The following is a 143251-nucleotide window of genomic DNA, read 5'->3' on the forward strand; positions in this document are numbered from 1 at the left end:
ACTTTTCCGGGTCTGCCGGGAAATCGTGAAAAGCTAAGCACGCCTGGGGTTGGGCGTCCCAGGTGAGAGTCCAGGACACACCTTTCGGTGCCTATTGCAAGGCAGCGCGCTCCTCGCTGGCCAGGCTTTCCACGCCAAGGTAACCCTTGTCACCTGCGCTTAGAGTCTTATCTCGGGTGTTACCTGGTGTCGGGTTCTCACGAGGAACCCGATGCCAGGGCGGGCTCCGAACCCGGGCGCTCGGACGCGCAGGCCAGGGACCCGCGAGCCAAACGCTGGCCCTGGCGCGGAGAGGGCACGCGCGACTGCGCACCGTGGGGCGCTCCCACTCGCCCGGGGATCGCCGGTCCGTCCCGGGCCAGCGTGCTGCTGTGGGTGGCCGTTGACGTCCCCGGGAGCTCGGAGGACCCCGGGTCCCCGGTCTGCCGGAGCGGCCCGAGTCCCAGCCCGCGGCGCGCACCAGCCGCCCCCCACCCCAACTCCGCAGCCCCGCGCAGGCGCGACCGAGCACACACGCGCACTCCCCCACGCACGCACGGCCGCACTCCGGGCCCCCGCCCCAGCCCTCCCCCTGGGCGGGGACCCGCCCCGCCGTCAGCCTAGGTTGAGGCTCCCTGCGTGTGTCTATAACTTTGTGCTGCCGCCGCGGCCGCCCTGCTCGTGCAAGGGAGGAGGAGGAGGAGGAATGTGGAAGGCGGCGGCGGCGGCGCGCAGGCTGACAGGAGCTTCCTCCGGCGGGCTGCGGCGGCGCCCCGAGCGCCCCCTCGTCGCGGTGCCCCGGGCTCGCTCGGAATCGTGCGTCCTCCCGCCTCGTCCCTGAAGGGAAGGAGCCGAGGTAGGCGCCGGAGCTGTGCCGTGGGGCGGCCGCCTTCCCAGTGACTCCGGATCTGTTTCCGAGCTGGGCCAGGCGCTTCCCTTTCCCTCCCCGTGACTCGGTGCACTCCCCCCCTTCCCTCCCGCTCGTGTCTTTAAAGGACTTGAGGGAAGGGGGGAACTGTCAAGATGGCAGCAGCGGGAGCAAGGAGGTGATGAACGTGCTGGTCCGGGTTTTCTGGCAGCCCGAGCGATTTGGCGCTTTCCCGACCTGTTGGAAGATTTATGTTCCCACTTGCTTCCTCCCTCCCGTTTCTGGCCGGGAAGGGGGCGGAGGGCCCCACGTCCCCCAGAAAACACACCCCAAGATCCTCTGGGTGGCCGCTCCTGCGGGGTCGGCCCTCTCTCTCTCTCTCTTGTTGGAAGTGACCCCGGCCAGTCTGCGCCCAGACCCCCCCTACGCTCGCCCTGCTGGTCCTCGGGCGGAGAGGAAGAGACGGGAGTTGCCTGCGCCAGCCCTGGGCTCGGGCCACTGGTCTGGGAGGGGGGTGCGGGGGGCGGGGAGGAGTGGGGGGGGGAAGAGTCGCAGGGCCCTGGAAGGAGAGAAGAGCCCGGGACTCCGGTGACTTGGGCTGCGCCTCCGCGGGAGGCACTAGGGCGGGCCGGAGCGAAACATAAACAAACGCACGCCCGCCCTCCGCCCGCCCGCCCTCCGCGGTGCGGCGGGGGTCTGCAGGCTGCCCACTGACGGGCGCGGGCGCCCCTCCCCTCCCCTCCCCCCGTCCCCCTCCCTCCGCCCCGTCCCCCTCCCTCCGCCCCGCCACCTAGCCCGGGAGAGACCTGCGGATCTGGCGACGGCCGCGGGGGAGGGGGCTGCCCCGTGCGCGGCCGTCGATTCGCTCGCGTCTCCCGGGCGGCCTGGCCAGGGGGCGGCGTCTGCTGCGCCAGGTTCGCGGGACGCACGTCCCCAGGTCCGCCCGTTCCAGGAGGAGGAGGAGGCGGCGGCGGCGGCGGTGGCGGGCGAGGAGTCTCGGAGGACTGGGCTCCCGCACGGGATAACCAACTCTCTCTTCGCGCTTCCCCAGGCAGCCGGAGCCAGAGCCTTCGCGGCGCCCGGGTCTTCTCCCGCCGCACCCAGCCTGGGCGCGAGAGCCCGAGCCGCGGGCGGCGGGCAGGCGGCGAGGATGGCAGAGGCACCGGCCTCCCCGGTCCCGCTCTCTCCGCTGGAAGTGGAGCTGGACCCAGAGTTCGAGCCCCAGAGTCGGCCGCGCTCCTGTACGTGGCCCCTGCAGAGGCCGGAGCTGCAGGCGAGCCCGGCCAAGCCCTCGGGGGAGACGGCCGCGGACTCCATGATCCCCGAGGAGGACGACGATGAAGACGACGAGGACGGCGGCGGCCGGGCCAGCTCGGCCATGGTGATCGGTGGCGGCTTGAGCAGCACGCTGGGCTCCGGGTTGCTCCTCGAGGACTCGGCCAGGCTGCTGGCTCCCGGAGGGCAGGACCTCGGGTCCGGGCCAGCGTCCGCCGCAGGCGCGCTGAGTGGGGGCACGCAGACGCCGCTGCAGCCTCAGCAGCCACTGCCACCGCCGCAGCCGGGGGCGGCTGGGGGCTCCGGGCAGCCGAGAAAATGCTCTTCGCGGCGGAATGCCTGGGGGAACCTGTCCTACGCCGACCTGATCACCCGCGCCATCGAGAGCTCCCCGGACAAACGACTCACTTTGTCCCAGATCTACGAGTGGATGGTGCGCTGTGTGCCCTACTTCAAGGATAAGGGCGACAGCAACAGCTCTGCGGGCTGGAAGGTGCGTACCTACCGGGGGCTGGCGGCCGGACCTGCCAGGCGCGTACTGAAGCGAGCGTTCCGCCCGCGCCCGGGGAGGGTTGGCAGGGAAGCCTCTCTTGTAAGGCTTTTTTTTTTTGGAGGGGAGGGGGGTTCTTTTCACCCCTGGAGGAGGAAGGCTTGGAAATGGCCTCAGAGGGGGAAAAGGAGTGTCCCGAGCAAGCCTTGGGCATGCCTAGGTGAGGAGGCTGTGGGCAGGGGACAGTAACGAGGGAAGGACGGGGACATTTGTATTTATTTGCTGGGTTACCCCGATTGGGGCGCGGAGGTAGGCCCGCGGCCGACTTTGGAATAGAAGTGGGATGCAGCGAGGACAGTGTGGGTGGAGGGAAGGGGCGTATGTTGGGGGAGTGTTCGGGACTGCGTTCAAGTCAGTGGCAGGAGCATGATACCAGCAAACTGAATGTGGATCCTTGGGTCCAACTTGTGCCTGTGGGTGTTGACACCAACAGGCAAATCGATCCCATTAGAAAAAGCAATGATTGTAGACTGTTTCCTGGCCGGCTCTCATGCCTTTCCTGCTCACATACCTTAATTCTTTAGAATTGTCACTCCAGCAAGCCTGCCAGCAGGTAGCCTCTGAAATGCTCTGGGGCTTGGAACAGGCCAGGTTCGTCACCCCAAAGTGTACCGGCTACACCTGCTGTTCCTGTGGAGGCCCATGCTGCTGCAGGCAGTGTTCGAGGCCGGGGTCGAGCTTTGGAGACTCGAGTCTGAGCTTTACCTGTGTGGGAGGGAGGGGGGGCGTTGATAGAAGGGTTGGGCCGTAATGGCTTCTACCTATAAATGAGCCAGAGAGAGACTTCTTCTGTTCCTTTTCGGCCTCTTGGGGCACCCGACACGTGGGAGGGGGAGAGGTGAGGAAAGGCTATGATGTAATGACTTCCTGGGGTAGGCATCCAAAGAGATTAACTCCTGTTTCCCTGCTGGGCTGCCATGCTCTTCTGGGCACCTCCAGGCCCATTCCCCTGGAAGTCGCCGCAGAGGCCCTCCTCACTGGAGTCGTCACTTACCCTTGCTTTTGCTTACAGTTTTCTTCTTTTTCCTTACTTCTCTGTCTTTGTGGAGCTCTGTGACTCCTGGGTTCTAGGTTTTTAGGTGTATAAAGTAAGAACAGTTCATTTTTGTGGAGAGCTGAAATAGAGCTTTAAAAGCCTTGCAGCTAAAATGTCTCCCAAAAAGTGACCTCGTCCTGAAGAGGCCTTGCTTAGATGGTTTAGAAGCCAAACGTGTGTTTTGATACCATTCCACAAATCTGTCTCGTTTCAGATGATTCCAGTGCTGATGTTACAAGTCTTATATTTGATCTGATTTTATTGATTTCTGAAGGGATGACATAAGTGTGAGGTGAGGGTTGTTTCCAGAAGGGATGGGGCTTCTGTTTCCAAGTATTGCTAATGTGATAGCTTTGAACACGGCTTTGGAGTGGATGGCAAGGGTTTATGTCTGTGTACATTGTCGGGAAGGTGTGTGTAGAATTGGGCAAAATGCTTTTGGGAGTTTGGAATATTTCTCAAAAATTTCATACTTGAAATTAAATCCTACAAATTTGAATTAGCTATAGAGAATCTATTAGTTGAAGGTTACTTAACTGTAAAATTAACATAGGGCTTTTAACCTTCCTAATGAATGTCTGTGTATATGTATGTATTATTTACAGTTTGTGTGTGTGTGTGTGTGTGTGTGTGTGTGTGTGTGTTTGTGTGCGTGTAAGTCAGAGGCCAGCTCTGGGGAGTGGTTCTCTCCTTTCATCATGTGGGTCCTGGGGTGGATCTCAGGCCATTAGGTTGGTGGCAGGTGACTTCACCTCTTAACCGTCTTCACCAGCCCCATCCACTGAGTTCTAGGATTACAAAAGCTGTTTAGTTCCACAATAGTGTTTCTAGCTATTGTGTCTATAGAAATACCAGTTTTGTATGTCTGAATGTTTAATTTTTTTTAGACTTACTTCAGAAAGTGGTTACCAAAAGTAGCCATGAATTGAGTTTGGTCCATATTTTCATAAAGATTTCAGGATTTCAATAGAGGGGGGTAGTCATATGTGGTTTTATAACTGTGACTTTGTCTCACAGTCCCCCCCCACTACTATCTCTATCTGACTAAAGCCATATGAAATATTAAAAATAGAATACTTCAAGGCTTATTATGTGTTTCAGGGCATATGTTTTCTAGTTATTTGTACTTTAATTCTGTGTGTCAAGTAATCCTTGAAGACTGGAAGGAGTGTAATTTAGTTGAAGTTTTTGTAAGTTGATCTTCATCAAAAGCAATGGCCAGGCAGGGACGTCCATGTCTCTAATGATGCAGAGAGAAGGCCCTTGACTCGAGGCTGGTTTTATGTACTGGCTGTGACTAATAGGCAGCCTTTCTCGTTTGCTGGTTTGGTGGGGCTGGAAGACAAGGTAAAGGGGAGAAAGGTCAGGAGCTAAGTGTGACCCACTTCCATGCATCGGAGTTTAGGAACCCACTCCTGTAATGAATAGTCATTTTGGAAACCTGCACTTCAACCACACTGCTTTCGTTGTGAGTTACTCTTCAGAGTGTTTAGCTTCTAAAATGGTCTAGAATTCAGGTTAACTTGCAGACACTTGCATACAGGGCAGGTATACAGGGTCTTAAACTTACTTCTTCTGTGGCTTTTTGGGCCAGACCATCATGTGACTCTAGAACCAGAATCATCACTTTAAGATTATAGAATGAAGCTGGAGCATGATGGCGCACACCTTTAATCACAGCTCTCGGGAGGCAGAGGCAGAGGCAGGCAGCCTCTGAGTGTGAGGCCAGCCTGGGCTACAGAGTGAGTTCTGGGACTACTTAATAGAAAGACTATCTCAAAACAAACAAACAAACAAAAACACCCCCCAAATTACAGAATTAGAAAAGAGCCTTGGAAGCTGGAACGCAGACCAGTCATTTCCAGCGCTGACTGACTTTTTAGAGTCACCTGGGAACAATTGAAAACTACTAGCGCTCAGAGAATTGGATGGAATTTGGCTCATGTGTGACAGCATCAGCGCTTTTTTTTTTTTTTTTTTTTTTTGCTTTGGTTCCTCAGGTGATCCTAATGTATAGTCAGGACGAAGTTTGCTGATGTAGTTCGATCCTTTCACTGGAGAAGAACCTGGTATTTCCAGAGATTGAGAGCTATTCTCAGATCACAAGGAGCACGAGGCTAATTAGTAGCTACAGGTCTAGAGGTCTTGGTCACTGGGCTTTCTCGAACTGTTTTCTTGAAATTGGTCTTGTAAAAATTTGCTTTCCTGAGAAGCACAATTGCCCCTCCCGCCAGCCTGCAGACACTGGTGGTTATTTCAGCATCAGAAGGACGGGGTGGGGGGTGGGGTGGGGGTGTCATATTTGGGTCGCTGCATGATCTGTCGTCTGTCGGTTGCTTAGGAAGCCTGAAGTAGCACAAATGGCAGGAAAGATAGCATTTTAACAAAAGAGGAAGCCCTTGCCCAATGCATGCTACGCCTAGGGGGATGATGGCTATCTCTCCCAGGCTCCCTTACCTCAGCCTTACAGTAGACCAACAACCAGATGTAAGGGTAAAGTTCCTCTCTTCAGATTAAGTTTACGTGAAGGGCACTGCAGTGAGTTCCCTCAGTTCCCCTTGTATTGGGAGACCCCAAGGACTCTAGGGTTTACCAGGAACCCCCCTTCATCATTTACTCCCTTATCCAGATCCCCACATGCACTCATTTCTCATGGTTAGGGCAGGGTCATACTAAACAGCCCTGGGTTTCTTTGGGGTACCTACTGTGTGAAGACATCTGCTCCAGTGCAGAGGGTGAGTCTTCCAAGTCTGAGCCTTTCATGGGAAAGTGTTGCCAAGGTTTAAAAAAAAAAAAAAAAGATGAAGGTTGACCTGCCCACAGTGCCTCCAGGGAGGAACCCCAGACCTGGGGAGACTTCAACATACTGTATTTAAAAAAATGTTATTTTAATTTAGTTTTAAATTTCAAAATGACACAGCCATAATTCCATGTTGGTTTGTAATCTTGATATTTGCCCCTTTGGCTGCCGAAGGGCCAGTTACAGTTATGTGTGAAGAATCTGTCTTCTGCTTGGCCTGGGCTCTTTTGTAATTTCCTCTGGCAGCCCTCTCTGTCAGTGATTCTCAATAACACACTTCCTCTTTCTACAGCAGCCCGCACAGGGGACTGTTTTCCTCTTTTGCAGAGCTGTGTCATTGACCTGTGAGTGAAGAAATTGGACCTCTTAGACTTTGATCTTTGAACCTCATGTAACAGAAAGGCACTTCAGAGAGAAGCTAAGTGTGTGTTTTCGTGTGTTTATCTCCTCAGAAAATGAAACTATAGCGGGCTTATTTTTAGGAGACTTTAGGAGGGTTCTATTTTAGGGAAATGATACCATAGAACGTGTTGAAGATAAACTTTTTAGTGCTTGCTTCTGATTTGTATTTAAACATACCAGATAGTTTTATCTGGAAGATAATGAAAAGGCCTTGTCTACTAAAAAAAAAAAAAAAATCGTTTACTTGGACTAGGAAAAAAATTCCAAAACTTAGCAGGCGTCATCCACCTTTGATGACAGTGCCGAGGTGAGCCTGGCAGGCCCGTGCATTTTGGCGAGTTCCCATTTACCCATCATCCACCTTTGATGACAGTGCCGAGGTGAGCCAGGCAGGCCCATGCATTTTGGCGAGTTCCCACTTACCCATGGCTGCTGACCAGAGTGCAGATTTCTAGGGCTGGAGAGAAAATGGAGTTTATTTTGTTCTAATATCTCTTTCCTTTGGGAGACAAACTTGATCCTTTTCCTGACTTACTTATTTCCTTTATGTGTGTCACAAACGAGGCGTCTAGGAACCAGTTTGCCTTCTGGCTCCTTGAGGAAGAGCTGGGGAGCAGACCTCCATAAGTGTGTTCCTTACTATCCCTTGATAGGACACTCGGGAGTAAGTGATGGAAGGTGGCAGCATGGAAACTCTTGGTGCCCACCTCCATCAGTCCCGGTTCCATTCGTTCAGCATCTGTCAGCATCTGTTTCTTAAAAGCATACTGTTCACAGGGCATTCTGCCCAGCCCCAGGGATACGGTGGTAGGATACGGCAGACAAAATTCCAGTTCACGAGAGTTTGTGTTCTAGAGGGCAGACCGGCTGCTGCCAGGAAGGCTGTGCTCTGTGAGCGTGTCCTTACTGCTCACGCTTGGCATTTTGCACACCTGGGTCTCCACCTTTCCCAGAGCCTCTCTCTGTCCTGGGGCTCTCGGCAGGTGACTTTGAGCTTGCTGTGTAGATGGGAAGCCTCTGCAGCCTGAGGCCCGGAGTTGGAGTCAGTGTGAGAGGAGCCTGAGTTTCCAGAGTGCTCCCCTGTGTGGAGCATTGCTCCGAGGCGAGCGCTTCAGTCCTCTTCAGGCGAGGAACCTGACAGAGCTGAATCATCTGCAGGGCTTTTCACTGACCACATTCGTAACCAAAGCTGCGCTTCCACTTTCTGGTGAAGTGTGAGGCCAGGGACACACGCGTGTCGGGGTCAGAGCTTCCCGGCCTGCTGGGGTGTGGTTGAAGTGTGTTCACAGGCGTGCAGGGCACCACTGCTGGGCAGTGTCTGCCGATAGCCACTGTGGTATCACAGCTGTTCTTGTCGTGCAGGTTCTTTCCAGTTCTGCAAGCTCCTACTTCATTTGCTCTGCCTGGCTCCTCCTCCTCCTCCTCCTCCTCCTCCTCCTCCTCCTCCTCCTCCTCCCCCCCCTCTGGGCTGACTCTCACAGGAGGGCCTGTTTCTCTCCTCCATTCTCCACCAGCGCTCAGTTCGTCCTGCTGACAAAGTCCTCTAGGCTTCCTTGCCCAGCTCACGCCCTGACTCCTGCCTGGTTCTGACTCGCACACGTCCACAGTGTTAGAGACAGGCCAGGATGTGCTCTGACACCAGGAGGTGGTTTTTGGTTCCTTGTGTCCTCGGCCCATAAGGGTGGCCTTCTTCTGAGATTCTTGTTGCTGAAAGTTGAAACTGGGACTCAGGACCGAGCTGGTGAGGTGACCGGGATGCTCGCAGGTGTGAAGGTTTCAGCAGCCTTAGTCCACCTGGCTTGGATGTTGACAGGATGTGGTGTGAAGGTGTACTGTTTGTTCCTTACTGTCAGAGTCTGGGAAACCTACAGTTCACACCAGAACTGGGAGGCAGCGCCATGGACAGCATTTCATTAAGGAAGGGATGAGGTCGGGGTTGCCCGTCTGTGTACCATGCTGTCTTCAGCATCAGCGCACTCGGCAGGGTCCCTGAGCAGTTGGTGGCGCAAAGTTTCTATCTCTCTCACGGGAGCGAAGCTGGTCAGTGAAATGAAGTTGTTTGGAATCTTCTGTATTTGGGGATGTAAGCCTTGGAGGCACTTTTCAAGTTTCATATCTGTCTCCTAGGAAATAAGTCACCTGTGAAGGGAGAGGAGCTACCAGTCAGTCCGTGTGACCAGCCACGTCAGGGCCAGCCTGTGGCTTTTCTGAGTTAGGGATTTCCTGAATAGGTGGTTAGGTAGGTAACTTAGATAGAAGACCCAGATTCTGATTACATCACTGCCAGAGAGTCTCGGTAAGGTCAGTCATTGTATCCATGACCCTGACCACTTTCATCCCCTTCCCCGCTTAGGAAAACCAAAAGAACCGTCTGCACCTGTGGAGGGCTGTGCCGGACCTGGCCTGGTGGGGTGCAGATGTGTGACTGGAGGATATTGCAGGCTAGGCTGCTTTAGAGTGCCAGTGTCCTACTTCTCAAGGGTGCTTGGGCTTTCATCTCGATCTTTTTTCTTCTTTCCCCTGGTGCCGGGTGACTGTTAGGCCATAGCGCTGCAGAGTGAACACACGCTAACTCCCTGGTTGGCTGTGGCCCTGCTAGCCTGTGGTGAAGAAGCCAAGAGGAGCCAGGTTATCCTGAGGCTCCCCATACCTGAGTTGTCCGAGGCACCCTAGTCCAGCAGTGAGGAGCGACTGCAGGGCAGGGAAGGCTCACGGCACAGTTGGCACAGTTGGCACAGTTGGCACAGTGGGCAGGGGCCAGGGCAGGGGCTCTGCCCCCACGGCAACAGCCTAGCCATGTGTTTCCCTTCGGAGTGAGCGGGGGACAGACAGAGTCCGTGGGGATGCGTGTGCAGTTCCTAGTGTGGGTTTTGAAGTTTACCGTTCACTTCTTTGAAGGCCTGTATGTGCGTGTGTAGGGAGAATCCATAGTTCTTCTCGCAGTCTGTGTACCTCTTAAAGTGGTCATTTTGTTCCTGAAGCCGCGGGCAACCTAAATTCAGAGCCAGCACAGGGAGGGAGTGCCCAGGTCCTGAGACTGGTCCTGACTGTATCTTCCTCCGTAAAGCTAAGATGTCTTGATCTAAAGAACTCTAGTAAGTAGTGCTTCCGTGACTAAACGTCATCGTTCGAAAAGGGTAATTTGAGCTGGAGATTAAAGACTAAAAGTAACTTTCTAAAAGAAAGCCTTGGTTTCCCATGCTCACTTCCTGCCTAAAATAGTTAACTAAGAATTTTTATTTAATTTTCTAAGAGTCTGGCTTTGTAGCCCAGGCTGTCCTTGAACTTGCAGTCTCCCTAACTCAGCTACTGAAGGCTGGGGTCATGTGATCCTCCCCACAGGTGTGCTTTTCCCACTAAAAGTGCTCTTGGCTGCCTTTTGTGCCTTAGCATATCTGGTCCTGATGTTTGTAGGAATAATTATTTATACCTGACACCGAGGGGCTGGGTTGATGGCTTGCTTGGTAAAATGGTTTACCATGCAGGCGCCAAGACTTAAGTTTGCGCCCCAGAGTCCGCGGAAAGCGGGCACGGTAGCCTGGGGAGATGGCATGGGTGAGAGCACTTGCTCTTGAGTGTGAGGATCTGAGTTCAAATCCCAGTAAAAGGCCAGGGCGTGTCCACCTGTGCCCTTAAAACTGTGAGGAGGAAGCAGGATTCCAAGAGCTCCCTGGCCAGCTTAGCCCCAAATGGCGAGTGTCCAGTTCAGTGGCAGGCCCTGTCTTGAGGCAGTCAGAGCCGAAGAAGATAACTGGTACATTCCACAGGCCTCCGCACGTGCATTCACAAGCACACACCCCTGCCCACTGCTGTGTGGTGCACACTAGCAGCCTAGCCCCAATGGGTCAGCCCCAGACCACTGAGAGATCATGTCTCAACAAACAAGATATGAAAAAGCAGGTAGAGTGCACCCAAAAAGTGACAATTTGGCTCTGGCCACACACGCACACGCACACGCACACACACACACACACACACACACTCTGAAGATTATAGATTGTGTTAAAATCAGTAGAATATTCTGTTTTAGTACTGTTTGGATTGTGGTCCAGGCCTTCCGGAGTCCTGTGAGCCTGAACGTGATTTCTAGTCCAGTCTTGGTGGCTGTGGATCTGGGGAGACTGTTAACTATGACCTTCTAACTCTGTGGCGCTGAAATCTGCCATCATTCTTTGTTTGCTCCCTGCCTTGCGAAGATAGTTTTATTTAGACTTGGTGATTGTAGTGGGTTGAATCACGCATTTCCACGATTCGTGGCTACCTGGAACCTCTGAGTGTGACCTGATTGGAAGCAAGGTAATTGTGACTTGCTTAGCATTTACACCGTGTGCCAACTGCTCACCTATGTGATTTTGTTTTTCATTTGTTTGTTTATGTTTAACATTGATCCTACAAGGTAAGTAAATCCCAGGAGAAGGAAATGGTTTTTTTTTTAATTTGGTTTTTCGAGACAGGGTTTCTCTGTGTAGCTTTGCGCCTTTCCTGGAACTCGCTTTGGAGACCAGGCTGGCCTCGAACTCACAGAGATCCGCCTGGCTCTGCCTCCCGAGTGCTGGGATTAAAGGCGTGCGCCACCACCGCCCAGCAAGGAAATGGTTTAAGATCACCAAAAGTAATTTGGGATGAAAACGTAGCCTGACTCTGGGGCTCTTACCCCTTCTTTTATGCTCTTCTGCCTCCTGGAGTGTGTGTGGGATACCGTGATTTGGAAGTTAAACAGCAGCCACCGAGGGAGTTGCTGCTTGCTGCTTGCTGCATTCTCTCTGTAGAGCCTCAGTGGTACTCACATTCATCCTGCGGAGTGCTGTGGATCGCTGTGGATCTTTGGAGCTGCGGCTGATAGCATCTAACGGGCGGCAGCGTCTCCGAGCTGCTGTCTTAGTGACCTTTCCATTGCTGTGAAGAGACCGTGACCAAGACAACTTAGAGAATCAAGCTTTTAATGGCTTACAGTTTTGGAGAGTCATCCATGACCGCCTGACAGGGAGCATGGCAGCAGACCAGAAGGAATGGCGCTGGAGAGCTTGTATCTTGCTTGAGACATCACTACAAGACAGAGCTAACTGGGAATGGCATGGGCTTTTGAAGCCTCAAAACCCACCCCAGTGACACACCTTTAGCCAGGCCACACCTCCTCATCCTTCCCAAACAGTTCTGCCAACTGGGAACCAAGCATTCAAATCTATGTGAGTCCATGGAACCATTCTCTTTCAAACCACCACAGTTGAGGAATGGAATTGGGCCGTGATTTTTGCCCCTTTCCCTGGATATTTTCATGGACTGAAGAAAACCCGAGGAATCTGCGCACGGCTGGGCCGTTAGTGGAGACTAAGGAACTCGAGACTTACACTTTCAATCTGTAGATTCAGCAGTTCTGCCTTCTGGTTTAGCGTGGGTCACATACAGAGTGCACTGTCTAGAAATGGCAGAGTAATACATAGTGTGTAGACAGTCTTTGGGCTGGGCTTTCATCCCTGAGGGACTTGTGCCTCCCGACAACAGGACATCTGTGCTTTTGCAGCAGGCAGACAGGTGATGGCAAGGTCCCAAGAAAAAGTAGGTTTCAAGAAAAAAAAAAAAAGTTTGCAAGTTCCTGGCAGAAGTTTGGCTTCAGAATCAGATTTCATAATTGAAGGTATTAAAAATATTTTTCTGAGGTGGCTGACTCTCTGCAGAGCCGTTCTGAGGTTCAGAGGCGGGCTGCCAAGGCAGTCGGAGCTGCTGCGTAGCGCACGTTGCCAGTCAGGTGAGTTACCTCTGCCGCAGAGCGGGCTGCTTTTGTCTTCAAGGCACTAGGGCTGAGCAGGCCCCAAAGTGCTAGTTGCCACAGTTGGCCATGTGCTAATAGAACAGGACGACGAGCAGAATGCTACATATCACAGGTCACTCTGTGTGTGCCGGAGGAAACCCAGGCCGTGGCTTTCCTTCTGGTGAAGATAGGCGAGTGGAATCTGGAGACTCTCCAGATGATAGCCTGAGCCCCCTTGATAAGTGTGAGTGTGCGGGTCGGTCCTGCCCGATAACTCAAGCAGCCGGCACGCAGACAGGGTGGGGCGGAGGGCGGAGGGCAGCTGAGCTGGCAGTGCCAGTGCCCACGGTAGCCTTTAAACGAGGGGGCACAAAATTCCATTCACTGGAGCTTGTTGGTGTCTCCTTGGAAACTGGTGGTGTGGTTGAATGGAGGGCTAGGACTGGCAGTGCTAGAGTACTTTCCTAGCAGACCAAAAAAAAAAGGGCCTAGTGAAGGTGTCCATTCAGGTCACTCACATCTCAGAACTGCCTTTTTTCCTGAAGTACGTTTATTAAATTTAAAACTGCTGCTCTTTCATTATAAATTATCCAGATAATTACCTTGGCTCTATAGTTCACAGCAAGCTTGTGCTGAGTGATGTTTAAAGCCTCCTGCTTGCCACCTTCTCTTGATTTTTTTTTCATTTTAGTTCTCCTTAATATTATTTAATATTCCTTAAGTTTATTTAATATTCAGTTAAGTTTCTTTCTTGTTTTAACAGTTTTTCAAAGTAAAACACTTTTTCCTAGAAGTCTGCATTTGAACTTTTGGGGTGTGTGTGTGTGTGACAGAGAGAGAGACAGAGAGAGAGAGAGAGAGAGAGAGAGAGAGAGAGAGAGAGAGAGAGAGAGGGTGGTGGGGGTGGGGGGTGGGGGGTGGGAAACAGGGTCTTACTGTGTAGTTCCGTCTGGCCCCGAGTGAGATCCTGCTCCTCCAGCCTCCTGCGTGCCGAGAGCATGGCCTGGCACCACCACTGCCAGCTCCTTTCATTCCACTCCGAGTACATCCACGCGGTAACCCCCCCCCCCCCAGGTAAAGAGTCAGTGTTGACCTTTCAGCGCTCAGGCCCTTAGCTGGTTGTTCTGGGCCTCTGAGCCAGTGTCCGTCCCCAGGTTAATCTGCTTAAGTCTCGCTGACTCTTGATACTTTTCAGTGGGTCCTGTGTTCTGTTTCCTCGTTTTCTCTGGCCGTCGGTTCCATGGGTCACCTGAGAAGGGCCGTCTCTCTTTGCTGGTTCTTTTTCTGTATCGCTCCATCAACAGCATCCGTCTGCTGTTGTATATCAGTGCATGTATTGTACAGACGAGTAGCCCCCCACAGGCTAACACAGTTTGAAGCAAGCCATTTTTTGAGTAAAATTGAAGCTGTGAGTTCAAGCATTCATCTGAATCTCTTTAGAAAAGACGAAAAGATCAGACCATCTGCACCATTTATATAACCCATGAAGCGGGCCTGGAAATCTGGAAACAACCTGGTGCTGGCTTGTTTAGAGCGGTCTTCCCGCAGATGCTCTGGGGCGCTGCTTTAGCGTTCTGGGGCTCTTAGCTCAGGTAGCTAACTCCCTGGGTGAGCTGGGATACTGTTTCTTGAAATTAGTGTCCTAGATCAGGCCTTCTATCTCCAGCCCCATCCAGGAAAGATAAGTTTACAGCCTCCTGTTTGAACGGGTGCATGTCCTCCGCTGAACTGAACTTCCTCAATCAGTCCCAGCTAGTCTCTTCCTTTCCAAGAACGATCCTTATTTCAGATGGAAAGGTGCTGTGATTTGGGCTGTATTTTCGGCTTTATCACACCCAGTTGCTAAGGTAATGTTTGGCCCTCACCTTGGACAAGGGTTAGTTGTTGTTCTTTGATAGGTAGGGAGAGATTTATTCTAATAATCTCATAAAATCAGAGACTGCTTCTGGTTAAGGAACATAGTTATGAGTTCAAGAATTTGTCTAGATACCTTTGGGGTGGGGGGAAGATTAGATCAGGTACATCTTTTGTGTAGTTTGGAGAAAGAAGCCTGAACTGACCACTGAAAGTGCCCTTGGCCTGATTGTTAAGGCGACCTGTGGCAGATACCAATTCGAAGTTTGTGGGCACCCATCCTGACTTGTTAAATTAGGGAGGCACTCACTGTGTGTTAAATTAGGGAGGCGATCGTGTGTTAGTGGAAACCATTGACTTCTAAAATAGGCTTAAAAAGATTACCAAGTGAATTTTTAAATAAAAAATTGCAATTCTCATTTGAATTTTTAAAGATGCCTATATTCTATAACCAAATTTTAATTGATCAGCCTGTTTTAGTTTTTCATGAAGTAAAAATATGCCTAGAATTTTGATTGTTATTGGTCTTAGTTTTTGGAGACAGGGTCTATTGGGCTGACCTTGAACTTGCTGGAGGTCCTTCTGCTTCAAGCTTTTCAAGTGTTGGATACAGGCGTGACCACACCTAGGGTTTTCTCTGTGGGCGTCTCGGATCTGCCCTATGATGTCCTTCTTCTTTCAGTCTGCCTGGTGTCTTGTTCTCGGAATAATGTTATTTTAGGCACACCATTCTGCCTCAAACAGGACCATAAAGCTGACAAAAGACGTTCCCTTGCTTGTTATCTCGTGCATTTTTATTGCTCAAGAAGAAAATCTGTTGATTTTATTGTTTGCATCACATGATTTTACAACTTTGAAAACCTATTTATCAGAGTGTTGCTGGATGATCGTTTGAACTACCGAGTGCTTGGAGAGTTTTTAAATCTATCTCCCCCTTAAACAAAACAAAACAGCTATTTTGCTGAGGGAGAAAATTTATCGTTCTGGCACATGGTTTCAAGGTTGAACCTTTAGATAATTTGCAAACAGTCCAAGCTGCTTTGCCTTTAGTTTGTGACTGTTAGCTCTTCTGGGGGAAAGTACACCTTGTTATAGAAGGGTTTCCTGATAGGCTCTTGGACTGTTACCAAGTCTTTGGCAAATGAGGGCACACTCTAGCTGTGTTTTAGAATCAGGTGGAGAGCCTTAGAAACAACAGTGCTCAAGTCCCACTTAGGACAGGTCTGTAGGGATCTCCGGCTGCAGGGCCTCAGCCTGCCCCTCTCTCTCTCTCTGTCTGTCTCTCTGTCTCTCTCTCTCTCTCTCTCTCTCTGTCTCTGTCTCTGTCTCTGTCTCTGTCTCTCTCTCTGTCTCTCAGCTTCCCAGGTGGCTATAATGTACAGCCAGAGTTGAGAACCATGGTCTTAGAGAAATGAGAGAGTCGCGTTCTGTGGAAGTCATTGGCTATTTCAGTAATGACTTTTTGGACCCCCTTTACCCTCCCTTCTCTGTGGGAAGATTACAAGGTACAGTTCACCCCCTGGGAGCTCTGAACGAAGAGAGATGTGGTGAGCTGATCTAAGGCTCTTGAGACAATACATCATTCCTTAACAAGCTGTGTTTAACTCCAACCTCTTCTCCTTTCTGCCTCTAATTGTACTTGGTTTATTTAAACTTCCCACCTCCCACTTGTTTTTCTAGTCTCTGTTGGACCCTACTTAACTTATTTTGAAGCCTGTAGGAACTTGTAAGGAGAGATGGTACTGTTTGGAGACATTGTATAAGACTGGAAAAGTGAGTTAACTTGTTTCTTTGGAGAAGCTGCTGTGGTGTGCAGCGTTGGGCTCCGCCATACACTGTCCCTGAGCTCTTGGCGGTGGTAATAAGGTTCTCAGACCAACAGTGCTGACGTCACACAGGCACGTGTTGGGAATGCAGCTCCTCAGGCCCATCCCAGACACACTAAATCAGAAATTCTGGACGGCAAGTCTGTGTTTTAACAAGCCCTCTGGCGGTTGTGCTGCAAGCTGAGGTCTCAAAACTAGACTTTTTTATATGTCTATTTTAAGATTTATTTGTGAGTTTTGCTTGTGTGTATATATGGGCACCCTGCACGTTTCTGACAGGTGAGAGGTGGTTGTCAGATGCCCTGTAACTGGAGCTGTAGACGGCTGTGGGCTGCCAGGCGGGTTCTGGGAATTGAACCTAGAGCCTCTGGAGGAGCAGCCAACTCTATTAACTGCTGAACCATTTCTCCAGCCCCAGAAACTCTCTTCTAAAGTCATTTGCTAAATGCATGGGGTGCTTGTGATGATTTAAGAAGTCAGAATCATAATTCTCATGCCACTTGGTTTATGAATCCTGGCAAAGGGAAAAATGAACAGACATATTGTGATGGAGTCTGTTGAGTGCAGTCAAGTCTGGTTCCCTGAGTATTGCAGACTAATCTTTTTTTCCTGTGTCGCTTTCTGCGAAAGGCAGGGAGCAGGCTCCTTCCAGGACACCAGTTATGGGAACAAAGGATCCTACTGCGTTGTATAAGAAAACCTGCCTTCATCCTGAGATACATAATGCATTCCCAGGGCTTGTTCTAGATTGGATTCTTGTTTCATGGTCTTCCCTGTTTGTTTGTGTTCTTGCCTTTGGGGAAATGTCCCCAGTTTGAGACCAGTATGAGTCCAGGGAGAAGCCTCTGACTCATCCCCAGACAGCCCTGAGATGTGTGGGAGAACGATAAGATGAAAATGTGCTGGGTGTAACCAGGGAGAAGGGGAGGAGAGGGGAACAAGCTCTAGCCTAGCCATGAAGTCAGGAGTGAGCAGGTGACATCTGTCTTGGCTCAGGGTCCTAAATGGTGCCTGGCCTACTTCCCCACAAGGTGAAGCCAGGGGCAGATGGAATTATTGCTGCCTGCCAGTGTCATTGGATTTGTAGTCCATTAAGCAGGGCCTTCTCGGCGGCCATATCAGACGTAGCTGATGGCTTTGGGGTATAAATAGAGAACAGCGGGGTAGGCAGTTCATTTCAGGATCTGTTCCTTAGCAGCTGCTTCAGAATGTTGCGTGGCATCCATAAACACTTCATCTGATGCATCGTGAGGGAGACGACCTGTACTAGTTCGGATTATAAATCCTTCTGTGTTGTAGCACCCTGGGTCTCCTAGCCCCGAGGATGCTGACCTTGAGTGTGGCCTCCCAGGTGGCAGTGTGCTGGGCTCTAAGGAGTGGGAAGGCCTGGCAGATCACCCCTCATTCCTCAGGGTCCTTGAGAGGGTCAGGAAGATGGCATTAGGTGTTGGAACACCACCAGGAGGGACATGCACAGAGAGGCTTTTATCTGGGCTAGAGTTGGAGGAGTCTTCAGTAGTGCGTTCTGAATCCTGCTGGCTGGCAGCATTTACACCTGCCTCCAGGAAAGTCCTGGGGGCGTCTAAAGATGAGAAGTCAGTTGGTCGTCACTGGTGGGAACTTGAAGTGCTTGGAACAGTGGAGGCTTTCCTTCCAAAGCTACCACTGCTCACAGAAGAAATGTGTAAACATTGCTTCCATTTGGTTTCCCAAAACACAGACCTCTGTTGGCATGTTTTGAGAACAAGAAAATCAATGTGTTTTGAAAGGTTCTGGCACCAAGGATTCATTTACTGAGGAATTAGATTCCTTCAAAAACACCAGGCTCATAAGAGAATGCCTGCCTGGCTATAGTATTGGAAGGTTGGATCCATCCCAGTGGGACCTTGAGACCTTGGTTCCCATGGACTTATCTGAAGATGGCCGTGGGGGAAATTATCTACTCACACCTCTCTCAGAGGTCTCAGAAGAAGCCCTTGGTTTTGAGAGGGTCCCCGAATCCCTACCTCTACGTGCTCCAAAGTTGTGGAGAGTCATAGGTGAAAGCTTTTATCTGTCCCCATTGACAAGGGGGGCAAAACCATTATAAACCTTCAGTCTGAGTTGGTGTGAACACACGGTCACTGCCTTCTGGTTTATCCATCATCTCCATGACTAAGTCAAAGGACCTGTTATCGAACGCCTCATGGTGTTGTGCCCATGTGAAGAGCTTAGTAGCTCTTCCTCCGGATGAGAATTGAGGAAGAGTGGGGACGAGACCAGGGCACGGTCGGAGGTGGTGTTGGCATAGTATCTTTCTATTTGATAGAACTCCAAAGTCAATCATTTATCCAAGTTTCAGAGATTTTGATTTCTTAAATATTGATCTTATGATAACTGCCTGAGACCTCAGCGGGTGATCTTTTCTATCATAAATCTTCTGGAAAACAAGAAGGGAAAGGAGGGGAGTCTGCAGGGTCTGCTGGGATGGAGACAAATGTGTTCACCCTCAGAACCCGTAAGAAGAGTCTTGAGTGTTAGGGTGTGGACATATGTCTGCATGGAACACAAAAGGCTGTTCAGGTGTGTAATCTGGTGACATGTGGTTAATTATTCTTAGGCATGGCACTTTCCAACGTGCCCATTTTTCTTGAGGCTGCAGTCCAAATGTAAACGATGTAAGAAGGGTAGCCTGGTCATCTCTGCAGGTTCAGAAACGAGACGCAGAGATGCTTTTATTCTAGATTGCATCCAAACTTGCTTTCGTTGTCTTTCTCATTCTTTCTCCGTTTCCTTCGTTCTGCGCTCGCTGCCTTCTCTCTCCTCCCCTGCTCTTCCCTGGAGCAGAGGCCTGCGTACCATCAGTTGATGGTGACGGGACATTGGAGCCGTTAGATGCAGCTCTCATTCTTTTCTTTTGGCTCTCCGTCACACTGTAGGTCAGGACACTGTGTGTGGTGACTACAGTGAACCCTATTGATGGAGGGAGGCCAAGGTGACTGCTGGACAGAAGTCCAGAGCATGGAAGAAGGTCCACTATAAATTCCTGAAGAGGTAGAGGCTGAAGGATTATAGCTGTGTGACTTTAACAAATTATTAGGGGCAATGGCTGGGTTTAGGAGAGTTAAACTATTATGTAATTTCTTCAAAGAACATTATCAGACAGTACATGTGTACTCATCGTTAGGTGTTAACACTAATGACCCCACTTTGTAACCAAAGTGCTGGCAGATTCCTGAGCCTCAGTTGTGGAATCTTTGAACCTAGGAGGAATGTGAACCATTGCACATCTCCCGTGGAAAGAAGAGGAAGCTAAGTTAGTTTGTGGTTTGGGGAATAAATAGTAATAGTGAGGCCTGTTTTCCGAATTATCTTCCAAGGAGTCGAGAGTCGTGCATCATGAGCGTCCTTCTTCTTTGTGAAGGTTGGAGAAGCATTCTTTGTACAAACTAGATCTCACGAAGTCCTTGGGGCTGGGCGGATGTCAGGACGAGAGGAGGAAAAGGGGGTTGTTTGGGCCATCTTCTCCTTCTCATCCTCCCGTGAGGAATGATCAACGGCTTGCTGACAACACAGTGTTCAAAGAAACGCTTGTCTGCCATTTCTCAGCTGTGTGAAAAATGAAAAGTATCTCTGTTTTTTCAGGGATTGAGAGAGAACTCTTTCTCAATATAATGTATAGGTCCAAAGAAAAGCCCTGAAACAGAGCAAGCTGTTTGGGGGACGTTCTATAAGACTTTCAACAATTATGTGGGGGCAAGTAAATTTTGAAGCACCCCCAACCCTCTCAGGAGAAAGGAGAAATAACTTCTTTTCCCTTTGGGGAAGAACTTGGGAGCAAGCGCCTGCCAGCCACCTGTAACTCGGATGCTGGGGTCCTGGCATCTTGCTTTTCTGATGGAGGCAGGCCCCACAAGCTTGGGTACAGGTGAAGGTGAAGCCTGTACCAGGACCCAGTCAGGGTGTCCCGTGAGGACCACCTGCAGATCTTTGTATCTCGTTACAAAATTCAGGAGCATCTTTTTCTCAGGCACAGACTAGTAGCATTTTTAGAAGTGGTTGAACTTTTTAAAATAGAAGGTGTGCTCCTTGTAAGTAAAACAGGAATGCCCCAAAGACCTAAGAGAAAACAACCAACCATTTGTCAAGTAATGCGTCCATCCTGCTGTATTCTTTGAGAAGATAGTTTTTAGGGCAGCCTTGGTGTTTTGCTTTCTTCTGATGCCTTACAGCCAAATAGGAGGTAGGGAGTCCAACCTGACCCAGAAAGGGTCACATTCGGCCAGCCTGTCTTTTAGCTGGCCACACAGGTCAGGGTTAGGTGTGAGGTTAGTATCATTCTCCTGACTCTCAGGGAACAAGCTTCTTCACACCTTGTGTTCCTGACACCCCATCTGTCCCGCCTGGCCCTGTCCTGAGAGGGTTTCTGGGAGGACTGATCTGAGAAGCAAATGATGTTAAATTAATGACGGACCCCCTGAGCTGTGGCATGGGTGCCATCAACTTGCCCCCACTTCCCAACCCCCATTAGGAAATTAAAGCTCACAGGTGTGAAGAAGACCTTGTTCTAAACCACACAGTGAGGCTGCCCTTAACTATTCATTGATTAGGTGGGCACCAGCTTTTTATTTATTTGAGATAGCGCCTCACTGTGTATCCCATGGTCTTGAGGAGATAGCCTACCTGTCTCATGAAGATGTGTAGCATGCCTGTACCTGTCAGGACACCAGTCTCCTTGCAGACATCACTGTCCTGTTCCCTAGGGAAGAACAAGACTGTTTTACTGTGCCCAGGGTGGAGGCCCTGTATAAAACGCACCTGAGGGAGACTTTGTCCTGGTGGGTAACTCTTAAGTGGTGGCTTTAGACCTGTTAGACCCTGAGGAATTCTTGCCTGGTATCAACTCATCATTCGGGATGATGGGGCCTGAATTTCTAAGTGGCTGTATCTTCAGGATTATGACTGAAAGAATTGCTGAGTATAATGTTTACAAGAGTACCTGTACCTGAGATGTGGGCACAGTGACTTGGATTAATAGCTTTAACTGGTAGCATTTTGCCACACAGGAAATTTACAGTTCCCCCGGTCTTGGTCCTGGGTAGCCTGTATAGTAAATATTTGGGGGAGACTTGGGTATCTTTGAGAATTTGACCCCCAGAAACAACTTCCTGTAACTCTCTCTTTTTTTTTTTTTTTGGTTTATTGAGACAGGGTCTCTCTGTGTAGCTTTGGTGCCTGTCCTGGATCTCACTCTGTCGACCAGGCTGGCCTCACAGAGATCTGCCTGCACCACCACAGCCCAGCTAACTTTCTGTAACTCTTAAGTCTGATAAATAATGCTAAGCTCTTCTTAGACTTCACGGGGGAAGTTTGGAATTTTTTTGAACTGAGGGATTTCTTTTGGTTTTACTTTTTGCCTGAGAGCAACATTACCACCTCTCGTCAATGTTAGGAGGGATTTCGGTCTCAGCGCTGGTTATTAGAGGCTTGTGGCAAACAAGATGTCTAATGCTGTGGTGAATGTTTGAAGATACAGTGAAACATACCAGATTACCTGGGCTTAGCTCCTGTGAACAGTTTTGTCAGTTCCACAGATGGCTAATGTTCTGGTCCCTCAGTAGTAGCTGGTGGCATTGGTGTTGATTTCGGCAGCCTGACTCAGGTCAAGGCCAAAGGAAAGTATCCATGTCCAGGGTTCTCGTGAGTTGTTCCCTGGGGACAGGATGGGCCACAGCTGTGATCATTCACTTACTCACTCACCCACTCCCTTCCCCTCCCACGCAGGAAGGTGCGGGATGGGTGCAGACTCAGAAGTGGGCACTTCTGGAGATGGGGCCTCTCTGTGTTGTCCAGGCTGTCCTTAACCTCCTGCATTTAAGTGGTGCTCCCACCTCGGCCTCCTGAGGAGCTGGAGCCGCTGTGTTCAGCTTCACCTCTTTTTAAAATTCAGAATCTCACTACGTAGCCCTGGCTGGCTCGGAACTCACTATAGGTAGACCAGGCTAGCCTCACACTCAACAGAGATGATCTGCCTGCCTCCACTTCCTGAATGCTAGAGTTAGAGGTGCGTCCACTGTACCCAGCCTGCTTTGCGCTCTGACTGGTGCCGTCCTGTGAATGGCAGGTGTGCTGGCCTGTTCTCACCGTGATTAGAAAGGCAGTCATGTTGAGTTTTCCATCGTGGCCTGACTCATTGGCTTCATTCATTATTTTTACCTCTGATAATAACGTTTCTGACAACACAGTGGAGTGTTTTTCTTTTGTTGTTGAGAGCATTATAGTAATCAGAAAATTCCCACAGAACCCTCACCACTCCCAGATGGCGGCAGACCTGCTTGGTGACTGGGGTTCTGGGAGCCGAGGGTTGCCCTCCGTTCACGTTGGCTCTGCAGTCGGCTTGTGTAACTGTGAGAGAATACTGAGTCTGCTTTCTTAAGCAAACATAGCTCATCCCTAACAGACGGTTTATTAGGCGAACCGGACACATCACACCACCAGACACCTTGTAGCATTTGGGAATGTCCACCTGTAGTCTAGCTGTCTGGAAACTTGCATCTATCAGGATACAGAGTCAGTTTTGGGTGATTCCAAGCCCCGTGTCTGTGTACAATGGTTTAGATTTTTATCTGCTAAAACCTAAGAGGTTGTAGGCTCGTGGAAGAAGAATGGTACCTTTCCCAAGGAAGCCTGGATGGCTGCAGAGGCCCCCCACTCCATGGCAGGCAGACGGCACCGATCTGGCCCTGGTTCGTACGGATGAAGTTGAAGCATGCTCCCTGCACACAGTCCCTTTGGAAATGAGAAGCAAGCCCTTCGGTGTCCTGGGGTGTGTAGCAGGAAATTGAGGGGCAGATGACTGGCTTTCCCCTCATCCCTGGGTCCCTGAACTGGGCTGTGGTCCTTCTTTGGGCAGTTGTCTTTGCCTGAATGTTCAAACCCTGAAAAATCTTGGCTAGATCACTGTCCCAGCTTTTGGAGAACAGAGGTTTCCCCCTTGGGGGAACCCTTACAACCTAGGCTTTGAGACCTTTGAGAGGTCTCAAAATAAGCCTGCACAGGGGTGTTCAGGCCACCTGACCTGTGCACACGCACACAATGCTGTTCAGAACCAAGTGGCAGTGGGGTCATGACCCCGTCTCTCTGCAGGAGACTGTGTGCCCCCTGCTTGGCACTTCAGCAGAGTGAGGCTGACTGCTCTTCCAGAGACAGCTGGGAGCCTCTCAAGGTGTGCCCCGTGCATTTCTCCATCCAGAGATGTCTTTCACCTCCTATTAGAGTGCTTAGTGGCTATTCAGGCCACATTAAGAAAGGCTATCATTGTTATTCTGTTAGCCTGCAGCCTCTCTGGTTTTAGTCAGATGAAAATCCAAACCACTTTAAATACACATTGGGCTCAGTATCATTTAAACTCCAGTGGCTGCTGCGGGGGGGGGGTGGGGTGGGGTGGGGTGGTGGGGTGTTGGCCCAGACTTCAGTGCCCTTTGTGTGGCTACTGCCCTCGGGTGTCCTGGGGTGTGTAGCAGGAAGTTGAGGGGCAGATGGCTGGCTTTCCCCTCATCCCCTCCCCATTTTCATAGCAGCTCGCCTCAAACACTGACAGAGATCTGCCATTCCTGGGTGGATGCAACTGCTGACCAAGCAAAGACCCTCTTCCAAGGTTGACTTCCAACTTGACTTGTTGATGGCTCCTTTGTGTGCCATGGTGGCAGCAGCTTGGCCAAGTCTTGGCTGCTCGGTGACCAAGCCGGGTAGTTATGGACTGCATAGTCTTGAATTAGGTTATCAGGTTTGTCTCTCAGTAACCAAGCAGGATCTACCTGCTTTGAGTGACGCGTTTCCCGGTGGCAGCCCGGCCTTCTCTCACAGAGGTGTCCCTTGAAGACACTGACATTGTAATAGATGCAGTTCTCATTTTAAAAGTGTGGTTTTCTCAGGTAGTGAGTGATCCAGTTCATTAGAGCATTCGTTCCTCTGTGGTTTACATATTTTCCTTGTAATTCCTTTTCTGGCATCCCAAGAATTTGATTGGGTGTGTGTGAATCTGGACATCAGTTCCCGGCTCTGAACAGATGAAGAAGCAGTGTGGATGGGGGCGGGGAGGCAGGGGACCGCTAAGAGATGGGCAGACAGGAGCTGGAAGGGTTTGAGAGACACACACACACACAGACACACACACACACACAGACACACACACACACACACACACACACACACGCACACACAGCTGTACATTTGCTCTGAAGTGGAGGCTCTGCCCGGCCTGCGCCGTGGTTTCTCGGTTGAGACCAGAGAGCGTGTCTGCAGACAGACAGGCATTGTCCGCAGTGGTACACTGTCATCAGAAACCCCTGATGAAATGTCGCGCTGCTCTCGACGTTATCTGTTCTTAGTTGACTTGCTGATAGCACAGTCCATTCTGGAACCTGGAACTTTGCCCTTGCCCACCTGTATGGTTTTGTACTGTCGGGGGGCAGGGCGGGGGCACTCCTGAGATTTTTATGGAACCTTGAGGATTCCTGCCTCTGACTGATTCTGACCAGTGTTTTCCCAACTCCTACCAGAAGGCTCCCACTGTCCCTTCCTTTTCTCAGAACAGCTGTCCTTGCTAAGGGCTGCTGTTTACAGTGAGGTCAGGATGTGTCTCATGAGTTAAGATTTTTAAGCTACTCTAACAGAGAGAAAGGCTCTATCTAAATTCCACCACAGTCCGCTCACCTGTTGCCATTATGTTTGGCCGGTGGGCACCCTTTCCAGCACGGGAGAGAGGCGGATCTCTGTGAGTTCGGCCACCTGTCTAAAATATTCAAAAAAAAAAAAAAAAAAAATTAGAAAAAAGAAAAAAAGAAAAAAAAAATGTGTTGTGTTGCTTTTAAACTGATAATTCAATAAAGGCAAAGAAAATGCCTAAAGAAAGTCATTTTAAACTATTAATATTCATTGTATAGTCCATCTGGTGGCCAGTATCTCTAACCCAGCACTCAAGAGGCTGAGGCAGAAAGTTTGCGAGGTCAAGGCCGGCCTGGGCTACATAAGTCAATTTCCATTCAGTCTCAGCTACAGTGTGAGACTTTGTCTCAGAGAAAAAAAGTATTCATTTTGTGAATTTCTCAACACCTGGCTTGTTCCTTTTGCTAGTTTGTTTATTCATTTGCATTGACTGGATGTAGGTAGGGTTTTTTGGGTTTTTTTTGCCCCCATTAAACTATATGAAAAATCAAGATCTACAGAATGATAAATTGAGGTTGTTGAACGATTAGCTGTCTTTAATGAGCTGTTACATTTTATAATTTTTTAATGAATGGGTTAACTTACTATTTCATAAATTCAGTTATAGATAACTTTACAAGCATGACTTTGTTGCACACAAAAATGAAGCGTGTGCCTAGACACAGACCCTGCCTTCTCCTTTCTTCTTCCCGTCAGTCCGGCTTCTCTTTTCTATTGCCTGCAGCAGGGGCTCAGATGAAGCTTTGGCTGTCAAGACAGACTCCTCTGCTGCCCTCGGCTGCAGCCCCTGCTGGCTGGGAAACGGCCTCAGGAGGGTGGAGAGGTCCTGCAGCTTGGCTGGGCCTCGCCCTCCCACCAACGCCTCAGCGGGGTGCAGGGCTTTGGCGGGGCTTTCTGCTCTTCTGGGATTATTTTCTGAGGCCCAGAGCCCCGGGAGGAGGGAGGTGAACAGACTTGCCAGGCTACTCCACTGTGAAGGTTTGGGGGGGCTGACCAGGTGCCTCGGTCCCTGAGGTTTCTTAGGCAAACAGGGGTCTGTGGCTTTACAGGATTGCCTGTGCATTGCACGTCCCCCAGGGCCCGCCCTGGGGTCTGCCTTGAGTTTGGGAGGACAGGAGAAGCAGACAGCTTCACGAGGCCACTGGGGCCCATTCCACAAGGACTCTTTCCTCTGATCCAGCTTTGTTTCAGAAAATGGTGGCTTTAATTTTTTTTTTTTTTTTTAAAGCCAGCTAGATGGCAGAGAAAAATATAGACTGTACTTTTTGTAATTTCTCTTGGTCACAGGCAGCCCGCAGTTGAAAGCTTGATGATGTAAGCAAGCACTCCTTGCCTGGGTGCTGGAAGTCTTGTCGAGGCCAGGCCTTGGCTGCCCTGGGCTGCATAGACACAGGCATTGACCTGGATCTTTGTTTACTTCCTCTCCAGTGCTGGGGACATTCAGTTCTAAGAAGGACCATGTGCCTGCGGGAACACTCCTGCCAGCACCTCCTAGGCCAGGCCGCCTGTCTTGGAAAGCGCCACATCCCTGAGGCTGGCTCTGCTCTGAGAGCGCATGCCTTGTTCCCCTGCAGCGCCCTCTGTCCCGGGATCCCAGGGCGGGCTTGCAAGCTCGGCCCTGCTCCGCTGCTGCAGGCTGGAACCTCCTGGAGCTGGGGAGGAGTCAGGCAGGGGTGGATGGCCGCTCCTCAGTGTGGGCTTTCCTGACATGCTGGGGAGAGACCTCGAGGGCCCTCGATTGTGCAGTTACTGCCTTCTCCATGAGTCTCTCCCAGTGGCTGGTGCTGGTGGGATTTGAGAATGATCCTTTGCAATTTCGTGATTAAAACAAAGGCATTGGCTGTTGCCAGGATGCTGTTGGAAAAGCAAGCAGGTGTTTTGTTGTTGTTGTTGTTTGTTTTTTTCAGCTTTCATTCTCTGTTGTGTTATCGGCATTTTGAGTTTTATTCTTTTGTTTTGTTTTTCTAGACAGGGTTTCTCTGTGTAGCTTTGGAGCCTGTCCTGGATCTCACTCTGTAGACCAGGCTGGCCTCAAACTCACAGAGATCCACCTGGCTCTGCCTCCTGAGTGCTAGGATTAAAGGCATGCACCACCACCTCCCGGCAAGTTTTATTCTTAATCAAAGGCTATCATGTTCTGTACAATGTTGTAAGCCTTAAATACTGGTGTTCATACAGAAGGGGCACATAGATGCATAAAGTTACTGTGAAGGCCGGGACTCATTATCAGGATTTAAATTCTTTTTTTGAGGAATAATACTTATATTGGGGGAAAAGAAAGAAGGAAATTTATTTAGAGAATAAATACAACAGCCAAGAGTTATGAGTGAAGAATCAAGACATATTTTGTCAGAATCTTAGATGTGTTGCTCACAGATTCAAATATGGTTTAAAAACCCTACGGCTTTTTTCAGTTTGGTATCGGAACTGTGGCTCATTTACGAATATCATGTTATAGTGGTTAGCCTGCTGGAAACCTTGGGACTCAGTCTAACTCAGCCTTCCTCGACAGAAGCTGCTGGTGGGCTCAGAAGGGTGGGCTGGCTCCCTGCATGACTGTTAGAAAGGAAGGTGTGCCTGGTAAGGTTAGGGAAGTGGGCACTGGGCTGAAGACATCCTTCGAAGCCCGCAGTATTAAATTGTCCTAGTTAAAAACCTCAGGGAAGTTGCGACTCATGGTTAGAGTCATTAGGGCTCTTTCAAATAAAATCATTATCTTATTAATGTTGTAATAATTACAAATAAAATAGAAATTATCGTTAAAATGTTTGGAGGAGAAAAGGGAAGTGTCACATTAAGTTAAAGGTGGTCCATTCCCTTGAGCAGTGGTGACTGTGTATTGTACAGGCAGCCACCCTAAAACCAAGTATTGTGAGGCACGTGGAGTAGCTTCTTCCCTTGGAAATCTTAGAGGTCCTGCATGATGTGGCAGTTAGATTAAACAGATTTACATGGTTGTTTGTTTTCTTTACTAAACAGGACTTCTCAGGGCAGTCCTGACTCAAAAGAAATTCCATCACATCCTTTTGTTGGTAATAAAGGAGTCGGTGGAATCCACCATCCTGAGGAGTCAGGAAGAGTGGGAGGACCATAAGCCCACACTAACCTGAAATCCCCAAGTTCACTTTTCGGTCAGGCATTCAGGGGGCAGCACAGGAAAATTACTTGGCTTCAGTTTCCTCATAGTTCTTCAGCAGCTTGAAATAGCGTCTTGAGTTGGCAGTCAACTAAACGCTCAGGTTATCGAGGTTTTTCCCATGATTGAGCAGATTATTTTAGGGGGGCAAAGCAAAACCAAGCTCTGTTCCCAAAGCCCAGGTTTGGATTTGTGGTTATGCAGAGTTACTTTTGGCCTCGGTTACCTTGAAAAAAAAAAACATAATGGTATCCTTAGAAACTGGTATGTACACCTTCTAAAGCACTGTCTTCTTTTTATTAAAAAAAAAAAAAAAGTTTGGAGGAAATTATGGTTTGTTAATATAAAGAGAACAGTTCTCAGCAGAGGAATAAAGGAACAAGCTGCGGAGCATGGACAGATCTCAGAAATGTGCTCAGAGAAATGCCTGAGAGAGCGAGACACGTGCTGCTGGATCGGCTCCTGTGAGCTTCCAGAAAGGCAACACTAACCATGGTGAGGGCAGAGCTCAGTGACTGCCAGAGGGTGGGCTGGGAGATGGCTGGTTGCAGAAAAGGCATTTGTGGGGGGAAATGAAAATCTCGTGTGTGGTGGCGGTGGTAGCCGCGCTGACGTGTGTACACTTGCTGCCATGTCTGCAGGTCTACATTTCTGTTCATCTGAGTTATACTCCACAAAGCCGATTTAAAATGAAAAAAAAAAAAAAGTTTCCAAATGGAGCTTCTTTGTGTAACTTAAGAAAGAGTATGTTTTAGAACTGCTTTACAGCAAGATCCTCAACACTTTGCCGCAGGGTCAGCTTGCTTGTGCCCAAAGTTCTGTTCTTCCTTTGTGATCATGAGACACTCTTTCCACCTCTTCCCTTCGTCTTCATTCCGTGACCTAAATAGTAGAAGTCTTTGCTGCGTACATTTACAGCCCTTAGTAATAAGCAAGAATGTAACTTATCGTAAATTGACACACACACACCCCCATTGTTTAAGGACGGGGTTCTGATAGTGTTGGGGATTGTCTGGAGAGGACAAGTAGTGCAAAGAGTGTGTGTTTTTCGGATCGCGGTGCTGTGGCCGCACACCTGTCTAAGCAACTGTGCCTATTGAGAGAAAGTGTCCTGAGTTCAGCTGCTGGCACTTGGGAGCCACAGCTGGGGCCTCCGTTGCGCCCTGGCTGCGTGTGGTCCCCGTCTTGGAGAAGCCGTTTGTTGAAAGGCGTGGAGAGTGGCTGAGAGAGCAGGAGGAGGTGGATTGCTCGGGCCGAGGCTCGCTCCATCTTCATGCCGTGAGACTTGAGAGTGGTTCTGCAGTGCATCTGGAGAGATGGGTGTGTGCTGAGGAATGTATAATTTAGCGGCCAGTTTGAACATCTAGGTATTGGGAATGGCGTCGTTAAGTGTCCATTTTAAAGTTCGGGTCCGCTGTGTCCTGGCAGCAGCAGCCTCCACAGAACCAGCTTGCCCTTAATGGACCGAGCGAGCTGGATCCAGAGCAGTGCGTTTTCTCCGAAGAGCGGATTATACATTCCAGTCACAAGATGTTCCTTTATTTCCTAGTTTATCAAAAGAGGGTGATTGTGAAATCGGGTGTGTGGATAATTTAATCTTACTGGTTTTTAAATAGAGGCGAGTGAGAGGAGCTTGTTAGAAGGTTAACTGGCCTCAAGGAAAGTTAAATATTGGCACGAGATGGAAAAGGAAACAGTTTCCCCTTGCCGCCTCGTTCCTTCGGCCGGCCGGCCTCTGACTTTTCTCTATGCCGCTAGAGCTCTGAGGAGAGATGGCCGGCCGCCCCCCTTTTTCTTGTTCCTTCCTTGCCCGAGGTTGTTGAAAAGGTAGTTTTAAGTGGGGGGTCAGAGGGCAGCTCGTGGTTTCCAGTTGAAGTAGAATATTTGTTTACAAAAAGATGAAAACAGGTGCAGTTTAAAAAGCTTCAGAGAGAGGAGAAGGGAGAGATCTGCCTCTACCTCAGGAGAGCTGCAGAATGTGGGGAACCTCCTGTGCTCCCAACTTTTAGAAGCCCAGTAGGGAAACAAGCTGCAGTTGCTGGGCGCCCCTCCTGCCGGTCACAATGGGGGAGGGTCTCGGGGCGAAGGACCTTCCAGCCCCCGGCAGGCAGGCAGCCCCCCTGACTTGCCGTGCTTGGCCTGCCCCTGGCTTTAGCCCTTTGGGTTTGGGCTGAATTGTTTCTGTCTTACTGCTTTTCTGAACTGGAAAGCTGTACGGGGAGGATCCTTACTCTGTGTGGCAGTGGTGGCCGTCCTTGGTCGTCCATGCCCATGAGTCTCATGACCCTGGCGTGCCTCAGTTGACTAAACTGGGGAGGGGCTAGGGCAGGCCGGCCAGGCGCTAGCATGCCTGTGTGTCCCCACGTCCGCCTCTGTTGACTCTGGCAGAACTCTGGCGCTTTCCAAACGGCCAGCCCTATGCTGTGCGATAAGGATTGGCTGCACCCGAGCCAAGTTTTGTAAGGCCGGTCCTCACCGTTTCTTTATGTCCTTATAAAACCCTCAAAGCATGTGCGTCGGACTCTGTCAGAGGAAGGTGTGGCTTGTTATGGGCACTTGGAAGCTAAGGTGTTTGCATGGAGCTCTCCCTCCAGACGGCACTAGCGAGAGCCGAGGGTGCAGCCCATTCCTCTTGATAGTTGAAGGTTGTACTCAAGGGCAGACATCTTTTTCCCGGGCCACACCTCTGCCCACCCTCTCCCCCTCTCCCCCACCCCCAAGCAGCTGGAGTTTGCAAACCTTTGTCAAGCCACAAGTTGATGAGTCCAAAATTATTGACCCATTTCTGCTGAATCATGGGAAATATGAGCACAGTGGTGTTGCATGTAGAGTTGTGAAACGCAGATCGATTTTCAGGAATACAGAAGGTATTTCTAAAAGAGAGTGACAAAATCCTCTTCATTCTAACAGTCACCTCTCCACTCTTGAACTTGAGCTAAACTTAAATAATCATATTTAGAAAGTTGGCACTTATCATATTGCATTGATTTTTTTTTCTCCCCCAAACACATCCATTGTTTCCCATGAAACACAACCCAAGGTTTTGTTTTTGAAGAACCCAATGAAAACCAGTAGGTGCCAGAGACTCCCTCACCCTTTCACTGAAGCTGCTTGGGTATGGTTGGTTGTCGTTCCCCTGACTTTCCCTGTTTGCTGCCCTAGAGGAAAAGCAGTTAGCTGTTTACTAGCAAACCCTAAGGATGGAGACCCTGCCTTGGGCAAGAGCAGTAACCTGTAGCCTGAGCCTTCCTGTCTTCTGTAAGTCCACAGCAAGGCTTGTTCTTCTGTCTGAGCCGCATCCCAGCACTGCCGTGGCCCCCGTTTGCAATGGGTGTGAGTGGTCTTCTAGTGCCCAGACAGCATGCTACTTACTGGCTTATCCTGCTCTCCACGCTGTCCCCAACCCCAGCCCTTGCAGACGGGATCTCTCTATGTGGCCAGGCTCACCTCAAACTCTTGCTCTCCCGCCTCAGCCTCCAGAGAGCCAGGATTATAGCTGTACCGACTGTGCGTGGCTTTTGTTGACTGTGCTAGGGATGGGACATGGAGTCTGCCTCCTGCTGTTTAGAGGGTTAGTGATGAGCATCATAACTCGGCTAGAAGTTGGCTTTGCATTAATGGGTCAAGTACTTGAAGATTCATGTAAGTATTTTTGTGGTGGCTCCTGGTTCCTTTCATGTGTCCAGCTGCTTCTCTCTTTTCTGTTGAAGCCTCTGTCCTCATTTTCTTTCCTGAGATGGTCCTTTGTACTTTGAAGAAGGCCTTCCAAGTTTACAAGGCCACTTTAGTCTCTGCATTTCTCCTCTCTCCTCTGAGCCCTCAGCATCCAAGTATTTTATAATGTCATTGTGCTGTTACTTGCCAGTGATTCTGAAGAATAATGGACCCATTTAAGAAAGTTGTACAGTTTTTAAAAACAAGATGACCACAGGCACATTTTGTTTATGATTTGCCTATGTTTCCAAGGACTCCTGGTCAGTACATGAAATTTAAAAGAAAAATGTTCAAAGCAAACGCAGGAGTGTGGACTCTTGAACTGTAATAGAAATGTCCAGATTACTTGAAAAGTTAGGAGTGGATGAATGAACAGCCTGTCAAGTATGTTTTGTTAGCAGAGAGGAAAGATGTATTTGCAAAGAGGATTGGAGATGAGTGCTAAGAAGGGCATTCAGAGAAAAGAACGCTAAATGTGCCGCTTTCTGCAGGTACAGTAAGGGATACAGTGAGGGAATCTCGGAATACTAGCCCCGTTACACCTTCTAGTAAAAAGTGATCTGTGTTTGAATGAGTTTGGATTGGAAACCATGCCGAATCATGCTGTAGGAGCTTTGAGGTGTGTGACAGCACACTGAAGCCGTGGCCAGTCCTTCAGCAAAGAAGTCTGGTTTTGCAAAATTTAGTCTAGCACATTCCAAACAGTTTTAGGGACTTGAGGGTGGGTTGGGGCAGAAAAGTAGCAGAATACACTCTGGGAATGAAATGCTGGGCTAGATAGCCTAGGGTCCTTTCCAACGGGAAGAACCTTCCTGAAGTGTGAGTGATGTCCTAACACCACAAGAAGGGAAAAGCCCCAGGACCAGAGAGTGAGAAGACACACGCGCACACGTGCGCATAGTCCTGCGGTTCGGTCTCTTTCTGGCCCCAAAGAGAAAGTGCGGGGATGTGAGGGGTGCCACTGGGTTATGTATGTGACAGCCCAGCTTTGGGTGGTGTGACTTCTTACTGTGCACAGAGGTGAAAGAGAACCAATCCCTAGTGTGTTCAGTTGAGCGCGTAGAAGCCTCGCCGGTTTTGCCATCCCCATTAAATCCAGAGGTGTAGGCTCACTCTCAAAGCAACTGTCTGTGGCTGGGCTTAGAAAGCACTTCCAGCCGTAAGGATGCTCGCTGCAGAGAAGTTGCTGCCTTCAACAGAATGCTGTGCTGCTGTTAATTGTATGTGAGTTTCCAGGGGCTGCTCTGTGGGGCTCTTGGTCCCTCCGGATAATGGCTGTGTGGAGTTCCCAGGCTAAGCTTAACCCAGCAAGACAAGGCGCAGGGAAGGGGGCTTGGGTTCCATGCGGCCCTGTGTCACTAGGCTCCAGCAGTGTTTTGATTAGGCACCCAGTTTTTCATTTATCTGAAGTTTGTTTGTTTTTTTTAAATGCAGATATCCTGCTGGTTCTTATGATGGACACTCTAGACCTGTGTGTAGCTGAGTCCAGCTGCAGCAGTGCGAGGTAGCCAGTGAGCTATTTCAGGATCAAACCTCATGTTTCTCTCGTTTTTAATAAGCTCTTAGGGCTGGCTGCCTGACTCTTGAGATGTATCCGACTCCATCACGTGCCATCCACTAGAGCACTAAAGAGCGACCAAAATTAGAATTCATACTTTAGTTTTTTTTAAATAGTTATTTCTCCTTTGCTGACACTAAGGAGTTATTTATTAAATAATCTCCCCCGAACTCATCGTTGCTAAAGCAAATTTACGAGTATTTAACCTAAAACAAGCAAGACGAATTTACTTAAAAAAATAAAAAAAACCCTGCTGTTTGGGTTGGGGCAGCGCTCCTTAAAGGACTCAGTTCTGTCTGTCCACGGTTCCTGCTTTCTCCCACCTGACTCCCTCTGGAGTCTGCCCCAGTGCAGGGTGGGAAACCTCTGCCTTCCTGTCTTAGAACTTCAGAAGCCTGAGTCACCCAGCCGGAGGTCTGGATTGGCCAGATTCTGCCCACACACTGCTACCCAGTTCTGCTGATACGACATTTGCCGCGTGGGGATGACAGGGGATTACCGAGCAGTTGCTAAGTGATAAACTCAACTGAGCCCCCTCCCCCCAGAAGAATGACTGGGACACACTGACCCATTACTCTGCACCAGCTGTCTGCTGAGGACTTCTGGGACGTAGGGATAAACACAAGCTAGAGTTTTCTCCCAAAGTTTAATACAGCATGAATTAGAAGTATAAGTCCAAAAAGTTTGGGGCCGTACAGATTTGAGGGGTGCACACTCCATGTTCTCTGGTGATTGACTTTCTGGAAATTCATTATGGAAATAGATTTAGGGAAAGGACTCTGAATGTGTTCTGGGAAGGCTCCCATTTATGGAATTGGTTCCATAGGCACTTGGCTTCCAGGAATGCCCAGCTAGATTTATATAGTGAGATGTGGCTGGTTGACTGTCTTATCCTGATACTCCAGTCTAGTGGGTGGTGAGGACGTGGTCTATGGCAAGCGCTTTCCCACACTGCCTGATGGCTGTGTACTCAGCTTGTTATGGTGGCCAGCAAGAGAGAACTCATTCCCATCTGTGTATGCTCTTACTCTCTTTCTGCTTTTCTTCTTCTGTACTCATGGTGCCATGTTAGAGGGCTCGGGCTGATTTTCGGGGGGTGGTTATCGCTCTAACAGGAGGTGGGAGACTTTAGGGGAGAGGGTGCTAAACCCAGCCTATCCTAAAGCAAAGGAAGACCATTCTTCCAAGTACAGCAACTGGCAGAATCGGGCATTTCCTCTTTCAAGTTTGTCTTTGAGACAGGATCTCAGAGCCCAGGCTGGCCTCAGTCTCCCTATGTAGACAGAAAAAAAACGAGCTTAATCCTCCCGCCTTTACCTCCCAAGTGGTAGGATTACGGGCATGCACCAGCACACCCTGTTTGTGTAGAGCCAGGCATCCAACCCGGAACTTCGTGCATACCAGGCATGCACTTGACCCACACAGCTACAACAAGCTTCCCTTTTAAGGTTTATCCCACGCTCTTCATCCCCCCAGCCACTCGGGTACCTTCTGTACATGTATAGCTAAACGCTCCATTGGTGGTCGCAGTGACGGGGGCAGGTGAAGTGAATCTCACCCACAAGAACTGTCGCTCTGCCCAGGGACATCGCTTTCAATCTCTCGTGACTCTTTAACAGCGCCGGTCGATCGGAACATTCTCTCATAGTTTTGGCCCAGAAAAGAAAATATGTATTGCGTATCAGGATGGTCATTCTTGAGTCCGATTTCCAAAACGTAACGTCTGATAGGAAGAGGGTGCAGAGAAGAAACGGCTGATGGGGAGAGGGGTGGCCGTTTTAGCGGCTTCAGGTAGTGCGTTTTCTGTGAGCCTGGCCTGCATAGTCTTTCTCAGACCAACTGGACAATCACTTCCTTCAGGGCAGTAGATGAGCCTTGAATGTGTAACTTTGAGGTTCATGTTTAGTCTCAATTTTGAAATAAAACTTTCCTGTGTTGTACATTATAGTTTTTTATGTATTTAAAAAGAAGTAATTTTGCAATGATCTTAAAAATGCCTATGGGTCCAAGAACTAGTTGACAAGACCTTGAGGTGGTAGGGTCTTAAGCTGCCCTGGAAGAATGTAGTACCGAGGATGCCTGTGCTGGATGGGTTCTGTCAACTCGACACAAACCTAGATGTGTCTGAAGGAGGGGAACTACAATTGAGAAAATGCCTCTGTTTGATTGGCCTTTGGGACATTTTCTTAATGAGTGATTGATGTGGGAGGGCCTTGTCCTATCGTGGGCAGGTTCACCCCAGGGCAGGTGGTCCTGGGTTCTGTAAGAAAGCAGGCTGAGCAAGCCGTGGAGAGCAAGCCAGTGAGCAGCACTTCTCCATGGCCTCTGCATCAGCTCCTGCCTCCGGGTTTCTGCCCTGCTTGAGTTCCTGCCCGACTTCCTTCTGAGATGGATGCTCTTGGTCCTGGTGTGTCCTCACGGCAGTAGAAACCCTAGTTAAGACAGTCTCCAATGCAAGTGAGAGCAGCATTGGAACTGGCTTGTGGATGGATGGTACCTGCCTTGAGTGATCACTAGGGATCAAGTCAGCATCTTGCAGAATTACTTTATTGAGGCAAGGAGGAAAGCTAGAAAAGTACTTTTTCTTTAGGTAAGATTTATTACATATTTTAGGAAAGGTTTGCCCATAAACTAGAAAATTATGACGGATGTTAAGTTTACTGCCCTAGGAGAGAAAGTAAATGTGATGATACCAAGTCTGTTTCTTGGTGAGCAACTGAGGATTCCTTTGCCCTCTGCACAGTAGCAAATGAAGCATCTGTGGATTCCTATCCCTTTGTGTTCTTTTCTGGGTTTGGATGACATTTAATGGGTACGCTTTTGCTGAAGTGAGTGCGTCTGTTGAAGTGTAGAAACTTCTGTGACTTGGTGTGTGATCTGTGTAACCATACCCTAAAGGTGTATAGACTTTTTTTTTTTTTCTTGTCATTTTCCAGGCAGGCAAGTATAAAAACTATTTACACAGCATTTACATTAGACATAATAAGTAATCTAGAGATGAGTAGTGTATACAGGAGGGTGTGTGTAAGTAAGGTTACATGTAAGTGGAATTTTATGTAAGAGTCTTGAGCGTCTGCAGTTTTATTTACCTGGGAGTGGGGGTCTTAGCTCGAAGGCTGTGTTAACTTTCGCCCTGGTTTATTTGTGAACAAGGAATAATCAGTTCAGTTTCATTTCTCATTATTGTGTTTGAACAACAATAAATGTTGCAGTTTTAGAGTCTGTACTAGAACCAAAGTTGAACAGCAGCTTTGTACTCGTAGCCAAAGCAGCAGCTGCTCCGGCTGCCTTAGGCCCTCCAGGTTTTGAAGGTTGGTTTTGTTGCCATTGTTCCTGCTGGTTTGATCTGAGCGGATTTAGTTCTGGCCCATCCCTATGGAGATGCCCTTGTTGGCCAGATCTTCGGGCCGTGTGTGGGTGGTGTTTTCAGCCTTTCCCATGTTATACATGGCTTACCCGTGACTGTGATGGTATAGAGGGAGAGAGCAAACCACATTCCAGTCGATGTTCCTGTTTCTGTGTGGTTTTCTTACCCTGTTCCACTACCATAACACATGGCCTCTGCCTTACTAATTAATTAGTTTTCAGCTTGTTTTTGGCCAAAGTAAACTCTTAGTTGAAATCAGTGAAGTTCAGGGTCATATGATTTATCACGGGATCCTTTGTGTTTATACTTAAAATGATGCTTTGGGTAAAGAAGTGTTGAACCACAGGTCAGGTTTTTGTTCATTCATACATGGTCCAGAGATAGTTTGGGGCTTTGTTTTAGTGAAGGAAATATTGGGGTATGTTCTTTTTTGATTACCTGTCTAAAGTCACAAAGCCCTAAAGAAGGGCCGCTGTTTGCAGGGATGACCCCAGAGGAGGCAGATTAGCATGTGAGCCAGCAAACTAGACAAGAGTAAAGGAAGAAGTCACAAGACCAGTGACACTGTGGAAGGAGAGGCCTTCAGATCAGTTCCGAGGCTGCGTGTGTGACGCTTGGTAATTTACCGCATTGCAAGCTGCTGTCGGTAAAAGTACATGAAGAAGATAGTGCCACAGAGAACTTCTTGTGAAACACAGCACTCGTACGTCTGCAAGGGTGGAGCGCGTGAGTAAAGAACCAGATTGTCCTGCGTGTGAAGGCTGGAGTTGTGTGTTACAGGTGCCTCAGCTCCATCCTCAGGTGTCAGTCCTGTTCTTGGTGATAACACGTCTTACAGCTGTCTGCCTACACATCCAGGAACTGGAGCTAAGGAATCCCCTTCCAAACTCTCCACACCACCTCACCTCTGTGCTCACTACTGCACACACCACCTCACCTCTGTGCTCACTACTGCACACTCCACCTCACCTCTGTGCTCACTACTGCACACACCACCTCACCTCTGTGCTCACTACTGCACACACCACCTCACCTCTGTGCTCACTACTGCACACTCCCCTGGCTCCTCTTGGCAGGGGCAATTTGTTGGCAAGGCTGTCTGGGAGGGTAGTGTTCTCTGCATAGGAATCAGGCCCCTGCAATTGTGATGTTCCTGCCTCTTACCCTCTGGATTCTTGACACATAATGGCGTTGGCACAGGTAGCACAGTGTTCAGGAGAGGAAAGCTGTCTAGAATTTCACCAGCCTGCCCTACTTTAAGGCTTAGTGACCAGCTGCAGATTGAAAATTGTGGAAAAGTGTATTTTAACTGCCTTCAGCACGTGACAGTGTAAAAGCCTCGCCTCCGCTGCCTGTCTGGCTGTTGCAATACGATTTTCATTTACGGTGGGGTTGCATGGAGTTCTGGACTGAAGATGTGGCTCAGTCGGTAGAGGCCTTGGCGATATGCATTGAGCGGAGTTTGAGCCACAGCACCACATTAATTTGGGTGTGGTGGCACACACTAGGGGGGTAGAGGCAGAAGGATTAGAAATTCAAAGTCACCCTTGGCTATATAGAGGCTAGCCTGAACCCAGAGACCTATAGGAGATAAAAAAATAAAAGAAAGTTCAAGTCCCTGTGGAAGACAGTGCTGATGTAACCAGCAGGTGTCTGTGTTGGTTTTTAAAATTTGTTTTGTTCTGCTTAAAACAAAACAAAACAACAACAACAACAACAACAAAAAAAAAAAAAAAAAAAAAAAACAGTTGAATCTGGAGCTGTTAGAGTTTTCAGAAGCCGGCAGGTATCGTCATTAGTTCCTGGAATCACAGAACTTAGAATTCATGGACGTTTTGTCTTTTGTACCTAACAGGGCATAAGGAATGAAGGAATGTCTGTTTTTACTGAATTCCCGCAGACTGCTGTCTGCCTTCCCTTCCTGAGAAGCGTGCCTTTCTGATACCGTGTTTTCTGACTTGTGGAAAGGCTGCACATCTTAAAATCTAGTTTAATATGTCTCTATTTGGATGCTTGGATGGCTGTGGGAAAACTCTACTCATCTTGTAAAGTACAGGGGTGTGGTCTCTTTTTTTCTATTACCTGACAATAGTGGTATATAAGCACAATCCCTTCAGGACCCATGGATTAAATATACAGTGCTTCACCTTAGGAGCTAATTAGAAAATGTATTTACTTAATAAATATCTATTAATAGGCCAGGCGGTGGTGATGGTGGTGGTGGCGGTGGCGGCGGCGGCGCGCGCGGCGGCGGCACACGTCTTTAATCCCAGCACTCAGGAGGCAGAGGCAGGCAGATCTGAGTTCTAGGCTAGCCTGGTCTGCAGAGTGAGTTCCAGGACAGCCATGGCCATACAGAGAAACCCAGTCTCAAAACAAGCAAACAAAAAATTAAAACAGAAATATGAATGAATGAATGAATGAATGAATGAATGAATGAATGAATGAGTGGGAAGAAAATCTCGTGCACGCTAGCCCCAGCACAGTGCGTTGGTTAGTGGAAACCGTCTACAGCCTCTCTCTGAGCTCCAGTGCTTCTGTAGGTTTAGTGTTTCTAATAGTGAGCTCTTTGTGAAGAGCAATGGAACCGACCCCTCCCCTCTCATTAGCTGCTGGAGCCCTTTATGCACAGCAGTACTGAGCATGGCTTTTTGTTAAAACTAAGGTAGCCAGGGCTTGGGGAGATGGCCCAGCAGCCGACAGCTCTTGTTCTTGCAAAGGACCCAAGTTCCGTTCCCAGCACCCACCCACGTGGTGACCCACAACCAGCCGTAACCCAGCGCCTCCTTCTGACCTTGGTGGGCACTGGGGATGCACGTGGTGCACATACATACATCTGGGCAAAACGCTTGTGTACATAAAATAGACTCCGAAACAGCAGCAGCAGAAGCCTGCGATACAGGCAGTGTGCTGCAGCCATTTCCCAAGGTTGGTTAGCCGGACTTGAGGCTGTGGACAATAGCCTGGTTGGTTTCACCTTAATCCAAATGCACAGCTACGTGATGCAGAAGAGGCTGCTAGAGATTAGTTCTTAAATGTCTTTAAGATCAGCTCGTGGTCATCCACATTCTATAGAGCTATGCTCGGTAACTAGTAAGCTGAGTAAATGGATTATCTCTAAGCCTTGCTATTTTTAGCCTTACTCCTCCCAAAATGAATGATGAATCCTCAAAACACTTCTAAAAGGTGTTTTGGCCCCCAGTGCCAATTTCGAGGCTGCAAGCTCTCCCAGGAGTTGTTCCTAGGAGGTGGCAGAGGGTGCGGATGGTTTGGGGGGCCACTGGAGTACCTGTCCACCATGGATGGAGAGGCACCAAGAATCTGATGGGTTCTAGTCCAGTTTTAGCTGTTTCGTAGCTGGACATCCTCGGGCCAAGTTCCAAAGTACTAATTGCCTTAAATGTTGCTTTTCACGGTGTGGGTGCAGAAGCATAGAGATGCGGGTGGGGGTAAGAAGGGAGGTGGCCAGCGAGTTCCAGGCTTTCCACATCACTGCAGTACATCACTGTGCGAAGGCATTGGCGTTTCTGGGTCAGTTACATGGCCAACGTGGACTCTCTCAAACTGGAATGTAGTTTGATCTTTTCACCTGCTTGCTTCAGGTCACACTTCTCCAGTGGGCGTGTCATTTCTGGTCCTTCAGCTGTAACTCTGGGCTTAACAACATACATACGGATATGCTCCTTAACATGATGACTCTAGGGGACTTTAGTGTTAACACAGGACTCCTTGGCTAGGTCAGAGTCCTTTCATTAAATTTAGGAGATTGAAATCAATCAATCAATCAATCTCTCTCTCTCCCCCCTCCCTCTCCCTCCTCTCCCTCCTTCCCTCTTTCCCTCTCTTCCCCCTTTCCCTCCCCTTTCCCTCCCTCTCTCCCTCCCTCCCCCTCTTTCCCTCTCTCTCCTAAAAGGAAGTTGAGAAACTTCTTAACTTCCTTGATTTCTTAATTTGTTGAAGGCTTGTTTGTCTGTACATATTTACTTAGCTGTAGTGAGAGTTTCTGCTCTTTGCTGTGTGTCCCTCCCTTATAAAGACAGTACTGGATATTTTAAATGAATTGCTTTAGTAGGGCAAGGATTAGATGGATTTGTGATTTATTGGTTATTCTATTGGAGAACTCTATTCTTAAATAATCTTTGCTATCATAGTATATATACATATGTGTGTGTGTGTATGTGTGTGTATCAAACATACATACAATTTTACAGTAAGAGGGGTGAATCAAGAGGCCTATGGAGTGACTTTTCTTCTAACTGCTCTCCAGTCCTGGAATTCACAGTGAGTAACCACCGAAAACCTGCCACACAAGAGACTCAATGGAATCAGAAGTGTTCTTAAGAATAAAGGAGATCATGAGACCCAGTCTTCTCAGCTTAATGGGCTGAGCCTCCTCACCTTTGTGCTCTGAGTCAGGGGGGAAGAATGGGGTCTGTGTGTGGTGGTTTGTTTTGAAAGGAAGAATACATTCTCTGTCTTTGCAAGAAGGTATCGGCTGAGTGACTGCCGAAGCCTGTAAGAGCAGTTTCAGGAGCTGGAGAGCAGTCCGGACATGTGTCCAGTGCTCCTACGAGTCACTGCTTCCCTACCCCATCTCACGGGAAGGTGAGACTTTTCCTCAAGGAGCCTGCTGTTTTTGTGGCATTTGGATAATGTTATAATGAAATAAAATGGCCATGCTTTTTAAAGATAATAATCTGTTTGGAAGTCCACCTGTGGCAAAAATTTTAATCAGATTTATTAAGTTGTAATTTGAAAGCAACCAATTCCAGGAAACAATTTGAGTCTTTTGTCTGTTTTGTTTTTGTTTTTTGATACAAAGATTTTCTGTGTGGCCCTGGCTGTCCTGGAACTCTAGAGATTATGCTGGCCTGGAACTCAAAGAGATCCCCCTGCCTCTGCCTCCCAAGTGCTGGGGTTCGGGAATGTGCCACCACACCCAGCTACAATTTGACCTGGTTCTGTAGACCAGGCTGGCCTGGAACTCAGAGAGATCCCCCTGCCTCTGCCTCCCCAGTGCTGGGCCACCACACCCAGCGGCAGTTTGAGTTGTTCGGAGCACACGGTGGTGTCACTGAGGTCAGAGTTAATGTTATAAACACAGCACACATTTCTTTCTGCCTGGCTCTTTGCTGGCAGTTCCTCCTGCTGCTCCTGACCCTGGCAGCTGCTGAGCTGCTGTGGTGCCTTTCTAGAATTTCACACAAATGGAGTCATACCCTGGTAGCTGTTTGTGGTAACAGCTTTCACTTAGCACAGAGCTTTTGAGAGTCACCCACGCCTTTTATCAGTACATCCTCCTTCTTAATGGCTAAGGAATATGCCTGCCATCTTATGGCTATTCCATTATATAACTCACCACAGTGTTGTGTCCATCAGTAGAGGGACACTGGACTAGTCCCTAGCTTTTTATTGTTATGAGTACGTTGCCGCGAATACTTAGGGGTATTTACTCATTTGGGGGGATAAGACTCTAACTGTAAGATTGCCGAGCCATAGGCACAGTGTGTTCTCAAGCTATCACCAGACTCTTCCAGAGTGGATGGACTGTCTTACACTTTCACCAGCAATGCTGAGTTCTGTTTACCCTCCATCTTTCCACATTTACCACCCCCAGTGCAGGCCTTTGTGGAATGGAGTGTTTGAAGTGGTAGATAACCTTGCTGTACTTTTAGTCTGCATTTGCTTAATGTCTGTTAAAGTTAAATATCTCTTACATTTATTTATGTCTCTGTTTATTGTGTGTGCATTTATGGAAGTCTGAGGACAGTTGGTGGGGATTGGTTCTCTCCTGCTGTGTGGGTTCCGGAGGTCGAGTCCAGGTCAACAGCCTTGGCAGCAAGCAGCCCCTTTAGCCACGGACGGAGCCCATCTCACGGCCCCACTCTTTCCATCCTTATGTGCAATGTATGGATCTCCCTTACAGTGAAGAGGCCGTCGAGGCTTTTTACTTTCTTGTTGTTTTGTTTTGTTTTTTTCATGTGCATTGGTGTTTTGCCTGCATGTGTGTCCGTGTGAGGGTGTCAGATCGCTTGGAGCTGGATTACAGACAGTTGTGAGCTGCCGAGTGTGCTGGGAAGAGCAGCCAGTGCTCTTAACCCGTGAGCCATCTCTCCAGACCCTCCTTTCTTATTTTTATGAGGAAGGGTCTCACTATATGGCCCAGACTGATACTGAACTTCAGTCCTCAGGTCTCAGCCTCCCAATTGCTTGGATTATGTAAATCTAAAGCCTTTTAAAAATGGTGTTAGTCCACAGGATTTTGGTTATTAGCAATTCTTTATTCCTTATTCTGAACACATTATTTTTGTCAAAGGTAGGTTTAGTCCTCTTTGGTCTAGATTGCCTGTTTTGTTGTTATGGAGTTTGAAATAGGGTCTCATGTAACTCAAGTATCCAGAGAATGGCCTTGAGCTCCTGATCCTTCTGCCCCGGCTCCACCTCTCAAGTGCTGGGGTTACAGGCCTGTCCATCACACCTGGCCTGCTTGTTCATTTGAAAAAGGGCTGTTTTTGTTTTTGAACAAATTTTGGGTTATGCCCACTCTGTCCTTCGCTGTTCTGTTTCGGAAATCTTTGACTAATCTTTGATCACAACTTTCTTTTTCCTCTGCGTCCAGCTCTTGAATATCAGTCTCTGTCCCACTTGGAGCTAACTTTCGTATGTAACTAGGAGTACAGATTCACTTAACCAAGGGAACTTTGTTTTTATATGGAGTATAGCTCTTACACATATTTGCTAAGATGTATCCAAAGACTGTTACAGTTTGTATTGTGTGTGTGTGTGTCGGTGTCGGTGTGGGTGCTCTACAGCACGTGTGTGAAGGTCAGAGAGTAACTTCTGGGAGTTCCTTCTCTCCTTCACCCTGTCGGTCCGGGATGGAACTCGGGGGTTCAGGTTTGGCAGCAGGCACCTTCACCTGTGGAACCATCTTACTGGCCTGGAACTTTGTTTACATTTTCGGGCTGTTGGACATGCTGTTTGAAAATTGTGGTTTCTAGTCATTAGCTGCTCAGGCAATGTATTTCATAGATAGAGTGGTGCTGTGTACTTAGTTTCTTTTGTAGTGAATTTTGATAGCTCTCACTTTTAAAGGGATTATTTCATATCATCTGTTACCAAATTCATAGGCATACAGAGCCTGGCATGGTGGCGCGTGTCTTTAATCCCAGCACTCGAGAGCTGCCTCTAGGAGGATCTCTGAGTTCAAGGCCAGCCTGGTCTACATAGTAAATTCTAGGGTATTTGGGCTATCCATGTAAAGACCCTGCCTCAATAAGTAAATAAATAAATAAACAAATATGTATGCAGTTTTTAATAGTCCCACATTACCTTTTTTGCATTTCTCACCTCTAGTGGTTTTACTTTCATTTGTTGATAATTTGGTTTTAACTCTTCCGCTCCCCTCCCCCCTTAGGTCTGGCTGATACCTTATAATTTTACATATCCTCCTTTAAGTAAACATTTGGTTTTCACTGATTGTTTTCTTTCATTGCGTTTGTGTTTCTAGTTCCATGGTTTTTGTGCATCATTGTCTTGGTCAATGTTCTCTTGCTGTGTAGAGACACCATGACCACGGCAACTCTTGACGGAAAGCATTTCATTGGGGGCTGGCTTACAGTTCAGAGGTTTAGTCCGTTGTCGTCATGGCAGGAGGCATGGCGGCATGCAGGCAGATAGATACAGTGCTGGAGAGGGAGCTGAGAGTTCTCCACCAGGAGCCACAGGCAGCAGGAACAGAGAGACACTGGGTTTGGTGTGAACACTTCAAACTCCAAAGCCCACCCCCAGTGACACATTTCCTTCAACAGGCCACACCTACCCCAACAAGGCCACACCCCCTAAGCATTCAAATATATGAGCCTGTGGGGGCCATTCTTATTCAAACGACCACAGCCATCGTCATTAACATTACTGTTATCAGACTGGAACTTAGTTTGTAGTTCAGGCTGGCCTTAACTCGCTCTGGTCCCACCTCAGCCTCCCAGCTGCTAGGACTACAGGTCTGCACCACACCTGCTCTTTGCCATAGGTTTGAAATGCCAGAGGATCCAGCTCAGCCTCTAAGTGCTGAGCAAGCTCGCTGTCACCCAGCCACACCCTCAGCAAGTTTTTTGTTTGTTTTTTTTTTAACATTCAGTTCAAAATTATTTCTAACTTACCTGTGATTTTTTTTCTTAATCCATGAGTTTTTCTCAAAAGTGAATTATTAAATTTCTATTTGGAGGATTTTTCAAATTCCTTTTATTTATGTTTTCTAGCTTAATTCTTCTGTGGTTAAAGAACCTATTTGTGTGTCATTTTTGTATTTTTAAATTCATGGAGACTTGTTTTGTGGATTGTGATGTGGTCTGTCATGGTGAATGTTTTGTGTCGGGTTGTCCAGGTTCATTTCTGAGACATTTTTATCTGTAACAGCAGACACTGCTATTTTACCTCTTAGACGTTATCTGTGTGTGTGTGTCCGTATTAAGTGGGTGGTGGCTGAGTCTACCTGCCTTTACTCTTGCCATTTATCCGGTTAGCAATCTCGGCCTTCTTTGAGGGCTGCACTTACTTTCCAGCTTGATACACTGTAGTCGGAGTCTGTCTGGGCCCCTGGTCCATCCCTAGTGGTCTGCTGCTCTCCTGGCCCCTGGTCCATCCCTAGTGGTCTGCTGCTCTCCTTGTCAGTTCTTTGTGCTCTCGCCTCCTCTTCCTGATTTCTTGTGAGTTATTTTTGTTTTCTTTTATTTTAGTGAGTCCGTGCTGTCCACTCCGGAAACCCAGCTTTTGATACCTTTCTGTTACTTTTTAAAAGGTTATTCCAAGGTTTACATGTCTTTAACTGATCCTAGTCAATCTTCAAATAATTGAGTGTGAGATCCTTGAGACCATATATACGGCTTTCTCTCCCTTTTTTTTCTACTATGGGTTTATAACCCAAGTCACTATATTATTTTTGTTTTAAATTGTCATCATATCTTCAAAAGGCTAAAAATGAGGAAATGTTTCACTGCTCATGTACTGAATGTTTCTAGTTCTTCATCCCTTTTTTTTTAAAGTTCATATTGTATTATATTCTGTCTACTTAATAAGCATTTTTTTCTTTTGGTCTCTTTGAGACAGGGTCTCCTATAGTCCATGCTGGCCTTAAATGTGCCATGTGGCCAAGTCTGGCCTTCCTCCTCCTGATCCCCCTGCCTCCACCTGCAGAGTGTTGGGATTATAGCCATGGACCCCCCCACATCCACCCCACCCCCGGCACTGAGTTCTCAGTTTCCTTTGTCTGAAGGGAGTCGTGTGTGTGTGTGTGTGTGTGTGTGTGTGTGTGTGTGTGTGTGTGTGTGTGTGTGTCAGACTTGCTATACAGCACAGGCTGGCCTCGGGCCCACTGGGCCTCCTCCCTGTGCCCCTGAGCGTGGGGATTACATGTGCGATTATCTTCATTTTTGCTTCTTAGCGATGTCTAATTTGATAGCTTAGGGATGTGCTTCTGCTGTCTTTTCAACTCACACACACTGCTAGTTTGTTTGTTTTCTGTTGCTTCTATGATAGGCGTCTGTAATTTTCCTTATTTACGTGGGAGTTACTGACTTTTCCTGGATCTGAGCGTGTATAGTTTTAGCAAAAATTTTAAAATGTAGTCATAATTTAAAATCCATTTGGGGGACTGGAACGATGGCTCAGTAATTAAGGGTACACATTGCTCTTGCAGAGACCTGGGTCCACTTTCCAGCACCCCCATGATGGCTCACAACCACCCATAACTCCAGTTCCAGGGGAATCTGATTCCCTCTTCTGGCCTCTTCAAGTACCAGGCATTCACTTAGTGAGTGCATGGGCACACCAACAGGCCAGTACTCAAACACATAACATTAATTTTTAAAAGTTTTCTTAAAAATCCACGTTATCAGTTGGTGGACATGTGCACTGTGTCCGTGTTTTGACTGTTAATGAATATTGTAAACATTTACTACAGCTTTGTGTTGGTGTCTGTGACTCTTAAGTGGAATTGTTGGGTGAGCTCCTCTTCTTGCTACTGGGGCAAGGTAGTCCATCCCAGCCAGCAGAGGACCTGCTTCATTTGTCCTGGGTCTCCTAGGAATCAGGTTCCACGTTGCCTGCTGGACAGTGTAGCAATGATTGTTTCGTGTATTTTTATCTCATTTTTCTAACTGGTCCTAAGTGTGAGGCCAGTATTAAATTCTGCAACTATACTAATTCTTTAGGGCAGGAAAAGGGTTCCGGGTTCTGCCTGCATAGCATCACGGTTGGTTTGCTTTCTGACTGAGGGTGTTTGTGATCTGGAGAAGCAACACCTTGAGTTTTCAGTATTGATTAATTGTTCCATTCCATTTGTTTAGTCATCCAAGAAATGTTTATTAACTACCCTTGAGTGCTTCATGTCCAGGCAGACGGCACTTCTCTTTATTACTGCTTTTTAGCATTTGGAATATGCTAAACAAATACAATAAAAATAGTTTTACTTTTCTGTTACCAGGTAGGAGTCTTAAATTCTTGGCTCCACCTCCGACATTCAGAAACAGAAGGTAGAAGACAGAATAAGTTGATCTCGTTTCCCTCACTGGCCCTCTGTTTATTTGTGTTCAAGAATAACAAAACTCCCAGTCACTTGTATTTACAAGCTTTTTGAAAAGTTAAAATTGAAGATTAATTTGTGTGTGTGTGTGTGTGTGTGTGTGTGTGTGTGTGTGTGTGAGTGTGAGAGAGAGAGAGTGCGTGTGCCATGGTGTGCGTGCGCACATATGAAGACAGTCTGCAGGAATTGGTTCTCCTACCATGCTGAGTCCTGGAGACTGAGCTCAGCTCAGGTCAGCCCTCTGACAACAAGTGCCTGTACCTGCCGAGCCATCCTGCCAGTCCAGTTTTTTTTTTTTTTTTAAATTACTAAAAAGAATTAATGGGCAGAAACATACTTGCCCCACTTTTGAGATAAATCTTCCTGTAGTCTGTGGCAGTAGGAAGCTAATACCCCTGATTAAGAATAAAGAGCCAGACCTACATAAGCATATGCTGTATTGCTATGTCTGAAGGTATGAGGGTGTAATTAATAGTCCGTAAGAGTTTTGTTTTGGCGTGTCTTACTCTTGGATTCCCTCGAAGATTGGTTTCAAGCCTGATAAATAGTCTTCTGTGTATGCAAAGCTCAGACATTGGCATTGCCTCCCAAGGCCTCGTTTCCTAAACTTGCCTGGGATCTTAGAGCAGAGTCACAGGGTAGGGCTGACTTGCCTTGAGTCAGAGGGAGTCTCCACCGGGCTTTCTTAGTGTCTAGTTAAATAACTCGTGTTGGCCGGGAGTGTGTTTCATTCCAAACCATATTTAACAGGGACCCCTGTTAGACCTTTAAGCTAATAACGCCTTTGATTATGAGTTTTGGGTCAGAAAAACAGACCATTCTTGAATTCAGGAACTCAGACTTATCCCTGCCTTAAAGGCCTGTTTCATGGTGCCTTTTGATTTCTTTTTATATGTGGCATATTGGTCCTTAACATTTTAATAGTGTGTAGTAGTTGCTTTTTGTTCTTTTACCCTTTTCTTTAAAAAGGAGAATTTCTTCAGAAGTAAAATTTGTTTGTAATGGCATCATTTTATTCTGTGTTGAACAGAGAGATTTTTTTCCCTAAAATCTAAAGTTAGCCGCTTTGTGCAAGATGTCTCCTGTGTGCCTCTCGCCTGCCATGGTAGGTCTGGACATGAAAGGGTCTCGTGACAGTGTGGTATTTTCCGGGTGAGCTGGGTCATTTATGGTAGGAAACCACACTTCTTTCCGAGTCTGAGAACACCAAGGCATTATTTATTGTGAAAAGAACTAATAATTTGTTTATAGTAATAACAGTTTTCTCCTTTTCTCAGTCAATAGCGGCTGCTACAGGCAGCTTATTGCTAAAAAGACTTCAAGTTGTAGTTTTAATTGGGGTGGGAGTAAAGGAAAGCCAAGTCAATGTTGTGAATATTTTCGCTTGACATGGTAGTTTTATTTGATTCAGGCCTAATCGAATATCCTTATCGTTTGATGCTTTTTTTCTGACCCTCAGTACTCTGCCTACAGCCCTCCACGGTGTCTAAAATGTGTGTACTTCTTGGATGTTCAAATGAATGACAACCAAAAAGATCAAAATGCCTATTAAAATGTTTTGTTCATATTTTCACTTCCAAAAGGAATTTTGAGGACAACCACTGTTTTAATTGTTAAAGTTGGATTACTTTGTTTGGATAGAGAATCTATGCTCTTGTGAAATTGGGTTTATGAAATTGGATTGGAAAAAATAGGGTATATAATTGGGCACATCCTGTGCTGCTTAATGAGTCACCAAACTGGTGTGTGGCCATTAGCACTTTGGAAGCCAGGCTTGTGTGCCCTTGCTCTGCCTGAAAAACTAGGAGTTGCCCGTGAGGAACAGCAGCTCATCTGGATGCTCGTCATCCGGTGACTCTGGGAGCTCCCTGCTCCTGAGTTGCCGTGCTGGCTGCTTGCTGTTCTGTGTCACAGAGGCACCAGATGTCATCAGGTCAAACCAAGGACTCCTTTGGTCATTCTTAAGGCCATGGCAGAAGGCTCAGTTCAAAATGTGATTCATGAGACAACCTCCAGAATAGATTTTATTGTGCATACAGTCTAGGCTGTGTACACGTCAGCTCCTGCACTGAAAACTTTCTGGGGTGAATCTTCGATCCCATCGATGAGTTTTCTTCAGTCCAGTACAGACCTCTTAGAAGTAAATTGTAGAATTAAAAATCGGGGGGGGGGGGGGGGAGATAAAACTCAAACCTAGGGCCAAAGTCGGAGTTCACGTGGGCCCAACCTCATAAAACGTGAAAATGTCCCAAAGAAGGGGTGTGAACAGTGTTTCAGGTGTGGATCTGTAGCGTCCTCTGCACTCTAAGCAGAGTCTGTCCGTGACTCCTGGAGATGCAGACCTGCTCACAGGAGAGACTGGTAAGGTAACTCAGGGGAGCTCTGCAGAAGGGCGCTCTGCCCTCCCTGCTTCACCCCTGCTCGTTCCAACCGAGTTCCAGTCCGTGGGAGACTCGGATTTCCCTTGTAGACAGAGCTTTTACAGTAGCTGGTTAGTGGCTCTGGGGCAGAGGACCAATTTCTGAACACCTTGTGGCCATAGAAACAGTCTGGTTGGTTGGTTGGTTTCTGGTGTTTTTGTTGTTTTACTTGAGACAGGGTCTCACCATGTAGCTCACGCTGTCCTGGAACTCACTCTGTAGACCAGGTTGGCCTCAAAAATCGCAGAGATCCTCCTGGCTCTGCCTCTCACGTGCTGAGATTAAAGGCGCCCGGCCAGCTTCGTGGAAGCGCTTGCTTCTCTGCCGATCCCAATCTTTAGTTCCGCTGTGAGGTCCAGCCTCAGCTCTCAGGCATTTGCCCTGTGTCAACTTTGGTGTCTCTTATATAATATCACCCAGTGGCGGTTGGCATGGAATTAGAGTGCCACTTCTCAGCTGTGTGACCTTGGACAAGTCAGTCCCTTTGGCACCTCCTCCCCTTTAAATAGCACAGGGCGAGAGCTAGCTCCCTCTATTAGGAGGCTGATGGGAGGATTAAAAGAAGATCATGGTCATGAAGGGCACGGCATAAAGCCTGGCAAATTATAACCTTCCCATAAACTTCAGCTGCTGCCATTAGGTGATGAGTGTGTCATTAACCTTTTCTCCTCCAGCTTGATGCGATAGAGGGCAGGAATGCCTTAACCCTTTGTGTACCAGCCAGATCTTGAATCATAATTGGCGGGTGCTTTGTAGCTGTGATGCTGAGTCCTTACAGGACTGCCTGCGGGGTCTCTTCCCCTCGGGGTACTGCAAACTTGGTCTCACCCACTCTGGTCTTCCTCTGGGGAACCAGGCTGCTTGGCCAGGGGCAGACGTGCTGGGGTTCTCAGCTTCATCTCAGCTCCGAGGTGCAGTGTGACCCTTTGGCTTCAGGTGTTTGGTGGGTGTGGCATTTGGAGGGTCTGTCAGCTCTGAGTGACAAGTCTCTAGATGGACTCAGACGGGCTTGGATTCCGGGGACAGAGGCAGTATAATTGCTGAGTGGGAGCTGCTGATCTTTCTCCTGTCCGGGGTCTCCATTCTCCTGTCCCACCACAGCCCTGCCCAGACAGCAACCTCAGTTTACTCTTGTTCTTGAAGACTGTTCCTTTTTGGAGTCTAGATGAATTCACACCAAGACTTACTAGTTAGAAGGAGAATCTTACAGAGATGCTGCTATTCAGGGTCATAAGCCAGTGACTCTTCAGGGGACACAGGGCACTTGGTCAGCCACTCTTAACAAGTGAGAAGAGTTTGCTGTCACTGAAGGGCCGCCTGGAGAGCCTGGGGCTCCGCTGATGACAGGATCGACCAACAGCAGAATTACCCGACTCCGCGGTCTGTACATCAGGCTCCAGACTCGCGAGGCTACATAGCGACTCGGTCTCAAAAATAAACAGACGAACATGGGCAACCTCGTGGCCACTCTCACAGTATGTGGGGGGGAAAGGTGGAGGTGACTCCTGACTGGCCCTTCGGTGCTTACAGGCAGGCAGAACCCAGAATCTGCCTGCAGGCTTCATGCAGGCCTGTCCTTGCTGGGGGCGGCCTGATACAGTTCAGCAGTAAATCACCTGCTCTGTGTTGGCCTTGCAGGTAGATGCTGGGAGATCAGCAGGCTCGCCATAGCCTTCTCTTGGAGAGGAAGCTGTCCTGTGAGGATGGGGAAGGGAGATAAAGATAAAGCTCCTCCACAGTGGTTTCCCTGGGGATCACATCAGAGGAAGGAGCCTGTCCCCCGAGAATCATTATGTGGGTGTGCTTGAGCTGAGCTTTAACCCCGCCATTTTTTTTTTAACATCTCTGCTTCTTTCGATTTTATATTATTCTGTGGTTCCCTTGCCTCACTCACTCTCTACCTGTTCCCACACACTAAGGGAGCCGAGGAGGCTCATTGTCTCCCCCCATCTGCCGGGAGAATCTTAGACACCCCGTTCCCTCCGAGCTCACGCTGAGCCGTGTGTCTTACTTGCTTTCTCCCAGCCAGAGTGGCAGTAGCAACAGCAGCAGGCACAGATGAAATGACTCACGTTGCCTGATGTCTGTGAGCGCAGGGACACCTGCGAGCTGTCGCTCTCTCTCGTGTGGCATCCTTTAGAAGCTTGAACACGAGATCCTTTTAACGAGATCGGAAGCGTTGCCCTCCTTGAGTGGCAGCGGCGGCGGCAGGAAGAAGGAAGTACGGAAGCAGTCTTAAGTTGAGGTGGGTGTGGTGAGTCTACCCCAGTTCTGTGGCTGTGTGGATGTCCCGGAGGACTGGAGCGTGCTCAGAAACCTACCAGAATAGGTTCCAGTTTTGTGTTCGCGTGTGCACTCACGTGGGTGCAGGCTGACAGAGGTCAGAGGTCAGAAGACGACGTGACAGTTGTTTCTTTCCTCCCCTGTGGGTCCCGGGGATCTGAGTCTGTCAGCCTTAGCAGCCAGGGCCTTTACCCACCGAACCATCCTGCCAGCACCTTTTTAGCCTCTGAGGTTGGGAAGGCTCTGATGGAACTCCAGGGCTAGCTCTTGGGAAGTGGCAGGGCAGACACGAAAGAGTCCTGCCTGTCTTTGGGGCCTTCTCTGGTGATCTTGTGAGCTGGCCTCCTTTCTTGATTTCTGGGTCATTGGTGACTGGGTTGGAGTTACAGGATATTTTGTGAGTAGGAAGAAAATGCTCGGGCAGGTTGAGTTTGGGGAGCCCATCTGCACAAGCAAGCCCCCCTTCTTGGTTTCTGACCCTCTCCATCTGTCCCTCCACACTGTCCCAGGCTCCAGACCGACAGGCCCTGGCACACTCCTGGTGGCACTGGCTTAGCTCCCTCAGCATTGGAAGAGCTTGCTCTGTCCCTGCAGGGAGCTCTGTTCTGCTTTCTGTCCTTGGACATTTGCTTATGGGTGTCCGCTCTACTGAAAGGACACTCTTCCTTTCGGGAAGACAAAGTAAATAAATAAAAATACATGACCTATGATCTCTGTGGAAAGTTGTATCAAATATGTTTGTGTCCCAGGGAGCAAATCATCTCGACTATTAGAATGGAAGAGGGGGAAGGGATTGAGCCATGGGTCACAACTGGGCTTCACAGCAAGGGCCTCCTCCTTGGCTCGATGCCCGTTCATTTCAGTGGTTTCCCTGGGCAGTGGACACAAGAGTTTCTTCCCCCAGTTTAAAAAACAAAGAACCTGGAAGGTTTTGTTCTCTGTTAACTAGATTTGGAAGTGATAGAGAAAAATAATATCCCTGTGTGGAAATAGCTGAAGTTGTTGGATAGGTTGGAATAATTGCTAGTACCAGGATTCTGTCATCTGGATTATATACCGACTGATGAGGACGTCATGGAATAGTGTGAGCAGTGGAGATCCATGTTCTCTGGGAACCCAGCAGGGGAGTTCTGTGTTCTCCACAAACCCAGCGGTGGGGCTTCATGTGCTCCAAGAGCCCAGTGATGGAGACATGTTCTTCATGAACCCCGCTGATGTTTTCAGAATGTTCTAGAAGAGAAATTATTTCACTGCCTTGGTGAGTCAAGTTCAAGTTTGTATACCCAAGCCATGAGGAGCCAAGCCAATAAATAGCACCCTTCATGGCCTCTGTATCAGTTCCTGCCTCCAGCTTCCGGCCCTGTTTGAGTTCTTGCCCTGACTTCTTCTATGGTGAACAGTGAATTGGAAGTTTAAGCCGAATAACCCTCTCCTCCCCAAGTTGCCTTGGGTCCTGGTGTTTCCTTGCAGCGGTGGTAACCTAACTCCAGGACCTTTAGGTGAAGAAGGTGGATGAGCTTCGTGGGGTCAGAAATTATGTCTTTATATCGCCCTGTATTTCTCATCCCTAACAAAGAGCCTGGACGTTGGAGGGCATTCAGATATTTGTGAAGTAAGGCACAGGAGAGGGAGTCCTGGAGAGAGTGAACAGCGGAAGGGAGAGGAACCATCCTGAGAAGGTAGACAGGGGTCGGGACATAGTGAACAGCGGAAGGCAGAGGAACCGTCCTGAGAAGGTAGACAGGAGTCGGGAGAGAGTGAACAGCGGAAAGGAGAGGAACCGTCCTGAGAAGGTAGACAGTGAACAGCGGAAGGCAGAGGAACCGTCCTGAGAAGGTAGACAGTGAACAGCGGAAGGCAGAGGAACCATCCTGAGAAGGTAGACAGTGAACAGCGGAAGGCAGAGGAACCGTCCTGAGAAGGTAGACAGGGTCGGGAGAGGTCACCAAGGGCTTGCTCCCGTTTTGCAGAGCAGCAGTGGTTGCAGATGGCCATGCTTTCTGGTGTGCTGACTGCTGAGGGCCCCTCAGGTGCTTCTTGAGCCAAGGACGGCCTCGTAGCCTGTGGACACTGGGCAGGGGGGGGAGCAAGGCATGTCTTAGTCTAGTTGCTTTGGGTGCTGTCTGGTGGTTGGGAAGTGAAGAGTGTAGGAATCTGAACTTCCCGGTAGACAGTTTTCAATCTAGCCGTCTGTCTTCACACACTCCGACACAGGCATGCCCACCCTGGTCCGTGTTCTCTTGTGGCTCTGCTGTGGTCTCGGCTGGTGGCCTGGACAGAAGCAGCAAGGGCGGACACTGGGTAGTTCACGGAAGCTGGGGCACTAGAGGTTTGGGGAGAGGGACCAGGAACAGATGGACGGTGTCTTGCTATTGAGTTTCTTTCTTTGGTTACACCTCCTTCAAGTCCGTGTGCTGCGTTCAGCACATGAAGAAGGAGGCTCCATCACCACCAAGCTAGGCAGACCAGTGAGGCTGAGTACAGCCGAGGGGGGGGGCGGCAGCAGCCTGCCTGGGTAGGTGGAGAGGACACCTCTTCCCTCACTCACTTGGCATGGTCAGTGAAAGGTAAGAAGTGGGACGAGTCTTGGGTTCCAGTGCTCCTCGGGCATCTGGTGGCCTTCGGACTGGGGCGGTCCTTGTGGTGAAGAGTTGGGCTTTGGACTTAGACTTCGTCTGCAGTGTGAACTTGGTACCCTTTTGGGGGACCTTGAACATGTTCTGTGACTTGGCTTCTGCCTCCGTTTCTCACTGGTAACGTCTGAATGAAGGATGGAGTAGAGGCCGTGCACAGTTAGGAAAAGGGCTGTGTGATTTTCTGGTACCTTCTTCCCGTGGGTCTGTTGTTTCTGTAGCCGGCACAGATTGTGCTTTGCTGGATTTGAAAGTCAGAGACGTGAGAGAAGCAAATGCCCGGTCCTTCCGGAAGGGTTAGGAGGAAGCCGAAGCTTCAGTTAGGTAATACTTCTCAGAGCAGAACTTCTCTTTTAGGATATTGTTTCGTAATCTTTCAACGCCCCTTCTTTTTGCAGGCGGCATTAAGTAAGTGAGGTATCCACTTTTTAATGTGGTTTGCTCAGCTTTTTTTTTTTTTTTTTTTTTTTTTTTAATGATTAAAGTAGCACTTGTGTGTTAGTACCTCTGATAGGAATTTAGTTAATAAACTAGCAAAAAGGCTTTCTCATTTGGAATCGGATTTTTTTTTTTTTTTTTTTTTTTTTTTTTTTTTTTTTTTTTTTGCTATATCCAGTCCTCCTCGCCAACGTCTATATTATATATCAAAGGCCTCTAAGACTGCTAGGGGGGCTCCATAGCCCTTTGAAGATCTTAAATTTTACAAGCATGATCAATTATTTTACATCATATTGCTCTAAACCCTAGCTTCCTTTTCCTCTCCCCTTGCCACCAAAATCGTATTCTTTCTCAAGGAATTTTTACCTAAAACTTGCTAACTGGTTAGAACGCAAAAAGCAATCTTGGCTTGTGTGTGATCTTTTTATGTTTTCATTTGATGGGGGGTTTTGTTGTTGCTTTCACACACACACACACACACACACACACACACACTCACACAGTCTCACACATAGTCTCTCACACGCAAACACATTCTCACACACAGACACACACACTCTCTCACACAGACACACACTTACACACAGACACACACTCTTACACACACCCTCTCTCACACACACACAGTCTCTCACACTCACACACTCTCACACACTGACACACTCTTTGACACACAGAGACACACTCTCTCTCTTTCTCTCTCTCTCTCTCTCTCTCTCTCACACACACACACACACACACACACACACACACACACACACACACTGGTTGGTTGGTTGGTTGGTTGGTTGATTACAGGATCTCATCAAGCAGGCCCTCAAATGTCGATCCTCCTGCCTCCATCTCCTAAGGGCTAGAATTACCGGTGTGCACCACCATGTCTGGCTTAGACATTTTAATGACATTCTTACTAAGATTATAATAAGATAGTGTGGCTTCCTTAAAGTAAAATCTGCATCCTAGTTTCCTGTCATGAGCCTTTTTCTTTTCTGAAGACTGGCTTCAGAATGAGAGTCAAGTTCTCACATCTATCCATTCTAACCGTGGCTGGCTAGGGTAGAACATTGCTTTCTTTAGGACCTTAAAGGGCTTTCCTCTCCTGGCTTACTAATGTCCAGCCCCACGAACCATATGCAGTTTTGGGTTTTGGTTTCTCATTGGGTTGCAGGGGAGGAGGAGACATAGGAAAAGGGCACGCATTGATCAGCATGAAGGTAGGATGGCCTTAGCCTGGGATATCTCTCTATTTGCGATGCTCATCCTGTAATCCTTAAAGGACACTCTTTCCCCACTCCTGTCAGAAGGCATGAAGTGTGTGAAAAACCAGTCCTTTTTGTGTGGTTTCTAAAGTAGACACCTGGAGATGTCTGTAAGAGAAATTCAGATCTCATCCTGTGGTGCGGATGGTCTGCCCAGGGTAAAGAGCCTTTCCGGCCCTCCGGTCCTGCCTTTCTCCTTTGCTCTTCTTCCACTATTCCTTTGGGGCTCGCCTGAAGGGCCTGGGCCTGCCTGCTGACCTTCCTGCCAGACTTCTGCAGACGAGCAGCTGAGGGCGCTGTCCGAGTGGAACCCTGCCAGATAGAGTCACTGTGACCACCCACCCTACATTATGGACAATGGCCTGTCCTCGTGAAAAATATGCAGTCGAGACAGAAAAGAAAGTCTGATTTTATCATTTGTCTAGTGAGCTGGCCCTGAAGCAAATATGGTGTCATTTTATCATGACGTTTCTTTTTTTTAGTAGTGCACCCATCTCCCAGTGCTGACTCGGCTTCGGACAGGCTCTGTGGTTTGCCCGTGTACCGGTCTCTCTCCTTCCCCAGGTCTCAGAAGCCAGGTGCTACGTACAGTGTGAGCTCTTTGCCAGTTATATTCTGCCCCACTGGAAATATGAGTGTGTGGTCAGCTTTGGAAGAGTGCACTCACTTCGTGCAGAAGTATTTTTCGAGCTTCCCTGGAACATTCAAGCGTAATACAAAAATCTAAAACAGCAGTCAAGATTTTGCCCCCCCCCCCGTGCTGAAATCGCCCACCTCTCATTGTCTTAGCTTTATTGGGGATTTTACAGTAAACGTTAGACAGAGTTACTTTACCCTCTGTATGTACACCTGAAAAAAAACACGGTTGTGTTGTTCAATGGCCACGTCGCCATTGCACAAGTAACCATAGTTACTTTTTTATCAGTATAATCTAATACTTAATGTATAATTTTTAAAAGTTAAATTTGGGCCAGACGTAGTGACACTAGGCACTCAGGAGGCAGAGACAGGTGGATCTCTGAGTTCAAGGCCAGCGTGGTCTACATAGTGAATTCTAGGACAGCCAGGACTAGATAGTGAGACCTTGTCTCAAGTTGTCATTTTTTGTTTTGTGTTTTGGAGACAGAGTCTCACTCTATAGCCCTGGTTGTCCTAGAAGTCACTAGACCAGGCTGGTCTTGAAATCAGAGATCGACCTTCCTCTGCCTCCCAAGTGCCGGGGTTAAAGGCCAGTGCCACTACACCTGGCCAAGAAATTCTATAAAAATTTTAAAACCACAGCTGTTTAAAGAAAAAGGATTAATCAAAGGCCACTTTTGCTGTGGGATATTGCACCTCTTCTAATCAAGAACAATCCCAGCCACACACATACCCCCCTCCTCTTTGCCATGCCCGCCATTGACGAGTTTCAGAAACCAGGTGAGTTGTCCTGTAGAATGCCCCACATTCTGGATGTATCTGTTTTCTTGTGGGGATCATGTTCCTCTCTCACCTGAATTTCCTGAAACTGGAAATGGACTCTGGAAGCCTGATTACATTCGAGTTTGGCCTTTTTAATTACAAGTGCTGTGTGTCCCCCATGGTATTCCAATAGGAAAACCCTCCTTGGTTTATGTAAATAAAAGGAACAAATCTTCCCGAATGCTGAACTTGTAGACCCAGTGCTGAGCACTCGGGAGTACAGAGACAGACGAGCTATGTAGTCTTAGCTGCCTTGATGGGCCGCCTGAGGGACAGAGGGACAGTGAGACAGAGAGGCAGTGGCTCAGGAGTTAACCGGGGGACAGGAGCCCTTGGTATCAAGAGTGGTGGCCCAAGAAGCCTTGGGGAGTTGGCAGTCTGAAAAAGATGGTGTAGACACGCACTTTCCCAGACTGCAGCACGCTGCTGCTTCCCTGCGCCTGGTTTTCTCCCGGGCATCATTTTGTTGAGGAATCCTTCTCTTTTTACCCACTGGGCGTCTCCTAGCTCCAGAGTGGGCCTGCAGAGCTCTGTAGCGTCCCGTGTCTCCTGAGTGAGACCACTCCTGACCTGGTGACCCGTTCATGTCCACCAGCCCTGGTGTCCTGTTTTCCCGACAGTACTCTTAGCAGATAGCTTCAGGCAGGCAGGGAACTCCCACATCCTGGGGGACGGGACACCTCGTGGTTTGGTGGTGATTGTTGTTTTTATAAGCAATCTGGAAGAGGAGTCCACATCTTCCCAGCAATGAAGCTGGAATTTAAAAATGGCTGTGGGTGCTTTATGAAAGTAGCTTGGAACACCTTTGGAAGGGTATGGTAGCATGTTAGGGCTTTTCCCTCCGGTCTCTTCCCTGTCCAGTTAGCATCTCCTGGGAATCACCTTTTCCCATAAGAAGATAAAATCTCAACTGGAGAGTGGTCTCTCGAGGTCATGAGAGGGAATTTAAACAAGGGGGGAAGTTCTTGGCCGTGTTGGGGATGTGAGCACGACGTTTGCCCCTGCGGTTCAGGTTTTACTATGTTTACTGTGGGCGCTCTGTGCGCACTGACTGAAGAACCCGAGCGAGTAGTGGCAACATTGTTATTCTTGAGAAGACAGAAGTAAAACAAAATAATCAGTGAGGAATCCTGAGCCTGACTTTGGAGAAATTGACTCAAGTACAAGAGATGGGAGAGAGAAGAGGAATGCGTCTTATTAGCTGATATTTAGGGAAGATTTTATGTTTACTGTAAACAAGATCGTACTTAAGATATAGAGCCTGGGAGCTGCTGAGCGAACTAGATTTTGTTTAAAAGGAAAAACATTTCATTTTTTTTCTATAAAAACCAATTTCTACTATAAGTAATAGAAATTATTGGGGCAACAAATGATGTATTTGCTGCCTGAAGGTCACATTCTTGCATCGTTATAACTCTGGCCCTTTTGTGTGTGCAGTACAATGCGCTCTTTGATACAGAGCACCACACTCCCATGTCGAGGACAGTCACGTGTTGCCTTTCCTTTTTTCAGACATTAAGAACATGATCCTTTCTCTGTTTCCAGGTCTAAATGGCTGTTGAGGGGAGAGATTAGGCTAATGAATGGCTTTTGTCTATACCTTTGTGCTATTTTTTTGCTTTTCTTACAGGGGAGTCAATTTGGTTGCAGCCTCTTAAGTGGAAAAACTGAATGTCATAGATCTGAGAAGCAGCTGACCAGACAGCCCTCCCTCTGACTAGGTCACTGGGATTTTCATCACACAGGGAATTTTGACTACCAGGAAGCCTGTGGCTTTTTACACACCCCTGGAGTGGGTCCTGCTGTTCAGTTGCTGTGGGCCTTGGAGCAGATCCACCCAGGCTCAACACATCGCTCTGTGTGTTAGCCATTTGACCTTGGGGAATAATGACTCTTCTCTGGGCCACAGTGTCTTCCTCAATAAAATTAGTCAATAGCACAGTAAAGAGACATGGAGAAGTAACGACTAACGAGTTGTGATGTGAGTTCATTTAGAGAGAGTTGAGGTGTTGAGGAAGAAGGACAGGGAGACAGTTCTCAGTTCTTTCTGTGTGACAGGAGGGTATTGCTCCCGGTGACTCCGGATTCTAGAGGTACAGCTGAGCAGAGGGTAAAGGAAGTGGTAGCCTCACGCCAGTCAAAGCCCGTGAGAAAGAAGGAGCTGTGCCCTGGACCTCGGCGGTGGGCCTGGCCATGCCGCATTCCCTGTTGCCCTGCGCGTCTGTCTGCCAACCTGAGCTGTTCAGGGGTGGCTGAGGTTGTGCACCAGGTTTCCTCCCCTTCTGCTGCCAGCCCCAGTAGACTTTGAAAAGAAAGTTCCGTGTGCAGGGAAGACCACGAGGGGGTCCGGAGCGGAGCGGAATAGGAATCTGAATGTAAGTTACACAGCTGGGGGGCGGAGGTGGGGGAGGCTGGGTGATGAGCCTGTGAGTTTAGTCTGCTTCCTCTACATTTGCCAATGCCGGAAGCTTTCCACTAAAAACAATCAAAAATTGAATAAACGTGTAAACGGCAAGACTACCGACAGTGTGGTATGTATAAATAAAGGATCTGAAATACGCAGTAGTGTTCTTATGGATGTTACACTCTGTAAACATTTAACACTTAACCTGAGGGCAGTGACCAAGTGTAAGGGGGTTAGAAGTTCGGGGAACAGAGACTAGATGGGGTGTTCTCACCTGAATCTAATATTTTAAGTATTTGAAGCAAATGTAGCAGAAGACTTTGACTTGTTGAAGTTGAGCTTGGTACTTGGCTGTGATACCGTGAGGTCATGTCGTCTGTTTAAAGTGTGTCTGTTGCAAGCAGCCGTGGACTGCTGTGATCCTCTAAGAAGGATGTTTCGGCAGGTCAGGAGCTGGACCGTGGGAGGTACCCAGGGTGATTTCCTTTCTCTCTCTCCAACACTTCTCCCTGCAGCTGGGCATGGAAATAAAGGCCCAGCCACTTGCGCAGTTGGTGATCTAAGGGGCAGACCTTGTGGGTCAGGAGAAGGCGGCAGGCAGATTAAAGGTTAGATACAGCAGAGTGGTGGTTTTTGTTTTCTAGAACATCATAATGTATCACCTTTAGCAGAGATTGTGTTGTGGGCTGAGTTGGTTATAATACCTCAGTCCTTTGAGACAAGGAAAGGGTTTTTTAAGCACAGCTTCTGTGTGTAATGTCTGGTTCCACTGAGGAGCCTTCCCCAGTGAAGAAAGCTGTGTCCACTCTTGCTTGGCTGTCTGTGTCGTGTGCTGACTGTGCCAGCTTCTCTGCGGGACCACCCCAAGTTCGGGCTCCGGGGGCAGCCCTCAGCCCGGCACTCAAAAAGATCGTTCTGATTCTGCATGCATAGGCTGCCTTAAAATGTGACTGGCACCTGGTTTCCTCGACCTGTTTCTGAAGGAGGAGGAATACCCAGAGACTGAAGCGTTCCTTGTGCCCAGGTCCTATTCTGTGTGTGACTTAATGCGGTGAGGGGCGGCAAGCACCAGCACACGTATAGTGTCGTTCTGTCCCACGGGGAATACAGACGTGAGTTAGGCTCGGCTGTCTGTTCACTAGAGCTGTCAAAAGAAGCTTTGAAGAAGAGGATTTTGGGGAGAAAACAGTGTGCTTGTCCCATAGACTCAACATTGCTCTGGTCAGGGTCTCTCCCCAGGTTGAGCCTGCCTAGGGTGAGGGAGTGGAGGGTACATTAAGCCTCCAAAGACCGTGTGCCTTTATTTTACTTCATTAGAAAGAGTTTATTAATTTTTAGCTATGTGTATGTGTGTATCTACATGTGGGTATGTGCACATGAGTACAGGTGTCTGTGTTAGAAAGAGTTTATTAATTTTTAGCTATGTGTATGTGCACATGAGTACAGGTGTCTGTGGAAGCCCGAGGTGACTTGTCCCCTTGGAGCTAGAGTTACAGGCAGTTGTGAGCTGCTCCGCATGGGTGCTTCCAGCCGAACCATCTCTCCAGCCCAACCTTGGTTTTTATACCTGGATTCACTGATCTTGGGAAGTGGCCTCCTTGGTTAAGAATGCGTGGACATCTGTGGAGTGTATAGGAGGAGAATTGGAGTGGGGGACACTGGTACCTCCCCTTGGTCAAACCCCAGGAAGCAGCTGTGTCCCCCCCCCACTCCCCGCCCCCACGAGCCTCACTTCAAACTGTATTCTCCCAGCCTAGCGTTCCCTGGAAGAAGCTGAGAGCTTACAGGACCTAGGCACCCTCCACCTGGCGGCTCTGCAGTGTCCTCCCGGACACTTGGGAGAGGAACCGCCTGGGGGGGACCCACATGTTCAAAATGAGCTCAGGATGGGGGGTTCTGGGTGTTGAGAGGGCTCTGCTGCATGCTTTGTCCTTTGTTTTAGTTTATAATTTTATGCCTTCCCTTAAGGCAAAAGCTGAAGTATTGGACCATCCATCCGTGTAACGGAGCTTACTGTTCTGTTACCGGTTTTTAATTTGTTTAATGTATATGAGTGTTTGTCTGTCTACCACATGTGTGCCTGGGGCCCACCAGAGGCCAGAGGAAGGCATCAGATTCCCAGGAACTGGAGTCACCCACCTTGTGGGTGCTGGGAACCAAAGCCAGGTCCTCTGCAAGAGCAGCCAGTGCTCTTAACCACTGAGCCATCTCTTGCCCCTGTTACCTGTTTTTATGGTCATTTGATGTTGAATTTTACATTCAAGTTTGATGCATTCATATCCTGGACTCGTGCAGCATAGTTCCTTGAGGTTCCTCTAGGCAAATGGTGTAGGACACAAGAGAGAGCGCAAGTCTGGACTGAGCACAGGGCTGGTCCCGAAGTCCTACCTCCTGATTCCGCACTGTGGACGGAAAGTCCTCTAAATCTAGAGTCAGGCTTGGCTGATGACGCATGCCTGTGATTCCAGCATTTAGGACGCAGAGGCATGAGCCTACAAGTCCAAAGCCAACCTGGATAGCAGAATAATGAGTTCTAGGCCCACCAGGGCTATATAATGAGATTTAAAAATAATAATAATAATTAAAAAACAAGAAAACAAAAAAAACAAAAACCAACAATACAAGAACTAAGTCTAGTTTTTGATTCTCAGAATAGGAGGTGAGCAAAGCTGGTTAATAATCAGATGGTGTAACTGGCCTCTCACCGTTACATGCGCGTACACATGAACATAATACTCAAAAGGGCAACCCTGTGTAGGTTTACTGTACGTATCAAGACTCCGGATGTACAGAGGTGAGATTTTGCCTCCCTGCCTGACAGTATGTTCCCGTTGTCTTGCCGCTCGCTCACCCCCTGTCCCCCACCTTTCATCTTTCCCCACTAATGTCTTCATTTATTTTTTTCTTGATTCGGTTGAATGATTATAATGCTAAAATTTTGTTGTGTATTTCAGAAGTTATCGAAAAGAGCATTCTGACATCCTTATAATAAAATGTTCTTTGCTAAGTAAATACATGTTGAACGTAAAACCTATGAAGGGAAGATTATGTTTTAAGCGTATGAAGTTAATACACTGACTGCAGAGATGTAAGTGGTAAATGATTAGGGAGCTGGGGAGGTAGATCTTCCAAGAAGAATGGCCTGAGTCCAGCCCTCCGTGCCCACATAAATGCCATGAGTGAAGATGTGAGGCTGTAATCCCAGTGTCGGGGACACAGAGAAGGCAGACCCTGGAGCTCTGTGGCCAGCCCGTCTAGCCCAGCCGGAGCACTCGATGCCAGTAAGAGACTCTGTCTCAAGAAAGAGAATGCATACCTGCGGATGATATCCCAGCTTGTCCTCTGACCTCCGTGCGCACATGCACACACACATGCACACACGCGCACACACACACACACACACACACACACACCATCCACACGTAGAAATGTCATGAGGAAGTGGAATGTGAGTAACTTTTACCTCGTTTTCCTGCAGTTTCAGTAACGCCACCCTCCCCGTGCTTCGGGCCGTGTTTTGCACACACCCACACAGCATGTGTAGGAAGGGAGCGCAGAGGACTGGGGGATGGACTGGCAAACCCGATGCCATCCTGTTGACTGATAGGTGGGAGTGTAGACTCGGCTCAGAGGAACATGTCTGACAGGAGAAGAAAGGTAGGGGTGATACCGTGAGGTAACGAGGATTGCGGCACAGCCAGCCTGGAGACAGGCGGGCAGGAGAATTTTCAGGCAGCATATTTAGGATAGAAGCATAGGTGGGCTGCATTGAAATGGGAATCCCTGCCCTGGTTGGCCATGTGCGTCCTCATGTAGGCACCTATGTTAGGGTGTGGAGAGCTGTAGCAGCAGCAGCAGCATTTAATTTGGGTCACACATGCCGAACCATATGCTTCTATGATTACTAAGTACAAACAAAATGAAACTTCACTAGTAACAAATAGCAGCTTCTCATATAAATGTATTTTTCATTTGTTTGGATATTAGAAAATATGCGTCATTTTCAGTTATTATGAACTTTTTTTTATCATCCATTAGGTAGCATATGTAGGGCATTTACAATTTCATACAATTGGTAGTAGGGCTGTAGCTATACAATAGCAAACAGAATAAGGGACATTCAAAATCAAAATCTCTTGTGTTTTCTTGTAAAAAGGCATGCTTTTGTCCTTTAAGAAAAAGAAAAAAATATTTGTACCATGAATTCATATATTATTCATCACGTTAAGACCTGCCAAGCCAGGCTTCATGGCACAAGCCTGTAATCTCAGCCACTCCAGAGGCAGAAGCAGAAACATCACAAGTTCAAGGGCAGCCTGGAAAAGTTAATGAGAGCTTGTCCAAAAAGTAAATAGAGGACTGGCGGTACAGATGCTGGCTTAGCCCTAGGCTCATCCTCTGTTCTGATGAAATCAAAACGAAGACCCAGGATGCACACCGTGGGCTGACGACAGGAGAACATGTTTAGGGAGAAGAATGCAAGAGTACACGGTACTTGATGTCTTAAATCCTTAATGACTTAGGGTTGGAAGCATCATCCAGCCAAACAGTAGTACCATTTGTTGACTTTTTAGAAATAGGAAGGTAGGACTGCTTGTAACATCACATTTATTTGGGGGACATTGGTTCAGGTCAGCACACGGTATCCTTGTTGAAATAAACAAGAATTACAGAAAGTCATCAGCAAAACCCAATGTACCCAGAGGGTGAATGATACAGTATTTGTTCTGCTTCTCATGATGAAGACAGACCTTCAGCGTCTCTCCCCAGTGCAAAGCTCGCAAATGACCGTCTTGAAAAATGAGAAATGTGTGTGTGTGGCAACAGATAAAGCTATAAATTTAACTTTGGTGGTGATGGGACAAGCCGTGGTGGGAGGGGCTCTAATCCTGTCCACCGAGTCCGTCGATGCATCAGTCCCGGTGAAGGTCTCTAATCCTGTCCACCGAGTCCGTCGATGCATCAGCCCCGGTGAAGGTCTCTAATCCTGTCCACCGAGTCCGTTGATGCATCAGTCCCGGTGAAGGTCTCTAATCTTGTCCACGAGTCCGTCCATGCATCAGTCCCGGTGAAGGTCTCTAATCTTGTCCACCGAGTCCGTCCATGCATCAGTCCCGGTGAAGGTCTCTAATCCTGTCCACCGAGTCCGTCGATGCATCAGTCCTGGTGAAGGTCTCTAATCCTGTCCACTGAGTCCGTCGATGCATCAGCCCCGGTGAAGGTCTCTAATCTTGTCCACCGAGTCCGTCCATGCATCAGTCCCGGTGAAGGTCTCTAATCTTGTCCACGAGTCCGTCCATGCATCAGTCCGGTGAAGGTCTCTAATCTTGTCCACCGAGTCCGTCCATGCATCAGTCCCGGTGAAGGTCTCTAATCTTGTCCACCGAGTCCGTCCATGCATCAGTCCCGGTGAAGGTCTCTAATCCTGTCCACCGAGTCCGTCGATGCATCAGTCCCGGTGAAGGTCTCTAATCCTGTCCACCGAGTCCGTCGATGCATCAGCCCCGGTGAAGGTCTCAGCTTGTTGGTTTTGGTCTCAGCAGACAGTGTGAGTTCATCTGCAGGAGTCCAGAACAGAATGTGAATTTTAGTGTCTTCACAAGTACGCCTGCTCCTGGCTTTAAGAGCCTCTCTGTAGGGCTGGAGAGACAGGCCAGTGGTTAGGGGTACCGGCTCCTCTGGCAGAGCGCCCGGGTTCACTTCCCAGCTCTTACACGCTGGCTCACCACTGTCTGCAACTCCAGGTCTGACATCCTCTTCTGGCCTCTGCAGACACCAGGCGTGTGCAAGTAGTGCAAAGACGTAATGCAAGCAAAACACCCATGCACGGAAAGTAAATGCATGAATAAAAAGAAATCTTTTTTAAAAAAGAGCTGTGTGCCCTCTTCATTCTGAATCCAAAGACACCAAGTCATAACAATGTCAACAGATTTTTTTTTTTTTAGATTCTCTTCCTATGCTTGGCATGGTGGTGTGTGCCTTTAATCTATATGAGTTCAAGACCAGCCTGGTCAATATATTGGGGTCCAAGGCTACACAGTGAGACCCCATCTCAACACAAAGCACTCATCTCCCCACATTTTTGGGGGAAGTTGGTCTATTAATGGAAACCTTGCCCTAGGAATTCTGCCACAGTCCAGTTTTTTTATAGTACGGTTCCACAGAGTATGACTTCAGCTTTAGCTCATTCTTGTAATGTCATTGTGCAAACAATAAGTTCTTCATTCCCTAGCCAGCTTGGCCTTTCCAGATTTAATGTAAAGTCAGCTGGCCAGAGGCAGAATGGACTGATGTCACTGTTTGGGAGTTTTGCGATCCCCTCAGAACCAGCGCTCACTCTCCAGCGTGCCTACCAGCTGTCCTTAGATTGGCATGAAGCTAGGGAACTGCTGGGTTAGCAGAACTCCTAAGAACCCGGTCACCCCTGTGTTTGTCTCCCTGCCTGTGACTTCCAGATATGCAGACTCTGTCTCAGTGGCTTCCCTGTCAAAACCCGTGAAGCCACCTCTAGGATTACAGTGCATCCTGCTGCTCGGACCATTGGAAGCCGACAGTGTTCAGCACTCACACAATTATTCCCGAAAGGCCACTTTTTGTTTAAAATTCATTTATTTTAGAATTTTCATTTTTTTAAAATTTTATGTGTGTGAGTGTTTTGCCTACGTGTGTGTGTACGTGCACCATATGTGTGCCTGGTGTCTATGGAGAGGGTATGGATCCCCTGGAGCTGGAGTTTAAGGAGCAGCGTGTGGGTGCTGGGAACCAAAGCTGGGTCTCCTGCAAGAGCAGTAAGTACTCTTGGCCGCCAAGCTATTCAACAAAGCCGTGAATGCCTGGTGTGTGGGTGCAGTTCGGCACGGAAGGGCCTTTTCTGCTTGGTGGTTCTGTTGTGTTACCTTATTGTGAACACAAACCTCCAATCACTGTTATAAACACTTAGACTTCTATAATTTTTTTAACTTTTATAACAATAGTTATCTTGTTATAAAAGTATTTGCAAGAGAATATGCACAGAGAAATTACATGCGTGTGTGTCACGTGTGGAAGTGTGTCAGTATGGCTCACTCCCAACAGGAGAGTTGCTAGGCCTGTCCGTTTAGGTCTGGGCATGCACCTTTATTTTTTCATTTTATTTTGTATGTGTTCATGCCTGTGGAGTCCAGAAGTCAACCTTAGCTGTCATTCTTGAGGAATTGTCCACACAGTCTCTCCTCTAAGATCAGGGGCTCCCCAGTGAGGTTGGTGGGCTGGCCAGTGAGCCCAGAGGTTCCTCTCTGCTTCCTGCCCCAGGATTACAGGTGAGTGTTTTACCAAGACCGCTGCTCCCACAGCAAGCCCTCATCATGGGGCTCTCCTCAGCCCCAGACTACCCCACTGTAGTGGTGAATTCCTTTCCCAAAAAGGCTAGTTTGGCTTGGCTGTAGTAGAGCAGAGCTTCAGTTCCCGCTACTCAGAAGGCAAAAGGCTCACTTGAGCTCAGGAGTTCAAAACTTGCTGGGCAATGCAACAAAATACCATCTGAAAAAGAGGAAGTGATTGGAAACTCCTTCTGTAGAGCCCTCGCATCTCAGCAAGTGGCTTCTTCCTTATGGCCATCCAGATACAGGTCACAAAGAGGAAGAAAGATAGGCCAGAGGGACTTCACTCTGGGACAAGTTGGCTCCCGTATACCCCTTTATTGACGAGTTCCACAAACTCTTCCGCTTCTAGGACTCAGGTGGATGGTTACATGTCACTTCAAGGAAAGCTAGAGAACAGAGTCTTCTGGGCCCAGCTCAGAATCGACATTCTGTTAGTAAAGAAAGGGAAAATGGAGTGGTCTGTTCTACCAAAAGCAATTAGTTTTTTAATAGTACTGATATAATGGCCCCCCAAAGGATTTGCATCCCCTACCCCTCTCATCATCAAATCCAGTGCTCTCTTAATTGGCTATCAGGAAATTCTCGATCTTAATTAAGAACACTTTTCCTGCTGTATTTGGATTGTGTGGTTGACTTGAAGCACGAGAATGGCTTGCAAGGGAACTCATGTATCTGAGTTGAATGTGTAAATGCTTCCGAAGTGTAAGATAACAAACTGTTTAATCTGAGTATTTGTAACTGACAATGGAGTCAGTCAAAAGGTAGCTTTCATTGACCATGGGGAGTCTGGGAATGGGGTGTTTTCTTCACTGATGGCAGCTTTTCTGTGTATCATCTACTGGCATAGTTTAGTCCAAAGGGGAAGGAGGAATCCATTGGCTCAGAGAGGTGCATGGCCAGCGCTGGATGGACCGGGAAGGCTGGGGGCAGGTAGCTGTGCTTGTTCTTACATAATTCTTCCCTTGTTATATGAGCTCATGGCCTATCCATATTTTATACATCCCCCACAAGGGTGGGGGGGAGGTGGTGTGCACACACATACTTGCAAGGGTTCGGAGGCCAAAGGTCTACGTCAGGTGGTTTCTTTCTTTTGTTCTCCACCTAATTTTTGAGACAGGATCTCTCACTGGACATGGAGCTTGCCAGTGAACTCCAGGGATTCCTGTCTCCGTCTCCCCTACACTGTAGCACCCAGATTTCATGTGGGTGCGGGGCATCAAACTGAGGGCTTCATTCATGGTTGGGTGACAGGCACCTAGTGAGCCTGTCTCCCCAGCTCCCAGAAATGCTTTAATAACCACCATGATACCATGCAAAGGAAAGAGAGTTGGCGGGTGGGCTATAGAAAAGCCATAGGATTCTGTAAAAGCCCAAATGATACTTAAATAACACACACCCACCCATTTTTAGACCTCAGATATACATAGAGTGGACTAAAAGCTCTTTACCCCACTGTGGTTTAAGGCAGTGCTATTGCCAGTTCTTTAGGCAGTCAACCTAGGCTGGAAGCACCGAAAACTGACAACGTGCACACAGTTGCTGGTTATTCTCCATCTACAGCCTTTGCCACTCAGCATAGGCTGGGGGCTCTGAATGCTGTTGTACCTGGAATGCTTGGCTCGGACCTGCTGCTCAAGTCCAGAGGGCTAACCTAGTTCCTCCTAGATGCCTGCTTGCTTTTCCATGCATGTCCACAAATAGCATCATAGCAAATTAAAGTAATTTTCTGATTGATGCAAGGAGTAACCAAAGAAAGCTTGGATTTGGTGCCAAAATATCTCACAGTACAAGCAGAGTGCAGGTACTGGCCCATTTTATGGCATTTTAGTTGATCATTATTTCTCCAAGAGCACATTATTTGGCTATCTGGCTGCTGCTATCCAGTGTCATTCCAGAGGCATTGGACAAGCAGATGCGAACGATCACTATAGTAAATGCACTCTTCCTTTTGCCAAGTGGAAGTAGGCTATTCAGGAGGAAAGGGAAGGAAACAGAAGAATACCAATTTTCTCTGAACCAGAACACGTCTGGCTTAAAACTGTGGTGCATAAAATCATGAGGTTTTTCTCTTGTGTGTGGCAAAGGTTCTCGTGGTTCATAGAAACTTAATCTTTTAGAAACTTGCAGTGAATGTATAATGTATATTACATGTCATTGTTACTGGTTTATAAAAACTTCCTCGTGCATTTTTCTTTAGATCCCAAACTGCTAAATTCTATCAGAAGAATGGAAAGGAATTTTCTGGGAGGTCTAATTGTGTGAAAGGAAAAGGGAATCCTAGGTTTCCACATTCATGACATGTCTTAGGGCCATGGTCACTGTGCCTGGGGGAGAGATGGGTGTTAAGTAGAGAGCAGCCCATGGGTAAATCAAGAACGAAAGAGATTCCCTTCAGAATGGCCCAATGCTGCAGGATGGACATGGCCCCTGTAGAAACTTGATAAATGGATGTGGTGTTTTAAATGAGATGGCTCCCATAGGCTCATCTGTTTGAATGCTTAGGCACCAGGGAGTGGCGCTATCTGAAAGGATTAGAAGGATGAGGAGGTGGGGCCTTGCTGGAGGAAATGTGCACTGGGGTGCCTTTGAGGTTTCAAAAGCCCATGCCAAGGCCAGAGTCTCTCTCTCTCAGCCTGCTGATCAGGACGTAGATCTCAGCTACACTCCAGCACCACGTGTGCTGCCATGCTTCCCGCCATGACGGTGACTAAACTTGGGAAACTGTAAGCCAGCCCCCAGCTAAGTGCTTTCCTTTGTAAGAGCTGCCTTGGTCTCGGTGTCCTTTCCCAGCAACAGAACCGTGACTAAGGCAGGTGAGATGCTCCCTGAGATGGAGTGTCCAGTGTTCAGGACTTGGGTGGGCTGCTCTCGTATCCCATAGTAAAGGAAGGAAAGGAGTGACCTCGGGTGATGTGTCTGAACAAGAGAACTACAGCATTGAGCAGCAGCCGACTGAGACGGTGAGCACTTCAGATTGACTGCATCAGCAGGATGGTATCTGAGGAGTCTTCGTTCTCCTGCCCTTTATTCACGGCTTATTGTCTAAAGTATCCTCAGGAGAGCCGAGCCAGAGCATCACAAAGTGCTGGAGCCATGTCTGTCTCCTCCTGCTCTGACTATGGGGATTGTGTCTCCTGAAAAGGTGGAGAAGAAAGCGGGCTAGAAAAGTGCTGTCCACTGCCATCTCTTGCAGTTAAGGACTTTGAGTAGTTTATTCGTTGAAATCGTGGGCTGTTGAGAACTGCAGGGACCTCACTCAGATGGGACCCAGAGGCATGGAGCTTCCTATCCCAGCAGTATCAGCGGTGGCGGCAGCTCCCTCTTGGCCTGCCCTTCCAGATGGGATGTTGCATATAGCTGTGGCTGCTCTGGAATTCATTACATAGCCCAGCCTGGCCATGAACTCCTGGTTCCTCTGCTTCAGCTCTCCAGGTGCTGTGGTTACTGCCTGGCAACAGTGTGCTTTGCATCAGCCTCCCTCTGTCCCTTGTTCTCCTAGTTGGGACAGTGAGGAGTAGAGAGAGCATGCTGCTACCCGCAGTAGGCTCAAGTTAATGACTGCACATTCAGGGCTGTCCAGAAACCTTGACTTAGAGCTCCTATGCGGCTTTAGAATAGGCAGTACACATGTCTTCCTGCTGTTGAAGAAGACACACAATCACCTTTCATGCAGTTTACTGTGAAGATACAGTTTTCCTTGAGTGATGGTCTGGAACAGAGTTGCTGTAATTTGTCTGCAAGACTTGCAGAGACAAGGCAGCTGGGGTGGGGGTGGGGTCTTCTAGACTAGACTGTTACATTTTTAAGAAGCCCGTCCCTTGCTTCTCTGTCCAAAAGTTACTGTTTCCAGGGCTTGGCCATCTTCTTACTTGGGAAGACATAGATGTACTCCCACTCTGAGGTTAAAGCTGTTTAGGAGAACCAGATAGACTAGCTTCTGCAGAAACGGCTAATAATATGGGGTAATACTGTTTCACATGATGCCTCTGAGAGTTGAAAGTGCGTTGCTTTAAGAAGATGCCATTGAACCTGAAAATGCCTGGGCAGCATCTATTCTTGTGTATTTTTCTTCCTTTGCTTTGATCTAAAGGGATTAATCTTACCTTTCCACACATGCAGTAATTTGTTAAGTCTTAAGTAAAGACCTAGTATTTGGTTGTTCTGTGAGTTCAATGCATTTCCCATTAGCAAGTGAACAACCTAGTCAGAAAGAGCTGGGATGTCAGGTGACCCAGATGATGGACTTTAAGGAAGTGGAGAAAAGAATTTCCCAGCTAACCTTGCCAAGTTAGAGTCTACCATGGCAGTTGTTGTCAGCCAGGGGCTCCCGTGTCAGCCCATGTGTGGGACTAGTGACCCTGGAGAACTGTAAGACCTGGCTGAGCCCTGGTTCCGTCCCCAGTTCCTGTGCTCTGTCCTCCTCCTCTTAGACACTTCTTTCCCCCGCAGTAACAGGCAGGGTCTGAAAAAAGCTTCCTGATTTCCCTTTACTCTTTCAAGTACCCAGGTACAGGAATTTTCCGTTCCTACTATGTGTTTACCTTTCTTTAAAAAAAATCTTTATTTTTTTTGAGATTGTGATTACATCATTTCCTCCTCCCTTTCCCCCTGCAGACCTTCCCATATACCCCCCAATCCATAGTGTCTTTTTCTTTAATTGTTATTACATGTGTGTGTGGGTGGGGGGAGGTATTAAACTCCTAAACACATAAATAAAACCTGCTCAGTCTGTATAATATTGCTTGTGTATATGTTGTCAGGGCTGACCATTTGATACTAGATAACCAGTTGGTCTGCCCTTTCCTGGGGAAGACTCTTTCTGCTCCAGGATTCCTTAGTTACCTGTAGTTCTTGGCGTATGGTTGAGGCCTCGTGGGCTTTTCCCTTCCACATTATCATGTCCGTAGCACTTGTTCAGCTCATGTTTAGGCAGCCATCTTGGTGAGACTTCATGAATGGAGAACCTGACACTCGTAGGAGACACAGTATCATAGCAGACTCCCTGTTCTGGCTCTTACGGTCTTTCCGTCCCCTCTTCTGGAATATTCCCTGAGTATGGGATCTGTGTTGTCAGTGTGTCACTTGGGCCTGGACTTTACAACTCTGCATTTTGATTGGTTGGGGTTTTCTGTAAAGGACTTCGTCTGCCCCAAAGAGACGTTTCCTTGGTGAGGGGTGAGAAGGATACTTACCCGGGTAGATCCTAGAGAAGGATGTGCAGGATCGTGTTCAGCTCTTACAGATTCTCTTACGACAGTCCTGGGTGCCCCTTGGGTTTCCTTTGGCCAATAGGTGTTACACTACCACTGATACTTTGTTCTAGGAGCTTGAACCTGGTGTACCTACTAAAACAACACTCTCCTGTTGTATGCAGTCTTTAGAAAAGCTCATTTACCCCGTGTGAACTCACCCTCCTTAGCTCATCATAGCTCAGGGAGCAGTCTGATATTATACACTCCAGATTTTAAGTTGAAATGAGTGACCCAGTGTTGGTGTGTGGTTGTTTAGTCTGTGGAAGAACCTTTTCTCATCGGATCGTTTGATGTGGATGGTGGAGCTGGCTGGTGCTCATCTGTCTGTGTAATTGGTACCCAGCCAGGGTCCTGGAGTCACTGGTTGATTCCTTTCGATGTTTAGCCATCTTATTATGTCGGTCGTCAGCCGCTTTTGCATCCTGTGGTTTTTGAACAAGAAAAAAAATCCTGTGGAACCAGCAGAGCGAAGCATTGCACGTCCAGTGTGCGGGTGATACCTTACAGATGTGAGGTGATAGTGTGGGGAGGTGGCTCCCCACAGGCTCCACATTAGCTGAGCCCCGTGGTGTGTGGAGAGACCGGGGTACTCCTGGCCTGAATCTCCACAGGACTGGCATTGTCTCTGTCGTACTCTCCGTTCCTGTGAAGAAAAGCCCAGCAGTTACTCTGTGTGGAGTTGTCAGCTTTGGGTGTTGGAATGTGGTGGTGGCCCTCTTCATGGCTTCTTTCGCCCTGACTCACGGCATTAGCATAATCAACACAGACACTCGAAAGAGCGCCGTTTCCAGATGCACACACTTGTCTGTTATGCAAGAACTTGCCCAAACTTCTTCCTGTGGTTCAGAAAGGTGTCTTCTCCCTTCCCAGCCCCTCGGTGTAAGTCACTGTTTGATTGTGCCTACGCACTGGCATGGGTTTCAGAACTACCAAACACACACGTACACACACGTGTCACTTTTGAAATAACAAGACAACAGAGAACAGGCTTTCTGAGTGGTAGCATCCAGAGAGCTGGAAACGGTTGGTACGGTCCTCCCGGATCTCCGCTGGATCAGCTTCGGGCTGTCAGGTGGTCCCCACCCCCTGACACCTCCACAGCCGGCCCTTTGTTTCCGGCCCTTTGTGCTCACTCTCCGGGGTTCCTGTGGCTGCAGGTTTTTAATGCCAGGAGAGGAGGCGCTGATGCAGCCGCTCTCATGCAGCGTCCTCCCGGAGTCTCTGGTTGAGGTTGAACAGAAGCCCCGACTGTTGTCACTTGGCAGGCAGAGGACATCATATTTGAAGAGTCACGTAATCTTAAAGCGGGCTAATCTTTTTCTGCTTACTAATAGGCTCATTACATGTTTGAAATAGTATAAAGCGGAGCCCCTGTTTCAGATGAAGCCTCAGCCCAGCGGTCCAGGGCCCTAGCAGACATTCGCCTGATGTGTCTGGCTGAGGATCTGTGGCACGCTGCCAGTTCTTTGAGGACCTGATTTCAGGCCTCCCTAGGAGGGCCAGGTCATTCTGCTTTGACTCAGTCAGGGACTGCTTTTCCCTTAGCACAGAAGCCACCCAACATGAGAATTGTCGTACGTCAAGTTCCTTGGTCCGAGGTCGTACAGCCTCCCTGTTAGTACAGCTGCTGTGGAACTTACTTGAGACAGCACATGGTAGAAGAGCTTTGGAGTTGGCCAACAGGCTGGATTGGCAGCACCAACCTTACTGGGCAGGTTCTTAACCTTTCCACAGCTCAGCTTCCTGTGTGCGAGGAAGAGAAAATGAGATGGGATTGGCCAGGCACAGAGCGGTGGTCCTGGGAGTCAGCGAATACCGCCGTTTTCTTCAGGTTGCAGGTGAATTTCCTTTCTTGTGTGCTTGCTTGGTGGTGATTTTGAGTGAGTAATGAAGCCCCATACCTCCTGAGATAGACCAAGAGACCACTCTCATCCTAGGTAGGCCTTAGCTGCCCTCTGCCAAGGCATTGCTCCATCGGCCAGTCTACACACTGTCGTTCTGTTCCTCTCATCCCTCTAACAGAACCTTCGGTCTGTGTTAGAATGAGTCGGCATCTCTGCCTACCCTGGGTGAGACTCCTGAACTGGAAAGGAGCCTAAATGCTGCTTCAGACTTAGTGGAAGCTTCCTCACAGCACCGGGAAGGCTCTGGCCTTGGTCATCACATCTCATCCTAAAGTGCAATTCAGATCTGTTTTGTGGCTCCGGCCCCCTTCCCCCTAATTCAGTGATTAATTGGGAGTGTTTTGAGTACTCAAAACTATAAACCAGGCCCTGTATCAGGGTGCATGCATGTGTGCAGGCTTTTCAGCTGGTGTGGATATCTACACCACTGACTTGAGGTTGTGTCTCTGGGTGAAACTACCTTTATGCCTCAAGGCCAGGAGGTCTGACTTTGCCTCAACCCTGTTGCCACTCACCGGCTGATTGGATTTAGCTGTGGCCTCTGGTTCGTTCTTACTTTCTTTCACGATAAAGTTGTGGCCACTATTTCCCAGCCCACCTTTTCCCCATAGCCCTTCATACCAAGCTTCTGCCCCGATTGCTTGTCTAATGTTATGAAAGTGATTCTCAATGTTCTAGCATTTTCCTGAGTTCTGGATGTGTATTTCTAGTGCCCATTTTTACTTTTTTCTATACAAACTATGTTTCCAAACTGGAAAATGATGCTGCCTTTTTTTTTTAATCTCAGATAAAGATTGGGTTGATAAAATTATTTTATTATACATTGCAAAATAAATTTCAGAAATGTTCTGTAATTCCTTGGCTTTTAACTCTCTGACACGTTGATTTTATATGGCTAGATGAACATGGTTTTTAAAGGGGAATTTCAGCAGCGTATATTTAAAACATCCCATGGGAGAGGGAAACAGTTTGAAAACCTTGGGAGAAATGCCTGGAAGAGTTGGCCAGATGCCACCGTTTAGCCCGCTTTGTGGAGACTTGTGGACAGTGTACCTGTGGCTGTTCCTCTGTCTGGGTCTAGACTGGAGTGGGAAGTTGGAGGCCTGGGGGGAGGGAGGTGCTGTAAGGGGTGGGTGTGGGCCGTGGCAGCAAGGCTGCCAGGGTTCTGTGTGTGCCGGAAGTGCAAGTTTGCTGGGAGGAATGGAATGTTCCCTCTTGCCCTCCAAGAGCAGAAACAGCTGTGGGATAGCTTGAAAAGACAATTGCTCAGTGAAAAACTAATATATATTTTATGATATTAAAATAAAGTCCACACTAGAAAACCCACTGACACTGTGGTGGTGCCCTGGCTCCCTACAAGATTAAGGAGCGCTCGCGTCCCAGCTAGGAGTTTCCCTCCAGTTGTTTCTGCAGCCAGCCCAGCCCTCCACCTAAGAAAGGCCGAGGGGGTGTCCGGAGTGAAAATGGACTGCCCTTCTGCTCATCGGACGGCTGTTTTAGTCCCCCATCGCTGGCTCACTGCATAAAACTTTAAAAATGTTTCCAGAGGACATCTGTGGGTAGAGAATTACTGTCAGCAAATTTAACGGGAAATCTTGTTTCTAGCTGGAAATACAATCCTTCAGCCAAGTTCCCAACAATATTTATTTTAGAACATCGTTGTTTTTTAAAGTCCTTTAATGGTTTAAACTTTTAAGACTTTGGACAAGAGCAAGGGTAGAAACGGACGAACTTGTCTTACACATCAGAGTCGATTGTGCAACCCTTTTAGTGAAGGGTTATTTATGTTTTTATCAAGCCGAAAGGCTTGGGGTTTGGGCCACTATAGATAGTACGTATGAAATACTGTTTTTCTATTTTCAGGCCTGCTACTGCACTTCAGGTTTTTCGCCCTGGTATTTGGTTTGTTTTCTCTCACCATGTCAGTTAGTCCCAAGGAGACAGATTCTGGAGAGTAGACAACTGATGGCTGGTCCCCAGCAGCGTCTGAGGCAGTGAGAGGTGAGGGTCAGCCCCGGAGCTTCCCTCTGCTTCCTGCTGGGGACTGGGCAGAAGGGAAGCTGCCACAGGGAACGAGGTGAGGGATCCTTGCCCAGTGGTCTTCCATGAAGAGCTGCCAGAACTGGGCGATGGTTTTCAAATAATTACCTTAACACCCCGCTTTACTCTCTGACCCTAGTCCTTACCCTAACCTCCGACATCTTGGAGACTTGGACTCAAAGGATGTCGCTACACTGTTACCAAATCAGGGACACTGAGTCCTTACCCTAACCTCTGAAGTCTTAGAGACTTGGACTCAAAGGATGTCGCTACACTGTTACCAAATCAGGGACGCTGGGAGTCAGGAAGCTGAACTGCTGAATCAGTCATCAAAATGCTAAAGAGGGGAGATTTGGTGGTTCTTGGTCCTGATTACAAGTTAGGGTAAGGGGGTGGGGGGGGGGGGGTGGGCAGCGCTAAAATGTCCACACCTAGACACAACTGCTGGAGCTCTGAGGATGGGACATGGGTGAGCAAAGTCTCCCCTGGGGGGGGGTGTCACATATGCAGCCAGGGTGGAGAATTGCTACAGAGTAAAGCCAAGAGTCTTGTCTGAAACTGCCCTTGAGAGGCCCTTTCGGGCCAGCCATGGCACTTCCCAGGCAGTTCTTCTTCCTGTAGCTGACCTGCATGCTCTACTGTGGCTCACCAACCTCGGTGGCTCTCTGTGACTCACCATTTACATTGAACTGTCCCTGCAACCCTAGCCACCTGTGGTTGACCGGGAGCAAGTATTGGAATCCAGGCACTGAGCAACTTTGTTCCAGATCATCAGTGCCCACAAGACAAGCCCTGAGACAGACTTAAAAGACCCGCTCTACGTAAGAGTCAGATGAGCACTTCTGGAAACTAGCCATTTGCAGTGTCTCCCAAGCCCCTCCTAAAGACTGGTAGGCTCCCAAGTTGGTGACCAGAACACAATGTCTTACTTTATAGGCATCCCAGAATAGGGAGAGGAGGAGGACGAGGAGGACGAGGAGGGGAAGGAACTGTCTTCTTTGCAAAAAAGCAGAGCTTTTAAAAGTTAAATTACACAACTTTTTTATTTTTAAAGCGAGTAGATTTCTCTTTGCTGTTGCTGAGAAAGATGAATTGATACCACATGTTGCTTCCAGACAAGCCCTCTCTGTGTTCCAGGGAAAGCACATGCAGCTGGTGTCTGGGTTAGTGGAGTCTCCACAAGGTAAACATGGCATGGAAGGAGCTGAAACAGATGCAGAGCAGCAGCAGTTCAGAAATGTCCAGTTACTGGCACAGCACCTTAAAAGCTTTTCAAAGTTTGTAACCCTTTCTTGGAGGGCGCCACCCTCTCCCGTTCTGACTTAAAGCACACGCAAACAGTAAGCTAAGGTTCGCGACGTGGCTGCGTCTGTATGTGGGGTCTGACAGTTGGGGAGAGCTGTGCTTGGCGCCCGCCTGAGGGGTGTTGCATGCTGAGCTTCACGGAACCCTCCCAAGGATCCTGGCTCCTCCACAGAAGCAGCTGAGGTTCAGATGGCAGGCCAGCGTCATCGCCCGCCCCGTAAGACAGGCTGAGCTCAGCGCTCTGGGGCCTGGCCCGGCGAGCGGTAGATGCTCTGCCATTCCACGCAGCTTCTTTCTGACTCCCGTTCTGTTTTGAGTCCACCTGTCTTTGTAATGATGTGGTATCTGTTGGAGGGTCACAGGCACCTCACATCAGCACTGAATGTATTTTGCGACAGAGAGCTGCTGGTTACATCAAGAGAGGAATGATCGGATTCTAACCGGTCATCTTGGTGCTGATGTCTTTTAGGTGGGCCGGGCAAAAGGCTCTTTAGGCAGCGGCCCACACAGTGCACTGTGCGTGACGGTGAACGGCCACTCCCAACAGGGTGCCTCCCCCACGTACCTTTTGCACGTGCCTCTTGGAACAGGAGTTCACTAATTGTAGCCACAGTCAAGGGACCAGGTTTGCCAGCTCAGTGATTAGTTAACCACATGTAGTGGGGGCTTGGCCCCAGTCCAGGCCTGTTCAGTGTAAGCTGGTTCATAGAACCGAAGGCTGGTGCAGAATGAGATGGGCGTTATTCTTAGCTTTGCTCCCAGACTGGAGACGTACGTCTCTTAAGGTTTTCTAAGTCTCGGCGTTCCAACTGGAGGAAAAGCTGGTGTGTTTGCCCGTGGTTGGTACTCACTTTCTTGTAACTCATCAAAATCTTGAGTTTTCAGTAACTGGAGCTGCTCACAAGGTCTTTGTGGGGTGGCCCCTGGGCAACTGTAGCGATATGATAGAATGGCCCAGGAAATCATAGCCCTAGTTTTCTGGCCAAGTGAACTTCACAGTGTACTGAATTGTGTATATGAGTAGGCTGAGTAGGCTTAGAAAAATCACACTTGTTAGAATTAGAGTTTTAGCAGACCGTATGTTTGTTACCTTCAGCTGCCCTTCCCTTTTTACTTTACAGAAGGAAAACCTTGGAAATTTAGATTACTTCTTAGGGTGATACATATATTAATTGAAAACTATAGTTTGGTGGTGGTGGGGTAATAATGTGCTTTTTGGTTTGGGGATTTTTGAGGGTTTTTTTTGTTTTGTTTTGTTTTGTTTTTTCTGGTTTTGGGTTTTGTTTTGTTTTGCTAGAAGGGGTTTCTCTGTGTAGCCCTGGCTATCCACAAATGTTCTGTAGACCAGGCTGGCTTTGAATTTTTGAGCTTTGCCTGCCTCTACCTCCTGAGCGCAGGGATTAAAGGCGTGTGCATTACCACTGCCGGGCACAATAGGATATTTTTAATGGTAGTTTTCCTGAGATTAAAGTGGAGGAGAATCTTACAGAACCTCATTTTTCATCTTTTTTTTTTTTTTAATCTTTCTTGTTTGGATAAAACTGAGGTGGAAAGCTAATCATTAGACCTCTGAACTCTGAGGAAAATACATCTGTGGCGTCTAGCCTTGGCAGGGCAAGGGCATTTGAACAGTGATGGACAGGTGAGCTGTGTTTATTGGCTTTGTCAGTGCCCCACCCTCAGACTGATGATTTTATAAATGCAAGGTGTCTAGACTGCATGGAGAGGCTGCTGGGACTGGCCTGTCAGGGCGGTGTGGCCCAGTTCTTGTTGGTGTTGCCTTAGTAATAAAGGAGCTAGAAAAACCTGTCTGAGCACTGTAGATGACCTCAGGGAATGTATTCTGCTACTAGTGAACCTCTAAAATGAGAGGTCAGTGAAGGCTGGCCACTAAGCCAGTCTCTGTGTGTAGGAACCCAGGTGGACGGTCCCATTGGTTAGTGTGGGCATACTGCCTCTCCTCCGGAAGGGGACTCCACAACAACAGAATGCCTTTTTACAAAGACTAGCAAAGTATTTCATAAAGAAAATCACAGTAAGATGATATTCTATGTGTTTCCCCTTTTTCTTAAAGCAGAGTTATTCTGGGTGCTTTTCTGAACTGTCCGTACAAGCATATTACATGAGGACTTCTCGTTAACCTGAAGGGCCAGAGGAAAAGCATGGCTTGAGAGTTGGCAAACTGCTTCTGGTTTGGTTTCTGTGCATTGGCTGGCAGACTGTCTTATTTCGTGTCTCTGAGCCTGGCCTTCGTGTGCCCTGATAACTGCCGCAGCCTTGACGTGAGGGTTGGAGGCTGTGACTATGTTCAGTCCCCAGCGGTGACCTGGCAGATCTTCAGAGCTTCGCTTTGTAATTAGGGACCTGGACAGGAGGCCAGTCCTCATGACCCACCCTGCCCTGACTCCCAAAGCACTGGCCTTCCTTGCCAGGTATCCAGGCCCTTATAGAAGAAGTTTGCTGTCTCTCTCATTTTAGCCACTTGTAATTGCAGAAAATTATAATATACATCATTGGGGGGTTAGAGTCATAGATGGCTGTCAGAAAAATCCATAAAATGCTTGATTGGTCTTTTGGTAGGGTTTGGAATTGGTAGCAGTAAAATATATTTTAAAAAATACTGTTCCCTGTTACACGGGATCACTGAATGTCTTGAGATGGCTCATTTTTGTAAATGTTTGGTGTTCATGTGAACTCTTCCCAGAATTCACAGTATACAAGCTGACAGGTAGGAATGATTAGGGAGGTATGTGCATTGCACCCCCAAAGCCTCAGGACCAGCTTACTTTTCACCCTGAAGTTTGTGTTGACGTTTTTACTGAATGGCTGAATCACCCATGTTCTCAAGAGGGACCTCCGTGTTCTTTTCTGCAAGCGCGTGTCAGGAATGCACTTCATAGAGAAGGGATAAAATTCCCAACCCTTAGTACCCTTGCCATTGTTCTTTTTCAAAAGCAGCGGAGTGTGAAGGGAGCAGGGCCTGCAGTCTCCGGGCCGGCCTGCGTCTCTGGGTCCTCGGGCCATGCCTGCTGTCCCACCCATCCTGATGGCAGTTGTGGAAATGGCGCCGTGACCGTAATTGCTGCTGTGCTTTGCCCAGCCTGGACTGCAGTCCCTTCTTGGATAGGAATGTGCATTAGGAATACTGTGTATTTTCAGTTATTTACTCGTGACAAAATCCTGTTGACTTTCTGTGTTTTAAAAACAATCTGGTAGAACACATGTATTTGTCTCTTCTACATAAACACAGTTGATGGTTGCCAAAGTCTTTTTAAATGTGACTTTTAGAATTGTTCATAATTTAATATGCAGTATTATTAGGCAATGTCTTTCGTCTTTAACTTGCCAGTAAAAACTCATCTGGCCTGCAGGTGCTCTTCCAGATGTGGGGAACACCTTCAGCTCTTTTCCTGTTGCATGCACAGCAGGCATTTTACAGATTAGAATGAGCTTCCCCAGGCTCTGAGCGCTCTTCACTGTGGACCTGCACTTCATAAGAGGAGGGGAAACAAACCTGAGAGCATAGCGTGCCTGGTGTCTGAAGTGCATTATCATCCATCATTGTTATGTCATCCGTGGCAGGAGGGGTGGCTGGATGTTATCATGGCCCTGATGAAGATGGGAACCTGCTGTGGTTGCAGACAGATGAAATGATTTGTTTGGGGTCACATGCTTGGCCAGTGGCAGAGATATGGCTGGGCCTGGTGATACTTGACAACTGGGTGTATCCACTAAGCCAGGAGGGAGATTCTTCCAGTGAGTTCAAATCATTGGGACTTTAAAGGGGTTCGCCCTACATTAAAAGGGGGGCAGGGAGATTTTGTCTTAGATATATAGAAAACTTGTGAAAAGAATCTGCACGTATCCACCATCAAGTGTCCCCTCTTAACACCCTACATTACAGTCCTGGTATAAGTGTCACAGTGGATGAACCAGTATTTATCATTATTATGAACGGAAGTCTGTACATGCTAATCAGACTTCCCAGTTTTTTTACAATTTTTTTTTCTGTGATGTGATCCCCCCCAGCTCTACTTCCCATGTCCCTTTGTTTCTCTTTGGCTGCAATGGTTCTGGGAGCACTAAGCAGGCTTTTGTCCCCTAAATGGGATTCATGTTTTCCTTATGATTAATCTGGGGTTTAGGTTTTAGAAAAAGACTGATGAAAAGCTGCATTTTCAGTTCATTTTATCTAGGATGCACACTAGCAGTGTGCTGGCCCCTGTTAATGGAGGCCTTGGCCACCCGGCGGACACAGCGTTGGTCAGATTTCTCCACTACAAATTACTCTTTCCCCCTTTCATACTGTACTCTTTGGAAGGAAGTTACTCAACCCACACTTCCTGAGGCTGCAGAATGTATAAATGAGGCAAGTTCTTCTAAATGAGAGACTTACTCCTTCACTGTCCCTGAAAAACCCTGCCCTGCCCTGCCCATGGCTGCAGGAATTACATGGTGAGTTGTGAAATCATGGCAGGATGGATGGACCCTGTTTCACACTCAGACAGAAGTGCTCCGGAAGTAACTTCTGGCCCTGCACTTGTGCAGCCAAGGACTGCAGGAGAACAAAATAGCCACCAAGGTTTCTCGGAGAGCTGGAGGTTTATTGACACTTATGGCGAGGGAGTGATATGGTAATAAATTATCAGTGTGAACTGTAGTGTAAGAGATGTAACTATAGGCCGGGTGTGGTGGCGCACACACTCTGGCGGAGGCAGGGGCAGGTAGATCTCTGAGTTCGAGGCCAGCCTGGTCTACAGAGCGAGTTCTAGGACAGCCAGGGCTACACCGAGGAACACCCTGTCTCCAGAAATGAAAGAAAAGAAATATAATTCAAGAAAGTGCAACAAAACTTGAGAATCTGCGAAAGCAGTGTCAAGGAGCTCCATGCCTCCAGCGCCTCCCCAACACGAAAGCTTCCCGTTTAGCCGGATGCTTTGTTCCAAGTCAGATGTTTGTTATTTAATAAAATTAAAAATGGTAGCCTATGAAATGGAAGCTGACCTTCAAGATGGCGGGCGCAGTGGGTAAAAGCCTTGGCTGCTGAACCCGATGACCTGAGTTCGTTCCCGGGGCCCGCGTGGTGTGAGGAGAGAGCCCGCACCACAGTTGTCCTCCGATGTCCACGTGCATATGTGGTACCACCTCCCTCCCCCAAAAAATGATATTGTTTTTAGAAACAAATTGCGAGGTCTTTATGAATGTCTGCTTTGGACTGGACCGTCCTGGCTCACACTGTCCCTTCCCCCTTCTTTCTCTACAGAACTCTATCCGGCACAACCTGTCACTGCACAGCCGCTTCATGCGGGTGCAGAATGAAGGAACCGGCAAGAGCTCCTGGTGGATCATCAACCCCGACGGCGGCAAGAGCGGGAAGGCCCCCCGGCGACGGGCCGTCTCCATGGACAACAGCAACAAGTACACCAAGAGCCGCGGCCGGGCGGCCAAGAAGAAGGCGGCCCTGCAGGCCGCCCCGGAGTCGGCGGGGGCGGACGACAGTCCTGCCCAGCTCTCCAAGTGGCCTGGCAGCCCCACGTCCCGCAGCAGCGACGAGCTGGACGCCTGGACAGACTTCCGCTCCCGCACCAATTCCAACGCCAGCACAGTCAGTGGCCGCCTGTCGCCCATCCTGGCGAGCGCAGAGTTGGATGACGTCCAGGACGACGACGCCCCGCTCTCCCCCATGCTCTACAGCAGCTCCGCCAGCCTGTCGCCCTCCGTGAGCAAGCCGTGCACCGTGGAGCTCCCGCGGCTGACGGACATGGCGGGCACCATGAACCTGAACGACGGGCTGAGCGACAACCTCATGGATGACTTGCTCGATAACATCACGCTCCCACCCTCGCAGCCCTCGCCCCCCGGGGGGCTCATGCAGCGGAGCTCCAGCTTCCCGTACACCGCCAAGAGCTCCGGCCTGGGCTCCCCAACCAGCTCCTTCAGCAGTACGGTGTTTGGACCCTCGTCTCTGAACTCCCTGCGCCAGGCGCCCATGCAGACCATCCAAGAGAACAAGCCGGCCACCTTTTCTTCCATGGCACACTATGGGAACCAGACACTCCAAGACCTGCTCACGTCAGACTCCCTCAGCCACAGCGACGTCATGATGACTCAGTCGGACCCCTTGATGTCTCAGGCTAGCTCTGCCGTGTCTGCCCAGAACGCCCGCCGGAATGTGATGCTCCGCAACGACCCCATGATGTCCTTTGCTGCCCAGCCCCCCCAGGGGAGTTTGGTCAATCAGAACTTGCTCCACCACCAGCACCAAAACCAGGGCGCTCTTGGTGGCAGCCGTGCCTTGTCAAATTCCGTCAGCAACATGGGCTTGAGTGACTCCAGCAGCCTTGGGTCGCCAAACACCAGCAGCAGTCCCACGTCAGCCAGTCTATGCAAACCCTCTCGGACTCTCTCTCAGGCTCCTCACTGTACTCAGCTAGTGCAAACCTTCCCGTCTTGGGCCATGACAAGTTCCCCAGTGACCTGGACCTGGACATGTTCAATGGGAGCTTGGAATGTGACATGGAGTCCATTATCCGTAGCGAACTCATGGATGCGGATGGGTTGGATTTTAACTTTGACTCCCTCATCTCCTCACAGAACGTTGTTGGTTTGAACGTGGGGAACTTCACTGGTGCTAAGCAGGCCTCATCTCAGAGCTGGGTGCCAGGCTGAAGGATCACTGAGGAAAGGGAGGTGGGTAAAGCAGGTCAGTGCCCAGTGCCGTACGTAAGGACCGCAGGTGGGGGTGGCGAGGGCTCGGGAAGCACCGGGAAGCAGTCGTGACTCCCGGACGGGTCATCGGTTCCAACTGCAGACTAGACAGGCCTCACAGCTGTCATGAGTAAAAAGAACACCCGTATATCCAGAGAGAGCTAAGACACAGGCTCTCCTACCTCTGTGGGTGGACGGAGGGAAGGGAGGAAGGGACATGCTTAGGTCATAGGCCATAGGTCATAGGTCAAGGTGAAGCATACCAGCCCAGGGAGTTTCTTAGAAAACTCCCATCCAGCTCCGGCTCTGTCTTCTGTGTGATGGTTCTTTAACCCCTAGAAAAGTAGTATTTTGCATGACTTCCGATTAACTGTAGCTGTGTTTGTGGACTCAGTGACTATGGAGCCGAATCTGTCAGATTATCCTTCTCAGTATAGGACATCATTTGGCGCCCAGAATTAAATCATTTACAAAAGCAAATTAGGTTGAAAATACATGTTTCATAGGAGTTCCTTTGTGCATCTCTTTGTTTCTCAACCCATAAATGATGTCAGGTGCAGGGGACATGGTTATGCATGGTGACAGCTTTTTTTTTTTTTTTTTTGACACTCAGCAGCTAGTTCTCATCAGCATCGACTGTCTATAAGTTTTTAAGGTGGTTAACAGAGGTAGAGGTTACCACAGAGAAGGTGCCACAGTGTACACAGAGGGCGCATTCTCCAGACAGCTTTGTTGAGCTGGTGTGGGTGCTCACGTCTGGAAGCCCGTCTCCTTCATGTCAAGTTTCTGTCTTTGACTGCCCAGGGGCCACGCTTCGTGCAGCCCACTCACCGCATGGACGCACTTGGGACTTTTAGTGGTGTCTCCTTAGGTCACCACCTCGCTGATGTCAGAGGCCCCTCTTGCCAGCCTTTGCCGGAGCCATTCCGCCAGGCCCCCATTGGGAAGAAAGGAGACGCGGGGCCGTGGGAGGAGCGTGGCAGCTTTCCTTAAATGGCAGTGTCTCCACGCTGCTGTGCTAGAACCGGCAGGTGCTGTGGCTGGCGCAGTGAGGAAAGCAGTGGACGTGGGCAGGCGGGACACACCTGCGATCCCAGCTCTGGGGAGGCGGAAGAGAAGAGAGGCATGCATCTGAAGCTAGCCTGGGCTACATAAAGAGGCCCTGAGGGCCCAGTCCCACCTTGCCATTCCAGCTGCAGTGACGGGGTGGGTGGTCCCTGAGCTCCTGAACCTCTCTCTCCCCCAGTTTATACTAGGAAGATAGGGTCCTGCTGTTCCACAGGGCTACTGCGGGGATCCGACACACAGGAGAGTGAGGGGGCGGGCTTTGTAAAACTACATCAGGTTGACGCGTGCGTGCCGAGTGCAGTTGGTGAGCATGCTGACAGGTGAGCCGGCAGGGAACCGCAAAGCCTGATCACTTTGCCCAGGTCCTGTGGTTAGTCCCAGAGACTGTTTTCTTAAGTGGCTTGATCTGCAACAGTTCTTATTTTTTGTAAATGGTTAAAAAGGAAAAAAAGTAAAACAAAATACCAGAGGCACTCTAGACTGGGCCAGAGTGTGAATAATAGACAAAACTTCCCTGGAACTCTTCTCCTGGATTAGGGAGGGGCATCTGGCTATTTCTGCCAACTGGTTTGTTTCAGTCTCTGCCTCCAGTGCCCAGTGTTAAAGGGCCCTGGACCCTCAGCTCCCTGTTTGCTTCTTCCTGTAATTTCCATCTCAGCAAGCTGCTTACCACCTCCTTCAAAAGAAAAAGGAAACTCAAAGCCCTAACCCCAGCCTTGTTCACCCTCCTCCCTGGGGCAGGAATTACAAGGGTCTCCTATGGTGAGCTCACTGAAGCCTCCCTGGGTAGCTGTCAAGGGCATGTCAGACCATTCTGAGTCTAAAGAGGCTCAGTTTTCCCAGGCACAAGCAGGCTCCCGATGGAAACCCAGAGGTCTGCTACAGTCATTTAATAGCCTCGAGCTGGTGAAAAGACTGTAATGGAAGCTAAGGAGAATGGTATTGCAGCCAGTTACCACCAGACCTGAACTTGGGCCGGAGGCTTGACTTTAGAGATGCAGGTATTTTACTGGACCTTAGAGATGGAGATGTTCAGATTTGGAAGAATAAATAGCTTGTCTTCCTTGAAGAAGAGTGTGGTTGTGGCTTCTGAAGACACAAGGAAGTTTAATTTGTTCATCATTGTGAGAAGTTTACTTCCTAGCTCACCAGGAAGCGTTTATGAGCAAATGTGCTTTCAGTTCTTGTCTGTTTCCCCGTGTGGATTGCTCTTCTGGCTGAATAGCATGCTGTGTGTGTTCATACAAAGTTGTATGAAAATCTGTAATGGGAGATTTAGATAGATGATGCACTTTAATTTTATTAGTGATACATTTCTGTTTTTGGAGACAGTGCATTTCATCATTATACCCCAAAGAAACTTCAGGTGGTTAGTTAGCTTTTTAGAACATTTTTAAGGGAGGTGGATTTGGGGTGTGTGTTTGTTTTCCTGTTAAAAATAGAGTGAGGGCTGGCGAGATGTCTTGGCAGGTAGAAGGGCCTACCCAACAAGGTGGGGGCTGAGCTGGAGCCCCAGAATCCACAGACGGAGAGAACCAACTCCCCAAAGCTGTCCTGTGACTTCCACACTGCAGTGGCCTGCGTGTGCCCCCCGCCTGCACATACTATCTGTCACTCAGTAATAAAGGAAAAGTCAGAGCTGGGCACAGCACACCGGCGATCCCTGCCTCAGTCTTTCAGTGCTAGAAGATAAGAGCGTAGCGTCAGCGTGGGGTACACATAGTGAAGACCCCTTCTAAAAACAGAACAAAACAGACCATAGAAAAATTGACTCGGTTTTCCTAAGAACAGTCTATCTCGGGATGCCCACAGGACAAGAGAAGGAACATCCTAAGGGGGTGACCGGGAGGGACTTGGGGGAGTCTGGTTTCCTGGTGGAGAATTTCTGTTTTAGAATGAATTCTGTCAACCATCAGGAACATGGTGTGACCCAAAAAGTACTGGGAGTTGTTTTTTGCTTTTTTTTTTTTTCTTTTAACTTTTAAGCTTAACTTGTTTCCACTTTATTAAAGGTTTCTCTTACATTTGGGAAACAGGCCTAAAGGCAGACTCTCAGCTTCACCACCTACCCCCACTAGTCACCCCAGCTCCCTGAGCCCCCTTCTTCCTGGCTTGCCTCTGCTTTATTTCTTCAGACTGGTGTGCCAGTACAAGGTCACGTGGCCCCACTGTGGCCAATGGAGCAGCTCTGGCCAGGTGACATCTTACTAGAGAACCTCTGTGACAGGCATCCCTGGAGATCTGGGAGTCTCACATACAGCATTCATTTTAGGGCCTGGAGAAAAGCCTTCCACCTCCTGGGCTGTGTGTTCTGTGAGTGCCGGCTCCTGGGTGGTTAGAGCACTGTCTTCCAGGTGCTTGTGGACTTGGAGGTATGTACACGTGTGGAGAAGGTGGTGTGCTGGATGGCTGTCATCCGGGCTTCCAGGGAGCCCTCTTGAGTCTGACAGACATCCTCTGACACAAGAAAGCTACTTAAATCTCACCATTGTCTTGATATTGGATCCTAAATTCACAAGATCTTCTGCTGTTCTTCCTCTTTTTGGTATTTGGAGATCCCTCTGGGGAGAATTCAGAATGTAGTTTTATATTTAAACTACTTTATGATAAAAACTGGAAAACACCCATTAGCAGAAGCTGGGTGGGGATGGGAGGGATTGCTGTCCTCCTTGCTCTGTCGTTAGCTACGCGAGTGATAAATCTCTAAGACTGTTGGGCTTCTGTCTGTCAACGGGAAGCAGAACTGTAGCCTTTTAAATGTGTGTGACATGCATGGCTTAAACTTGAATCCTACCCAGTCTGTAAAAATGGTCCTACTGGGATGAACACTGAGGGGCAGAACTAGAAGGAACTGGCGGTATACATGTGTAGACTTAGAATTTAGGGTTGATGCATGGGCTGCTTGCCCAAAGAGGCAAATCTGTGATGCAAGTTTGACTAACGTTTGAGCATTGTGAGTCTATCATGTTTATATTGGGGGATAATTCTAACACAATGCAGGAATATTGGCTATCTGTGTTACATTTTTCTTAACGTCGATCACTTCATTTGAGGGCCTGTAACATGGGGTAAACACAGATTGTGGTGTGCTGTGTGGAGAATGAACCCTGCTGTCTGCCTCTGGTTAGAGTCCACCAGCCCACAGAGGTCCGTCTCTCAATTATAAAAGCTGAAAGGCTGGCCTGTCATCCATGCTGAGACTGACTAGGTTTTTGTTGTTGTTGTTGTTGTTGTTTTTCTGTTTTGACACAGAGTTTCTCTCTGTAGCCCTTGGCTGTCCTGGAACTCGCTCTCTAGATCAGGCTGGCCTTGAACTCAGAGATCCACCTGCCTCTGCCTCTGGAGTGCTGGGACTAAAGGTGTGCACCACCAGCCAGATCAGGCTGGATCTTCTTAGAGTTGATGACAGTAAAGGAAAGTTGATAATGAGTCAGTGTTTCCCAAGTTTCTTCAGTATCTTGACTCGAATCTTTCTTGAGGAAACCACAGCACCAGAAACCCTCCCCCTGGGTGTTTCTGATAGAATCAGCAGCCCTCTGGAGGACCGTGGGCTCTCCTGACTTTTGCTGGGTGTTTCATATGCCTCGGCATACAGCGAGCACTTCTCAGCCCCAAAGTGTGGCCGACCCCACCTGGGTGGGCATGCTCCAGAGCAGCCAGAATCATTGAATGCATTGGGTACCTACTGGCATGGGAGAGAAAGGCAAACCAAACTGTATCTGTCCCTCAAGGGGTGCATGGCCTAGCTGGGAAGGAGGTGGCAGTGGTAGCAGCCATTTATCCTGTTGCAAGAGTGACTTCCATGGGAATGTGAGCCACAGGCCCATGCAGTATGACTGACTACCTTAGCGTGCTTGGTCAACCCTACAGACAATTCCATTGTTACATGTTTTCCATGTATTCTTCCTGTGAGTGTTAAAATAAAGGCCCTACTACTACAGGACCTCCTTGCAGATAGGTCAGAGTTCAGGCCGAGCCCAGGTGCTGGCTTCTTGTTTAAAAACCAACAGGACCTTTCTTTTCATTCATGCTTGGCTTCTAGGGCCGGTTTCTCAGATTGGACGTGAGCATCCGCTTCAGCACGTCGTCCCGGACTCCACTCTGAGGGGAATTAAAACACTCAGGGTTGCATGAGGTCCTTGAGATGGCGGAGACTGACCTTGGAGGTTGTCTGTGTTTTCATGGCTGTATGGCATCCAGTCTCACCAGGCTTTACTTAGATAACGGGGCAAATTTTATACTTCTCGTACAGAGCTAGCTTTTATAAGAGCTGTTACGTGGGACACTGTGTTTCGTCGCTTTTTTAAGAAGTTATTTGATGTCTATTGTGATTTGGAACGATCCTGTAATTTCTCACGCAGACTCTGAAGCAACTGAACCATTCTTACACTGTTGGCAAAACGCACCTGCTTCCCTTGACGCTAGTTTAGGTCTCTTTTCGTGCCTGTTTGGTGGAACTCGCTTTCTGCATCTGTGCCTTCGAAGTCCTGCCTGCCACTTTGGGCATTCACATTAGAGAGGCTGGTGCTTTCCATTTTGAAAGGGAACGTCTGCCACAGATGGACTGGCGAGGTTCTAGGCTCTACCAAAGCATTCCATTAGCATCTCTGAAGGAGGGCTCCAGGGACCCCACCTTTCCCTAGGCTGTTGATCTTCACTGGAGCCAGGACCAGGCTACTGGGAGAAGCTTTGCCTTCCTCTGCTCAGAAGCCAGAGCCTAGGCAACCTGAACCTCCCATCCTCACCAGGCATCTCAAACTGCTCAGAGATGCAGAGGTACTCCCAGCCTCCTGGGGCTTTTGTGGAAGCAGAAAGAAATATGCAGATGGGCAGATGCTCATCGTGGTCTGGCCTCTAAAAGCTGGTGGTTACTGGTTTGGCACAACAGAGTTTTGGGGGGGGGGTGTCAGGAAATCAGGACCCAGAACTGGGCTACAGGGATTATATCTGGTCCCCTTTTGTTCCCTTCCCTCCCAGCAGGAGATGCGGACTTTACTCTGTAATTCTAGATTTTCCATTCGGTTGGTGACCTTTAAGTGCATGATGGTCATTTGTTGAAGGATGAGAATCTTTGGTCTTGAAGTCTCAGGGTAATTCCAGGGTTTCTGGAGGACAGGCTCTAATTGTCGGTCCCGAGTGATTGAGGGTTTGTGTGGCGCTCTGTCCCCTCTTCCTCTCCTCCCTTTTCCTCCCAGGCTAGTCTTCCACCCTTTTCCTCTCTGGTGAAAGCAGTCCAGGCCATACATTTTCTTTCTTTTTTCGGTGAAATATTTAGATCCCTGTGGAATGTTTGATTTGGTTCCCTAGGGGAGTTAATAGCCAAGGAGACCCCAGCCAGAGGCATTCTTAGACTTAGGTTCCAAGTCAAAATCTTTCTCCAGGTCCTCCCAGCGGCTCACCGGAACATCTGTTGATCATCTGTATGTTCATAAAATGATCACAAAGCCATACAGACCAAGTTATAAATAATCAAAAAATGTGATGGCGGAGCTGTTAGGAGGTGGAGCTAGAAACGCCGCCTGCCACTGAGTGTCTCAGCCCAAGCACAGCCTGCCAGAGGCAGCTGGGTTCCCGTCAGGCTTCCTGTGTCAGGCTTCCCTCCGTGGTGCAGGTGGACGGTGGGCTGCACTGAGATCAGGGCCACGTGAGCCCAAGACTTCCCTCCTCCCTGCTGGAATCGGCACACCGGCAACGCCGCCGCCCTGTCAGGAGAGACCCTCCATCTCCTTCAGACTTGGTGTCAGCTTCCTTCTGCTCCCTCTCGGTTTCCCTCCTCGGTTGGTTGTTGGCCACCGTCTGTGTTGCCTGCAAGTCCTGGTGGTACCTTGCAGGTGGAGGGGAAGTTTGAAGTCTGAGGAACCTGAAGAACTGAGTTGTTGTTGTTGTTGGAGGAAATATTAGTCTCTCAAGATCTTGTGTATGTGTGGAACAGGAAGAGAGGACTTTGGTCATTCCTCCCACCCTCAGGAGATCTAGAGCATCCCCAGCCTGCATACTGCCGTCATTTACCCACCTCGCCCCAGGTTCACACCCGGTGAAGGTAAACAGGACTATTCAGGTCATGGCTTGTGTCTGTAAGCATGTCTTCAAGGCTCCTGTTCTCTCCTGTAGATGGTGGATCACTTCGTGGTGACAGCAGCTTGAGACAGAATAGCAAGACTTTTTTAAATAATTTATTTTTATTTTATGTTCACTGGTGTTTTGCTGGCATATATGTCTGTGGGAGGGTGTCAGAAGCCCTGGAACTGGAGTTGCAGACAGAATGTCGGAATTTGAGAGCTTTTTATGGTGGGGTGTACAGAAACAAAAGAAGGCTAGTTGTCACATAGTTGAGAATCCATTGAATGTTCAAATGTGCCTTGTATCAATTTCCTCTTATAAGAAACAGGAATTTTAGAAACTTATCTGAAAAACCCCCTCCCTGGGAAGCATTACAAACCTTAGATTCTGTTCCACAAGTGGAAGGTTCTGCCTGAGTGCCAGTGAGCCTCACTGGGCAGATGGGACGAAGTCCTAGAAGCAAAGGACACTGGGTGCTGGAATGGACAGGGGTAAGGGCCCCTCCAGTTTAATCAGCTAACATGTACTGCAAACCTTTTTTTTTTTTTTTTTTTTTTTTTTAACTTTAAGCTTTCCAGGCTACTTGGAACATCAAGACAATTTATTTCACTCACAGGAATTTATGCTGCTTGAGGGCAAATACTATGTCTAAGATGGTGTTCTTAAAATAGCAGGCGTTCCCTGGTGCTTGAATCATTGCAAAGACTTTGTCCTGCTTTCAAGGAATTCAGTGTATTGAGGGCTCAGAGTGTGGTAGGCAGGCATTCTGGACACCAAATGCTTCAGTGCTACGTACAAGGCGTAGGGAACATCTGGGGAAGGCAGAGTGGAGGGCTGGCTGGTGAGTCACCTGGGTAGGAGGAGAGCAGGCTGGGCGAAGTGTCCCCAAGATGACTCCTGGGTCAGTGTGTGGTTTATTATGCTCAGCACACTGGTGGACTGTGTGGAAGATGGCAGGACTTGATCCCACAGGTCTTTGCCAGTTAAACTTTGGGGTATTATAGTTGAGGGTCATTAATTACAATCTGGAGAGGATCTTAAACATACCCCCCCCCCCAAAAAAAAAGAGTAGTTCTTTTTGTTTGGTTGGTTAGGTTTGGATTTTTTTGGTTGGTTGATTTGGGTTTTGTTTGCTTTGTTTATTTGTTTTGTTTTTGGGGACAATATCTCACTATATAGCCCTGGCTGGCCTGGAACTTGCTATGTAGACCAGGCTGGCTTTGAACTCAGGATGCTCTGTGTTCCACTCTCTCCCTAGGACTGGGATTAAAGGCATGTGTCACCACACTTGGCAAAAGTGGTTCTTTTGAAAGAATAGAATCCCAAACTTTGCATAATCTATGAGTCGGAAGCATCCACGACTCAAGAGCATGTACAGGAGAGCAGACTGCATGGAGGATTCTTGCCTTCTTCCAAGGCGGAGACAGGCTGTTGTCTGTGGTCCTTAGCTGTCAGTAACTCCTGGCACCGCTCTGTCCTCAGCTGGGAAGTGTGAAGACTGTTGCTCCTCTTAGCTTCCCTGTACTTTGTCAGCACAGCACAAAGGCGGCCAAGAGGGCAGGCAGACAAGTCTAGGCGTCAAAGTGTCCTGGGCGCGAAAGGCTCTTGCGAGTGCTGTCTCCAGCCTTCCCAGCCAGGCCTTGGAGACTTTCCCCGACACTTGAAAAGCTTCAGCGTGCTCCTGAGGAAAGAGAGCCCGTCACAGCCCAGCCCGGCACGTCACGGGTCTCTCCTGCTTTTCTGCAAGCTGAACTTTTTGTCTTTAAGCAGTGTGTGTAGGTTGGTGCCTTTCCACCCTGCCCCAAGTGTTATCTCTTCCGTGTTTACTCACCTGGTAGGAAGAGCTCATGTTGCCAGACTGGAGGGGCCACAGCCTGGTTCGGTCACCTGTCCGCAATACCCATCTAAAGGAGACGGTGGTAAATACCAGGACGGGAGAGTTATCCATTGTGGCCATATGGGCAGAGGGACATGGGATCCAGAGACTCCCCAAGGCTGCTTTTGGGGATCCTCACAGTGGTGGTGGGTTCAAATAGAAAGGAAGAGGTGCTTTGCTGGGCAGCCCGGGGAATAGTGGTCCCTGCCCACCACCAGCTCATGCCAGTGTCCCCTGCCAGGTCATCCCTAGTTGTACATTTTTCTCCTGGAGATAAGTCCCTCCCCTGACCGACCTCAAGGGCGTCACCCGTTTCCTCTCCGTGGGAGATTCCTGGGGAGATCCTAGTTCTTAGGGTCCATTCTCTCAGCAGAGCACAAACCTCTCTTTAGAACACACTCGCTCATTCCTCCAGACAGGTGGGCTACACAAGGTCCAGGTTTCCTTCTGGGAGGCTTTGCCACCAAATAAAAACTTGCCTTCCAGTGCCTAGCCCGGCTCCTAGACGGCATTTGCCTCGATGGGTTTCTACACAGACGGCTCCTCCCCAGCCCCTCTCTGGCCAGCTCTGTGTAGCCAGCCTAGGCCCAGCCGTGGATGTGATAGGCAAAGCGCTAATACACCACCTCTGTTTAGACTTCCTCACCTGTTAAGAGCCTGCTCTTCCAGAGGACCCAGGTTCAATTCTCAGCGCCCACATAGGAGCTCACAGCTGTCCGAAACTCCAGTTCCAGGGGCTCTGATGCCCTCACACAGACACACGTGCAGGCAAAACACCATTGCGCATAAAAATAAAAATAAATCTTTTTTTTTTTTTTGAAGCCTGACCAAAATGTTTTGCTTAGGATGGCACCAGCACTGGGGCTTTGTTGAGTGTGGCAGGTCACTGATGAGTGGGGCAGGCAGGCATTGCTTTGCTTTGTGCTCCAGCAAAGGTATTGAAACTCGGCAACGCACTGCTGTTCTCTGAGCTCCGGGAGAGGCTGCCTGTCCATCAGAGGATCCCTTCCTCCTTATCCATCCTCAATGTTACATACGGTCCCCAGCTTGACCTTGGAGTTGCAGGTTGACTTAAAATTTTTACCTGTTTCGAAGCACGAAGGTCAGAGTGTTTCACTTTAACTTTGCTTTTTCCAGGCAGACATTCTTCCAGACAATTACAATTCTGGCCAAGAAATAGTTGTTAACTGACTTGCATGGGTCCTCTCGCTCTCCCCGGCCTCTCACCTCGTTGTGTAGTTATTGGGGTCGTCCTCGTTCCTGCTGACAAATGCATGCTCTCCACGGTGGAGTTGGAGGTGGGAGGGACGGCAGTGGGAACCGCCGCGCTCCGTGTCCAAATCCAGGTTGATTGGGTGCTTCTGTTGGGTGTCATTGTGGAGACATCTTCCTTTCTTAGAACATCGTGTGACTTGGTGATAATGAGGCAGAAACCTGTCTTCCCCCTAGATGCCAGGATCACAGAGGGAGTACCTCTCAGCAGATATTTTTAGAATGGACCACTTCCTTGTCCTTGATCCAACAGCCTGGCTCCAAACTCAGCAAGGAGCGAGGAGGCCTCTTCTTCCTCCCTGTGGCAGTCAGCGGTGAAACAGCCTTTTTGTATTGTTAATTGGTATATGGCTTAGTAACCGCAGAGCATCGTCTGTAATGTCGGCTGTCTGCTTCCTTCTAAAGTCTGGGATTTTTTAAGCTACAAAGGCATCAACACATACACATGCCTCAGAGTTAGCTAAATCAGGGTGAACTCCCATAAACCCCACGAAACTCCCACTAATCCAGCCAAGCGCCATGGAACCCCCAGTTAGTGGCTGGTCCTGTCACGTTGCCCCCCCCCCCCTCAGCTCTTGTTTGATGGAGAGACACCGACAGTGAGCTGCAGAAGCTGTTAGGACGTTCAAGGGTCTCTCTCCAGGACTCCTTTGTTCATCTGAGTCCTCAATGCCGTCCCTTTCAGGATGGTTGTGTTTCTCTTGGGGTCTGTCTGGTTCCTTTACACTGTTTTCCTTCTGCCACAGAAAAGAAGAACTAAAAGCAGTGGCCTCCCCGAGGGCTGAAGTGAGTGAGGGGTTTTTGTGAAGCGGGCCCCCTGCAGGAGCCGCCTCGGGCCCTTCTGGCTCAGCTGGTAGGCCGGCAGGCGGCTTCCTGCATAGGCCGCCCCAGGAGGCCTTGCGGAGACCCCGGAGGGAACTCCGGCACATAGTGTCACAGGTTCCCCTCCCCCCCCAGTCTGCAGAACGGGGAGAGTGATGATTAGTGCCTCTTCTTTTTAATGATGACATTCCCAGAGGATGCTGGGCCTTTGCTGAGGGAATGGGGGTGTGGCAGCCTGGGGATTGTTGCTGGTGTGACTTTGGACTACTATGGTGAGGCTCATGTCCCAGTTTCAGGGCCCATGGCCGGTCCTAACTAGATGATGACATGTTGGGTGCCTAGGGGCACTCTGGATGCTTCCCTTCCAAGTTGTTGCAGCCTCTGTATCAAAGCAGGCCACGTGCTCAGCCTCTGTTGTGGGGGAATGAAGTGTGCCATCTTCCCATCATGCACTGGTTTTCACAGCAGAATAATTAACACCGAAGGGGACCAGGGAGGGGTCTGAATTAGGTAATACCTTGCCACTTCTCCCTAGGCACTTCCGAAAGGCAGGATTGGGACTTGGGGAACTTAGTCCCCTGGTGATTAATGTCATAGTGATGTTAGACTGTGATTTCTTAGCGCTCATTGTGAAGGAAAAAGCCTAGTCCTTTTCAAAGGACTTCATCTGCTGCTCATGTTGGATCGTGCTTTCAGGACCCACGTAGAAGACTCAGAACAGTGTCTCTACCAGGCCGAATTAAGTTACTTGTAGATAATGGGGTCTGGGTTTATTTTAGCCTTTTCTTCCTCTGGAACTAATAAGCCATTGTTCTGTAGGCCAAAATAAAATAGTGTCTAGTGGCTTTACAAGACAGAATGCCCCCCGAAAAAGGCCCTCAGCCAAACCTGGGGTCCACAGAAAGAGAGGGAGGGGCCTTCTTTTCCTGATTTATTGTCTTTGTCTCCACTGAAAAACAGCCTTTCTTCTGCTCTTCAGAGCCGTCACCAAGGAAAATATGACCAGGGTACTCCGTCCCACAGAGACGCCCTACTGACAGTCTCTGAAACGATCGCAGCTCCGGAGTAGTCTTGAGAGGGAAGAGGTGGGGTGTTCCTCACTGTGTGAGCTGTTACTGTTTTCTGTTGCTCAGTCACATGCCTGGGAAGATGGCGGGCCAGTGTCGAGCTCCCAGTGCCTTGCCCTGCTGCACTCACCAGGACCACCAGCCATGTCCCCACAGACAACAGAGCTCAGGTCCCGAGGCCTGTCTGTCATGTCGGTTCCTTTAGCTTCATCTCTGAGGATCTTTAAGATTTATTTTTATTTTATGTGTTCGGAGTGTTTGCATACATGTATGTGTGGTACCTGTGGGAGTCAGAAGAGGGCATCAGGTCCCCTGGAACTGGAGTTACAGACAGTCGTGAGCTGCCATGGGGGTGCTGGGAAGTGAGCCCAGGTCCTCCGGAAGGAAGAGCAGTCAGTGCTCTCAACTGGGCTCCCTGGACTCCAGTGCTCTGGGAAGACCTCCACCGATGACTGTGGAGACAGAAGAATGTTAACAAGCTGTTCTGTGGGAGGAGGACGGGAGTGGTGCACACCTGTAATCCTGGCACTCGGGAGGCAGAGGCAGGTGGATCACTGTGTGTGTGTATGAGGAGATTACCCATGGGATCTCACTAAATTCGCCCCTGGGCTGACAGGGAGAACCCTAGAAGTACTGCTGTCTGCTTCGGGGGACCAAAGCTTGTCTTAAGCTTGCTACATTCCAAAACCGACACCAGACCCCAATCCATTCCCTGGCTGCCCCTAACTTAACAACGAGACCCACAAAAAGCCCCGTGTGCCTTTGTTCGGTATCCTCCCACAGTGATGATCCCTTCCCCTCGGGCTTTTTACCTTGAGGATACTGCAGTAAGAACAAATAAGAACTAAGGTAGGTAGTTCTGCACGTCCTTCGGTTGCAGACCACAGAGCCTGGGCTCTGCAGTCGGACAAGCAGGTGGGGGGCGGTGAAGTCACCCCCATCTTGCTTCCTGTTGTTTTCAGAACGGCCTTAATAACTCTGGATTTCTTTTCTCTTTTAGACCCTCCAGCTGACAGAAGACCGACCGAGAAAACCCTTTGCCAAACCTGCTCTCAGCAAGTGGACAGTGATACCGTTTACAGCTTTGTGAATCCACGCCATTCTCCTAACCCAGCAGAGACTGTTAGCAGCCGTGGCCCTGGGTGACGCCCTTACCCGTGGAACAGAACTCTATAATGTATGCAAAATCGAACTCCTGAGTGACCTGCCAGCGAGGACAGCACCTTCCACACCACCCACCCTCCTTCAGAGCACACCGGGAGCCCCTGGCGATCCTGTCGAGCTTCATATCATGATGGTTTATGGGATGCTTTAAGTGTTGTGTGTTTCCCTTTGACCCTCTGAGTTTTTTACACACAGTCACTTGCAGTATTTTTCTGTTGAAAACGTTAACTGCCCTTCCCCTAGCACACTTCAGAGCAGAAGGGGAGTGTGTACCAGTTCCCGGTCTGGCTTTGAGCGTCACAAGCTTTCCAGCCCGTGGAACTCCACAAACTTAACACATTACATAAACTAAAGGGGGATTTTCTTTCTTCTTTTGTTTGGTAGAAAATTATCCTTTTCTAAAAACTGAACAATGGCACAATTGTTTGCCCTGTGCACCCGTCCAGGACTGAACTGTGCGTGGGCGGAGCAAATGGAGGCAGGCATCTGACCCAGTAGTTTCCAGTTCTGAGTCGGGGTGGTCTGTGGCCGGGGACCCCAGGGCCCCCCCTCCAGCTGCCTGCTCAGCAGGGCTTACGGTCCCATCATTCTCCTCAGCTAATGCAGTAGACAGTGTCTGCTCTTAGGAACTAGGACCTCTTCGGGAAAGCTCAGCTACCGCTCATTGCCAAATGCCACTAATGGGTTGAGTTTTAAGGAGAAAAGGAAAAAGAAATGTGTGCTGTTTGGCTTCGTAGATGTGGGATTACTGGTGAGCCATTAAGCGTGCGGTGAGAAATGTGTGAACTAGGCAAACCAAGTCTGTACTAAGGCAGGTCCCACTTCACTGTTTTTGAAACATACACATCTTTTGATTATTTTCAACCTTGCTGTGTATACTCTGATCTTTGTAGAAGTGTATGAGTGACAGGCAATAGCGTACAAGGTGACATGTAGAAGATTAGGTTGTAATTGTACAAGTGACTCTTGGAAATACAAGATAAGGCAGTTTAAACTTTTTTTTTAACTCTCTGCTTCTATGGATCTCATTTTTCTGTTTTGTTTTCCAACAGTTATGGTGCTGTCTAGGTGCTTTCTGTTGAACCTGCAAAGTGTGAGCGCGTTCATGACTCCTTTGAGAGACAGCGTAGTTGGGAACACCTTTGGTACATACAGAACTGGTGTGACGATGCCCTGGTTAGCACAGCGTATGCATACCCCTCCGAAGTGATACATGAAGACTCCTTTCTTTGCATAGAAGCATTAGGCATATAGGTGTACAGATACATTTCACCGTGTACAGCACAAAGGTGGAGCTTCATGCATGGCCTTGGGAACGTGGGCTGACGTTCCGGCACGGTTCCCGCTTGCGTTCCTGCTGTTGCATGCACTGTGGCAGCAGACCCCAACACAGGCGTGCCCCCCAGTCCCCTGCACCCACCCCCGGCTCCCTTGTGCACCTTTGCTTTCCGACTCCTGGGGGGGGGGGTGTTGGTGGCAGTCACAGCTCCTAGCCTAATGGGAGTTCCATGTGGTGTTGTCCCACGCCTTTCTTGCCTCACTCGGGTTATCATGTCTGAGTGATGGCCCTGCCGATTTCACTCTGCCTTTTCCGGAATCTGTGCATTGTCACGCAGTTAGGGCTGTAGCAGGCTTGTAGCACATTGCCTTTTCCAAACTGCCACGTTCATAGTCTTCATTTTTAAAGTCTCATTTTGAAGATGTGTATAATATTCACGTGGTCTGCTTGTCAGTGAGCCCTACCTGCTTGCTTCATTCCTTGATGGTGATACTAGCCACGCCCTGTGCTTCCATAGTCCCCTGTCCACATGACCTGGGTCATTTCAGCAGAGGGCTGGCGGGCTGGCTTCCCAGAGTGCTGCTTCCTCGGTGGGATGCGTGGGGGTGGCGGTCGAGGGGGTGGAGGGAGCGCAGGTACAAGGGAGGACCCAAGTGCTTCCAACAGGGGGCCCTGAGAATTCTCTCCTGAGTTTAAAGAAATGAGCAGACTCATTCACCAGCCAGCCGCTCGGCTGTGCAGTTTCCAGGCCCCGGGAGCGGGAAAGGCAACCCTCCAGTGTATTCCCCTAGTTTTAAAATGTTGAATTCCTTTTAGACACGTAACTTCTCATTTGTTTCCTTTCCCAGTGTTTGTTGGATTTCAGGCACCCAGTTTCACAGAATGTCCTAGAAACAGATTATAAGCTGAAGCAAAGACAGTGTGAGGCCAGGGCGGCCTCAGCAGATCAGAAAAGCAGAAGAAAATGCCTTGATGTTCTTTACTTTTAAAATAATACAGAGTCCACGCATAGGATGTGTGGAGAGCTGAGGCCTGCAGGCCCAGAACTCTGACACACCCACCCTCAGGGGCCCCAAACAGAGAGCCCACGCTCCTGTAAGAAGCCCAGTTCTCTGGCAGTCATACTCCGCAGAGGTGACGCCCGGGCCCTCTGTACCTTCTGCTAAAACCATGCTTTCGGGGTAGGCTGGCCATTGTCCACCAAGTAGCAGTCTCAATGTCTTAAGCCCGTAACAATGAAGTGCTCTGTAGAGACATCTGAGCAGATGCCCTCAGGACCTCCGAGGCTAGGGCCAGCTGCTGTGGTGGAGTCCTGATGAGAGATGCCTGTGTGAACCTTCTCAGGGCGCCCAGCACACTCGGGACAGGATGTAGAAAGCAGAGTGCCCGATGCTGAGGACTGAGGCACGCTTGAGCGCCGTGGTTCTCTTCGGGCTCTAGAACCTGCCGTTTTTTACCAAAGCTGGAGAAGAGCATTATGGCAAGCCTGCCCCGTGCTGGCGTTGGGACTGGCGGGGCTCGGCATGCCCTGTTCACTGTGACTGCATCTGAGGTGGTGGTCCTCCTCATGTCCTCTGCAGCTGCTGAAGCACATTGGATGTTTTCCTGCGTCTCCTGCCAATGGAGGCTCACGCACACGGGGGTAGCACAAAGCGGATGTTGCTTGTAGGGTGATGATCAGCATCACGTGTGTTACTTTCCCAGCCAGGGGAGAGGTACATCCCATCTCAGGTGTGACTTCAGCCAACTTCCAGGCCGCCCGTGTACAGGTTAAAGGTCACAGGGATAGAGAACTTGGCCTTTTCCTGAGGAGTGCCATCCACTGAACAAGCAAGCAGCATTTGGATCTTTTGGGAAAAAAAGACCTTCAGGAGTAAAGCAGAGAAAGGAAGCCTTCCGTCTGTCTCTTGGACTGGGGGGGGACACAGAATCCTTTTCTCTCTAAAAACAAAGGAAAGGTGGTATAGGCTAGTTTTCCTTTTACTTCAGGTATTTGGGGAACATATGGTTAGGCACAATAATTTTTTTTTTTTTATTAAAAGCAGATCTTTTGTAGAAAAACATTCACTGGTACAGAGCCACTTGTGGCGTGGGAGCAGCAAGGGACCAGGGCATGGGGGGAGAGGTGGCTTGTGGGATTGTGTCTGTCAAACGCGGCCTTAGAGCAGATGCCCAGGTCACTGACAGGAGTGTGTGGTATTTGAACTAAATTTTGAGTGTGTAAGACGCAGATTAAGTGGCTGCAGCCTTTTCTCTTGTTGAGTTTTATGCATTTGTATTTTTCTTTTGTGAGTTAATGATGACAAGCCTGCCACACTCCGGGAATACTTGTGCAGCTGATTTAAAAAAGAAAAAGAGAAAAAGTGTGTGTGTGTGTGTCTGGTCACTTATTTCTCTAAAATTATCTCATTGCCTGGCAATCGGCCTTCTCTTGGATACTTGGCCTAGCACATTATGTACGTGGGTGATGTAAACAGATGTGAAGGAGACCAGAGGAATTAGGGAAATATTGAAAAACGTCTGGTGCATTTGAGCTTCACGTGTTTAACTTTTTTTTTAGGGACAAAAAAAGTTGCATGAATGAAAAAACAATTCTGTATACAGTTTCTATAAAAATGGCTTATCTGTTTTGATTTCTCGCTTCTGTCCCACACAAACTAGAATTTAGTATGGCGCGTGGCCATATCCCGACACCTCAGAAGCCGTTCCTCATTCGGTGGGAAGCAGCTCGTCCTTGCAAAGCAAACACTATTGTGCTGCATTCTGAGTCCTGAGGACCTCGTCTAGCCAGACATTGCCATGAATTAGCCCTGCCGCCTCTCTTCTTTCTCAAGGATCAAAACCAGTTTGATTTGGGAATCTGCCCCTTTCCGGTGACATGGAGATGCTTCCTTCCCTTGGTGTTTGTAGATATTGCCTGTGTATTCCATTTAAACCCATAATCTAGTTTGTAAAAGCGGTGGTGACGCATGTAAATAAAGCATTGATGACACTCTATTCCATGGCCAGAAGTCTCCGTCCTCCTCTCTGTCCTGTGCCCCCCCCACCCCCGGAAGTGAAGTGATTGGGTTTGTGTGCTCTTCCTGTGGGATCACTTCCCAGGCTGGAAGAGGCAGAGACCTACCTGAGAGCCTATTACATCTAAACTAAACGAACTTTTCATCCCACTTCTGACCTCCAGAGACGACCAGACGGTTTAACATGCGCGTTTGCAGAGCTGCCCATGCTGGCTAATGGCTGGCTGGGCTTGGTGTGCGCGGAGTCATGAAGCCCCAGAGAAGCAGTTAAACCTGAAGGCAGGGATCAGAAAGATTAACGGAGTGCCTGGTCCTAAAGGAGTCCCCCAGTGAGTCCCCCCATCAGGGCCCGCCTGCACCCTGAAGGCCAAACAATCTCCAGACTTGTGGGAGCAGCAGAGAGCCAACACTAACTTGGTCTACGCTCACTCCTGGCCCCGTCAGCGCCTTTGGGAGGGACAGAACGGTGCGAAACTATCCTTAGTTGTCTCATTCCCTTCTTTAATAAGTGTTATAAAAATGACTGCACTTAGAGAAACCCCCAGGAACTAGTTTAAAGGTTTTGAGACAGGCTGCTTCATGGTTCACTTGAAGGAGGTGGAAGATTTGCAAGTCGGGCTCTTGGGGTAAGTTGTGTCTTACAAAACAGGCTAAGCCCTGCCTTCAGTCTGTTTCTCTCCTGTTGTTGAACCTTTACAAAAGGAACGCCTTTAGCATCCGGCATCCAACTGGGAGAGGTAGCCTCACTGATACCGCATCCTGATTCTGTTCCCAAAAGATGAAAGAGACCTCTAATGCCAGTCCTACAAGACTGAGTTCTCAAAGCCGGGTGAACATAGAGCCAACAGTAAGTTAAAATCCCTTTACTGATGGCCAAGTCTCTATGGCAGTAGCCGAGCCCTGTGACGGCCTCAAGAGAACTATGACCAGGTCCCAGCCGTGGCTGTGATATGCACCAGGCGTGGTGTGTCCCAAAGCAGGGCCAGGGCTGGGTGACTGGCCCTGCTTCCACATGTGATTTAAAAGGAGAGTCTGTACGAATCTCTAATGTGAAAGCAAGGCTTTCAGCCATCAAAGGCCCTGTGGACACACACCGTCCAAATCCTACTCCACAGCTGCAGTTCAGTGGCCAATAGGGGGAAGTGGAATTCCTAGCCAGTCGCCAACCTCGAGAACTCACAGCCGTCCCCGGGAAGCATGGGGAAGTGGGGCAGCAGCTTGTCTGGTGGGGAGCTACCCATGGTGCTCTGGGTGTCTTTCAAGTGGGTGGTGGAAATGGGCAGGCATAAGGGTGAAGAGGGAACACTCGTGGACCTGCTCCATTGAAGAGAGCCATGCTCCTGGCCCAGAAGCCTGTGCGCTTTCAGGGCTGGAGGAACCATTTCTTCTCGATTTTCTGTGTCAAGAATATGGAAGTTGGAGCAGTGGTGGCGAATGCCTTTAATCCCAGCACTCGGGAGGCAGAGCCAGGCGGATCTCTGTGAGTTCAAGGCCAGCCTGGTTAAAAAAAAAAGAAAGAAAGAAAAAAGAAAATAGAAGTTGAGGGCTGGAGAGATGGCTCGGGAGTTAGAGCACTGGCTGTTCTTCCAGAGGACCTGTTCTGAGTCCCAGCACCCATGTGATAACTCCCGTTCCAGGGGATCCAGCACCGGGCCTCTTCAGGTACCAAATACGCACATGGTGCACAGACAGGCATGCAGGGAGAGCACCCGCACACCAAAGTGACAGGTTTTAAAAAGAACGCAGAAGCTTAATGCTGCCGTTAAAGAATAGGTTGTGTGCATGTGAGGGTCTTCCTAAGGTCCGACACGTGGCATCGGCTCCGTTCTTTTTACCTTGGTCTCCGAAGACTTCGTGCAGTAAACACGCTTCCGTGCTTCTGAGGAGAAGATCTCGGTGCCTCTCTTGGGTTGGTACGGGCTCTGTGATGCTTCATTGATCCACAGCGCCTATCATGCGTCAGGCATCCTGCTTTCCGTAGTAAGATGGGCTAAAGAGGCCGAACTGAAATGTTCAGGCCCAGCCCCGGCTGATTCCCTCAGTGGATGAGTTCCATAAGTGATGCACAGAGTGGGGCACGATGAGCTGAGAGCTGGAGCAGCAGAGGAGGTTAATAACCGGCTGGAAGGACAGAGGGCTGGAAGGACAGAGGGCTGGAAGGACAGAGGGCTGGAAGGACAGAGGGCTGGGCTTCCTAACTGATAATCAGAACTCAGGCAACAAGGGAAGGTTAAGTCTGCTCAGGAGACAGTGAGTGTGTAGTGGGCATGTTTGGGACTCGGTGTACTCCAAGAAACAGGAACTCCAGCAAGAAAAGTAGCCTGCCAGAACTTCCAGACCAAGGAGCTCCGCCTCGTCAATGGAGTGGAAACCAGCAGGACGGTGACCTGGACGAAGGTGACCTTTAGAAAGGCAGGGCCCCTGGAGTGCTCTGGCGGAGTCTGGGAGGGTGTTGAAGAAATGAGAAGCCATAGTAATTGGCGGACTGTTTCAGCATGGCACCCACAGGACTGCTGTATCTGTGGCCCGTCAAAGCGGTGGAGAAGGCCACCCCGGTCTCAAATGGCTGCACCATCCAATCTCTCACAGACGAGTTGAACAGCCATGACGGAGAAGTTAGCCTCATCCCAATGGCCAGGTCTGGGGGAGGGAGGCGAGAGGGTTTTGCTCTCGGTAGCTCTTCTGGTATGCTATTGTAACTTAGAGAGGAGGAGCGTGTTATTACTTGTATGAAGATAGCTTCAAAAACATGGAGGTGGGCTGGCTTTGCCTCCTAAGACTGGAGAGAGAATACATTGGAGAAGGGTACGGGAAACCGGAAGTGGGATTAGATAAAGTGCCGTGACTGGCACATGGCTGGTGCAGTTGCCGCTCTGTGTCCTCAGAACTTTAAGTTTCCTTAACTTCTCCCTGCCTGATGAGAACAAAGGAATATTATACAGCCGTTAAAACAATAATCATGAAAAACATCCATCTACAGAGAAAATGCTCATATCAAATGCTCCTACAAATGTATCTTTATAACCTTACATATTTACGTAAGAAAAATAAAATACAGAATTCAAGTGGCATGCACTGATAAAAAGTTAGCTGGGGAGAAATAATGCAAGGTAAATTATAAAAATAGAAATAGTGCCTGCCCTGGCTGCTCTGAGCCACCACACCTGGCAGGATTCTGCTGTGTGACTACACCATAATTAACCCAGACTCCCCTGTCGATAGGCACGCCACTGGATCCAGCCGTTTGTTGTTCTCAACAACTTTGCAACAAATAATTTTACACATGTTCTGTCACACATGTTCCAGGAATTCTGAAGGACTGATGCCCAAATGTGAAATTCTTAAACCAAGGGAGAGATGCATAGGTAATTTTGACAGAAGTTAGCCTAACTCTCCTCCAATGGACCAACCAGTTCACAACACACAATGAGATCTGTTTTCTCACCAACTCATAATTTTAGTACTTTAAAAATACAGTTGCAGGGCTGGAAAGATGGCTCAGCAGTTCAGAGCACTGGCTGCTCTTCCGGAGGACCCGGGTTCAATTCCCAGCACCCACGTGGGCTCCAGTTCCAGGGATCTGACATCTTCACACCAATGCATATAAAATAAAGTTAAAAAAAAGTACAGTTGCAAATTGTGTTTCCCTCCCCACTGGAAGCCCACACCTAAGGCAAGGCAAGGGTCAAGTGGGTCTCAAGGGACAAGTGAGGTGAGGGTGAGGACTCAGGGAAGGTCCAGAGTCACCTGACACTGCTAGGAAGGGGAAGGGAAGCCGTCCTGAGCACTCAGGTGATCTCTGTGCCACACCAGGAAGTCTCGCTGCCAACCTGTCCAGCCAGTCTGGCCACAGTCTCCTCCCCTCACGCCACCAGCTTGGACTGCATTGCCTCAGGGTCGGCAGCCTAACCTGGCAGCTGGGTTCCCTCATCTCCCAGAATTCCAGAGGGACTCTATCACCCCCAACACAACAAGTCTGGTCTCTTTGGCTCCAAACTGCACACGCACACCCATTCACAGTGAGATTGCACAAGCCGACGGAGGATCGCTCAGCTGTGCTTGAGAGAGGAGAGCCGCTGGGGGCCTGCCTGCCAGCCTTCTGAGCAAGCCTATTTCCAAAGGTTCTGCGAGGTATTCCCAAGGCCGGGAAGCCTCAGGCGCTCACTGGGGCATTGCTATCCAAAGGAAAAATTCTCCCACTCTCCCACTGCCCACCCTGCGGGTTGCCAACACCAAGGAAAAGGAGCTGGGGTGGGAATAAGCCACGCACACCTCTGGAGACTGCAGAGCTAGAGTCACAGGAAGGGCTGCCTTGAAATAGGACCACATCCGCTGAGCCTTGCCCTACCGAGCTCCGGCGGAATGATAATGTCCTCAGTGGAATGGAAGCGAGACTGCAGAGCTTTGCAGATGGTGTGAGTGTGCCCAGATGTGTCTACATACCCTTCCAGAAAGTTCTGAGCAAACACTTCCTCCAGGTCTGCAGATCGACCCTCCAGGAGCGATTGATAATTTTTACTATATGAAAATACACAATGCAGAGGCAGGCAGATCTCTATGAGTTCAAGGCCAGCCTGGTCTACAGAGCAAATCCCAGGACAGCCAAGGCTACACAGAGAAACCCTGTCTCAAAAACCAAAAAACAAACAACAAAACAACCATACAGCAAAATAAATCAAATATTAATGGATCCATTAGAATAATTTGACTACACACTAACGAAGAATGAAAGTTGTAAGATCTCTCCACTCGACTTTTCTTTGATACTCTCTAGGATGCTGGCAGAGCCACATCCACAGTCAGCCTCCTGCATGCTGTGAACCATCGAATCAGAGCCAAGATCTAAGAGACTCAAACGTCCAGGAAAAGAACATCCAATGATGTGTTTGCCACCCAGGCTCTGCCACCACAGCCCTGTTCCCGAGTGTGCTGACTAGTCTTATGTCAACGAGACACAAGTTAGAGTCCCTGGAGAGGAAGAAGCCTCAGTTGAGAAAATAGCTCCATAGATCAGGCTGGAGGCGGGCCTGGAGAAAAGGTTGTTAGTGAGTGATGGATGGGGGAGGCCAGGCCACTGTGAGCTTGTGCCCCTGGCTGGGGGTCCTGGGTTGTATAAGAAGGCGGCTGAGCAGGCCATGGGGAGCACCCACCACGACCTCTGCATCGGCTCCTGCCTGCAGGCTCCTGCTCTGGGTCCATGCCTCAGTTTCCTTCCGGGATGAACAGTGCAGTGCAAGTGTGAGCCAAAGACCCTCCCAGGGGCTTCGGTCACGGCGCTTCACCACAGCACTAGTGACACTAGCACGCTGGGAACCGTGTCAGCGTCCCCAGGAGCACACACACAGGTGGAGCACACACACAGGTGGGGCACACACACAGGTGGGGCACACACACAGGTGGGGCACACACACAGGTGGAGCACACACACACAGGTGGAGCACACACACACAGGTGGGACACACACAGGTGGAGCACACACAGGTGGAACACACACATAGGTGGAGCACACACACACAGGTGGAGCACACACACAGGTGGAGCACACACACAGGTGGAGCACACACACAGATGGAGCACACACACACAGATGGAGCACACACAGGTGGAGCACACACAGGTGGAGCACACACACAGGTGGAGCACACACAGGTGGGGCACACACACACAGGTGGAGCACACACACACAGGTGGGGACACACACAGGTGGAGCACACACAGGTGGAGCACACACAGGTGGAGCACACACACAGGTGGAGCACACACACAGGTGGAGCACACACACAGGTGGAGCACACACAGGTGGAGCACACACACATAGGTGGAGCACACACACACAGGTGGAGCACACACACAGGTGGAGCACACACAGGTGGGGCACACACACACACAGGTGGAGCACACACACAGGTGGAGCACACACACAGGTGGAGCACACACACAGATGGAGCACACACACAGGTGGAGCACACACACACACAGGTGGAGCACACACACAGGTGGAGCACACAACAGGTGGAGCACACACAGACACACAGTGGGACACACACACAGGTGGAGCACACACAGTGGAGCACACACACAGGTGGAGCACACACACAGGTGGAGCACACACACAGGTGGGGCACACACAGGTGGAGCACACACACAGGTGGAGCACACACACAGGTGGAGCACACACAGGTGGAGCACACACACAGTGAGCACACACACAGGTGAACAACACACACACAGGTGGAGCACACACAGGTGGAGCACACACACAGGTGGAGCACACACACAGGTGGAGCACACACACAGTGGACACAAACAGTGAGCACACACAGGTGGAGCACACACAAGGTGGACACACACAGGTGGAGCACACACACAGGTGGAGCACACACACAGGTGGAGCACACACACAGGTGGAGCACACACAGGTGGAGCACACACACAGGTGGAGCACACACACAGGTGGAGCACACACAGTGAGCACACACACACAGTGGAGCACACACAGGTGGAGCACACACACACAGGTGGAGCACACACAGGTAGCACACACAGCACGGTGGAGCACACACAGGTGGAGCACACACACAGGTGGAGCACACACACACAGGTGGAGCACACACACAGGTGGAGCACACACAGGTGGAGCACACTCAGGTGGAGCACACACAGGTGGAGCACACACAGGTGGAGCACACACACAGGTGGAGCACACACAGGTGGAGCACACACAGGTGGAACACACAGGGGAACACACACAGGTGGAGCAACACACACACGGGAACACACACAGTGAGCACACACAGGTGGAGCACACACAGATGGAGCACACACAGGTGGAGCACACACAGATGGAGCACACAGGTGGAGCACACACAGGTGGAGCACACACAGGTGGAGCACACACAGATGGAGCACACACAGATGGAGCACACACAGATGGAGCACACAGGTGGAGCACACACACAGGTGGAGCACACACACACAGGTGGAGCACACACAGGTGGAGCACACACAGGTGGAGCACACACACACAGGTGGAGCACACACAGGTGGAGCACACACAGGTGGAGCACACACACAGATGGAGCACACACAGGTGGAGCACACACAGATGGAGCACACACAGGTGGAGCACACACAGATGGAGCACACACACAGGTGGAGCACACACAGGTGGAGCACACACACAGGTGGAGCACACACACACAGGTGGAGCACACACACAGGGGGCACACACAGGTGGAGCACACACACAGGTGGAGCACACACACAGGTGGAGCACACACACAGGTGGAGCACACACAGGTGGAGCACACACAGATGGAGCACACACAGGTGGAGCACACACACAGGTGGAGCACACACACAGGTGGAGCACACACAGGTGGAGCACACACACAGATGGAGCACACACAGGTGGAGCACACACAGGTGGAGCACACACACAGCTGGAGCACACACACAGGTGGAGCACACACACAGGTGGAGCACACACACAGGTGGAGCACACACACAGGTGGAGCACACACAGGTGGAGCACACACACACAGGTGGAGCACACACAGGTGGAGCACACACACAGGTGGAGCACACACAGGTGGAGCACACACAGATGGAGCACACACAGGTGGAGCACACACACAGGTGGAGCACACACACAGGTGGAACACACACACAGGTGGAGCACACACAGATGGAGCACACACAGGTGGAGCACACACACAGGTAGGATACACACAGATGGAGCACACACAGGTGGAGCACACACACAGACGGAGCACACACAAGTGGAGCACATAGAGACTTTTATTCAAGTCACAGACGCTGCTTTGAGTGAGGTAGTTGTTGATGACAATATTTTAGATTTCCAGAAGGGAAACTGGGGCAGATTTGAAAAGGAGGATGGAGTTGAGGATGGGGACAAAGATGGAGACAAGGGTAGCAGAGATAGAGTTGGAGAGGGTAGAGGAAATGGAGACAGGGTGGAGACAGAGATGGAGACAGGGAGAAGGAGGGAGGAGATGAGATGGGGGACAGAGGAGATAGAAATAGAAATAGAGAGACTATGGAGGTGAGGATGGAGAAGATGGGGACACAGATGGAGATGAGGGTGGAGAAGATGGGATGGAGATGAGGATAGAGAAGATGAGGATGTGGATGGAGATGAGGATGGAGAAGATGAGGATGTGGATGGAGATGAGGATGGAGAAGATGAGGATGTGGATGGAGATGAGGATGGAGAAGATGGGATGGAGATGAGGAGGGAGAAGATGAGGATGTGGATGGAGATGAGGATGGAGAAGATGGGGATGGAGATGAGGAGGGAGAAGATGAGGATGTGGATGGAGATGAGGATGGAGAAGACAGGGATGGGGATGAGGATGGAGAAGATGTGGATGGAGATGAGGATGGAGAAGAGGTGGATGGAGATGAGGATGGAGAAGAGGTGGATGGAGATGAGGATGGAGAAGAGGTGGATGGAGATGAGGATGGAGAAGACAGGAGTGGAGGTAGGAAGGAGTATAGAGGCGGTCAGGTGGGGAGGATAGGCATAGAGATGAAATGGAGATGGACAGAGCAGGTGTGTCATCGAGATCGGGAGAGTGCTTGTCCATGGCATCTGTTTCAGAGGAGGTGACGTGCTCTGCCCCAATCTCAAGCCCTGTGACATGCCTGTCATTGCATGAAATCTCTCCAGTCTCAGTTTCAAAGAAGAGAAAGAAAATGGGGCGCCATGGTGGCTATATCATTTATTTTTTCCTCACTATGATGAAATACCTTCCCAGAGCAACCTAAAAGAAGCATGGTGGCAGGACCATGAGGCAGCTGGTCACATCGCATCTGCAGTCAGGAAGCCCAAAGATGAACACTGGTGCTCAGCTCGCTTTCTCTCTTTTATTCAGTCTGGGGTTGGGACCACCCACATTTAGGATGGGTCTTCCCACCTTAATTTGCCTGATCTAGATAACCCTCCACAGGAGTGTGCAGAGTTTATCTGCTAGGTGACTCAAGGTCCTGTCAAGTTAACAACATTAATCATGCAGTGGCCCGAATGGATTATCTGCCTGATGCAGAGAGGAAGCCAGACAGATTTTTTCACTAGTCTGAGGGAGACAGGGAAGGGCCCAGACTGAAACACGCCCATGTAATGAAGGGAAACTGTCCTCGTGTGTGTGTGTGTGTGTGTGTGTGTGTGTGTGTGTGTGTGTGTGTGTGTGTCCCTCTGATGTTGCTGTCTCCAGGATGGGTCCTCATGGACCACTTCCTGCCCACAGCACTGCTGGCCCTGCTGGTGTTTAAGGAAGAATGTAATTAAAGAGGGCTCCTGGGGTGGCTTAAGCTTTAATTGCTGTGTTTATGCTTCCCTGAGCATAAGGGTTCAGGCCTCCTCCCTGAGGCCTGCCCATGCCCAAGGCTGGCTCCACCTCTGGAGGAATACAGACATCTTCCCTGAGTGGTGCACACCACACACGCCTCATTTAGTACAAGTAAGCTCTTCACCATGCAAGCATCTGTTAACTAGAGAATTCTAACCAAAGGAAGTGTTGGGATGGTGAGTGGTCTGTGAAATGGAAAAACAGCCAGCCCTTTGTGAGGATGTGTGGCCTGCATCCTGGGGGACCATGCTACAGGGAGAAGCTCTGGACTTCAGATAGAGCTGTGGCCATGAGGCTTCAGCCTCCTTGAATGGAAGAGCCGTTGTCTGTTTCCTGAGGGAGAAGGACAACGCAACACCTCCCTTGAGGATTCTGACAAGAATTAGAGCGAATGCGTACAAATCACCCATGTATCTACTGACCCTGTTAGTCAATGTGTGTTTACGAGGACCTACTATGTGCAAGTATTAGAGTCAGTGATTAGAGCTTAAGCTTTTTTTTTTTTTTTTTTTTTGAATAGTTCACACTTTGAGAAAAGAAAGGCAATGAATGGGCATCCAGCTGTGCTGTGTGGCCTCTGGCTTAAACCCTGAGCTTCTGTTATCTGAAAGGTAAAGGTGGCAATTTTATCCTATCTTGTGTTACTGTGAGGATTAAAAGAGATGCTACAGGGAAGGTCTTGGAGCTAGGCACATAGTAGGCCTTGGTAGGATCAGTACTATTTATGAGTACAGTAGAACTTCTCAATCAGCCCCTGATCACAGACCATGAAATCAGGTATCTAAAATGTATTCACTCTCTCCAATCCAAAGGCAAAAGAAGGCAAATTCTTCAGTGCATGGTGTCTAGATGGTGTGTGCCAGGAAGGCTTGAGGAGGTTAGCTAAGAAGTCAGCTACCTTGGGTCATAAGTGACAAATCAGAATCCAGCAGAGGCTCAGTGTCAACATCTGAGGGCATTGTCTACCATGATTCTGACGAACACTAAAATTTAGGTATCTCAGTCAAAGGTAAAAATGCCAACCCTGAATGGGCTTCTGCAGGACACAATGTCCATGTCTTTTTTTTTTTTTTTTTTTTTTTTTTTTTTTTGGTTTTTGGAGACAGGGTTTCTCTGTGTAGCTTTGCGCCTTTCCTGGGACTCACTTGGTAGCCCAGGCTGGCCTCGAACTCACAGAGATCCTCCTGGCTCTGCCTCCCGAGTGCTGGGATTTAAAGGTGTGCGCCGCCACCGCCCAGCAATGTCCATGTCTTAAACTTGGAACCTGTAAGTGTTTGGTAGTGCAGCAAGGGGAAATTAAGGGTTAACTGCACAGCCTTATTAAAAAATAAGGTCATCCTCGGTGGGTCCCCATCATCGTAAGGGTTTTGGAATGGGGTAGAGGAGCCAGGGTCAAGACCGTAAGGAAGGCAGAGAAAGAAGGGCTTTGCCAGCCAGCCTGTTAGCACTGAGGATGGGGGAGACGCAGCAGATGCAGGATGGGGGTGACCAGAAGGGAGCTGCCACCTCATTGGTTTTTAGCTCAGCGAGAGCAGCCCTGGTCTTCAGACACCCCAAAATCATAAGACAATAAACGTGTGTGGCTTTAAGTTACTATAGTGGTGGTGATCTGTACAGGTAGCGGTAGGAAGCCCATGCTCTCTTTTCCAGTTTAGATCCATGTCACTAGATGCAGGTGACTCCTGTGTCCACACCTGGCCGGGGGGGGGGGTCTAGTATGGCTTGTGGGCTGTCTTTCCTATATCATTTAGGTCTCTTTGTTCAGTCTGGGGCTTGGACAGCCACGGAGCAAGAATCCTGTGCATCAGGAGCTTTCAGAGATCTATGACATACAGTCCGATGCCCAAAGGATCTCTATCGTGTTTATCCTGGGGGTCTGGGACACCTGAACATGGCCCACTTGGCTCCTCCCAGAAACCCAGGTAAATGAAAAGGATTCTTCCGGGAGTATAGGATGTACCCCCAAACCCATGCCAGATAGGAAGGAACCCACAGGAGAGGCCCACACCTCCTCCCAGGAAAGCACGGGCCAGGCAAGGCCATGTGCTTGGAGTCATACCATATGCACTCTTTTCGACCTGGTTTCTTTCAGTTGGCATAAAGGAGTCAGCCATGATAAATCAACTCCTGAAATCACAAAAAAGCACAAGTTCACAGAAGGCCCCGGAGCCTGCTTCTTACAAAAGAAATGAAGGACTTCCAAAGTCACTCAAACTATCTGGTTAAATCTATTGCTGGTCATGGAACATCGCTGTCCTTTTTTTTTGGGGGGGGGGGGGTTTCGAGACAGGGTTTCTCTGTGTAATTTTGCGCCTTTCCTGGAACTCACTTTGTAGACCAGGCTGGCCTTGAACTCACAGAGATCCACCTGCCTCTGCCTCTGCCTCTGCCTCCCGAGTGCCGAGATTAAAGGTGTGCGCCACCACCACCTGGCCACTGTCCTTCTTGAGATGCTCTGTATTTCAATGTTTTCCCTGGTTGAATCTAGTTAGTTTCCAAATAAATTCAAGAGAAGAAAAAAGCCTTTCTCCTCCCTTCTTCCCTCCCTCCTTCCTCTCCCTCCCCTCCCTCCCCCCTTCCTCCCCCCCCCCCCCTTCTATCTACCTATCTTGGGCATGGAACTTGGGGCCCTGAATGCCCGAAAGTCCTAACAGGCACTTACTACTGAGCTGTATCACCAGCATGAGAGGCAGATACTTTTTCTTGCGCTATAATTGAAGACCAGGAGGCCGAAGCCCAAGGAGATCCGTAGAGGTCCAAAGTCAGTCATTCTGCTTTAGAGCCTTCCTATTTTCAACCCAGGATTCTGTGCGCCAAGTTTACAAACATCTAGAGGTGCACAGTGCAAGGGTGTTGATCTCTGTAATCTACACATTGAAAGTCTAATTTTACCCAAGCCGGGGATAGGATGGCCCCAAAGAGGCCACGTCCAAGTGAAATCCTGCCTTCACCTCCAAGGGTGAACCGTCACCCAGCCTACTGTTCAGGAGAGGTAGTGGTGAACCCAGGGAGAAGGGCAGACCCTTCTCAACTATTCCCAGGAGAAGCCGTTTAATGCACCTCACGGACCGGATGGCGGGTGAGCGCTGCAGCACTTGGCAACCCGAGGAGAGCAAGGGGTTAACCAGGACAGCAGGAGCTGGCACAGCTGGGCTTAGAGGGGGCTGCCCAGGGTGTCTTGGGCAGCCCTCCTCCTCCAAGGCCAGTCAAGGAAACTTGGACTTCTGAACCTTGTTTTCCTCTCCCCCACACCCCCATGGGGACTTCCCTGTCCAGGGGAAGTTCCTGGTGTGTGAGTTTGGTCTGAGCCCGGACACTGGTGTTCCCACAGTCAATGGCCTGCCACCGGTGGGACAGCATTACTATTGATGTCGGGCCAGGGTGGTCAGAGAACGGGATCTTCCAAATGGGGACCCTGTGGTTTGGTTTGGCCACACTGAGGTGTCCCCTCAAGTAGAGCCAGGGCTGGGACGGTCACCCACAGGGTGGGGCTCAAGGATGCAGCATTTTCCTCAGCCACCGCCCCTTCGTCCACAGGCACTATTTTTTTCCAATTACATTTTAAAATTATTTAACAATTTTTTCATACGATATATATATATATTATTATTTTATATATTATATATATATTATATATAATATTATAATCCCTTCCGCTCCCCCAAGTCCTCCCAGGTCCTCCCCACCTCCCTACCCACCCAACATCATGCTCTTTCTCTCTCACTCTCTCTCAAAAAAAAAAAAACAAAACAAGAAAGCAAAACTAAGGCTAAAAAGACAAGTCACTAAACCACAGCAAAACACTCCCCCAACACACACACACACACACACACACACACACCACACGCACGCACGCACGCACGCACGCACGCATGCATGCACATGCACATGCACACATGCACGCGCACACACAAAATCCTCAAACCATGGAGTCTGTTGCGTGTTGCTGCTGGCTAACCACTCGTGAGCGCGGGGCCTGCCCTGGGGTGGGTTGATATACCTTGTGTCACTCCATTGGACAACACTGATTTTCCCTCTCCCAGCAGGTTCCCTGTGCACGTAGCTTCTTGGGCGAGCAGGGCTGGACTTGGTGGGCCCCTCCTCGGTCTGTGCCGGGACTTTAGGCCTGACCTGCAGGCCTGTGTGTGCTGTCACCGTGTGTACTGTGGCCTGCCGTGACTTATATTCTGGCCTCCGACTTTGTGCTGGATGCTGCGGTACCGTTCATCACCCCAGCGCCTCAGGAGGCTGAGGCAGGAGGGTCCTAAGTCCAAGGCCAGTCCAGGAAAGACTCCAGAGAGCAGAGAAGGAAGGGGGCCGGGTACCCGAGGCACCATGGGAGTGACCAGTGTTCCCACAGCTCTGCTCCCCACAGCACCACTATGGCAGTTAAGAGCTGCAAGAGGAAGCGAACAGAAGGGGAAGGCCGCCGAGGCTGACTGTCTGTCTCTCTTTGAAGCACCATATTCCTGAGCAGCTGTGTGGTCCTCTGGCCTGACCCCCTTCCTCTCAGCCCTGGCTCCTAACCCCTCAGTGGCACCTTAATTGGCTGTTTGACAGGCAGAGCCCTCACTGTCCTTACTACAGGAGGGTTCCTACTGTAGCAGGAACTCAAGCCCAAGCCGAGTGTAACTTAACAAACCTGAAGAAAAGTCAGAAACCTGAGGTGTCTCCAGGAGAGAGACTTTGGGACAGGGATCTGCCCACTGGGCAACCCAGCCAACATGGATAGGTTTTTTGCGAAGCCATATCAGGAAGAGCCCTGACCGCCATGCCCTCTAACTTTCTCCTCCTTCTAACAGTTCCCCAGGGGCAGTGAGCACCAGGCTTGCAGGTGCACAGGACCTTTTTCCTCACAGCCACCAGGAACTCGAGGAGCCTTTCCCAGGTCCGGCGCCAATTCTGCATAGCCCCATGAGGGCACATGGAAGCCTGGACCAGTTTCCCCGTGGAGCTCAGGTGGCTCACCCTGCATCGGAGCTTTGCGCCCTCCCCCACGATGCTGTAAGGTGCTCATGGCAAGGCGGGTGCCCTAAAGCACATCAGCCAGGCACCATGTCTCAGGAGCGGAGGACCCAGTGAAGTCCTGGGTATTGTTGATGTGGGCAGGGTCATGTCAAGGACCAATGCCTCAGCCCCATGGGGTAGCAGCCTTCTCTGGGTAAGACTCAGAGAGATGACAAAGCCCCCCCCCCCATCCACCTGCTCACGTTGACAGTGTGTGCAGGAAATGTCTGCCGTAGCTTCCTTCTCCCCGGGTGTTATGGCTGGAGTTCGCTCCCGCCCACCTCCTTAGTTAGCTGTGTGTAATAAATATCCCGAACTCTTGGATGATGCTGCTTCTCCACAGAGAGCCTGGTCTACCGGATCCCAGCTTTTCTGTGTGTCTGTGTGTCTGTCTGTTCTTCATTTACTCACTGCCTCTGTTAAGTCAATCACACACAGCAAAGGAAAAATTCTGGGGAGCCCCTGTCCTCTAGGACGTGTGCCCCATTGTCCGATGAGGGAGACTGATGGTCATTTTCATATGGAATGGGAAGAGCTAACAGGGGCTGAGTGGTCAGCAGTGAATTACATTCCCTTCCCACTTCAAACACGCCTCGATTCCTATGGTGAGTTGTTTCCATGCCGCGATCTCCCCACAAGCTGACTTCTTTCCATGCAAGAGAAGAGGGGGACAGGAAGAGGCTAGCAAGGCTAGCATCTGAGGGACCAGGGCCACCTAGACATTCCGGTGACTCCCAGGCGCGTTCCTTCTCATGCATCCCTTTGTTGGGAGCTGTCCTGTGCGCAGGAGGGTCAGCTGTGTACAGAATTGTGACATATGACGTTAGCTTCCCAGAGATGCGTGCGCCTCACCTTTGACCAGAGCTTAGCATTCACAGCTCCACCAGCCCTGGAGGAACATTCAGCAGGGCTCAGAACTCCTGGGTATCGGTTCATTCCAGGATCAGGGTGAGGATGCTAAGCCCGGACCTAGGCGGTGGCCTGCCCCTCTCCCAGGGCCTGACTCTCTCTGTCTCTGTCTCTCTCTCTTCTCTCCATCTCTGTCTCTGTCTCTGCCTCTCTGTCTCTGTCTCTCTGTCTCTCTCTGTGTCTCTTTCTTCTGTCTGTCTCTGTCTCTGTCTGTCTGTCTCTCTCCCTGGCAGAGGCCTGCTTCTCCTGCTTGCTTCTCTGGATGCAGAGGCCCCGGAAGTCTTTCCTCCCCACTCCATAGGCAAAGGGAGACAACTCTCCCAGTTCAGGACCACAGCAGGAATCCTGGGCCCTTGCTATTTTCAGAGCTTAAAATTGAAGCCCATGGTTAGTTTTCTCCGTACTTAATTAGACTCCAGTCTTCACAGAGCTGCCCTTCTTCCCGCCTACCAGGAAAGACCTGGCCGGTGGTTTGGAAGCTGATGCCATGTTCCAAGCAGGAGAGCTGGGCCCTGAAGTATTTTTACATATAGGATGTCGTGGAGAACAAAACTGCCGGGACTGGACCCAGTTTAGAATAAGTCAGTGGGAAGAGGAAGAGGGCAGGAAAGTTTGTAGACTGTCCTTGTCGGCCTGAGCTCGCAGGCGTGAGGGAAGGGACTGGAGGGGAAGGGCATGGAGAAGGCTCCACAGAGAGGCTGAAGCAAGGCTGGGAACCAGCGTCCTCACAGCCTGGCTCGGGTGAGCCTGTCCTCACATGGGGCTGGGGAGGGCGAGTGAGAGCCACGGGCTGTGAGTGTTCAGAGGGGGTGAGTCAGGAATGAGCAGGCTCACTCGCTCAGCCTGTGGGAATTTCTAGACTAACTTCAGGTCTTCTAACTAAAACCGCCATCATTGATATTGTATTTCAGGTCTGGCCAGGACTTTGAAGGTCCTTCTAATGACAGTGAAAAGAAACAGGACCACCCAAAGCCACACAGCCAATGACAACTGGGATTGGGTTGAAACCTTTTGACACATAAGATGGCTGCCTGTTAACTCTCTTCTGGGCTTTCGTGCAGGCACAAAACGTCGTTCCAGAGTGAAGACAAGCTACAGCCTAAGTGTGCGTGGGTGACGTAATACATCAGTTCACTTCACATTAGGAGCTAAACCATTGCTTTGATTATTTTACCAGCCAGAGGTTTGGAGGAGGAGGAGGACGAGGCCTCTATTTTCTGAGGAGGAGTGCTTCCAACATTAAGGGTGGAAAGGCATCCAGTTCATTACTAACCTATGTCCATTTAGCCCCAGCGTTCAGAAGGAGTCGCTGATGACCTTGAGAGAGCCAGCTCCTCCCAGGGAGGGGTGAAAACAGGACACCTGGCTAATGACCTCCCACATTCCTGTATTCTGCAACATTCCTCCATGTCCTGGATGCTAGCCATAGAGCACTGCTTCTGTTGGATTGAATTTCTATCCTTTCATATAGTCATATATCCACGGAACGACCTGTGCGACCCAGTCTGTGAAGACTAGGTAAGCTCTACCTACATACCCCAGGGCCCTGAGTTAAGCAACAGCTACAGTCAACATTCATGAGGTAGATTCATGCCTCGCCCACTTCGTGCTGCTCCCATTGGGGGAGACACAACTCTCTCGAGTACAGAGGGAGTGTAATAGGATTCCATTCAACAGCAGGAACAGAGTCCGCACTGCCTATGTCCGGGCTGGAAGAGCCTGCAGAATGAACAGTGTCAGGTCACACCGAGTGCCTGGCTGGAAGCTGAAGTTGAAGCAGGAGTCCTCCGTCCTGTGCTCCATACCTGGCTTAGGAGTCCGTTTCTGTGCAATAGGCTACATCGCCACTTCCCCTTGGCAAGCTCTTAGGCCATCCACTCCCAGCCTCCTCATTCCTCTTTTAATAAAAAAATCATTTATGTGTGTGGGTGCCTGTGGAGGCCAGAAGACAGTGTCAGATGCCCTGGAACCGGAGTTACAGGTTGTTGTGAGCCATCCTACGTGGGCGCTGTGAACTGAAGAACTTGGTCTTCTAGAAGAGCAGCAAGTGTTCCTTTTGGTCTCATAGCTGTCGTTCAACTTGTTTCTATGACCTAAAACTGCATGTCTGCTAAATGCAAATAAAGCTTCAAGATACCCAAGGACAGCTGACTCCAGCTCCTGAGTGTCCCCTCTCCTCCTCTTCCTCTGCAGCTTCCTGTTTCTTCTTCCTGCTTTATACATCTCCTCCCCGCCACCAGGAAGGACACAGTTGGAGGAAATCATGCTCCCTGTGGTCTTCTGGTCAAGCCAGTAGCTCCCGCTGAAAAACACCAATGGAGCTTTGCATCTATAGTCTGTCTAATCTGAGAACCTACACAATACTGTCACCTGAATTTGTTTCTTCTGCACACTGCCTTGGCTTTGTGTGCCGAACGATATGTCATGTCTTACCTGTGACCCATCCTTGGACAAATCTGTAACTGATGAATATGAACGGCAAAGCCTGCTGGTTGTATGCCATCAAATGAATTTATGGGTATGAGGATGCTACCTGGTCCAGAGAAAGCACTCACTAAGCACTCTATTTTTTATTTTTTATTTTTGAGACTGGATTTCTCTGTGTAGCCCTGGCTAATCCTGGAACTCACTCTGTAGACCAGGGTGGCCTCTAACTTACAGAGATCTGCCTGCCTCTGCCTTCTGAGTGCTGGGATTACAGGCATGTACCACCACACTTGGCTCTAAGTACTCATTAATATTATAAAGTACTGGTTAATAAAATAGGCCAGATGGGTTAGTTTATGTCTTAGCCAGTGCTCTGTTGCTGTGAAGAGACCCCCGTGTCCACAGCAACTCTGAAAAAGAAAGCATTTCATTGGGGCTTGCTTAAGGTTTCAGAAGTTCAGTCCATTGTCATCATGGTGGAGAGCATGGCGCACACGGGCAGGCTGGTGGTGCTGGAGAAGGAGCTGAGAGTTCTACATCTGGATCCATAGGCATCAGGAAGAGAGAGAGACTCTGGACTTGGAATGGGCTTTTTGAAACCTCAAAGCCCACCCAAATTGAGACACTTCCATTGACACACATCAACAAGGCCACACCTCCTAATCCTGTCAAGTAGTACCACTCCTCGGTGACCAACATTCACATCTATGAGCCTGTGGGGGTCATTCTCATTCAGACAACCAGAGTCTATCAACAATACGTCTTCAAAAAACACCTTTTTTCTCTCATAGGTGGAGTCTAGGTTTGTGTGTGTGTGTGTGTGTGTGTGTGTGTGTGTGTGTGTGTGTGTGTGTAACAATTAAGTCTTCAAAAATACCATGTTTTCTCTCATAGTGAGTCTAGGTTTGGGGTGTGTGTGTGTGTGTGTGTGTGTGTGTGTGTGTGTATAAAACAATTAAGTCTTCAAAAATACCATATTTTCTCTCATAGGTGGAGTCTAGGTTTGGTGTGTGTGTTTGTGTGTGTGAGTGTGTGTGAGAGTATGTGTGTGAGTGTGTGTGTGATGAATGCATGAACAGGACTATTTTGGGAGGAAGAAGAGGACTTGGGAAGGAGAGCAAAGGGCTGAATAAGGACAAAGGACATTTGTGGACATCTATGAAAAAGTCAGCATTAAACCATTATCTTGTCCACTCACTTAAAAATTAATTTAAAAAGGCTTTCAGAGCCAGGCACGGTGGCCCATACCTACAACCCTATAACCTTCAGGAGGGCTGCTGTGAGTTCCAGGCCACCCTGTACTACAGAGTGAGACCCTGTCTAAATAAAAAGATTTAAGGCCAAACAAATTTTTTTTGCTTGAAAGATAATACCATATAAGGCTCAGAAATATAAAAATACATTTTCGTTACCTTGAGATTTTTCATGATAGTCACTGGGCTGAGGTTTAAAATAAAAGTTACTGAAGGATAGAAAGTGAAAACCTGGAACAGAGCCACACATTGGTAATTCTTTAGAGGGAAACCTCTGCATCTAGCCATTACAGACTAACTTGAATCAGACCCTTTAAGAGCAGCTAGAAAACCTGATTGTAAAAAGCGAGCAACAGCTGTTGGAAAGCCCCAGAGAACTAATAAGACAAATCGAAGCCACCAAAATGAAGAAAGACAGAGAGGCAGGCAGGTGAACAGCCGGCTTCCCCAGGAAGCGTTTGCAGAATCAGGTCAGGACAGAGACCGGGCATCAGGAGCAGCAGCTCTCGGCTGTACTGCAAGGATAGAAGACAACAATTAGCATTCAGTTCTTGCTGAAGGGCCGAGAGCCTAGTGAACGTCCCAAGCTATTAGCTGAGAATTCAGTCTCAGGTTTAATTAAAGGAGAGCGTCTGCGAGGGACTGCCTGTCATAAACAAACGCGAATCCTCTCCGGAGGAAGATGGCGTTGATGGACAACTTCAGCCATCGCTACGTTCTTTCATACCCTCTCTGGACCCCCTTGGTTTTCAATTACAAGGCACACTGAGAGTGCAGATCAAGTGATTGAAAACCAAGAAAAAAATAGGAGAGTGTAAAGTCGTGTGTCATGTGATGATGGGGACACTTTTAGAGAAATAACCATTGGATTATTAGGTGATCTCATCCACAAGGCATGCTATGCCCCTAGGCTAATGGTGCAGCCTCTTTTTGTACCTAGTCTACAAACCCAGGTAACATGCTGCTATATTGAATAGTGTAGACAATTATAGCACAATTGTTAGGTATTTATTCACTAATAAACATGTCTAAACAGAAAAGTATAGTAAAAGCACTAAGTGATAAGAAGTTTTCAGTTTCGGTATCATTTGAGGCCACATCATATATACATTGTTTTATACCACACAAATGTATATGTAGTCTTTTAAAAAATACTTATTTGCTTTTATTTGCTATGTATGCATGTTGGCTTGTATGTATGTTAAGTGTACCATATACATGGCTGGTGTGAGGAGGCCAGAAGAGAGTGTCCCATTCCTGGGACCTGGAGTTACAGACATCTATGAACTGTCATGTGGGTGCTGGGAACCGAACCAAGGTCCTCTGCAAGAGCAGCAAGCTCTCTCAACTGTTGAGCTGTCTTTCTAGTCCCCGTGTAGAGTCTTAAAAAAAAAAAAAGAAAAGAAAAAAAGAAAGAAAGAATCAAACGAAGCCTAAGAACTCAGAAGAGCTTAAAAGTAGATTACATGCAAGAGAAGAGAAAAATCTGTGAACTTGATGATAGGTCAGAAGAAAATATCCAGACTTCCCTGTAAGGAGAAAAGGTTTATGAAGCACAGACACACGCCTGAGTGAAGTGAAACCCAGAGTACACATGTGCGCAGAGTCTTAGTAGAAAGGAAAGAAGAAAAGCTGCCTAAACCATGTTTGAAGAGAAAATGGCTAAGGATTTAAAAACTGGCAGAAGACCGAAAAGCACAGACTCAAGAAGTTCTCCAGGACTGGGAGCTCGGAGAGCAACGTGCTTGCATGCAAATGTGAAGGCTGGAGGTCAGAGACACCCCAGCTAACTGCCCGTAGGCGTGACAGCCTGCCTGTGATTCCAGCATCTGAAGGCAGACACAAGGGCTCTCTCTGCAGAGCAAGCTGGCTGGCCAGACTCAGCCAGAGACAAGTTCTGCCTCAAGTAAGAGGCCCTGCCTCGCGAACAGAGCTATCAAGGAAGACTTTGGGATCTGCTGCAGGCCTCCACACAGGCGCACATGCTCACCCACATGCACTCACACGTATGTGAACATGCAAACAGACGTTCACGCGCACCACACCAAGCAGAGAAAAACTGTAAACACAGCTGTGCTGGAACCCGACCACAGAGCAGGTGCGGAGATACAATCAATACCCGGCTGACTTTCCAGCAGAACAGAAGAATGAACAAGGTCTTTCAAAGGCAGATAGAAGGTGACAAGAAGGAGGAGCCCAAAATTCCGCACCTACAAATAAAATCACTTTTTAAAAGTGAAGGCGTTTTCAGTGAGACCGAGGTCTGAGCCTTCCCAGGGCTGGGGGATAGGGAATGCCTCTGCTGGAGGTCCTGCATTGACCCACATGGTGTGAAAGGACTTGGTTAAGCGTGACACACTGCTTAGCCGATGGCGGGCAGAGGGCGTGCTCTGCCTAACACCCGAGGTTGTCGGGAAGATTTGTCTAGTCCAGGAGGTGTCCCGGTCTAGAAAGTTCTCGTAACAAGAGACGTACTTCAGACCCTCTGGTGCGGCACTGCCTGTGGGAGACCCTCGGCCTCATGGCTCCCCCTCCCCCCACACTGCGGAAGGCCCTGAGAAGTCTGCACGGAAGACATCAGCTTCAGTGTATCTGTCCAGCGCGTCCCAAACCAACTTGACGGATGGATCCTCCGTGTGATGCCTGCCCACCGACGCACCTCTACCCTCTGCACAGTTAGGTGCCATACTCTCTCCACGTGAGCCAGACTCACAGCCCCCAGGGGCTGCCAAACTGGCATTTCGTCGTTCATTTGTCTTTATTTTTGCATGTGTGTATGTGGTATACACGTAGGAGTCGGTGCGTACATGTGTGGTATGCATTTGAGACAGCCCCGGGTATTGGTCCTTAGGTGCCTGTAACCTTTTGTTTGAGGCAGGGTCTCTCATCGGCCAAGAACATCGCCAAGTAGCTAGACCAGCTGGTCAGTGAGTTTCCAGGCATCCTCCGTCTCTGTTTCCTGTCTTGTCATCACTGGGGCTATAGAGGCACACTTTTATGGGTTCTGGACATCTGACTCAGGTCTTCACTCGTGTGAGAAAGTCCTTTACCAACTGGACCATCTGCCCAGCCCCCAGGTGGGCATGTCTAGTTCTGATCTGAGTTTCTGGCCTGTTTACCAGTTGTTTCTAATGGGGTGTCAAGGAACCCATTCTGCACACTGTCAGAAATCCAAATTAGCAGCCTTCTAGCCAGCACCTCATCTTCTCTGGGGTGCCCGAACCTGATGAATGGCCGCAAGTGCCTCAGCCTTTAGCTCCTTTTCGCCCTGTAAGCACTCACACGCGTTTAGTCTGCTCTGTCTATACGCTGAATATGTCTTAAACCCAGCCACCTCCCGAGTCCCGCTGCCCTGCCCTGTTGCAGGCCACCATAGCTCTCTCGAGAATTTCCTCACTAACTGCTCTGCTTCCTCTCTGGTCCCCTCTGTCCATCTTCCATGAAGGAGCAGGACAAGTTTAAATCGAATGAGGTCCCCTTGCTCTGTTCTCTGCACCCGTCTCCAAGTTTCTAGCTCTTCTGATGTTCCTACCACAAGAGTGTTGGTCATGTCCAATGCCTAGGATAGTCTCATCTCGCCTTCATCCAACTTTTTACCTAATTAACTTATACTACTTCCTCGGGGGAGCTGACTTTTAGACTCTGAGACCCTAGCACAGACACCCTCACACACACACACACACACACACACACACACACACACACACACACACACACACACTGTTGTTCTTCACACTTCTTTTCAACTTACAGTTGCTCATCGGCTCTTGTGTTACTGAAATGGATATTTCCTCTTCACTGCTAGACTGTAAACTGACTTCACCAGGTAGGGCCTGGCTTGCTTGATTCAGTATTGGAAGCTGGGTCTCACGCTATAGCCCAAGCTTGGGACTCCCTTCTCCTCCTTTCTCTCCTTCTCCTTCTCCTTCTTCTCCTCCTCCTCCTCTTCCTCCTCCTTCTTTCCTTTTCAAGACAGGGTTTCTCTGTGTAGCTTTGGTACTTTTCCTGGAACTCTGTAGCCCAGGCTGGCCTTGCACTCACAGAGATCCACCTGGCTCTGCCTCCCGAGTACTGGGATTAAAGGCGTGTGCCACCACCGCCCGGCTGCTCAGGACTTCTTATGTGCTCTTCCCTGTTGGTCTCAAATTTGTGGCTTCAGCCTCCAGAGTACTGGGATTACAGGGGTGAACCACCACACCCAGCGGAAGCCCCCACTTCATCATACAGCCTGCTTCCATGCATGCTCTCTGGCCTCAGTCAACTCCTTCAGTCTCCAAAAATAAGATCATAAACTGTTACATTAACCTCCTCTTCTCTCCCTAAAGGTTAAATCTTTTACAGACTCAAGGCGTTTCTGGGCTGGAGAGATGGCTCAATAGTTAAGGGCACTGACTGCTCTTCCCAAGGACCAGGGTTCAGTGCCAATATCCGTATGGTGGCTTACATCTGTAACTCCGGTCCCACAGGTTCAGACTTCCTTTCTGACCTCTGAGGACACCAGGCGTACATGTGGTGCACAAACGTGTGTGCAGGCAAAGCACTCGTTCACAGTAAACAAACCAACAATATTCTCTTCTTTCCCTGGTTCTCTTCAAACGTTGCCTTTCTTGAGGGTCCTGTCCCCATGGCTGTTTGTGGCCTGAGGGACTGTGCGGTGACCCGGGACTTTCCTGCCTCATCACTCATCAGAACTATTGATTATTTCTGCCTGGTTTAAGGGTCTGCTACAGACAATTTGCGGACTGCTTTAGCGCCCCTCCCTTGTGGCGTGCACACAGAACCTGTCCCTGAGGGGTCTGGAACCAGCGTTGGGGTGTGTTCGTTGTGGCTAAGTTTGATTCTCTGGTCGGCCGCCATCTTTCCAGTCCCAGGCTGTCCTCTTTGCCCAGGAAGGCCACTCACACCATCCCCCTCCCCTTCTCTCTCTGATGTCCTATTTAGCTTTCAGGCCTTAACTCCCTTCTTTATCACGTCTTTAGAGGGAAGTCAGGCCCTCAGTCCCCCTCCTGATCTCACTTACAGCACTCCAGCTTTTTCTTCAAGAATCATCACGATTCCTATTTTCCTATTTATGTGAGTTTGTATTGATTTGATGATTGTCTCTCTAATAGACTATAAATGCCACAGGGGCAGAATATCTGCTTCTCCCCAGCCCTGTGCACACACAAGGCCTGCTTTCTCCCTGTGCTGGGGTGGAACATGGGCCTCACATGCTAGGCAAGCAAGTCCTTATTGGGGCGCTGCACCCGGGTCCACCAGGCCTGTTTGCACGGTCCCAGGGATGCTTAGTGGAAGGAAGAAGCCGAGATTGAACCAACTAACGAACAGGGTCGCGCTCAGAGCAGCTTTGAGGAAACTTGCCCAGTTTCAGTGTGTGTGTGTGTGTGTGTGTGTGTGTGTGTGTGTGTGTGTGTGTGTGTGCTTCCTCTTGGGTTACTAATGACCTCCTTAGAGGAATCACTTCCTTCTGCCTGGGGGCGTCTTGGCTGTGATTTATGAGCCACCAGTGGTTTCTCCTCTCCCAGTCCAGAGGGAGGGTCTAGGAAGGGACAGTCTCTGCTCCTTCCTTCTCTGCATGTGAGGCCCCTTCCCGGGCAGCTCAGGACACAGTCTGCCCAACTGCCCTTGCTGATCCTTGTCCTGCCTGACAAAACCAGCCTTGAGATTGATGTCAGTGCCCTGTCTGGGCTTCCCCATGCTTTGTCCACTTTTGACACATTCCAGATTTGGGGGTTACTTTTGCTACTAAATCAACAAGCTGGATTCTTTGAGTGCTCAGCATGTGGGGGGCTCTGGAGCTGCTTAGCCAGGCTGGATAGAGCCAGAATCCTGACCTATATATGCTTTGGAGTTCCTCTGCCTGTGTCATTGTTACTGGAGTTGTTAGGGTCAGAGCCTGGATCCCAGCAGCCCTCAACAGTCATGCTCGCCACTGATCCTCAGTAGGCCTATTATTATTATTATTACTATTACTATTGGTTTTTTGAGACAGGGTTTCTCTGTGTAGCCCTGGCTGTCCTGGGACTCACTCTGTAGACCAGGCTGGCCTCGAACTCAGAGATCCACCTGCCTCTGCCTCTCCAAGTGCTGGGACTAAAGGCGTGAGCCACCGCCGCCTGGCTTCAGTAGGCCAATTGAACAGGAAATTAAAGGAGAAAAGCAGAGAAAGGAGATGTATTGGATGTGACCATATTAGGAAGAAGTGCCGATGGAGAGGCTCTCCTGAGTCCATCTTCAGGGTCCTCCCATGAGACTTGGATTTAAAGGCTCAAGGTGTGGAACAGTCTGTCACTGACCCATCGCTTCCCTGGCCGCAGTCTCTCCTGGACAGAGCTTAGACAGATTGTGACAGCCGTGTGGAATGTTTTTCTGAAGGATGAGGTCCTGCTAAGGGCATCGGGGGCCTCAGCCTTTTCCTTCTCCCAGCATCCAATTCTTGAGGAAGTTCCGATTTCTTGGGTTCTGTTGTTTTAATATCTGAGAGCTAAAGTGCGGGGAGGTGGGGGCAGGGGCACAATTGTCTCTAGATTATCTTCATCCCTCAGGAGGGTTTCTGGGGCAGCCTGAACCGTGCTCTGGGCATGCTGACCTGAGACCCTGCCCTGCTCTGTCCTCTCAGCGAGCCACATGGGTCTTCATGCCTGGAGTTAAGACAGTGGGCATGAGGGGTGAGCTGCGAGGCAGGGGACACTGAGGCCAGGTACAGCAAAGGGACCTAGGAGGGTCCAGTGGGGCACGGACGTTGCTCTCTCACGTTTTGCACTCAAGGCCACTCTCCTACCATGAAGTCTCTGTCTTAGGCCCTGGCCACGGTTGGCGGAGAACAGACGTCGAGAGCATGGCTAGCGGAGCGATCTGTTCACCTGCTGCGGCTCACCTGGAGGCAAAAATGGCATCCCTTCCTCCCCTCTCACCTGGATAGCATTTCTGCAGGTTGCTCCCTCCTGAGGTGACCCAGGCCTAATCAGGGCTCTGTTCTCCCTCTGTTGCTCAGGGCTAGTTCTGTCCACCCCTAAGGGGAGTCTGTCTTGGCCTGGTGGTCTACCGATGAATGAGCCTCCCTCCCCCAAACCTCTGGTTACCACAGACTGAGGTTCAGTGGAGCTCTGTGACTGATGGACGTGCCTCCTCCTGCTCATCAGGACTTCCAGACCCACAGTCCTGGAGCACAGAAGCACAATGTCCCTAAGCATGTCACTAAGAGCCACAGGAGCAGGTTGCTCTGCCTCCACTGATTGCCTTCTGATGACACACATACACACACACACACACACACACACACACACACACACACACACAAAACAGGGATGGCTCATGCGCAGACTCAGGTGAGTCCAGAGTGCCCTCGGAGGCTTGCTGAGAACTTCCTCGGCTTCCTCCTTTTTGTCCTGCTCTGGGAGCTTGGCCTCCGTCAGTCACTCACCCTAGTCAGTATCTGCTTTCCGGGAAGCCAGTCTACAAGAGAACCAAAGAGTGAGTGTGGTAGACAGGGCACTCAGTTTCTGAGCGTGTGAAACCACTAAGGTCAAGGCGGGAAGAAGGAAGGTTCCAGCCTTAGGTGGACCTTGAACTTGAGGGTCTGCTACCGTCTCACATCCCCACAAAGCCCTAGAATGGGCTTTAGCTTTACCATGTGTCTGGTAGGAACTACATTTTAAACTTCGAGCAATGGGGAAGACGGAGCTGATAAAGACATCTTTGGAGAGCGGTGTGTGTTGGAGCGGGGCCAGCAACATTGTGTTCCCACTGGTTTTTACCGACTGTGGCATCCAGCTGTGGCATTTGGGCTGGCCACATTCTATTTCCTTCTCCTTAGACAATACTGAAGGGAGTGGGTTTTGTTGTGTCCGTCTGTCCCTAGTACTTGAAGCCTGCTTCCTCATTCCTTCCACAGGTGCCTTTGTGTCTGGAGGTGCACTTGGCAAACACCAGCCCAATGCTGTTGGCACAGAAAGGTACTGAGATCCTTAAAAACCTCCCCTGAAAAGAACAAAAAAGATACACCTCTCTCTTGAAGAAAAGCTGAGACTTTATCATTACTCACCCCAACTTCCCTCTAAGATGTTACTTCCCAAACTTGAAGAACTCTCTCCCTATAGACCCAGTCAACATGGCAAAACCCAGAGTCGTTCTCAGGAGGCGAAAAGGATAAACAAGACAAATATTATATGATTCTATTTGCAAGATAAAAAGGTTCTAGAGATTAGATACCCAGAACTTCAGTTAACTTTATACTACTGGGGTTGAGCAATGGTTCTGGGGTTCAGGGTATTGGCTGCTCTTCCAGAGGACCAGGGTCCTGCTTCCAGCACTCACATAGTGGCTCACAACTATCTGTAACTTCAGTTCCAGAGAATCTGGCCTCCACCGGCACCAGGTATTGCTGTGGGATGTCTTTCTGTATGCTGTGAATATGTGTTGCTCTGATTGGTTGATAAAGCTGCATTGGCCTATGGCAGGGCAGGATGGAGCCAGGTGGGAAAATCCAAGGGAGACAGTGAGAAGAGAAAGGACAGGCAGGAGAGATGCCGTCCTGCTGTCCATGGAGCAGCATGTAATGGCACACAGGTAAAGCCATGGAACATGGAACAACATGTGGTGACATATAGATCAACAGAAATGGGTTGAGTTTAAGTGTAAGAGCTAGTCAGTAATAAGCCTGAGCTAATGGCCAAGCAGTTATAATTGATATAAGTCTCTGTGTGTTTATTTGGGTCTGAGTGGCTGTGGGACCAGGCAAGACACAGGAAAACTTCTGACTACAAGGCATACACATAGTATATAGACATACATGTGGGCAAAACACCTATACATATAAAATGAATAAGTAAATAAAATTTAAACAAATAACTTCTACACTAATAAATTATACTCTTAAAAATGGCTAAGAGGGCTCCATTATGTTTTCTGCCACAATAAAATGGTGGATTTAAGAATCCAGGGTCAAAGTCTGTGGCTACAGCCCAGACACAGGAGACGTGGGAGGTGTGTGTGTGTGTGTGTGTGTGTGTGTGTGTGTGTGTGTGTGTATTCCTGTGCACATGAATGCAACAGATACCCACATGTGTAGGAGAAGGTTCCTGGGATCCTGTTCTGCCTCCACCATGCTCCAGAGGTCCTAGAAGCCCAAATTGATCTTGTCATTAATATTGTGATTCTATGATTCTTTTTACTTGGAGATACCAGAGGAAGTGATGGGGGCCATGGAGTCTGGTGATTGTCCTTGTGAAGTCTCTAAGTTTCCAACTTTCTATAATATGAGAAAAAAATAGATAAGTAGTGTAAGCTTCTAAGATGCCAAGTCTTGTCTCTGCCACTTGCTTGGACATGGGGCCTTGGCAAGATGCTAGGTATCAAATTGTCCATTTCTTCATCTATGAATTGGGGCAGAGCCTCTGCTACAGGCATACAGTGAGGACCAAATGTATCATCCTGTGTGGACCTGTAGCAGCGTGCCCAGCATTCCACATCAGCATTGGTGAATTCCAGGGCTTTCGCTCTCTCTTTGCTTTTTTGAGACAGTGTTTCTCTGTGTAGCCCTGGCTATCCCGGAACTCATTCTGTAGACCAGGCTGGCCTCACACTCACGGAGATCCACCTGCCTCTGCCTCCAGCGTGCTGGGGGCAAAGACGTGCTCCATCACTGCCCGGCTCGCTCAGGTGGGGTGGAGTGTGGTGTGTATACCCAGAGGACTCATCCTGCAGTGACAGGACAGGGCGTTAGGTGGTGGTGGGCTCCGTGGGACGGCAGCTTCTTCTGATGGTCTGCGCTGAGCCTTCCTGAGTTATCCGCTCCATTTGCTTAGCTGTGGAAGGCCGGCCAGAGGGCAGGTGGAAGGCCAGCAGGACAGAGGCATGGCTATCCCTCCCTCTCCTTGTTTCCTCCCGGCATGCCGTGTTTTCCTTCTTCTTACGGGTGGGAGGATGTGGCACAGATGTGTGGGAGGCAACAGGCCACACGTGCAGGAAGTTGCAGCCGCCCGGGACACATGCCATTTCTGGAGCCTGGAGCCTCCCAGTCATGCTCTAAGAACCTCTGAGGAGTCACCCAGATTAATTCCTGGAGGTGCCTTTTAAACCTGGTTCTTCCAGCTATTAACCCTGCATTTCCTGACTCACCCCACCAAGGTGGTAATAATTAGGATGGGACAGTGGCCAGGACTCTGGGAGTTCAGTGCCAGCCTCCCCTGCAGGTCACTCAAGGGTTGGCATTGTTTGGGCCTGCGGACACCACAGCTGCGTGGCCCTGCCCTGCTCATGCTATGTCCTTGGGTTGGGAGGCTTAGGAATCCTGCAAGGTGACTGCAACCCTCTGAACACCAACTGGACACCCCTGAGCACCAACCTCTGTGGTTCTGGGTCCTCTTCCCTTCACTATCTCCTTCCTCTTGGCCATCCCAGGAGGTGATGTTTTGCTTTTCTTGTCAATGTAACAGAGACGACTCAAGGGAAGAAGTGTATTTGGGATTACAGCGTCAGAATATTTCAGAGCATCTCCCACCATAGTTGGGAGAGTAGAGGCGCTGCAGCAGCCTGGAGCTTATGATGAGGTCTCTTCGCATCACCATGGTCATCACCATGGTCAGGAGGCAAAGCGGAAGCAGACTGAACTCCAAGGCCTCCCTACCCTTGACCGTGTTCACTACCGAGACCTGTGTCAAAGGTTACATGCTCTCCAAACAGTGCCACCAGCTGAGCCTGGGGGGACATTTTAGAGCAGACCGAAACAGGAGAGCACACTTAGGACTTGAATTTTGTAGATGGCACACACTCACGGGTGTGGAGGTGGTTGTTTAGGTCCCCAGCCTTTTAGTGAGAGAACTGGTGTTCAAACCCACGCCTGCCAGGTCTGCCTGTGTGTCTTCCTGGAACTTCTTTCTCACAGTGAGGACAAAATGGCCAACCTCAGTGAGTGTGTTGCTTTGCCCGTCCCCCGTCCCCCCCGAAGGTCACGGCAAGTGTTAGATGTTTATAAGAGATGTGTATTCATGTCCTGAAATCGTTCAAAGACCAGTCTCTTCAGCGTGCAACACAAACACCAGAGAGAGGTTGAAAGTACCCAGCTCTGGCTCCCTTTGCTCTCTCTTTTTTTTTTTTTCAAAGATATAGTTTTATTTCATTGTTTATACTTCACCACTTAAGATATGGGCAAAATAGTCTAAATGGTACAGCTTCCCAGAGTTTTTCTCTCTCTTTTTTTAAATTTTATAATTTGATTTAATTTTACTTATCAGTCCATGGATTCCCCTGTCCTCCTCCTCCTGCTCCCTACCCCTACCCCCCCCCCATTCCCACCTCCTCCAGGGCAAGGACTCCCCTGGGGATTCAGCTCAACCTGGTAGATTCAGTCCAGGCAGGTCCAATCCCCTTCTCCCAGGCTGAGCTAAGTGTCCCTGAATAAGTCCCAGGTTCCAAACAGCCAGCACTCATGCCTTAAGAACAGGCCCCGGTCCCATTGCCTGGGTGCCTCCCAAACAGATCAAGCCAATCAACTGTCTCACTTATCCAGAGGGCCTGATCCAGTTGGGGGCTCCTCAGCTATTGGTTCATAGATCATGTGTTTCCATTCGTTTGGCTGTTTGTCCCTGTGCTTTTTCCAATCATGGTCTCAATATCTCTGGCTCATACAATCCCTCCTCTTTCTCAACGATTGGACTCCTGGAGCTCCACCTGGGGCCTGGCCGTGGATCTCTGCATCAGCTTCCATCAGTCATTGGATGAGATTTCTAGCATGACAGTTAGGGTGTTTGGCCATCTTATCATCAGTGTAGGTCAGTTCGGGCTGTCTCTCGACCATTGCCAGTAGTCTATTGTGGAGGTATCTTTGTGGATTTCTGGGGACCTTTCTAGCACTTTGTTTCTTCCTGTTCCCATGGGGTCTCCATTTACCATGGTCTCTTATTCCTTGTTCTCCCCCTCTGTTCTTGCCTTTGCTCTTTTGGGAATGTTCTTTTAACACCATTGAGCCCAAGACTGGCATGACCATGCTAGGTTGGCTGGGCCGTCTGAGGAAGGCGGGGCGGCAGGGCAGCTTGATCAGCCACCTTTGTTCATGTCTCACACACCACAGCAAGTGTGAGGCAGCCCCAAAGACCGGAGTGGGCAGAAGTCCCAGTTTGCAGGGATGAACAGCACTCTGGACCTTGAGAGTGTGAGGGGGGTACCAACTCGGGTGCTGGGCCAGCTCCCAGCAAATGCTGTATGCTCCTTAGAAGAACTATGAGGGCCCAGTCATTGCCTCTTCAAACAGGGTCACAGCTGGCAGACCTCAGTTGGTTTGGCACATCTGCATTTCAGCAAGATGGTGGGCAGGGCCTGTGACTTTGGAGAGCGACTGGAAGGTGTGAGCTGGAGGAGTCTCCTCTTCCAACTTGACAGCAACACCGTCAGCCCGGGGATGTGGGCTGAGGAGAACTTAATGGAAGACTTCGGCGGCTCACAGTGAAGCTCTGGCCCAGCCTTGTTCGGGGTATTGGTGACCAACGGCTTTCAGGACAGATGCTGCAGAGTTAGGAGGCAAGATCAACCGTTTGTGACAAACAGGGTCTAGACAGACGGACATAACACTGAAAGCAGAGTCAGTGGAAAGTTCTAAATTTCAATTTAGCAAATCCTTGAAAGAGTCCAGATTTAAGGATTGGGGGCTGAAAACACAAAATGAGTTCGCAAGAGTCAAGCCACAACACAGGGTTCATGGACCCCCCCTCTCCTTCAGGATGTCAGGTCCTTCCTCGGCACCATGTGTAAGCCCCCACCCACCCCCGCCCCCTGCACATGTGAGCTGGCCCCCAGGCACTTGGTAGGTTCTGGAAGGCCCATGCCCCTGCACCCCTCCACCCACCTGCACTTGGTTCTGCGTCCTTTCCTTCAGCTTGCTGGCTGAACGCCAGCTCCTCGGGTTGATCCACTTAGCAGCCCCACCCAGGCGGAGCCACTTATTCCGTGGGCTGCACCCTCCTGGTCTCCCCTGCGGCACTGAGCACGTTTTGTTCAATGCCCGGAGTCCCTCCTGGAGAGCAGGCTCTCTGCTGCCCTGAGCCGGTGTCTGTCACTCTCCACAGAGAGGGTCTGCGTCCTACAGGGTAACTCTGACCTTGGCTTTTCTGGACACAAATGGTGGACAAATTCATTCCCTCATCCTGATCACATAGGGAAGGGTAGGGGAAGCAACTCCGACATGCAAGAGACATGGGGGTAGGACAGTGTGATCCCACAGAAGGACGTGAAGGGACCACTGTCAGCAAAGAAGGTGGGCTGGGCACGGGAACTCACACCTGTAATCACAGCACTCTGGAGGCTGAGGCAGGAGAATAACATGAGTGTGAGGTCAGTCTGAGCTACAGTGACTTCTAGGGCAGCCTGGGCTACAAGAAGGAAGGGAGGGAGGAGGGAGGGAGGGAGGGAGGGAGGGAGGGAGGGAGGGAGGAGGGAGGGAATGAATCAGGAAGAGCTAAATGGGAAAGCTCAGGTGAGGTTGTGAGGGCCCAGGCGCTTTAGGAGGCTGATGAAACCATCCACACGCACCTTCATGGCCCAGGAGGTGTGTCTCACGAACGGCCTGGCTAGACCCAGATTGGCATCTGTACCTCAGCTGTGCCGCTTTCTAAGACTGTCCTCCCCTTCCTCGTGTGCCTCCTTACCTGTGACGTGTGGAAACAGTATGACTGCCTCATTGAGAGATCAGGAGTGCCTCCGCACGGAACGTGTTCAGTGACAAGTCTGTCACACTCAGCCAGTGTTGGTTTAAACCATCTGAGTGTGTGCTGTCCCCAAAGCCTGGAGGAGTGCCCTTCCACATCTGAGTGCTCTCTCTACACTCTGGTTCCTTGTGGGGGCCCTGCCCCAGCTTCTGAGGGTTGCTTCCCCACATCCCTGCCCAAACACCATCTTCTCAGAGCCCCAAAAGTTACATGTTTACATTTGAGCAATGATGATGTATTCATGGGGGACAATATGGTGTTTTGACATCCATAGCATATGTTGTAGAATGTGTGCTATTAGATCAGGCTAGTCAACATACCCTTCACTTCACAAACTTACCATGATTGTGTCGGGAGGGGGGGGCATTTGTGGTTTATTTTATGACTGTGAAAGATACATTATTTCACCTCTGCTTGATTTATTGTTTTGTTTTTTGAGACATGGTTTCACTGTGTAGCCAGCCCAGGCTGGTCCTGAATTCACCATGTAACCTAGGCAAGCCTTGAACTCTGATCTTTTGCCTGAGCCTCCCTGTACACACAGCCCATCCCTGCTTTTCCAGGAACCAGCCTACTGGGGAATTTGTGGGGCCTGGGACAGGGGTACATCAGTTCTCCATATATGACAGTTATAAACCTAACATTGCGGAATCTGTTCCGTCCTCACCATTTGACACCTCTGCAGCCAGGGAAGCTGTCCCCAGGGAGAAGCAGCCCCCTGGACCCCGCGCAAAGCAGGGGAGCCAGAGCCCGCCCAGGTTTGCAGATACACAGCTCATTATGAGTCATTCCCTGGACAGGTGTGTGGCAGCCACCCCCCTGGAGTGTGAGCTACCAGCCTCCCTCCCCTCCCTGGCACATGGTTGCCTCCGGCCTAAGGATAGGTGTGCTGTAAGGGTGGCCCATGCTCACAAGAACAGAGCAGGGAGGGGGCCGGCCAGCAGGTCTGTTTGCACAGGGTCCTGGACACACAGAACAGAGTGTGTATGTGTGCAGGGGAGGGCTCCGTTCCTCCTGGTTCTTGGAACCCTGGCTATCATAGGCGCGGCTTAGAGGGGGCTCCTGAGCCTGGCCCACTGGTCTGCTAGCCCTGTGCACCCTTGGGAGTCCACATGCCTCAGGGCTAGATGCTGTCTAGCCTGCCCACCCACAGGAGGGCTCTCAGTGGAGCCTTGTACTGGGAGTCTGTAGCATGCTTAGAGAGAATGCAGATCCACCTACTCTTGCTTACAGAGACAAGGCTAGGGCCATCACCGGCTACATAGCGAATTCCAGGCTAGCCGAGGCCACATAGTGAGGATTTGTCGTCTCAAAAACAAAGCAAAGGAGAGGCTGAGGCAGAAGGATTTTGAGTTCTAGCAAGTCTGGGTTACACAGGAAGATGCTGTAAAAAAACATGAGAGAGAGAGAGAGTGTGTGTGTGTCTTTGGCTTGACTGACCTCAGGCCTGTCCTTAGCTTCCCCATCTCTGAATGGCAAGGATTAAGCCCTGAAAACTGTGCTTCTCAGGATGCCTGGGGCAGGGGTATTGGCCCAGCTAAGGGGTCATTTTGACAAGGGATTGTGGGGGAGGGCAGGAGGCAGCACCCCCATCCCCCTTCTGAGTACGTGCCCTTTGGCTGCACCTGCGCGTCTCCCCTGTTGCTCCCCACACCCAGCTCCTCCAAAGCTGCAGTTTGCATCTGGTGACCCTGGGAGCCTGGACTTGGCCAGCTCCATCCCAGCCCTGTCCCTCCAGCCTCAGGCAGTGGTGGTGGCTTCAGACTCTTGCTGATCTCTGGTTGCTAGCTGTCTCCTTGCTGTGGGGCGTTCTGTATGCTGTGAGTGTGTTGCTCTGATTGGTTGATAAATAAAACGCTGATGGGCCAGTAGCCTGGCAGGAAGTAAAGGCGGGATAAACAGACAAGAGGAATTCTGGGAACAGGAAGGCTGAGAAAGGAGACACCAACTGCCGTCCAGGGAGCAGCATGTAATGGCACACAGGTAAAGCCATGGAACACATGGTGACATATAGATGAACAGAAACGGGCTGAGTTTAAATGGAAGAGCTAGTCAGTGGTAGGCCTGAGCTAATGGTTGAGCAGTTTTAATTAATATAAGCTTCTGAGTGATTATTTTATAAGTGGCTAAGGGGTCCATGGGGCTGGGCAGGACCAGAGAAAACTTCAGCTACATCCCCTGGTTGAGACACCATGATTTTTAAAAATCTCCTGTGTAATCATTTGCTCCCATTTCACTTCCAGGATTTTATGTGCCATCAATTTGAGTATTCAGATCAAATTTAGCATAGAACAGGTGTGGTAGCACATGCCTTTAATACCAGTGTTTGAGAGCAGAGGCAGGTGGGTCTCTCTGGAGGCCAGCCTGGTCTACATAGCAAGTTCCAGGACAACTAGGGCTATATAGTGAAACCCTGCCTCAAAATAAATAAACAAACAAGTGAACATTAACATATATAACAGTCATTTATGTGGAGACACAGCTGGGTTCAGAGAAGTGGAATTATTTTCTACTGTTAACAGAGAAAAAGGATGGAACATCATCTCTACGGCTTTAGCCTTCTGGAAATACTTCTTGGTCACAATTTCTAGGAGTGCTGGAGGCAGCGGCCGACAAAGCCAGAGGAACGTGGGTGGCTTCTGCCTCCCCAAATCCCTCCAAGAGCTACCTCCTCTCATGGATCTGTGAATAAGTGTAAATTTTTAAATTCTCACTTCAAATGCTTCCAGAGACTCTGACTAGTAAGATTTTCCACTGAGTCCTCTCTAGACTGTCATTCAGACTGCGGGGACTAAATTTAAATGGTTAGGTGTAATAGAAAGACACTGGATTTGGGGGAGACAGTAAGCAGGGCCCAGATGAAATGCCTGCCACAACCAGTGAGTAATATCCAGGTTTAATCCAGTTTCCTCTGCTCTCCACCTCTCTGCCCACCCCACGTTGACTGTGGTTCCCCAAGAGTGCTCTACGGTCACAAGCTAGATTCGATAGATTTATTCCCAAGGCGAGGAAAGCGATCTTGTCCCTATTCTGGGAAGGGAACATTGGGGGGAGGTACATACAGGGTGGGAGGGGAGGAGGAAGTAGGCTCCTGGCTTTGGGCCCCACAATTTTTTTTTTTTTTTTTTTTTTGGATTTTTCTTTTTAAAATCACTCAAAGAAATCACTCCACACTTACATACACTCGGATCTAGACTTCCAGATGCGGTCTGGTTTATCCTAGGCTTACTTTAGGAACACTTGAAGGCATGCCACAAAGCAGCCACGCATTGCCATCCAAAGCACACCATAGATGCCTGCCGACGTGGCACGTGGTCCCTTCCTTTGGCTTCCAGGCTAGCCCAGCCGGACCTTCCCTGACCCTCCGCATGCACAGTTCTCCTCCAGATCATGAGGCCTCAGCCTTCTTTTTGGCCCGAAACACAGTGTTGTCCCACCTCACTGTTAGGGGGAAGATAATTAGCGTGACACTATGGGAATCGGCGTGGCAGTTCCTCAACAAACTGGTCATAGAAGTGCCCTATGACCCAGCTGCGCCACCGAGGACTCTAAATCAGCATGAGAACCTTGCTCACCCATGCAACCCCACTCACAATAGCCGAGATAGGGAACCAGCCTAGATGTCCATCAACAGTGATTGGGTTTAAAAATGTGGCACAATGGAGCTGTATTCAGCCCTAAAGAATGAAGTCCCGTCATCTGCCAGGAGGAAGCGGACGGAACTGGGGATCCTCGTGTTGAGTGAACTAATTCGGGCTCAGGAAGATGAATATCACGTTTGATTGTCTGTTGTCCCGTATGTGGAGTCCAGGATTTTATAACAGAGACAAGAAATGCAGAACGGGAGCGTTTGGGGAAGGAAGAGGACTCGTTTTGGGGCGTCAAAGAGGGAATGAGGAGGGGGCACATTAATGCCACTGTTCCAGAGGGGGCCTACAGGACTCACTCGGGACGTGCCACACAGATCTGGTCGTGCCTGTGCCATGGCGACTTAGGCCTCCCCTGCTGCGGGTCACGGTCTTCTGCCTCTCCATCGTTCCTCGAACTGAGCCAAGGGTAGAAACTACCTCCAAGTGAAGTTGTCAATCCCATCCATGTCACCTTCCAAGCCCGGGGTGTGGGGGAGAAGTGGGAGAGCTGGGTGCTGGATCTTCTGTCTCCCCCGACCAGTCACCATCTGTTCTCTGGAGGAGAGAGCTCATCAAACAGAACATAAGAAAGGCCGGCGTGTCTCCTCACCGTGTGCCTAGCCAAGGACGGAAACGGTCCTCTAGGAGTTCGGTGCCCTGCAGCCCCCGCTCAAAAGCTCGTCTTGTTTAATGTAACCATCGTGGTCCATATTCGCTGCCCCCCGCCCCCCGCAGTCGGGGAGGGGCTGATAGGATGCAGCTTCACCCCACAGAGTGTCTTTTATCAATTCTGGTAACTCACCGGTGTTGGCAGTCCGCTAGGCTGGTTTCCGGAGAGGCTGATATTTAATAGACTTGGTCGAAAGGTGAAGGGGGGCAGGGAATTAGTTGGCACTGCCCCAGAGTTAGCTCAGGAAAGTTGTCTCAGCTAACTACCGCCAAACTAAACGGGAGAGTCCTAATGGCACTTGCCGGTTCCAATTTGGTTTCTGCCCAAATCAGGGTCATCTTACTCTAGTCTCCCCTGCCCAGAAAGCCCGTGGTCAGGTCCCAGAGGGCAGCTAATGCTTTCAAGTCTTACACAAAGTTCAGTTCTCTTGTGTTCATTTTCCTGACATTTTCAAGTTATAAAACCACTAACCTGCATCTTTGATGTCTCCACTGGTACCTCTACAATACAGGCAATTTCTTATTTTCTCTTTCAATCCCCTTGTATTTGCTTTTTTTTTTTTTTTTTTTTTTTTTTTTTTTTTTTTTTTTTTTTCTTTCTGTCTTTCCGATGTTTTGCTTTGTTTTTGAGACAGGGCTGTCCTGTGTGTCCCAGGCTGATCTTGAACTCATGATCCTCCTGACGCCACCTCTGGCGTGCTGGGATTGTATGTTTGTCCCACCATGGCTGGCTTAGCTAATCTTTGTTATAGCATCGCTGGCCCCAAGGAAGCTGTGTGGTTTGGCAGACTGCAGCTGAGAAAGAGAGCACCGTTTGCCTGAGAACCTCCTCCTCCATCCTTCCCCACCCACCCCGCCCTGCCTCACCATACTCTAACCTAAGCCTAGAACCATGCGGGGAAGTCCAGCGACTTCAAATGAAGGGCAAACTGTGCTCTCCTCTCCATTTGCAAAGTACTTTCAAAGCCAAATTTCCAAACATCCGAAGACAGCATCTGTTTCATGTCTTGGGAAGATCATCGAATTAACTTCGTTTCCTCCAATGAGGTCTTTTTCCTCTCCACGCCAGGCCAATTACCTGCCAATTAATACAACCCAGTCACCGCCTTGCAGACTTTTAATTTTGAATGTCAAGATAACATTTCTTTTTCCTCGTACATTTCCACCACGAGTTCCTGAAATGTCATGGGCCACTTCCCCTGTCACTCAGTGGCAGTGAAGCACACGTGTGTGGCCACCTGATGGAGGACTCTGACAGTCAGGTGTAAACCACCTGGTCAGCCCGGCCAGTTCAGGCCTTACAGCATCACAAGTTGCCGGGAAGGATCACAGTTCTGAGCTGATAGTCAGCCCAGGAAGAGATCTGGTGACTCAAAAAACAAAACCCTATTGTTCAGGAGGCTCGGAGTTCCTTAGCCCTCCTGTGCTCACTCTGAGCCCCACCCTGAAGATGGTAGGCGGAGTGAGAGGCACCTGCACAGCGCACCTGTGTCCCTGTCCACTCATGTCCCAGTGACCGGTTCACCTCAGGTGGATGGCGGCAGCTAAGACGGGCGTCTGACCTAGTATCGGAAGCCTGGACACCCTTTCCTGTTCCTCCGTCATCTGTGGGACGCTGGATAAGTCACTCCTGTCACAGCTATCAATGACAAGGATGTTGCTTAGTTACAGAATGCCGACCTTAGGTGAATACAGAAAGTGTTTAGCATGTTGTGTTGATCTCCTTCCCTGCCTATAATATGAGAACAGCTCCTAACAATCATATAATCTCACCCACAACCAGCCAAGCATAGGCTGGGTCTGTGGAAGCCTGTACGAAGGAAACCTGAATTATTCTAGCAATGTCTTATTTGTCTGGGTATGGTGGCACATCCCTGTCATCCCAACACGTGGGAGGCAGAATAGGGGGAGGGGTGCGGTATCACTGTAAATCTGAGACAACCAAGAGCTACATAGTGAATTCAAGGCCAGCTTGGGATACTTAATGAAACTCGATCTCAAAACAAAACAACAACTAAAACTAAATAAATAAGGAAAGTCTGATTTGGCCAGGTGTGGTGGTGCAGGCCTTTAAAGCCGGCACTCTGGAGGCAGAGGTGGGCAGATCTCCAAAAGTTTAGGTCAACCTGGCCTACAGAGTGAGTTCCAAGCCAGCCAGGGGTACACAGCAAGAGCCCGTCTAAGGAAACACACACACACACACACCATCTGGTTTGAAGATACATAGATAAAACCTTCACATTTAATAAAAGTCTGGCGACTTCAAAAGGATGTTTACCCACCAATAACCAAATGTTGACACAGTTATCTGTTACCTATTTGCCTCTGCCAAACTATTCACATGCTTGGAGAAATACTCTATCCCCAGTGTGACCTAGTCAAGAACCAGGTGATCCAAACTGCTGTGATAACTTAATGATCATTTCAAAACTGAGTTGGAAATCTAAACTAGAGCTGTTCTGCAGCTGCATTAGTCATCACAAATTGTTTTTTAACCTATGTTAGGCCAGTCTTTAGATTGATGGCCTTCTTGCAAAAGACGGTTTTATGTCTTCTGGATTCGTATACATTTTATTCTGCACATTTGCTAAAGTGCGGGACAAAAACTCATATTGTCTGGTACTTGGGACCCTCAGCACACAGATGCAGAGAGGAAGATGCATGTCTTTGTGTATTTTCAGCACCCTAGCTGGAGTGATCAGATCCTCAAGTGCCCACTTCAATCAGTTAGCAAAAACATCATTGGTCAGGCTCAGCGCCCAGTCACAGTTAAATGATCACCAACTAGAAATGGCCTCAGGTTTATAAGCAACACCTATAAAAACATCAAACGCCATATTTAATGGTGAAGGATTGAAAACATGCTTGCCAAAGCCAAGAACGAGCCAGGACAGCTGCCTTTCTTATCAGCAGTGTTGTGGAGGTCCTAGCCATTGAAAATCAGGCATGAAAAGGGAAGCAAAAGCAGTTTGATTACCTAACAACACATGAAACCATCCCTCTCTACAGATGCCGAGGTTATTTACATGTAAAGTCTCAGGCTGGGGGTCTTTTAACAGAAGAGTACTCATCTCCAGAACTACAAACACAGGCAGTCTCAATGACTCTACAAAATAAGTACTACAACCAAGGAGATTTAGTAAGATCTGGAATATATGTCTATTATAAGAAAGTCATTATATTCTTATACAAATTACCATACTAAACCATTAAAAAATGAAATTTCAAAAGACAATTCCACTTATAACAGTATAAAAATCATTAAATAGGTAGAAATCAACCAGACATGGTAGCTCATGCCTTGAATCCCAGTACTCAGGAAGCAGAGTCAGGTGATCTCTGGGAGTTCACAGCCAGCCTGGTCTACAGAACAGCCAGAGCTACATAATGGAGACCTTGTCTCATTAAAAGAAAAAAAAAAAGTAGAAAAAGTCTAATGAAAAATGGCCAAGTCTTCCCGACTGAGACTATAAGTTATTGCTGAGTTAAATATTACACAAGCAGAAAGCCAGACTGTATTGATTGATTGAAGATTTAGTATTATTAAAATGATAATTTTTCCAGAATTTGTCCATAAATTCATTGTGTTGTCAATTAAAATCCCAAGACAATCTTTTGTAAAACTGATTCTGAACTATGTGTTAACTTTCAAAAGATCAAACTTGGACTCTTTCTACCCGACCTCAAGACTTTCTTATAAAACTACAGGCCTCGGGAAAGTTGTATTGGCAACAGACTAACATACAGGTTAATCGAGCCAAAGGGACTTCGGACGTACTTGGATGGTTAAT

At 49.2% G+C, this 143251-nt stretch overlaps 1 protein-coding gene across 1 annotated transcript; it reads left to right on the plus strand.

Annotated features, from left to right (window-relative positions):
- Positions 1-1722: 1722 nt before the first annotated feature.
- On the plus strand, positions 1723-98129 carry Foxo3 (forkhead box O3). The gene is given in 4 exon segments (XM_028890255.2): positions 1723-2615; positions 83426-84506; positions 84509-84865; positions 98036-98129. Coding segments are annotated over 3 exon segments (2022 nt in total). The 5' UTR covers positions 1723-1997; the 3' UTR covers positions 84832-84865; positions 98036-98129.
- Positions 98130-143251: the final 45122 nt, after the last annotated feature.

This window comes from Peromyscus leucopus, chromosome 8a (assembly GCF_004664715.2).
Source record: "Peromyscus leucopus breed LL Stock chromosome 8a, UCI_PerLeu_2.1, whole genome shotgun sequence".
In the NCBI taxonomy this organism is placed as follows: domain Eukaryota; kingdom Metazoa; phylum Chordata; class Mammalia; order Rodentia; family Cricetidae; genus Peromyscus; species Peromyscus leucopus.